Source organism: Leucoraja erinacea, chromosome 9 (genome assembly GCF_028641065.1).
Source record: "Leucoraja erinacea ecotype New England chromosome 9, Leri_hhj_1, whole genome shotgun sequence".
Classification (NCBI taxonomy): domain Eukaryota; kingdom Metazoa; phylum Chordata; class Chondrichthyes; order Rajiformes; family Rajidae; genus Leucoraja; species Leucoraja erinaceus.
The window spans coordinates 24,860,509-25,004,687 of NC_073385.1; the positions used below are offsets into that span (position 1 = coordinate 24,860,509).

General features: G+C 43.2%; 1 long non-coding RNA gene across 1 annotated transcript; it reads left to right on the plus strand.

Annotated features, from left to right (window-relative positions):
• The first annotated feature begins 315 nt into the window (after positions 1–315).
• LOC129700150 (uncharacterized) lies at positions 316–64,219 on the plus strand. The gene is made up of 4 exons (XR_008723985.1): positions 316–803; positions 35,684–35,766; positions 59,131–59,287; positions 63,549–64,219. It is a non-coding gene; the product is annotated as an uncharacterized LOC129700150 (long non-coding RNA).
• Positions 64,220–144,179: the final 79,960 nt, after the last annotated feature.

Genomic DNA, 144,179 nt, shown 5'->3' on the forward strand with positions numbered 1-144,179 from the left:
GCTGTAATGCTGCTGCAAGCAAGATTTTCATCTTACCTGTAACTCACCATACTTGTGCATATGACCATAATCTCGAATTGACTATCTCCTTTACGAAGACAAATATATAATGATAATTTACACTGGCACTTAAAAGAATAGTTGAGTCTAACCATTCAAGTCATCTTAAGAAGAAGGACTGTTAGGCGCTTCCCCCCCCCGGTGAATGCTATGTACTTACCGTTCGTTCTCTGTTTCTCTCCCGAGTACAGGCCTCGTGGCTGAGTCAGGAATCACGGGGTTAAAAGGTTCCTGTACCCGATTGGCCAAGCTGCGTCAGGTGACGGGTGACTCATCTGAAGCTTAAATACCAGAGTCTCCCAGGATTCTCTCTCTTCTTCATAGACCCTGACTTGTGAACAGTCTGCTGGTGTGAGCTGCGGAAGGCCTGGCCACATGGCATAGAACTTTGTGTACTTTCACCATTACTTGTTAACAAATATTGGATTGGGACGGATAAGGGCTGACCTTAGTGTTTTCGTGTATTTTGTTTCAGGGTTATATCTCTCTAGGCAGGTTTTAGAGTCTCCGGTTCGACGGTCCATCACGTGGCTGGCTGGAGCAATGCTAAATTGTTTGTAAGTCCATCCATATCCCTGACTGGGTTGTTTGAATCAGGTTTGGGTTTTGTGTTCCATTGAATAATTAAAACTATTTTTGAACTTGAATCTGGTTTTTGAATTATGTTCCGCGGCTCTGAAGTACCTGCATTCGGGAGTCGTAACAAGGACAAACAGCTCAACAAGAATTTTTTTACACACTGAGTAAGTTGTGAAGTGGATATTTATTATTTGAACCTTGTACTTGCATTGCGCATAATGTCTTTACATCTATTGGTTTTAAATTGCATCTGAGAATTTGTTGATTTCTGCATGCTGTGTCGAGGCAGTACTTTGAACATTCAAGCTTTGCATTTTTAACCTTACTTAATTTTTTCCTACAGACAATGTGACATGACATTCACACAAGCTTATTAAACATAATCTGAAAAACATTGCAAAATGAAACACGAGTATCCCGACTTCTGTCGGCTGGTTACTTGTCATAAGCAGCAGCTTCATGTTGGGGTTCCCTTATCGGTGGCGCAGTGGTGGAGTTGCTGCTAAACACCGGTAGAGAACTGGGTTCGATCTTGATTACAGGTGGTGTCTGCACTGAGTTTGTACGTTCTCCCTCTCCTCTGACCGTGTGGTTCTCTGGGTGCTCCGGTTTCCTCCCATATTCCAAAGGTGTGCAGGTTTATTTGCCTTCTGCAAATTGTCCATAATGTGCAGGATACAACTAGTGTACAGGTGATCGCTGGTTGGCGTGGACTCAGTGGGACGAAGGGCCTGTTTCCATTCTGTATCTCTGAAAAACTGCTTCTCCCATATCTCATGAGATCAAGGGGAAAGTATCACATTTGTAGTGAGATGGAAATGTTTAGCTTAATTTAGTTTAGTTTATTGTTGCATATATTGAGTTACAGTGAAAAGTTGTTGTTGCATGCTAACCGGTCAGCGGAAGCACAATGCATGATTATAATCGAGCCAATGTACAGATACATGATAAAGGGATGATCTTTGGGTACACTCTGGAACCCGCCTGCTCATGTGCCCAGTCAGGCTCATCCCTATCTGTCACCATGGCCCCATGTGCAAGTCAGCCCTTGAAAACATAAACCTGCTCTAACAAGTTGGGATTCAAACAATGGCTTGACGTTTCATTAATTATACAGTCTGTTAATACTAAGTATGCAGCTTTTGAGAATAATTCAAGGGCTTTAATGTACGGATGATGCTGCTGCGAGAGAGCTGTGGGTGGATCTGAGCAGGCAGGCCTGGCATTCAATCCTGTTGACTTGGCTGCAATATCCTCTCAGTTTACTAAAATACACTGTCTTGTGATGAGGAACTTGGGCAAAGGAACACAGCACATGCCATTAAAGATGCCAAGTATTTATTTATTTATAAGTAAGTTCAATCTTTGAGAGTCCAGGCTCTGACTTGTCATAAGTGGCAGCTTAATGTTGGTGTTCCCTTAACTGCTTCTCCCACTCCACATGTGATCAAGGCGAAAAGTATCACATTTGTAATGAGCAGGAAATGTGAATGAACTGCTGTAAAAATGGGTCCACTCCTTTGCCATCTACATTGTTCAGAGGTCGGGTCCCAACTCAGCTGAGGAATTTAAAACGCTCAAATAAGCAGGCTTAATCTTAGTTCTGGTTCATGACTTTACTGGACATTACTAGAGTAGCAGACTGTGGCGCCACTCCTTTCCCCCGTCAGGAGGTCAGGCTCAACTGCTACGGAGCCAGGAATCCATCCCAAGAGGCAAACCGCCGAGCCCGAGCTCTGCCCTGCTCATCCCTGAAGGTCGGAGAGGGTTATAGTCTTTAGAGATACAGCGTGGAAACAAGCCCTTCAGCCCCCCGAGTCTGCGCCAAGCTGCGATCACCCCGGGCACTACCCTACACACGAAGGACAATTTTACAACGTATCAAAGCAAATTAATGTACAACCCTGTACATTTTTTGAGTGTGGGAGGAAACCGGAGCACTCGGAGAAAACCCACGAGGTCACAGGTAGAATGTATAAACTCTGAACAGACAGCATACGTGGTCAGGATCGAACCCGGGTCTCTGGTACTGTAAGGCAGTAGCTCTACCGCTGCGCCACTGTGCCACCCCAGAAAGGTTAAGAGATTCAACAGCGGACGCAAGGAACAAAGGGCCTGTAAGTGGAACCACAAAGCGCTCAGGATGCTACGAGGTCAGCTGTGGGAGGTTCGCTGGCCGATGTGCAGATCCAGATTGAGGTGACGGTGAAGTGTGCCCCTAGAGATGCTGAGCAGCCTGGCACTCAACTGGTGGTGGGCAGCAGTGGAAGTTGCTTCATTTGGCCAGCCCGACCCTGCAACATTGCCAGGATAACAGGCCTTTATGTCCAGGTTAAGAACTCTGCACTTATAATAAATTGGACATAAAAATGGTGACAAAACCTAGCAACTCTTGTATTTTGTCGCAGTGTGCTATTCCTACAAACTTGCACTTAATCTAAAAGTGCTTAGTTTAGTAACACATTTACTGAACTTTATGCAAAAACAAATGTCACTGTTCCTTGGTACATGTGGCAATAAAGTAACATTGGACACGTAAAGTGAGAGCGGAATCTGAATGTGCAAGCTTTGCAAAGAGCAGTTGGAGAGTAGGGATGGAGGGAGAGGGATGTACGGAGGGCTTCAAGAGAGTTAGGGTGAGGTGAGAGGGTAAAGAAAGATAGCATAGAGCGCTGTGGAGGGAGAGATGAGGGAGTAAGAGGATAGGGGGAGAGAGGGTACTGGAGAGAGGGTTGAGGGAAAGGAGGTTGAGATAATGGGGAGAGGAACATGGAAAGAGTTGTAGGGAGAAGGTTTAGGGGGAGAGAGGTGAAGGAAGTGGGGAGAGGGGAGAGAGGATGAAGAGGGGGTGCGGATACGGATGGAGAGGGGAAAGAGAGAGGAGAGTGAATGTGCCAGTACAGTGGCGTGGGTGCCTGAGGATGCTTGGTGCATTTTTGAGGCAGGTCTCCTGTAGGTCCTTTCAATGTTGGGGAGGTCAGTACCTAGCGATGGACCGGGCAGCGTTCATTGCTTTTGACAATCTTCTTTGTTCCTGGGCATTCGAGTTGCCGAGCTGTGATGCAAACAGTCAATATGCTTTCTGCTGTACACCGTCAACAGACAAATCTTCTCATCTTTGTGAGCATGAATTAACTTGTGTCAAGCATTGTGCTAAATGTTTAATACTACAGTTCATTCAAAGTAGTTCTAGTCAAAGATTTATCCTATATCCCCGGCATAATGGGACCTATGACCAGAGATCATGGGAATCTGTGATTGCATTTTCTGTTGTCCTAAGTTGTGAACATTGAAGGAATATTATCGCTGAATGGAATGTGCATTTGTGGTACTGGGAGTTAAACAGTTTATACTAATATTATCCAGTGGAGGGCAATAGATCATCAATGAGCAGCTAAATCCTCTCCTTTCCAAGACTTTTTTCCTTGAGTATAAATAACCCTGTTCTTTATTTTTATAAACCGAGATTCTCAAAAACAAGCAAAATTATAGCTTAAATTATCTTGTTCTTTGTTGTACATTTGAGGCTATCAGATTTAATAAGCAAGACATCCCTTGAGAACTATTGCTTTTTTCCCATTAAATATACAGTCTGCTAATACCAGGTATGTACAGCTTTTGAGAATAATTTAAGGGCCTTCATTTAACAGGGAGCAGAACATTGTTTTTAGAGAGAGGAGTGAATCCTGAGCAGATACTCTGACAATCAAAAACACATACCCTTTCTTGGGATACAATTCTGTTGACTTGGCTGTAATATCCTCATGGTTTAATGGAATGCACCTTCTTGAGATGAGGAGCAGTGGACAGGGAGCACCATACAGTTGTCCTATCTTATTAGTGATACTTCTTTGACTCAGTGGTTGTGGAATGACATTGATAAACTGAGGAAATCCAGGGCAGAGAGCAGCTGGTACTTTCAACAGAAAGGCTCCAAGCAGCAGAGGGCAGCACCTGTGGGAATAAAGGGAAGAAAAACAATTCACTTAAAAATGAGTTTATGCAAGCAAATAAAAACGGAATTATTTCTCATGCACTAAAACCTTTTAACTAGGACAAGTGTAGCACTTGATACCCAATATAATTGATGCCTAAGGTGTATTCTCTCGAAATATATTAATGTGAATAGGATTATATTTCTAAATTTAGTTTCAATTTTTGAGATGAAGATTCATGATAAATATTCCCTTCTGTTTTCTCTCAGAAATAAACTGAAGATCGCTGTCACATTTTGGAATCCTTGACTATTTAGCCCAAAGGAATTCAGATTAAATTTACTGTGAAATCCACACATCAATCATTGGCAGAGTTGTAAAATGGGCAATATTGGAAAGATCACCTGTCAAGATTTTCATCCGTGGATCTTAACCTAGTAGGAAATAGCTGGCAATAAATCTGTCAAGTACAGCATTACCAGATATTATGGCAGTTTAACTGGACAATCTTTAACAATGTGGAGCTGGAGCAGACTCGGAAACTCCATCTTTGGTTTCCTGTTCAGTTGACATTAAGAGGGTTTGCGGATATTTCAAGTGGACACAATTCTCTGGGAAGAGCTCCCCCTCACTAACATTAGAACGTAATTGAGTGAAAACATAATCCTGAAACTAGTCCCCTATCGGTAGTATTATGGTTACACGATTAGCTATGTCTGAGCGGTAACTTTTTCACACAAGGGGTGGTGGATGTATGGAACAAGCTGCCAGAGGAGGCGATTGAAGCAGGGACTATTCCCAATAGTTAAGAAGCAGTTAGACAGGTTTGGTCAGGATAGGTCGGGTTTGAAGGGATATGGATCAAATCCCTGGTGTAGTGAGTGAGACATGTTGGTCAGTGTGGGCAATTTGGACCGAAGGGCCTGTTTCCACACTGCTTCACTCTATGATTGTCTAACAAGCAGCTAAAGATTCAACTAAAGATAGACACAAAATGCTGGAGTAACTCAGCAGGTCAGCACAAATATCTGGAGAAAAAAGGGTAGGTGATATCTTGGGTCGGATCCCTTCTTCAACTGAAAGTATAGCATGCGAGAAGGGGTGTGTGCATGGGGAAGAGTTGATGTGGGGAAAGACCAGGACACACCAGGGCAGGCAACAAATGACTTCAGACAGGGTGCTGCCCAGGTGGGCCAATTGTTGGCTAGGGAAAGCGTGATCTCAAGAGAGATACAACGTGGTGAACTATGGCTGGAGTGCAGTGTGTCAACAACTGATGCCCTTACCAAATGAAAGATGTGGGTGATTGAGAAGTGTTAGGCATCCATGTAGTTAGACGAAAAAGCTGGAGAAACTCAGCGGGTGAGGCAGCATCTATGAAGCAAAGGAATAGGCAACATTTCGGGTTGAGACCCTTCCTCAGACTGATGTCGGGGAGGTGGGAAAAAGGCGGAGACAGTAGGCTGTGGGAGAGCTGGGAAGCAGAGGGGAAGGAGGGAGAAAGCAAGGACTATCTGAAATTGGAGAAGTCAATGTTCATACCGTTGGGGTGTAAACTAAGCGAAATATGAGGTGCTGTATCTCCAATTTGCAGTGGGATTCTCTCTGGCCATGGAGAAGGCCCAGGACAGAAAGGTCGGATTCGGAATGGGAGGGGGAGTTGAAGTGCTGAGCCACCAGGATATCAGGTTGGTTATTGCGAACTGAGCGGAGGGCGAAGCGATTGCCAAGCCTGCGCTTGGTCTCACCGATGTAGAGCAGTGGACATCTGTAACAGTGGATGCAATAGATGAGGTTGGAGGAGGTGCCTCACCTGGAATGACTGCTTGGGTCCTTGGATGGAGTCGAGGGGTGAGGTAAAGTGCCAAATGTAGCATCTCCAGCAGATGCAAGTGAAAGTACTGGGTACCAGGGGGTGGTTTGGGTGGGAAGGGACGAATTCACCAGGGAGTTGCGGGTGGAACGGTCTCTGCGGAAAGCAGAAAGGGGAGGAGATGGGATGATGTGGCCAGTGGTGGGCTCCCGTTGGAGGTAGTGAAAATATCGGAGGATTATATGTTGTAGGTGACGGCTAATAGTGTGGAAGATGAGGACAAAGGGGACTCTGTCCTTGTTACGAGGAGGGGGATGGGGAGTGAGAGCGGAGCTGCGGGATTTAGAGGAGACCCTGGCGAGAGCCTCATGTATAGTAGAAGAGGGGAACCCCTATTCCCTAAAATTTGAGGACATCTCCGTTGCCCTGGTTTGGAACATCTCATCCTGGGTGCAGATGCGGCATAGACGGAGGAATTGGGATAGAGTCCTTACAGGAAGCAGGGTGGGAAGAAGCATAGTCCAGATAGCCATGGGAGTCAGTGGGTTTGTAGTAGATGTCGGTCAGCAGTCTGTTACCTGCGATGGAGATGGTGAGGTCTAGAAATGGTAGGCAGATGTCGGAAATGGTCCAGGCGGAATTGGTCCTTACCCTCAACAACTTTTCCTTTGACTCCTCCCATTTCCTCCAAATCCAAGGCGTAGCAATGTGCATGTGCATGGGCTCTTGCTATGCCTGCCTCTTTGTAGGTTACGTCAAACAATCCTTGTTCGAGGCGTACCATGGCACCTATCCTCCCAAGAAAATACCCGTTACCATAGGCATCCATGTAGAGTCACCCAACAGCTCAGGGCTGGTACCAAAGAAAAACCAACCTGATGAAGTATCCAAGCCTCTCCCAATGGCAGGTTGTGATATTTCTATGGACACCGGAGACACATTAATCTTCTTGGCTGGCCAGTTTTCCACAATAAAATATTCATGCCTTTTACCATGCATCGCGTAGCATTAAGCACTGCTGGTTAATTCATGTACTGCAGGGGGCAATGGGTGTAGTGTGAATGATGCACACATCTTTCGATTTTACTCCAGAATTATAGGCTATTGTCAAAGGATCCAGATTGGCAGATGTAACAGTTGTGCCCAAAGCCACAAAAAACAGTAACAACATCCACTTATATGGTATATTTAACCTAATGTGTCTCAGGGTCGTTCTCTGGAGAGTTAATAAACAGAAGAACTGCCACACGGCCCCAGATCCCTGTGGGGAGATGTTGCAGTTTTTACCAACTAATTCCCATTGAAGATGTATCAGATCAGCAACCAAGCAGAATGGGACTGAATTTGTGTCTCTGTCCTGTATTTAGCTTTGAGCAAAGAACTCACACCAAATACATATTAAATAATTTAATGCAAAAATGTAATTTACCCATGGCAAGAATCGAATTATTATGGAACAAAAAGCGCACTTTTGGTATGTTTTACCATCTTGGCAGCACTGTGGTTAGGAAGAAAATTAATGTAAATCTACAGCTGTTTGTCATGTCAACTTAACATCTGCTTTAGAAGAAAGCTCCAAGTTCAGGTAGATTCAGACATCGGGGGGGATAAGCCTGGCGGCACTCGTACAAATGCTGAGAACTAAGACCTTCTATGTTGTCTAAAAGAATCCTTTAACTAGTTGAGAAATGTCCATAATAATGTCTTCTTTCAGTCCCTCAAGCATCAAAGTATAGTGTGGAATAGTCTTTGGAATTCACGATTTGTAACCACGATTTTTAATCTTGCTTTAAAAAAAATTCATTCCTTTGATATAGTAGTCTATCCAGGCAAGCTCTACATTATGTTACACAGAATTCCAAGTCAGTAGCAAATTTCATTAAGAGGAAGCAGTTTTTGAATGTTTGATTTAAGTCGAATGATTTTTTTTTTTTCCCCTGAGCTTAACCAGTTCAGATCAATTCCGATCAAACTGGTCATAAACAGGGGCAGGCATTGTATATGTTTAACAGACCTTTATATCTGAATTCAATTCAAATTGAAAATATTCACAGCTACAGAATTGTGGTCAGGGCTTCTGTGTGCTGGAAGAACATTGAATCTGAAGGTTAGAATGATTGTGTTTACAATGATGTGCAAGTGAATGGAAAATTGTTTCCCTGAAACCTCAAATAATAACAGGAGGAAATGAGGAAGCATTTCCTGTGTGAACTACATTTGATGTTACCATCACTTTTCTTTGATCATGGAGAAGGAGCTGAATTTGTTAGAAAAAATGCTCTCTTTGTTTACAATTTAGGTAGGTTAATGCTCAGTGCAGAGCCTTAGCTTGCAGCAGAAAGAAAAAGGGTTTCATTTGTTCTTTTGCAGTAAATGGGATTTTGTTTTCTCTTGCAGCCTGGTAGGAAAGTATTGAAGATAGACACAAAAACGCTGGAGTAACTCAGCTGTACAGCCAGCAACTCTGGATAGAGGAATGGGAGATGTTTTGGGTCGAGACTCTTCTTCAGACTGAGAGTCAGGGGAGAGGTAAAGACAGAGATATGGAAGGATAAGATGTGAAAATGTGACATCAAAGGGGACAAAATTCAAGAAAAATGTACAATACATAATTGTTAGCTAGGGGAAGTTGGCAACGAAGCATACAAGGTAAAATTTAATCAGGAGGACAGTCAGACTGGTCAGACCATAGGATGGGGGACGGATGGATAGAGAGGGAAAGCAAGAGTTATTTGAAGATAGAGGTTGATATTCAGACCGCTGGGTTGTACGTTTCCGAAGTGAAATATGATGTGCTGTTCCTCCAATTTGCATTGAGCCTCACTCTGACAGTGGAGGAGGCCCAAGACAGAAAGGTCAGTATGGGAATAGGAGGGGGAGTTAAAAGAGTTTAGCAACCAGGAGATTGTGTAGGTTTAGGTGGACAGAGCGGAGGTGTTCAACATAATATAGGTTCGTTAACAGCACATTAATGGAGTTCAGTTACATTACGTTATATTCTAATCAATGTACAAGAGAGCAGATTAAATTAAAAGACAATCACAGTATCTAATCGTCAATTGCAGTCTTGTTCCAGTGCTAGTTCAATAACTCACATTAATATTGACTGCTACTGCATAAATAACATTCATTGCTTAAGCTCATATGTGGGATTGTTAATGAAGAAGATAAATTGTGAAACATCCACCTTAGTGAAGGTTTGTATCTTGGTTTAATTTTTATTAATGGTGAGAAGGAGGTGGAGAGAATGTTTCGAGAAGCTGTGAGAGCTGGTGGAGTTTAGAGGTTTATGTCTTGGGTAGTTTGGAGGTTGTCCACTGGGGGTTGAGTTTGGTGGGGGGTGGGGGGGAGAGGGGCCTGTCATTAAAAGTGAAATCAAAATAAATCCATGGAGATTAAAAACTGACTGTTTAAACGGGCTAGTTCTGTGCATCTCTTGAGAAACCGCATGAAGTTTGCCAATACTAAGTACATCCTCAGAATCATATGCACAAATCAGGTTATGTACTCTATAACATGGTGTTATATTTATATTTCCCTGTTCATATAGAGTATGAACTTTTAGGCCTTTTAGCCTTTCATCCATGTTGACCAAGATGCCCCATCTAAGCTAGTCCTATTTGCCCACATTTGGCCCATATCGCTCTAAACCTTTGCTATCCATGTACCTGTCCAAATGCCTTTTAGATGTGGTTATTATAGCAGCCTCAACTACCTCCTCTGACTGGGGAGCTGTTCCATATACCCTTGCGCTGATCCATATACCCACCACACTCCGTGTGAAAGGACTGGCAGTACAAAGTGCGGGGTGAGTCTCAGCAACAACATATCTAAATGCAGTTAAAGCTCAAAAAATCAATGGTGAAAACAAACTTTGAATGCTATGGCCAGCAGGTGATATGGGAATTGCACCAGGTTTGCATTCATGTTTTGCAATAACCTTACATTTCAAAAGCATTCACTGGAAAGATGGGCCAGAGAAACTCCACCTATGCTCATACTATCTCCCATCAGGCAGGAGATACAGAAGTTTGTAAACACACACCTCCAGATTCAGGGACAGTTCCTTCCCAGCTGTTATCAGGCAACTGAATGGTCCTCTCATCAGCTGGAGTGTGGCCTTGATGTCCCATCTACCTCCAATGACACTTTTGAGCTTTCTTTAATTGGAGTTTACCAGACTTCAATGTTATATCTTTGCACTAAATCCGTTATCCGTTATCTTGACACTGTGGATGGCTTGATTGTATTCAGGTGTAGTCTTTTTCTTGACTGGATAGCAAGCAAACAAAACCTTTTCTCTGTATCATGACAACAGTAAATTAAACCAAACTAAACTAAACCACCTTGAAGTCCACATTCCAGCCTTGAGCATTGCCAGCATGAAAACATTGTCCCAACGCACCTTCATGATAAGTAGACGGCTCAGAACTTCTCACCTCTCTGTATTAATGTTACACACTTACTCTGCCATTGCCCAACAGCAATAACTCTGCTCTCATGTCTGAGTTGATACACCATCCCCTGATGTACTACCTAGCATTCAAGTACAGCAAATAATGAAGAAAATATTTTGCCGTTTATCACAAGAGGGTCTGAGTACAAAAGTAAGAAAGTCTTATAACATTTCTACTGGGCTTTGGAAAGCCAAGTACAATAGACAATAGGTGCAGGAGTAGGCCATTCGGCCCTTCGAGCCAGCACCACCATTCAATGATCATCCCCAATCAGTACCCCGTTCCTGCCTTCTACCCATATCCCAGACTCCGCTATCTTTAAGAGCCCTATCCAGTTCGCTCTTGAAAATATCCAGAGAACTGGCCTCCACTGCCCTCTGAGGCAGAGAATTCCACAGACTGACAACTCTCTGTGAGAAAAAGTGTTTCCTCGTCTCCGTTCTAAATGGCTTACCCCTTATTCTGAAACTGTGGCCCCTGGTTCTGGACTCCCCCAACATCGAGAACATGTTTCCTGCCTCTAGCGTGTACAAACCCTTAATAATCTTCTATGTTTCAAAAGGGTCCCTCTCATCCTTCTAAACTCCAGAGTATACAAGCCCAGCCGCTCCATTCTCTCAGCATATGACAGATGCGCCATCCCGGGAATTAACCTTGTAAACCTACGCTGCACTCCGTCAATAGCAAGAATGTCTTTCCTCAAATTAGGGGACCACAACTGCACACAATACTCCAGGTGTGGCCTCACTAGGGCCCTATACAACTGCAGAAGGACCTCTTTGCTCCTATACTCAACTCCTCTTGTTATAAAGGCCAACATGCCATTCACTTTCTTCACTGCCTGCTGTACCTGCATGCTCTATGAGTTGCACACTGTTTTGATCTCTTTGTTTAAGGAAGCGTCTATCTGCTTCTGAGATGGAGCAGAGAAGATTTGTTAAATAGATTTCCTGATTGAGGGAGTTGATTTATGATAAAGAATGAGAAGAATATATCTACGTTCTCTGGAGTTTAGAACCGAGTGAGGGGATCTCATTGAAAGGAACACGGTTCAGAGGGTCTCAGCTGGGTAGATGTTGTGAGGATTCCCCTTGTGGTGGAATTTAAATTTTGATGAGATAGTCTCAGGATAACGAACTGAGATTGGCAGGATTTTTTTTTTTCTCTTTGCGAATTGTGAATCTCTGGATTGTTCCAGAGAGATGTACATTAAGTATAGTCAAGACTGAAGTAGATTAAACAGAAAATGCTGGAGTAACTCATCGGGTCAGGCAATATCTCTGGAGAAAAGGAATAGATGACTTTTCAGGTGGGAACCCTTCCTCAGACCCGAAACGTCACCTATTACTTTTCTCCAGAAATGTTGTCTGACCCGCTGAGTTACTCCAGGATTATGTGTCTATCTTTTGTAGAAAACCAGCATCTGCAGTTCGTTCCTACACACTGAGAAAGATACATTTATTTTGACTATTGAAGAAGCAAAGGTTATGTTGAACGGGCGGGAAAGTTATGTTGTGACCCGGATCAATTAAGCAAGATTTTATTGAATGGTGGAGTAAGCTCATTGGGTCTATATGACTTGCTGTTGCTTCTGTTTCTTCCGTTCTGCATTTTGAAAGCTCTATCAATGCACTTGTGTGGCACCAGGTGATACTAAATTCTGGTTATTATGTTTTGAACCACCATTGTACCTGGCATTGATGGAGCTGGTGCAGAGTTCAGCAAATTACAGCCCCCTTTACCAACATCTCGTATTCTATTCTCACCTGTCCTCTTGCAAATTTTAAATAGCAATGATGTAGATTATGGGTTTAAACATTGCACATTATACAGTGCAGTTAGAAAGCAAAAACAAACCCAGTCAGAATTTTTTTTCTCAGGATGGAAAAATTACAAACCAGAGGGCATAGCTTTATGATTAGAGGAGCAAAGTTTAAAGGAGATGTGTGGGGTAGATTTGTTACACAGTGAGTAGTGTGTTCATGGAACAAGCTGCCAGTGGTGGTGTTTGAGGCGGATACAATAGTGGCATTTAAGAGACTTTTTGATAGGCATATGGATATGTAGGGAATGGAGGGATATGGATTATATGCAAGCAGATAAGAGTTGATCTTGGCATAATGTTCAGCACAGACATCATGGGCCGAAGGGCATGTTCTTGTGCTGGACTGTTCAATGTTTTACCTTCAATGTGTGCTGCTAAATATTTATTCCAAGGAACAAGTCTGGAAATATGAGCAAAAATAGATGACAACTCCATCAATATGATTGATACAATTACTAACTTAAATACCCACAAAGCAATTAAAATCTCTAAGAGAATATGCATATTCTCAGTCAAAGACTGGCAATAACATTTACAACATAAGCATAATGTAACTAATTATGTATTTTAAGAAATATGGTATTTATCACTTACAATGCAATCAATGATCCCTAAGATTACTTAATATCCACATATTAAAGGAACAATATAAATGCAATAGAATTTTATTTAGATGAGGATTTTACTTGGGATCCATGAGCTGAATAGCCCTCTTCCCCTCTGTTGTGGTTCTATGATTATACTAAAAAGGAAGATAAATTTATGCTGGAATTAATGTGAAACACACCTGAGAAATCATTAAATGCATCACCAACGCTCTGCCAACATTAGCCTGTGGGGATTGTACAGGCAACCTCGGAAAGAGTTCATACTCCATTCTGCAGATCACCTTCTGATGTGCGTGAAATACAGAAATGCTCAATAGCATGGTGGCTTGGTTGGGAAATAGATAACGTAATGTGTTACTGTCTTACAAAGCAAGCAGTTTCCCAACAAACCTTAACCAAGGTGGTAGTATAGGGTCTAACAATTGCTCCTATTGGTTGTGACTTAGATAAAACAGGGGGCTCACGAGGCTCCAAGAAAACAATTTATTTTACAGCGTAACAAGTCAATTCTATTGTAAAACAGAATTGTGTGGGAAGAAACTGGAGATGCTGGTTTAAGCCAAAGATAGACACAAAAAGATGGAGTAACTCAGCGGGATATGCGGTTACTTCACCTTTTTGTGTAAAACAGAATTGAATGGATGAGCAGAGCAAACAGAAGCTCTGACTGAATCTATACCAATTTATGCCAATACACACAGTTATTTTTCTCCACGTGGCACAGTGGCATTGCAGATTGTGTTGCTGCCTTGACGCACTGTAGACCCAGGTAGAATCCTGAACTCTGGCACTGAGTGACTTTGCATATTCTCCCTGTGCTTGCATGGGTTTTCTCCAGGTTCCCACTTTCCTCCCACATCCAGGTTAATTAGCCAGTGTAAATTGCCTCAAGTGTGCCAGTAAATGCTGGGAGTTGTGGGAATCTAGGGTGAATAAAATGGGATTAGCATAGGATTAGTATAAACAGCTGACTGAAAGTCAATGTGCACTTTGTGGGCTGAAGGGCTTATTTCTGTGCGGTATGACTATTTGACTTAGACAATGTATTTTTTCAGTTTGAGAGATACAGCGGCCCTTCAGCCCAATAAGTCAGCGCTGACCAGTGATCACCCTTACACTGGTTCTATTCTACACCGGATAATTTACAGAATCCAATTTTATATCGAAGTCTCGTGATGAGACTACGTGAAGAACCCGCCAGCCCGCATGCGCGTCAATACGTCGTCGCATGGCACGGGATTCGGAGGCTCCGAAAATGGATGCAGCGGGTTTGGAGAGGCTGACTGGTGCAACCTATACAGTTATCGCCATTGAGGCTCCGGAAGGGAGCAAGCGGCCGGCCTCGGAGTAAACTGGCAAGCGCGACCTGCGCAGTGAGCTCCACCAAGACTCCAAAGGAGCAGCCTGTCGCACCAGGCTTGGAGTAACTGGCAGGCGTGATCTGCATAGTAAGCTCCATCAAGACTCCGAAGGAGCAGAAGGCTCCGAAGGAGCAGCCTGTCCCACTGGGCACAGAGACACTGGCAGGCGCGACCTGCACAGCAATGTCCATTTAAAGCTCGGAATGGGAGCAGTTTGGCAAGCGTGGGGTCGAAGATGTGGACAGGCACAGCCTGCAAAAGGAACTTTGCTGAAGCTCGGATAAGGAGGTCGACCTGGGCTTGGAGACCCGGGCTGGCAGGTAAGGTCTGCTTGCTAACCCCCGTGAAAGCTCCGAAATGGAGCAGCTTGGTGACCCCAGTTCGGAAACACAGGTAGCATAGTATGTCTAGTACCTTCCACTGGCTCTGAAAAAGAGCAGGTTGGTGACCAGGGCTCAGAGACCCTGGCAGGGTGGCCTGCACAGCAACTGCAGAAAGTTCTGAAATTGAGCAGTTTGTTGAAACCGGGCTCAGAGACACTGGCAGGATGGCCTGCACAGCAACCTCTGTGAAAGCTTCCAAAAGGAGCAGCTTCAGGGTAGACCAACTTGAAACCAAATGGATTATATTGGCCAGTAAAGCGCTGCCTCAACATCTATGATTGGGGTTATCAGGCTGCCCACAAGAGTAAGGAAGTTGCATTTATTGATTGAGGCAGTTTATTTGAGTCAGATATTTGAGGTTATCTCCTGCTCAGAGGCAGGGAGTTTGAGGATTCCCTCAACACATGCTAAATTCTTTCAGCTCGGCTAAAAAGAGTTGCCAGCACGCTGGAACATCATTTGCCATCCTCTCGGGGATAGGTAAACCAGTAAAGGCCGAACTTACACGTACCATTTTTACCTGACTTGCAGGTTTATGTTGTAAAAATTAAAAAATAAATAAAAAATAATAATAAAAAGCAAAAGCTCTGTAAGGGAGCAGTTTGGCAACCCAAGTTCAGGGTAGGCCAAGGCCAAAACGGCAAAATGTCCAGAAGGACAATATTGTGCAGGAAGGTACTGCCTCAACATCCATTGAGGATATCATCTGTAGGCCTGATTGAGAGGCTGGTCGAAGGGAATGTGTTGCGCACACTGGCGACCGAGACAGGTAGTTCCAATCAGAGGTCTGCGGCAGCAATACCTGGTTCAGGGTTGCATTATGATATCTCCCACTCTGAGGAGGGGTGTTTTGTGGATTATTCGTGGAGACTCTGACTGTGAGGTAGTTGACAGTGAACATCAAGTGGATGGTATGCTTCAACTCAAGTCTCATAAGGATCTGCTGTCACTTGTGACTAAATTTGCCATCCCTTCGGGGATAGGAGAACCGCTGAAGAAAGAACTGGCAAGTAGCATTGGTTATTTGACTTCTCATCAGTTGATTGAGAAGTTCATGCACTGCTGGATAGTATGCTAGTCCTGATTTCTGCCAGACACTGGAGGTCTGTAGGTAAATGCTACCATTTGGGGTTATCTCAAGGCTAAAACAAAGTCAAAAGGCTTTAAACTCCAGTGAGTTCAGAGAATTCTCAAAGAAAGATTACGACATTTGCCAAGGTCAGTGGAGGGAACTCAGCTGTCTGAATTGCAGTAGACACCTTAGCACTTTTGTGTAATGCACACTCTAATTGTGTTAGGAAGGTATAGGCCTGAGAGCAACCCAATATATGCTGTGTTGTGCAAGGCTAGTATGTGCAGTCTGCAAATATCTCTTTGGGGAAGACTTGGGCTAGCAAGTAAAAGACTTGCAAGAGGAATTCAAGGCTGCGGTGGGTGTGGTAAAGACACCCTTTGTGGGTAAGACTCCCATTTACCTGCATGCATATCATCCCTACCAAACGAGTGGCAGAAACCACTACACTGAGGCTGGTTGGAGCACCAGGCCTACACAATTAAAACCAAGCCAGAGGGCTTTTTATTCGCAGGTTTTAGCGCTCGCCATGGAGGCAGCACACTCAACATACTCGGTATTGTTCCCCAGTTGGCCATGATGCCTGAGCCAAGGGGACAGAGCAAAGTCTAGGGTCAGTTGACTATATTGATCATCTGCCCAAGGCCATTTTTGGTGGTGTCAGTCTCAGGGGTTGCTGGATCATGGTGGCGGGGGGTGATAATCACCTTTCGTCTATTATTTTATTGGCAGCCTTGGTGGTTTTTATAGCAAGTTCTTGGTTTCTTGGTCCACCAAAATATTCCAAATGGAATTTAAACTGGAGGTGGATTTCTTAGAAACAGATGCTTTCTTAGAAACTGCCTTGATCACATCTACAGCCACCGTCTGTCTCCTCATCGACAGTAAAGCGACAATGAGGTGGAGGCCGTTTAGGTATGCAAATATTATTCCATCAGTCGCATGAGAGGTGCTGACAATATTCAAGTTGGAGATAGGTTGAGACTGTTCAACAACAGGTGGGGACGGATAACCTCCAATCTTTATATTTTACAAATCATAAACGGTTATTACATTCAGTTTCTACTGATTAATTTCCTCCGCGACAAGAGAAGCCACGATTTCCGTACATATGGTCTAAAGAGGAAACTATGACTATTCAAGTTGAAACGGAGACATTTCACAAAAGGATGAGCAGCCTGCTCAAGAAAAAGAGGGGTATATTTCTAATATCTTCTCACGGTTGAAGAAAAGTGGAGGAAGCCAAATCATTCTAGGATTTGGCTAGTCTGAACATGTGCTTGGTATAACAATTTTCAGATGGATAATTTTCAATCAGCAAAATAGCTTATTACAGAGGATTGCTTTGGGGCCTCAATCGATCTTGAAGAAAGAAACATAGAAACATAGAAAATAGGTGCAGGAGTAGGCCATTCGGCCCTTCGAGCCTGCACCGCCATTCAATATGATCATGGCTGATCATCCAACTCAGTATCCTGTACCTGCCTTCTCTCCATACCCCCTGATCCCTTTAGCCACAAGGGCCACATCTAACTCCCTCTTAAATATAGCCAATGAACTGGCCTCAACTACCTTCTGTGGCAGAGAATTCCAGAGATTCACCACTCTCTGTGTGAAAAATGTTTTCCTCATCTCGGTCCTAAAAGATTTCCCCCTTATCCTTAAACTGTGACCCCTTGTTCTGGACTTCCCCAACATCGGGAACAATCTTCTTGCATCTAGCCTGTCCAACCCCTTAAGAATTTTGTAAGTTTCTATAAGATCCCTCCTCAATCTTCTAAATTCTAGCGAGTACAAATCGAGTCTATCCAGTCTTTATTCATATGAAAGTCCTGATATCCCAGGAATCAGTCTGGCGAACCTTCTCTGTACTCCCTCTATGGCAAGAATGTCTTTCCTCAGATTAGGAGACCAAAACTGTACGCAATACTCCAGGTGTGGTCTCACCAAGACCCGGTACAACTGCAGTAGAACCTCCCTGCTCCTATACTCAAATCCTTTTGCTATGAATGCTAACATACCATTCGCCTTCTTCACTGCCTGTTGCACCTGCATGCCTAATTTTAATCACTGGTGTACCATGACACCCAGGTCTCGTTGCATCTCACCCTTTCCTAAATGGCCACCATTCAGGTTTCACAGAGGTTTGTGGTTTTCTTTCAGTTTGGGTTTAAGAGAAGCGACTATGTTATAACGCAATTTCTCCATCTGGATCTCTCGGTCATATCTTACAAGAGGGTAGCATTTTATGTGAATGAACTCATAAAGCAAAACAGGCATGGTTGGGTACAATTTGGAGTTGACAGCATACCCACCAGATCGGAGGAGCGTTCACGTCGCGGCCCTGTTTCCACCAATCTTCCCACCACCATGCACAAGAAGCACAAGAAGCGCAAGACAGACACCATTGTGCAGATGCCGAGAAGTGTGTTCAGCTCAGGCTGAACAACTTCTAATCTTGTGTGTGGACTCGATAAGAAGAATAGTTTTCACAAGAGATTGTTAGTGCAGACTATTTCAAGATGGATAGAGTGTAAGCAGCTGATAGCAGGAGTGAATACAAATCATTTCAAGTTTCACTCTACCAGGGAGCTGGATCGTCAGCAGCCAATAGAATGAATATTTCCCTTTGATCACTTTCTTGCAACAGCAGGAGGGTCAGATAAGCGCACTTTCAGAAGTTATAACATTTTGTTGAACATGTCTGGACGGTTGCAGATAGAATTCTGAACAGTGTTGCATGAGCTATTGTCTAACCCAAAGGCAATTGGCACTGTGGCCCAATTAAGGGCGATGTACATGTATGTAAAGTTAGCATCATGTTGTTAATAGCCCATGTCTTTTCTACCATTTATGGTTTATCTGTTTAGTGTTTTCACATTTACTGCATGGAACCACAGGGCTTCAAAGGCTTCACGTAGTCTCATCACGAGACTTCGATATAAAATAGAAAGATTAAGCGAGAAATTACTGTTTGAAGTTTGATCTTTATTTTATGAGAAGTTGGAGTGAGAGACTATGTGCCCTCCCAACCCTGAATCTCATAAAGATCATTCGGTAAGTCAAGCATTATTAATCTTTCTATAGTTTAATTTGGTGCAAGTGGTCTGTGGTTTCATACAGTTGCTTTGAAGATTGACGCGCATGCGGACTGGTGGGTTCTTCATGTAGTCTCTCACTCCAACTTCTCATAAAATAAAGATCAAACTTCAAATGGTAAATTCATGTTTAATCTTTCTATTAATCTGCAATCTTGCATGTCTGTGGAATGTGGGAGGAAACCGGAGCACCTGGGGAAAACCCACGCGGTCATGGGGAGAACGTACATACTCTGTACAGACAACACCCGTGGTCAGGATCAAACCCGGGTCTCTGGCACTGAAAGGTAGCAACTCTATCACTGTGCCACCGTGGTGCCCTCAGCCATAGTGATGGGCTATGTGATCTGCTCTTCTGTTGAGCTAGGTCACAAATCCTGTCCTGCTTCCAATTCATTCACTAACATGCTGATGTGAATATTTGTTCTGTTACAGTATGTAGCTAAAAATACAGGGACCTCTTCCCGAGTTCTTGTGCAGTAGGATTCGCTGCTCTGGGATGCTCCAGGCAGCAGCTGACCAACTCCAGTGTACCATTTGTCTGATTACACAACTGAACAGCAGCTGTCTTTTCTCAACCTCAGAACATTATTTATTTAATTAGCAATTTACACAATAAACATGTTCATCTGCAATCTTGGTTGGAATTCTGATTCTGCTTAATTGGGAAATTGTGCAAAGTTCAATCAGTGCTGATGGGATAAATATTTCCAACATCATTAGCACTGTTTAAACATGGGAAAAATTCCTTATTATTAAACTCATCAAATTAATAGTGACAAGCTTTGCAGCATGTAATTAGGAAAATGCCATACGGGAAGTTTTTTTATTTGCCCCAACATTGCAGTGATTCATCTTCTGGGCACTGTTCTAATATTTATCAGCTCATAATTTCTCACAGTGGGGATGGAGTCCATTGAGACCATGTCAGCTCTCAAAGCATTTCCATCTGTCTCATTCCCCCCAAATTATTTTCTTATAACATATTCCCTCTCACATGTTCATCAATTCCTCTCACGTTCCAACTCTTCTGTCACCCAGCTGCATAATGGACAATTTTCAGGGTCAATGAACCTGCCAACCAGCATGTCTCTGGGCTGTGAGAGGAAATGACAAAATGCACATTGGCAACTTCACTGGAGCTGAAAAGACCCCCCATAAAGTGCTGGAGCAACTCAGTGGATCAGCCAACACCCCTGGCGGACAGAGAGCCTTCAGGTTGGGACCCTTCTTGTGCAGCTGTAATATCTGCTATACCCGTTCATCCTTCAAATATCTGCACCTCTGAGATTATTTTTATTTAACGTGCATTTGTGGGACACTAAATTAAAACTACCAATGAAAGGCAGCATGGTGACATAACGGCAGAGTTGCTGCCTTACAGCACCAGAGATCTGGGTTCGATCCTGACTACAGGTGCTGTCTGTACAGAGTTTGGCTTGGTAAAATTGGAAATTGTCCTGAATGTGTGTGTGTGGGCATCGCTGGTGGTGTGGACTTGGTGGGCTGAAGGGCCTGTTAATTTTCATGAAGTTTGAGCAATGTTGATAACAGAGAGGAAATGAATAAACTGGACAATTACACATCCATAGGCTAATGTTGGTAAAAGCGAACGGCTGATGAATTTAGTTCTCACATGCTCTGAATTTGACCCCTTGTGCTACAGGAAATTTCTCGTTAGAGTCATAGAGTACAGAAACAGGCTCTTCAGCCCAACCAGCCCATGCTGATGAAGATGCCTCAACTACAGTAGTCCATCTGCCCATGTATGGCCCATATTCCTCTCCATATACCTGTCCAAACGTCTTTTAAATATTATAGGAAATTTAACTTTATGTACTCTAAGAAGATTATTCCTGATCAAATATTGATACACTGTTAAATCTTTTCTTAGCATTCATCTCCAAGGAGACCAAACTGTATGTGCAGTTATATTTTGCAATAAAAAATGAAGAGCCCGCCAGCCCGCATGCGGATCAATACGTCGATGCATGGTGCGAGAGTCAGAGCAGTTCGAAACTGCTCCGACAAGTAAGGGGAAAGATTTTCTTTCAGGAACAGGCCACTGCTGGAAAATAGGGGCAGCCGGCCCGGAGAACCAGCTTGTACAGTCGCCACCATGGAGGCTCCGTAAGGAGCCGGCAAGATAAAAATAGCGGCTGCCGGCGCTCTGTAAAGGAGCTGATGGCTATAAATAGCGGCTGCCAGCTCGGCTCGGACTGCGACCGCTGTGGAGATAGCGCAAATGCAGTGGGGGCTCAGCAGGAGCTGGCGGTTTTTTTAAATAACGTTGCTGGTTCGACTGGGACAGCGGCTGATGCGGCAGAATGGGGCTCCACTGGAGCAGGCAGCTCTTCAGAGCATCTGATGGGCATTGCCTGTACCGATTGGAGCTCCAAAAGGGATTCAGATAGAGGAGGCAATACCTAGTTCAGGGTTGCAGTCTATTTCCTCCCCTAAGAAACTCCGTTGAGGCTCCAGAAGGGAGCAAGGACTCGGAGTCACTAACAGGCGCGACCTGTTTAGTAAGTTAAATAAATAAATAAATAAACAAACAAACAAGCAAATATATAAAGAAAAATAAATGGATGAATAAATAAATAAAATGGAAAAGGAAATGTGCTCCTAGCTCAGGAGACATTTACAGGCTGTGTCAGTCAGATGCCTGTGGGAGCAACACCTGGTTCAGGGTTGCGTTATAATATTTCCCGCTCAGAAGAGGGCAGTGTTGGAGATTCTTACATATGTGACTCCAACTATGTGGATATCGATAAGGAAATCGAATCCCTGAATTAATGTGGGATATGCTTCATTTTTAATCATATGAAGGAGCTACTGGCTCTTGTCACATATTTGCCATCCCTTTGGGGATAGGAGATTCACTGGAGGAAGATCTGGCTAGAAGTATCTGGGAAATATGCCAGTCCAGATAACTGCCAGACTTTTGGATGTTTCTATTCGTCAATTTCATCAGTTGGGATATCCCAGTGTGATCATATGTAGGCAAAGAATTATGTCAGCAAGTGCAAAAACCGCTCTGGAGTCATTACGGCCTTTTGCAAGTCAGTTGATGGGCTCAACTCTCAGGAGTGCAGAAAATTGCATTATCACTTCTCTGTAATACCCAGTTGGGGCTATTGTCTTCGCAAAATGCTATTAGGCATGAGATAATTCCCAAAATGGCTCATTTTTACAGGGCCAGTAACGTGCAGCCTGCATAGTATCTCTTCAGAGAGAACTTATGTAGCAAGTTGAAGACTTGCAGGGGGAATTTAGGGTGGCTGCAGGGGTGGAGTACCTTTCTAGGTGGTTAAAGCTCCAGTATTCTGGTGGGTTTTCACCCTGTATTCAAGGAGCAGGAAGCGCCGTTGGAGCTCCGGAAAGGAGCAGTCGGGAGTCACTAGCTGGCCACGCAAGTACAGCTTGTTGAACCAGGCTTGCAGTAATGTCAGGCGTGACCTGTCCTGTGAGCCCCGCTGAGGCTCCGAAGGAGCAGCTGGCCAAAGGAGCAGCCTGTCGATCCAGGCTGGGAGAAACTGGCAACGCGATCTGCATAGTCAGCTCCAGTAAAGGCTTCAAAAAAGGCAGAAGGACGCAGGAGTAGCCTGTCAAGGCAGGCTCTGAGTTATGGCAGGCGTGGCCTGTTCAGTGAGCTCCGATAAGGCTCCGAAGGAGTAGAAGGAGTGGCCTGTCAAACCAGGCTGGGAATAACTGGTAGCGTGGCCTGTACACTAAAGCTCCAGCAAGGCTCTAAGAGGCTGTAGGCCGAAGAAGTAGTCTGTCCCATTGGGCTCAGAAATGCTGGCAGGCGTGCCTTGCACAGCAATATCGCTTTGGAGCTCCGGAAAACTCTGAAATGGAGTGGGGCTGACTATGTGTTCAGACAGGGTCTGCAATAGAACTTCGCTGAAGCAACATGCAGGTCGACCCGGGTTCAAAGACGTTGGCAGGTAAGGTCTCTTTATTAACCTCCGTAAAACTCCGAAATGGAGCAGTCTGTCGCCCTGGGTTTGGATTTACTGGCAGCATGGGCTGTCTAGTAGCTTTCACTGTCTCTGGAGAAGATCAGGTTGATGCAGAGACATTGGCAGGGTGCCTTGCATAGTAACCTTTGTAAATTCCAAGTAGGAACAGCTTGGCTACCCTGGTTCAGTGTAGACCATCTTGGAACTGGTTGGCAATATGGATCATATTGACTATATCAGGACTATACATTACCTGCATTAACTCTGCAGGTTGTTCGCCTCGTATCATCACTTTGCTGAAGGAACAGTGAAATAAAGGGTTAGAAGAGGGAAAGAAGAGGGAAGATGACTCTATGGAGCAGAAACATCAACAGGTCTGAATTTATTGACAAATTACCTGACTTTCTGGAGTTTCACAAGAAGGGAAACTAGCTGCCTGCATGCTGTACAGTGCAGAGGTTTGGTCTCACCTAATCTAAAGGATGCTTTCTTTACTCAGGTGTGAGAAAGTTTGAATCTTGAAGTTGAATTGATGTGAAGTCACGGTATCTTTCTGAACATTCAGTCCACCTTAAGCTTAATGTTCATTTAGCACTTGAAGGGGCTAACAATCTACCCTGGTAGGTGTAAATGTGCTAGCTTTCTTCAAATCATCCCGTTGTCTTAACCTCTGGCCATCCAGAGATCAGTGTGCTCTTCTCCCTTGCACAAGTGGCCTCCTGCGTTACACTGGGCCCGTGCAATCCTGGGAAGCAAGGACTCAATTCCCAGTTTCCACTGCTACACTCGCTTCACCCAGTTCTCTCACAGTGCACTGCTGTCTGATTTTCTGCTTGTAAAACTGAGCATCTCTTGGATTTGTGTCCTAAATTCAGGAGAAAATCCATCCAGTTTGAGGCAAAATGTCACATTTTGGCAGTCCATCTTCTGGGCATTGGTGGACTTCAGGGGTTCTTCATATGTTTGCACTGAAACTGATACTTTATATCAGTTTGATATTAAATTCAGCTGGAAAAGTGCATCAGATACTCCGTACATGCGTTGAGCCCCTGTACGAGGTAATTCAAGAGATAATTTAACACTGTACGAGGTAATTCAAGAGCTCTCCCGAGTTTTTCCCTGATTCGAACTCGGAGAATGTCCGTAGCGGGTCCGTAGGAGTTCGTGGATGTCTTGTAGCAGCTCGTACGAGTAAAAAGTAACTACTTTTGTCATCATAAGTATTTTTTACTTGTGGACATTTTTTGCAGGGATGAAAAAATGTCCCGAGTTTACCAGATGTCCCGAGTACCTTCCGTTAGCATTATGAGCCACTACGAGACATCTACGAACCTGCTACGGACATTCTCTGAGTTTGGATCAGTAGAAAACTCAGGAGAATTCTTGAATTACCTCGTACAGTGGGACAGGGGCTTGACTAGTCAAGTTATCTTTCAACCGGGGACTGCACAGACCAACCTATGCAGACACCACCAGAAAACGCAGATTGTAAACCCTTTATGAGTTTAGTACTTAGGACAAAATCCATGGGCACATTTCTTTGAATAGTGGGAAAAAAATGAATAACTGGTGGATGTTGGATGGGGGGGGGGGGGGACGGACACACACACACACACATAGTGGCAGGGTTTTAAGCTGACTTTTGAAAGGAAAATGAATGTAAGAGGGAATAATTATCTAGGGTGGGAGTTTCATGATGGAAGGAGCAGTGAGAGAGACAATGACCACCTTTGATGAGCCAGAGCTGCAGGGTACAAGGAGGAATGGCTGGTTGAACTCTCTCTGGTGGCATGGGCATGTGGCAACAGTGCATTTGGCATGCTAGAAGGTATTTGATCCTCAGCTGATGTAACATAGAAGAATTGGGAGGAATTTCCATACATTTTGTGGATTCCTTTTTCTCAAGAGAATAGTTTGTGTAATAGCAGTAGCTCTTTTATCGGCAATTGCTAGTTTCACAATAAAGGCTTTGGTCTCTATGGAAAATCCCATTGTCAAGTGAGACGGAATGTAATGATTGAGTTAATTTCATTAATCGCATACCAAATAACTCGGGCTGTTTCGGACCTAATGTGTTTAGATCAGGGGAATAATTATCTATGGTGGGAGTTTCATGAGGGAAGGAGCAGTGAAAAAAACAATCACCCCCCCCAATCTACCTCGTTACGACCCTTGTACTTTATCTTTTATTTGCACTTTCTCTTTAGCTGTGTCCTTCATCTGCTAACCTTTTTCACCAATTGTCAGTGGGCAAGAAGACTAGCAGATTGATTGAGCTTATAATTGATTGAATTTAATGCATACAGCATGTTTATTTGTGTAAGTAACAAACTTGATTGTCTGAGGTTGTTTCCTTTTAAAAAGGAAACATTGAGGTCTTTCCATAGAAGGCTTAAGGGCCTGTCCCACTGTACGAGGTAATTCAAGAGTTCTCCTGAGTTTCCCCTGATTCGAAGTCGGTGAATTATGGTAGCCGCTCGTAGGTACTCGGGGCACCCGTGGACATTTTGCAACATGTTGAAAAAACTTCACGAGCTTACTGCGTTTCCTGAGTTCCTGCCGTTAGCATTATGAGTCACTAAGAGATGTCCCGAGCTCCTACGTTCCCGCTACGTACATTCTACGTACTTACCACGAGTATGATTTTGTTTTTTAACTCGCGAGAGCTCTTGTATAGTGGGCAGGCCCTTTACGAAGTTTGGTATGTCCTCCATAACTGTCACCAACTTCTACAGATGCCCCGTAGAAAGCATTTAATCAGGATGCATCACAGCTTGGGCTGGGAACTGCTCCATGCAAAACCATAAGAATTTGTAGCAAATTGTGGAAGAAGTCTAGACCATCACGCAAACCAACCTCCTTTCTATTGACTCCATTTACCTTATACTGGCCCAGCAAGGCCAGCAGCATAATCAAGGACGAATCGCACCCTGGCCACTCCCTCTTCTCCCCTCTCCTATCAGGAAAATGGTATAGAAGTGTGAAAAAAGCACACCACCAGATTCAGTGGCGGTTTCTTCCCAGCTGTTATCAGGCAACTGAATGATCCTATCACAACCAGAGAGCAGTGCTAAACTACTATTTACCTCTTTGGAGACTATCGGACTATCCTTGACCGGACTTAGCCGGCTTTACCTTGCACTAAACATTGCTCCCTTATCATGTCTCTATTCACTGTAAATGGGTCGATTGTAATCATGTATTGTCTTTCTGCTGACAGGATTAGCACACGACAAAAGCTTTTCACTGTACCTCGGTACACGTGACAATAAACTAAACTAACTGACTTCTTTGTGTGGCACTCAGATCTGTTGTTGTATATTGTTGTACCCAGATACAGGGCTTCAGTTGTGTTACTGTCTTCAATAAAGGACGTTGTGTTTTAGCTCCAGCTTTATTTGATTGCCTTTCTTTTGGAGCAACTTAAAAGAAACCCACAGACACTACACATTTGTAGTGTCTGAGGATTTAAAACAAATATGAACCAAGATCAAAAATGCATCAGAGGTGCCTGAATTGCCTTGTCTCTGAAGGCAGTTAAATTGGAACTGGGGTGCAACAAATTGACTTTGATGACATTGTACAAATTCAAAGGAAAGCAATCATTTAAACCACAAGACATAGTCTCATGAGATTTTCTGTGTTTGTATTTTTTCATATTTTGGTTCTATAATGCTATGGCAGCTTTGAAATCCAAATATAATGGATGGGTGACAGAGCTACAATATGAAAAGTTTAGCATATATTTGGAATTTCAGGAACTATTCAAATAAAGAAATCCATTGGGAAGGCAACTGCTTTACTTTAAGAATCATCAATTATGCTCTTAGACATGTGCCTGGGGTCTTTGGTATTGTCTGTATTTTTCTTGTAGGAGTTTGCTATGGTGTAGGTGTGATTGTAAAATGTGCATTTAAATGTAGTTATGGATCTGACTCATTTCCCTAAGGCAGCTGTTTGAGGAAAAGCCGAGTGGTTAATTTCAACATTGCAAATTGTGCAGTTTTATTAATGTGCAGTGTAATAATGGTTTTGATACATTTGTGTTTTTAATAGACTGTGAGTATGTACAAACTGGCTTCCAATGAGTCCCAGCGCCAATCAAGAGATTGCAGTGAGAAGAGAATGCATGAAAGTAGAAAGGAGTGAACTGTGTGTCTTATTGTCACATGTATTTAACACACATGGTTCATACATCTTGTGAATGGCTGTAAAGGAACAGGCACAGGCAACAATCAAAATGGATGATCAAAAGACTGATACACCATAGAAAGCTTCCTATCAGAATGCAGCTCAGCTTGGCATGGCAACTGGCCTTCTCAGTACCCCAATGAATTGCAGGGAGTTGTGAAAGCAGCCCAGTACATCAATTGAAGTAGCCTCCTCAGTTGGCAGGTCAGGTGGAAGGTATGGCGAAGAAGGCCTTTGGCATACTTGCTGTTTGGAAAGGGTATTGATTTTAAAAAAATGGAACTGTACAACTTATTGGTGGGTCCACACTTGGAATGCTTTGTGCAATTCTGGTCATTATAGGAAGAAGCAGCCAGAATAACTATGGATGCAGGTACAATTACGACTTTTAAAAGGCATTTGCATCGATATTTGGATGAGAGGATTATGGGCCAAATGCAGAGAGCCCAATATGCCAGCTCGGTCGGCATGGACAAGATGGGCCATAAGCCTTGATTCTGTGCAATATACCTCCATAAATCTATGATGTAGTGATCAGTCTCTATGTCTTATGTCTATGACTCTATCTGGAGTTTTTTGACTTTCAACATCAACACATAGTCAGGGATAGGGTGTTTAAGAAAGAGCCAGTATATAGGCTCACCAGGAATTAGCACTGATTGTATTACACTCAATAGACTGAATAACCAAATAATTTGAGGAAAACTCGTCTCTCCACAACTCCTCAACAATTAGTTGATTCAAAAGCAGACTGCACAAATGATGAAAATGCTCTAATTTTCATCAATCTCGCCCTTTGCATACTCTGATTCTAGTGTACTTAATGATGTGGCAGTAGAAGTGGTGGATGGTGGAGCAGTGAAATTAATCATTGTTTGCCACATGGGAGACACAATAGCAAAAAGGAAATGAAAACCCTGTAATTCTGGTATCACCCAGCAGTATTTGTGGAGAGAGAACAACACAGAGGTAGTGGGTCGATGATCTTTCAAGAAAGGTCTGATGATAGGTAATCAAGCTGAACCGATAACTCAACTTCTCTCTCCACGGATGCTAACCGACCAGTTGAGTGTTTCCAGTACACTCTTTTTATTTCAGCATTTATTTTCTCTTGTTCTTTTGATGGGAAATTGAAAGCTGAACCAATGCAGCCTTAAAAACAGATGTAGATGAAAATTAAATTATTCAGTATTATCCTCCTTAAAATAGTCATGCATTATTGAATCAAAGTTTAGATGAATTATTAAACCCTGAAATTCAGGTAACAATGATCGAGGGGAATGAACACTCAGCATGAGATTTAATGAATTGAAGTAATGAAGAGTCCACGGTTTTCTTATTTAAATGTTATTATAAGATGACAGTAAGATAATTTTCTATGAATAAAAATGTAGAGCAAGTATGACCACTTGTCATTTGCAATTTTTTTGAACTCTTACTGTCTTACCATAAAACTATTTCCTTAATTTAACAGTTTATAAGATACAGGCATTTTAGATAAAAAATACATGTCTTAAGCAGGAACTCTGTTCCCTTTGAGCAGTTTTTATAAATTACTTCTCAATGACAGATCAATAAATAGAAGACCTTTGGGGTGGAGTATAAGAGGAAATAGATACATTTTTGAAAGATCAGATAATTGAGAGCAATGGGGAACAGGCTGGCACACAGCCTGAAGCAGTCAGCCATGAATGGCAGGCCAGGCTTGAGGGGCCGACTGGTCTACCCCTCTTCTTAATGTTTTCCCAGTAAAGGCTGTATATGATTAATTAAGCAGAAAATTATGGGATGTTTGAATACGATATTTCAGGACGGCACAATTTCACAGCGGTAGATTTGCTGCAGGCCTGTCCCACTTAGGCGATTTTTCAGGCGACTGTCAAGTTGCCGGCAGTCGCCTGAAAAACCGGCAACTAGAGCAGTGACTGTCAGTGGCACACACACACACACACACACACACACACACACACACACACACACACACACACACACACACACACACACACACACACACACACACACACACACACACACACACACACACACACACACACACACACAGGTAGGGGACAGGATAAGTGGGGGGGAGCGCTGTCTGAAATGCATACGGTGCAAAGCCAAGGTGATACAGACACACACTGCGATGAACAGGAAGGATGGCGCTTTAATTAGCACGGCTATTGCACAGTGTACGATAAGTCCTTTAAAAGAGAGGGGAAGGCTGGGGAGAGGGGAGGAGGAAGGGAGAAGGAGTGTAGACAACTTTTAAGAAGCCAGAGATACACGTCTGTGAAGTTTGGCGGACATTTAACATTACCGGTTGGTTATCCTTGGTTCTGAAAACTACTGCTTATGTTTTTTTTTCCCCAATGAGCCATTGAAATTCATCGGTCAGCACCGGCTACAACCTACGTGAACCTTCGATCTCCTGGTAACCCACTAGGACCTCTGTTGCGACTGCATAGTCTCCTGCAGTCGCCTAAAAAGTTACCTAAGTGGGACAGGCCCATTACAGCACCAGAGACCCAGGTCTGATCCTGACTATGGGTGTTGGCTGTACAGAGTTTGTGCCTTCTCCCCATGACCATGTGGATTTTCTCCGAGTGCCCCGGTTTCCTCCCACACTCTAATGACGTTCAGGTTTGTAGGTAAATTATTTTCGGTAAGTTGTAAAATTGTCCCTAGTGTGTAGGACAGTGCTAGTGTACGAGGTGATTGCTGGTCAGCGTGGACTCGGTGGGCCTGTTTCCACGCTGTATCTCTAAACACTGAACAAAAATAGAATCTGTATTGGTCTTGTATTCCAGAAGCACTAGAAGCACGTGTTTATACGTCAACACAGTTACTTGGATTTTTTTAACTGAGATAGTGAAGAGCGGTAAACCTGACAGATGCTGCCATGCGTGTGCCAAAACATGGTGATTTGCAAGTCACTGTTTTATTGTCCTGCCCTTTGTTCTCATCTGAACAAAAGGCCACATGCTTCTGCCACTGAAGAGTGGTGGACGAACATTCTAGTTAAAAGGAAATCCATCTAGACCTGATTGATGCTTTTGGAATCAAGAAAAATCAATGGTAACTTTGCTACACCACCAGGGGCACTGTATGATTGGCAGCCCCACCAGCAGTCTGTCCGTTTTTTTTCTTCTTTTTTTGTTAATTTTAGTGCGTTTTGAAAGTTTGTTTTAATGCTCTCTTTTATGTTTGTTTGTTTGTTTTATGTCTGGGAGGGGGGTCAGGGAAAACCTTTTTTTTCAATCTGTTATCCTGCCGGAGATGCGATTACTTTCCGGGTCGTATCTCCGGTCACTCTGCGGCCTCTGGATGCATGCTCGGACTGATTTTGAGCCCCATGATGTGTGGACATCATCGGAGCCGATCCCTTGCCTGGAATCGATGCTCCATCTGCGGCCTGCGGACTTTCGAGAGTTCGCAGTCTCGGGAGAGACCGTGGATGTCGGGAGCTCAAATGACGCAGAGGTTCGGCCAGCCCTGAGCCAGTGTCCGATTGCTTGGAGCGGGTGAGCTGAGATTCCTCCCCGATGCAGGAGTGATCGTCCCGACGTAGAGGGCCCGATAGCCGCCGGCTATGGAAGTAAGATCATCCCATGAACGGAAAGCTCGAGGCCCCCGACAAAGAATGGAAGAGATCAAACTTTTGTTTTCGCCTTCCATCACAGTGAGGAATGTGGAGGAGTCACTGTGGTGGATGCTTATGTTAAAATGTATTTTGTGTGTTGCTTTTCATTTGTATGACTGACTTGGCAAATAAAATTCCTTGTATGTTGCAAAACATACTTGGCTAATAAATTATTATTGTAAAAAATTGGTCAACAATGATGCGGGGGAAGGAGCACAGGTGAGCGCATTCAACTTTGCAACTGAACAGATGGGGAGGCTATCCTGGGCCGTAGGGCTGGAGTGATGGGTAAGATTTGGGACAAAAACATCAGACGTGTTTGAAACTGATCACCACATGTCAGCGCACAAGGAAACGATGTGTTTGTGGAAGTAAAGATACAAAGTGTTGGAGAAACTGCGCAGCTCCAGCTACTCCAGTACTGTACCCGCTGAGTTATTCCAGTACTTTGTGTCTTTTTTTGTAAAGTAGCACCTGCAGTTCCTTGCTTCCCCATGTGTTAGTGGAGATCAACAAATTTGTGGAAGTTGGGCCGAAGGGTCTGTTTCCACACAGTATCACTCTATGACTATGAGTATTGTTCAATAAATTGTGTGATCTCTCTCAAAAGTAAGAAAAAGGTGATACCGCAAATGGAAATATAATAATAATGAGAACTCATGGAAAGCTTGTTTCTAAAACAAAACTGGACTATGAGGGACCCGTTGGGTTCCTGTCGCATGGGAGGCCTGGTCCCCCAACACAACCTGTTCTCCCAACGCAATATTCCACCACTCACCCATAGCCCCCAACTGCGCAGGCGCGGCTCATTTACCCTCATCCCCAGCACTCTCTCCTCTTCCTCTTCACCCTCTCTCTTTTTCCCCTCTCCTCCTCCCTTCCCCCAATCTCTCCCTCACCTCTCACTCCCTCTCCTTTCCCCTACCCTCTGTCACTCCTACCCTCCCGCCATAGCTCCTCTTCCCCCCATCCCTCTATCCCCCACCTCCCCACTCCTCACCTCCCCTATGCCCCTCACTATCCCTCATCACCTCCCCACTGCCCTCCTCTCCCCCTCCTTCCCCAATCTCCCTCCTCACCTCCCTCTTATGTTGCCTCTCCTCCTACCCTCTCCCAATTCCTCCCTCACCTCTCCATTCCCCTACCCTCAGTCATTCCCTCGATCCCTCCATAACCTCTCCCCTCCCTACCCCCCTCCTCTCCCTCAATCCCCCCACGCTCCCTTCTCACCTTCCCAGGATCTTGAGGTTACCGCTCCTCTCCCTTCTTGCGTGCCTGAAGGAGCATCAGCTGTTGATGCCCTCAGAGCCAGGCATGGCCCCAGAGCACCAGCAGCTCTGGCCTCTGGCAGAGGCGGGCGGATACCAGCAGAGGCGGGTGGGTGCCGTTGACTGACAGGCGATGCGGCCAATCAGTGCGGCGATGTGCCGTTTTTAAGATCTTTAAACCTTAATAACTTTTAAAATATACCACCAATTGGAACAAAACGGTGCATTTGCAGCACAGTACAATGGTGAGTAAGGTGGCGAAAAATCGTAGTGCTATCGTGTACCGTTTTGTGCAAATGTAAAAACAATGCAAACCGGAAGATAACAAGATGTGAGATTTAGTTATGTATAGATAGATAGATAAAGCAGATGAAAAGGTAAGGGTGTGGGAATTAATAACAAACTGTTATTTCACTTGTTTTCATAGTCTGAGAGTGAATTTTCAGTGTTGGCTCAAGTGGATTTGTTCCTGGTCCAAATATAATTGATTGTAAATTGAAAAATGCTTGATAAGAAATGTTGAGGGATCAATATGTGGTGCTAAAGATAGAGATCAGTTAGAGGCTATTCGCGGACTGGATGTTTGTTTGGTTGCCATTATCTTTATAGACATCGGCCTGTTTTTGGAATTGTGCAATGAATTGTGTGCAATGATCGTGAGCAGATCTTTCTGACTATTAGGTCAGTTATTGTGGACTTTGCCCTTCAATAGTGTTTTCAGAGCGAGGTATAGCAAAAAATAGACCCGCCTAATGGTTAAGGTTAAACGTTTAAAATCATTTGGTGATGTTTTTGATTCGCAGTTCGATCCTTCATTATGTTTGTCCTTGGGTAGTCAATACCTGCTGTCATGGAATTGAATTGACTGTGACAAAGCACATGAGTGTTAAGATTCTTGTAAGCATTGAGAGACAGAGCAATCTCGGTATACACTTCCAAAGATCCTTGAAGGCAGCAGCACATGTTTATTAATAGTGAAGAATGTGTGCGGGGTAATTGTTTATGTGTTCGATGACTCCATATGTGTGGAGTTAAAGATAGAGATTTCATTGAGGCTATTTCATGTGCAGCTATTGGATCACTAACAAAAATATTATAAACACAAAAATATTAGTCTTTTTTGCAAATTAGCCTTGAATTGATCAATATGTTTTTCATGAAGTTGGTAGATACAGTTCAACGAGGTAAAAATATTTTGCTCACTTCCATTTTGTACATAATTTTCACTCTTCAATGAGCTCCTGTTTACAAATCATGTGTGTTGGCTTTCAGAGAGCTGTGTGATTTATTCTAATCAGAATAATCGTCAGTAGAATAATCCCAATGTTCAGTGCACCAAAGACAACCAGCAGAGCGACTTCTCTTTCCACAAAGCATAATTGAGAAAAATTGGAATTACCCTCTGATGTCCTAAAATCCACATGGAGCTTTAAAAGACATCAGCACTCTGTCAAATTGCATTCTTGGCTGAATTCACAGTGCAATGCATTGGTGCTGTGAAGGCTATTTTTTATAAGATAGTCTTTCAATTGGAAGTAATGTTGAGTAATGTGATCTCAGGGAGGCTTTTACTGTCCTATCATGAGACAAAGAATTCTGATGAACATTATTTGTGATTTGGATTTTCCTTACTTGTGTTTGATGCTTGCACTTCCCTGTTCCTTCAATTTTCTTATCGCCCCAGAAGTACATCGGGTGGCGCCATCGAGTGTGGCAGCCTCGCCAGCAGGTGTCTGCCCTTACACCCTTTTTTTGGTTATTTTTAGTATGTCACAAAGTAGGTTTTAAAGGTTTCTTAGTCTTTTTTATGTGGGGGGCGGGGGAAAGGTGGAAACCGTTTCCCAGTCACTTACCAGGTCAAGATGCATCTTTTTTCTGAGTCGTATCTTCGCCCCCATTCGCGGCCTACCAACTGGATCGGCATAGCTGTTCCTGCTGGAGACTGGCCAAAGCTTCAGCAGCGACGCTGCACGGAATTCCATCGCGGAGTGGGTGATGCCTTACCGGGATCGCCGTGTTGGAGCTTCGGAATGTTGGACCTGCTGATTAATACCATGGAGCTGTGGTCTGCGGAGCTTCTAGCCGCTGACTCTAACATCGCGGAGTCTCCGGCTCTATTGCCGAGGGTCGCCAGTGTTGAATCTCCGCCTACTTCGACCTGTGGACTTTGGAAGCCACGGTCTCCGGTAAGAAGCGGCCAATTCGGAAACTCCAAGCCGCTGAGCGTGTTCTTCCATTCCGACGCCAGACCTCCGATCATCCCGGTGAGAGGGCCTGAACAATAAGTGACTGCGGAGTGCTCAAAGGCCCCTCCAGAAATGAAACATTCTGATTGTGCCTGATGTGGATAGAATATATTGCTCAATTTGAGATTCAGCTGCATTTTCTACATTCATTTTATTAAAAGAACAGATTATGGCAAGAAGTTAGATAAATTAATTTTAGGGCAAAGCCTAATAATCAGAATAATCACATAGTAAATTTAGTTCTACCAACCGTTGCTAAATATTTAGGTACAAATAGGTCTTTATATGTGCAGAAAGTACATGAGCAGTTATCAAAAAAATATTTTCCACTGTTTTCTTCCGATTCAAAATACCTTACAATTAAAATATATCTTTTATGGGATAAATGGGAGTCAAGTGCTTGAATGGAAGGGTTTTTGAAATTTGATTGAGCCAGTGTCCATAGAACATAGAACATTATAGCACAGGAACAGGCCCTTCAGCCCACAATGTCCACGTGGAACATAATGCTAAGTTAAACTAATCTTCTCTGCCAGCAAGTGATCCATATTCCCTCTATCCCAAATGACTATTATAGCTGTTTACTTCTATACCCTTAGTCATTATAATATAATATTTTATTCCAAGTACAATACTCGATTGCTGTATCTAATTATTTTCTCTTGGATTAGGTTCTAACCTTTATTATTGCTACGCTCACGATCACATAATATAAAGTGATTTCAGTGATAAACAATTTGCCATTCAAGCTGAAAGTCCCTTCAGTTTATATTGAATATCTCCTGAAGAGTCCATCCAACTGTTTATTTGCAGGTCAAATCATTTATATTTATTAAATGCTGACTATTAGTTTCAGGACAATTCTGTAACCTAAAAATACAGGCAATGTTGGCAATCCAGTTAAAGACTATTAATAACCCAATATAGAATGACTTTCTGCAACATCAATCCAGTTGGCCGTAGTCATAAATCCAATGCCATGAGAATTTGTATTAAAACAAACTCAGAATTTTAAGCAGTAGTATAATATGGTTGCAATAGCATTTTGGTACTATTTTCTTCTTGTCAAAAACTTGATGAATGTCCCTTCTCTATGTTAACTACAATAAGCTAATTGAGCAGTGGAAATATTGTTTTAAACTACAGTGAATGATAGTCCTCTCTTCTCCATTCTATTTATAGATCCAACTGAGTTGATAAAGAGTCAAAGATGCTTGGTATAACATGGCTCTGTTTTACCCTCATTATATCAAAGTACATTCAAGGTAATGTATAATCATTAGTTATACATATATTATCTGGAGGAACTACTTATATTTCCACCTTTGCTTGCCTCACAACTTTTAAAATAGCACTTTTATGGAAGTTATTCACTAACCTTTTAAAAAGTAACATGGAATCCTCTCTGACCACTGATTCCAAGAGAGCTGTCTAGATTCTAACTGCTTCAAATATTATTTTGTTTAAACTTCTGTCTTCATTCTTTAAGCGAAAGGCTGATCAAGGTTAGCAGGAAGGTGACGTTATGATGATTGGAAGATGAGAGGAGAATCGATAACTGGCAATTCTACTCCTATCACATGACATGATTCGGGTCTTTCTCTGCTTGAATAGCATGCTTGCTGCATTTTTGGGTGTTATTTTTGAGTGATATTTTACACAGTACCCTAATAAAATTTCCAATAGACCAGGTCAGATTAATGGGAGCATGGAAACCAGGTCCCCACTGAGTGAAAATAGAACATGGGAAGCAGGACCTGTTGAAAGGAATTGGAGTATGGGAACTGGGACTCCTAGGTGGGAAGATAGACACAAAATGTTGGAGTAACTCAGTGGGTCAGGCAGCGTCTCTGGAGAAAATAAATAGGTGACATTTTGGGACAAGGCCCTTCTTCAGACAGATTGTAGGGGGTGGAGTGTGAGAAATGGAAGCCAGAAAGGACCAGGCCAAATTAGGGTCAGCAACAGATGACCTCGGGCAGATTGATTTTCTGACCGGCCATTTGTTGGTTCGGGTCAGTGTGATCCTAAGAGGGATGCATCATTGTGAACTGTGGAACTGGTTAACAGACTGGTTAACGGTGGGGGGATGAGGGGAAGGGAGTGTATGTGGAAATTAGATATGGGTCACAGAGGAGACGGTGTGAGGGACCCATCTATGTCAAAAGTGGGGAGATCACGTTAACTCCTAAGTTGGAAGGGAGTGTAGGAACCTGACTCCTGATGTGATGGAGGAAAATTGGATACCAGGAGGCTTGTAATGGGAAAGGAGTGTAGGAACCAAGGTCATTGCAGGAGCTGGGGCCCCGGTGAGTGGGAAGGGAGTAAATATTACTGGTAAACCTGCTGTTGAATTATTGGGATTTCTGAATTGTCAGATGGTGGGTTATATGAGTTTTAGTGAAGATTAAATGAATGAAAACTTTATTGTCATTCAGATATACACCTAGACACAATGTACCTTGAACAAAATTTCGTTGCATTTTACTCTCCAAAATCAGGTAATAGTTAAAAGTTCTAGGTGCGTCCATAAAAATGCCTCGTGTGCATGGTTCTGTAAAATAAATATATATAAAAAGTTTTTATATATATAACTTTTGAAGTTGGTAGGAGCTGCTTTATCTCGCAATATAAAGTTCTCACTGATTTGGGAGCTGTTGGGAGCTGTATGGGAGCTGTTGGCCACAGTAACTCTTACTATGGAAGAGTCTTCCCTAAAAATGGATGGATTTTGTCTGCATGGGAAAGCTGAGCTGAGCAAATTGTAACAAATTGGGTGAAATGCATTTCTGATTGCCTCAGGGGTTTAGAGTGGATGCAAAGTGTGGGTATGGTATGAAAGATGAGTTCCTACAATTAAAAGAATGGTTTCATGTTTACAGCTTTTAAACCAAATAACCCCCTTTTGTCCTGTCTCTGAGATAGATGATTTTTTTTGCACATGTGGTTTTCATATATTAGAAAGAGACTCTGCACGGTCCACTAGTGGCGCTGCATTGAAGGCGCCTCTGCCTACAGCCTGTCCGTTTTTTCCTATCTTTTTTTTATTTTAGTTTGTCTAACAGTTTTGTTTTGGGGATTCTTTAGTTTTTCTATGTGGGGGAGGGTTAAGGGGGAAACCGCTCCCCAGTCGCTTCCTAGCGAGGATGCGACTATTTTTACAAGTCACGTCCTCGCCCCCCACCTCGCGGCCTACCAGCTGGATCAGAGCGGCCTTTCCTACCTGAGATCGGGGACCAGACCAGAGCTTCGGCAGCAGCGGCGCGGCGCTGGATTCACCGTGGAGCGGGTGAGGCCTGCTTGGATCGCCGTTTGAAGCTCTAGAGCATTGGGCCCGCTGCTCCAACATCGCGTGGCTGTGGTTCGCGGAGCTCCCAACGCGGGCAGCGCAGATCGACATTGCGGAGACCCTGGGGCCCTTTGCCGAGGGCCGCCAGTGTTGAATTTCCACCCAGCACGGCCTGCGGACGTCGGGAGCTGCAGAATCCGAAGGGAAGCGGCGGCCATTTTGGAGGTTCAAGCCGTCGAGGTTGGCCTCCCGTTCCAACGTCAGAGTTCCAACATCCCGGCGAGCGGGCCTGAGCGACGGGCTACCCATAGCGGCGATTGCAGAGAGTTCCGGAGGCTCCGACCACGGGTGAACATCACAGGAAGAGACTGACTTTGGTGCCTTTACTCACAGTGGGAAACTTTTGATTCTGCTGTGTGGGGATGTTTTATGTTGAACTCTATCGTGTGTTTTGTTCTTTGTTTTATTGTCTGGCTGTATGGTGATCACATTGCACTGTGCCAACTGGCACATGTGACAAATAAATGTATCTTGTATCTTGTTCTGCTATGTTAAGAATTGCTGAAACCCTCAATCCCTATTTTTTCAGAATTATGTTTCAGTGCAGTACCCTATCCTCCACCTTAGTCAGTTCCCTCCTCCTATTTTTTTTAATATAAAGTCTTGCTCTGCCTGTCCTCAATGACCCTCTAGTACCAGTAACTAGTTTTCCAAGGCCTTTGTTTGTCATCCAAGTGTTTAACCTAATTTCTCAAACTTGCCTATCTTTTTAACCTTCTTCAGCTTTCCAATCCCGCAGTCACACTTTTGTCCCTCTCACTCTGGCCTTTGGTGCACTCGCCTCCTTTTGTCCACCATGCGGTGGCCCACATTGGAATTCCTATTCTGAGCCAGTCTGTCTTTCCACATTGAGGATAGACACAAAAAGCTGGAGTAACTCAGCAGGTCTTAGGATAAAAGGAATAGGTGACGTTTTGGGTCAAGACCCTTCTCCATCACATCCCTCTCTTGCTGTCTGTCTTTCCTTACACCTCACCTATGGCTAAATTCTTGGTCTCTTCTTCTCGATTCGGGCATTTATTTCTGATTCTATGAAGTATCTTGGAATGTGTTTCTTTTTTAAAAGCAGTATATAAATCCCAATTGCTGTTGTTTTGTAAAGATGACAGGACGCTAATTAAAAAGATGAAATTACTCATTATTCCGAACATATCTTTGTGTATTCCTATGCAAAAAACAAATTGTTTTTATATGATCCTAGTGCAGAATGTCATCACACTTTGGGAATATGTTTGGATTTGTGTACACTTGCAAATAGAATCTCTATTCACAACACAACAGAGTCAAGCCAGTGAATGAGCGTCAGGTCGCAAATGTAGACTGAAAGCAAACAGAGACAGTTTGCTCAGTCTATGTAAAGAACAGTGGAGATCAAATTTATAAAAGCAAAACCAGCATTTCTCCACAATAAAAACAGGGCAATTTTGCCAGGAAAATGTAATGTGTGGCAGGTCACACAAATAATATGAAAATATTGGTGTCAAGCACTTCCAGCATTGCCGTAGGTACTCCAATCATCCGCACTTAGCCTGGGATTAGCACTGACATGATTTGCAGCCATACGAATTTGCCATTTGTGATGATATTGAAAGTAGAGATCTTTAGCTTAATATCCAGATAGAATTGCTTGGATAAAAATAGGTTCAGTTTTATGATTTGACTATTTTCAACTATTGGGAGAATTGGTGCAACAAAATCTAATAAGTGACTGATGTTGTATCAGGGCCAAAGTCTTGTAGATCATGGTTATTAACGCTATGGGACTGCTCATAGAATTGCTCAGCACGAAACAGGCCCTTTGGCCCACCATATCTGTGCCAGCCTTTTTGCAATCTTCACTAAACCCATTTATTTTTGTAAGGACTGTATCCTTCTATACCATGTCTATTTAAGTGACTGTCTAAATGTATCAAACATAATTGTACCTAGAATCCTTGAATTCCTATCAACCGAAGGAAAAAATATTTAAAATAGATTAAGGTGCTGTGAAATTCCTTCACTCATCAACTTGCATTGGTTCCATCCTATTACAATTTAAAGTGTAGAAAGCAGTGGGCTAGGACTCACTGGCTTATGCTAGCGGTTTCAAGTGGAAATGCTGTGTTTTATCCAGTTAAGCTATAATAGGTAGAGAGACACAGACTACAGATACTACAATCTTGAGTACAAAATAAAGTGTTGGAGGTGCTCAGTCAGTCAGGAAGCATCTCATCGAGTCATAGTCATGGAATCATACAGCATTGAAACAGGCCCTACGGCACAACTTGCAGAAACACCAACCACCATAGCCCCATCTACACCAGTCCCACCTGCCTACATTTGGCCCATATCTCTCGAAACCTATCCTATCCATATCTATATTACTAAAAGTTTGATCTTGACCACTTCCTGTTGTTCTGTATATTGATTTTAGAAAAAACGCTACCACTTACGGCTGTGATTTTGGCCATCTTACTCAGAGTCCCCCTCCGTTGCGCAGGACAAGAGGATTTTTCCCATCGATTAAAAATAAAAGAGTTATTAGTGTTTAAAAACAGTTGAGATTCTCTCTCCTGTAGGCCACGCCCCTTCCGGAGGGACTATAAAACTCGGAAGTGTTGAGTGCCTCAGTCAGTCTCTGCAAGATGGGGGGAGCGAGAGGGTCACGTCGCAGTCCGAGCTGTGAATAACACTGAACACATGTCTACTAAACTGTGAGTGTGGTTTTAGTGACCTTGAGTGCCCTTAATCTGGTTGGTTTGAAATAAAGCACAGCAAATGGCTGGTGGTGGTTGGTTTGAAAGAAATAAAGCACAGCAAATGGTTGGTTTGAAATAAATAAAGCACAGCAAATGGCTGGTGGTGGTTGGTTGGAAATGGCAAATGATTAAAAGTCTAAACTTGACAACTTCCTGTTTGCACTGTTTATTGATTTTAGATAAAACGCTATCACTTATGGCTGTGATTTTTGGCCATCTTACTCAGTCCCCCTCCGCTCATCAGGTGCAGAGGATTCTTTCCATCAATGAAAAATAAAAGTGTTATTAGTATTTAAAAAATGTTGAGAATCTCTCTCCTGTCAATCACGCCATGAAGGCCACGCCCCTTCTGGTGGGAGGGATTATAAAACCCGGAAGTGTGGGTGTGGCTCAGTCTCTGCAAGATGGGGGAGGGAGAGGTCATGATTCTGTCTGAGCTGTGAATCAACTGAACACACTGTATGTCCACAGAACTGTGAGTGTGGTGTTTATGTGGTGTTTTGGGGGGGGTTGTGGGGGGGATGGGGGGTGGGGGGCTGGGGGGAGGGGGGGAGGGGGGGTTGGGGAGGTTGGGGAGGTTGGGGGAGTGGTGGCCTGTAGGGGAATGGGTTGGGAGGGGGGGTGATTGTGGGGGAAGGTGATTGTGAGGAAGGGTGGGTTTGTGGGGTTGTGTGGGTGGGAGGGAGGGGAGGCTGTGTGGGGGGGTTGTGTAGGACGGGGGGGGATGTGTGGGGTGTGTGTGTGTGTGTGGGGGGGGGTTATGTGGGCGATAGGGTGTGGGCAGGGGGGCTTGTGGGGGGGAGGTGTGTGTGTGGGGGGGGGGGGGGGGGGGGTGTGTGGGCAGGGGGGAGTGAGCTCAGAGAAAAGACGGGGGAAGAGCCATGGGGGGAGGGGGGTGTCACGGGGGAGGAAGAAGAGCCACGAAGGGGACCAGAGGGGTAATGGTCCCTTTCGTTGGCTCCCCTTCGTTAGATATTTTACTATGTATTTTGCAATTTAAATATCAAAACTCCCATTTAAATAGTTTTTAACTGTTTCTTAATGTCAGACGTTTCAAGACTATTTAAATTATCTCTGAGCGTTAAATTTGGGGTGCTTTGTGAATGAGGTCCCTTCACTAATTGGCCAGAGTCCTGCCACTGTTAAGACCAAACTGAGGATATTTCAGGCTACACACTGTTTCTCAGCCAGGAGGGTGTGGGAATGTGATAACTTCTGAGGGCTGTTCTGGGCAGGGGGAATAAAATAATTAGCTTCACACGGATTACCTGCATGTGTAGTGTTGCAGGTGAGTTTGAGTTTTAGCGTACTCACACTCTGAGTACTTTCCAAACATAGTCAACCCTGATTTAAGATGCTTTGGTTGAGAAAACATAGAGCATAGAACAGTACAGCTCAGGAACTGGCTCATCTGCCACAATGTCCAAGCCAAACACAATGCCAAGTTGAACTAATCTCTTCTGCCTGCAAGTGATCCAAATCCTTTCATTCCTTGCATATCCAAAACGTATCCATGCGTGCCTATCCAAAAGCCTTTGAAACACCACTATCGTATTTACCTCCACCACCACCCCTGGCAGTGCCTTCCAGGCATGCACCACCACTCAGTAAAAATAACTTACCCTGAACATCTCCTTTAAACTTGCCCTTCCTGACCTTGAAACTATTCTCTCATTTCTCTCATTTGACACTTCTACACTGGGAAATAGGTTCTGCCTATCTAACCTATGTATTCCTCTCATAATTGTATATATTTCCATTAAGTCCTCCTTCAGTCTTGACTTTTAATTTAGTGGAAAAGACCCGTTATAAGTTACTGCTCATTTAAAAAAAAAAAAAACACTTCCAGTATGTGAATACTTCATGAATCAATTATTGCTATGATCATTAACTGCGGGATCTCTTTGTGTGAAAAGACAAGACCACTATATTTGCATGAATTTTATCTGCAGTCATTTTCCAAGATCACAATTTATCTCAGAGTCTGAACGATAGTGTTACAACTTTCCAGCATAATGGGCCTGTCCCACTTAAGCGACTTTTTAGGCGACTGCAGGAGACTACGCAGTCGCCACATGTTCGCGGGTGGTTGCCGGGGAATCGTCTGCATTGTCGTGAGGAGTTCCCGCATTCTGGGAACTAGTCGCGGCCTCAATACGGTCGCCGCAAATTTTTCAATATGTTGAAAAGTTAGCGGCGACCAGTAGCGAGAATTCTCGTGTCGTAGGTGGGTCGTCAGGAGGTCCTAGTGGGTTGCCAGGAGGTTGTAGCCGGTGCTGACCGGTGAATTTCATTGGCTCATTGGGGGTAAAAAAAACATTAAAAAACGTAAGCAGTAGCTTTCAGAACCAAGGATAACCGACCGGTAATGTTAATGTTCGCCGAGCGTCACAGCCGTGTATCTTTGGCTTCTTAAAAGTTGTCTCCATTCCTTCTCTATCCTTCTCCCTCCTCTTTTAAGGGACTTACCGTACACTGTGCTTTAGCCGTCTTAATTATAGCGCCAACCTTCCTGTTCATCGTAGTGTGTGTCTGTATCACCTTGGCTTTGCACCGTGTGAATTTCACTCAGACAGCGCCCCCCCCGCTTACCCTGTCCCCCGCCTGCATAACGGGCTGGTGAAGGAAGGTGTGTGTGTGTGTGTGTCTCTGTTTGCCAGTTTTTCAGGCATCTGCCGGCAACTTGACAGTCGCCTGAAAAATCGCCTAAGCAGTCCAAAGGCACATATGTGAATACCTCATGAATCAATTATTGCAATGATCAGTAATTGCCCGACCTCTTTGTGTGAAAACACAACACTACTATATTTGTCTCTGCATGAATTTCATCTGCAGTCATTTTCCAAGATCACAATTTATCACAGTCTGAACGATAGTGGTACAACTTTCCAGCATAAGGGAAGTTTTGAATTACAGACCATGTTACTAGGTCCAAGTTGAGTTGATGGCTCACACTGATCTGGAACTCTCTATTCTCCTGGTTTCATTAAACTGTCAGTAACCTTCAATCAGCCAGGTTCCTGTTAAAGAGAAATCGTGTTGCAGGAAACAACATTGCAATTAAAAGACAGAATCCTACAGGTGGATTATAAATAGAGGAATGGAATTAAGCAGCAGGATCTGGAGAGCAACATTCTGCAGATAATTCCCAGTGGCTGGGGTTAATAGAGATAGGAGGTTAGTGCATGGCTGGAGAGAAGCTTTGTATTATTGGGTATTGGGACTGGATCTAGTGAGACATATACAGGGCAGATAGTTTGTACCTCAGTGGGGCTGAACCAATTCCTTGTAAGCAGGTTAGTTGGTGCTGTAAGGGTTGGTTTAAAAGTGCTTGGCAAAGAAATGGGATGTTGCTTCAGGAAGGTGAAAAGGAAGACTGGAAACAGAAGGCATGAAATTGATGAAACATTTGGAAGGCACAGCGAACACTTTGGAAAAAGAACAAAAAAGGCAAGCTGGTTGTCTTAAATGCAAATAGTAGTGAAGAAGGCAGATGCACTGAAGGCACTGATAGATTTATGGAAACACTCCAAAATAGGCTTGAAAGAGCATAGAACTGACAACCCAACATTCCTGGTTTCATATAGAAGAGAGAAAGGGGTTAAAAAAAGGTTGGGGAAAGGGGCAATTGGTGGCATTAGTGGTTAAGAAACAATGGAGAAGTGATATTATAGTAGAGGGATGGTCAAATGTAGCTTTAGGGGTTGTAACAGAGACCAAGTATAGACCGATAAGGAATTGGGAGTGCATGGAAGCACAAGAGACTGTAGATCAAGGGTTCCCAACCAAGGGTAAATTCACCCCCAGGGAATAAATTTCACCTACTCAGGGGGTAAATTTGTAGATTCTGGATTTGAACATATTTTTTCTCATTCACTGACTGTTTAGTTCTGGTATACTGATATCTGTTCATCATTAGTTGTTCATAAATAAGTGAAATAATATTGTTATGTGCTATTAAAGTTGCCAGGGGTAAACGGGGTTGAAAAGGTTGGGAACCCATGCTGTAGACGCTGTGAAAAAAGAAAGCAGCTGAGGAACTCAATGGTCAGGCAGCATCTGTGGAGGAAGTTAGCAGTCAACCTTACTGGTCATACCTATATGCCTAGCTAAAAGCCTCTTAAAAGCCACTATCATATCTGATTCCACTACCACTTTTGGCACCATCCTTTGCACCCATCAAGATCAGAATGATGCCAATTCTGTGATCAAGGAGGTAGAGTATGAAATGTGATACACATGTTAAAAAAAAGTTGTTTAACATTTGAAATTGATAAATTGTAGGACCGTGATGATATACGTATTGGGTTCTGAGAAGAACAATAGAACATGGCCTATTGCTTTTCTCAATTCCAATGTTATGTCTACTTGCCCTATTATTTATCAGGATTGTGTCTGATCTTCTGTCTCAAGCTTTTTTTCTCTGAATTATGCTGATATTCCTCAATTCCCTTTGTATACAGAAATCTATTACCTTGATTTGAATTGATTCAATGACTAAATCTCCACAGCCCTGCATGGTAGAGAATTTTAACAATTTTTCTCTGTCCCAAGTACCTTGCTGGTTAGTTTAAGAATGTGACTCCTGGTACTAGACTCCTGAGCCTGGGAAAGCATACTTCCCCATAGAGCCGTGTAAGAACTTTGTAAGTTTTGATGTAATCTCCTTTTATTCTTTAAGCTGTTGGAAGTAGGGATTTTGTCTGTTCAATCTCTTATATATACTGCCGCCGTAGGATTCAGTCTAGCAAATCTTTGTTGCACTCCCTTTGTGGCAGGTGTACTCTGTATTTTATGGGAGATGGTCAAAACTGTACACATTCTAAGTATGGCCATTCTAAGTATAGACTCACTGAAGCCTTGAATCATTACACTAAACACATTTACTATGACGCACAAATCCTCATGTAATAAATCATTTACTTTCCTAATCTCTTATCATTATAAAAAATATACAGCAGGGGATCTGACCACGATTTTCCACCTTCTCTGCCTATAGGAGTGGTGTCAATGGGTTGCAGGGCTCCCCAAAATCATGCCTTCATTTAAAAAGAGTTGGGGTAAACTGTGTAACTACATGTCAGTTGGTTTAACATAATTGACGAGTAAATTAGTAGGAGCAATCCAAGGTGAGAGCACAAAACTTCATTTAGCAAGGCACAGATTAATCAAAGATGGCAACAATGAATTTATTAAAGGGTGGTCAAGACCGATGAACTTGATTGAATTTTCAGAGATGAGATCATAGACTGTTGATAAGGGCAATGTGATTAATAATAATAATAATAATAATAAATCCTTCATTGATCCCTTCAAGGAAATTCAGATGTCCAGAAGCCCCCAACCAACAAACCCACACATTCAAAACGAACGCAGACAGAAAATACATAAAATACATTGTGGACTCTACCTGAGAGCAATAAATACTTAAAAAGGCCAATAAATAACAAGTAAAAATTAAAAAGTGCAAAAATGCATCCCCCTACAGCCTAGCGGTCAGTATTTAAAAAATCTAATGGCTGCAGGGGTGAAAGATCTCCTGAACCGCTCCGTCCTACAGGGCAGGGAGAGGAGCTGGTTGTTGTTCCGAGTGTTCTTTTGACTCTCCAGAATTACATGGAGGGGTTGCCCGGGGTTTTTCAGGATGACCTGCACCTTGCACCTCGTAAGCCTCTCAAGCACATCCATCCCAGAGTCTACTCTCCCCTCCAGCACTGAGCTAGCTTGTTTAACCAGTTTGTCCAGCTTGTTATTGTTTTTTCACTAATGCTGTTGCCCCTGCAGACAACAGCGTAGAAAATAACACTTGCAACCACAGTGTTGTAAAACATGTGCAGCATATCATTACACACATTGAAGGATTTGAGCCTTCTGAGGAAAAAGAGTCTGCTCTAACCTTTTTTGTAGAGGGAGTCAGAGTTGACAGACCAGTCCAGTTTGTTATCAAGGTGCACTCCATGGTATTTATATGTCTGCACCACCTCAATATCAGCCCCTGCAGCATTGACCGGCTGAAGGGGGAGCTTGGACCTGCCAAAGTTAACCACCATCTCTTTAGTCTTAGTTGTGTTCAGGATGAGACAGTTCTCTTCACTCCAGGCACAGAAGGCACTGGTCAAGTTCCTGTATTCCTCCTCATGCCCGTTCCTTACACATGCCACAATCGCTGTGTCATCTGAATATTTCGGTACGTGGCATGTGTCAGACTTATAGTTAAAGTCTGCAGTATACAGGGTGAAGAGGAACGGGGCCAGAACCGTTCCCTGTGGGGCTCCAACATTGCACACCACTGTGCCAGAGACACAGTCCCCCAGCTTAACAAACTGTGGATGAGCCGTCAGGTAGTTGCATATCCAGGGGGTAAAGGTGGAATCCACCCACATCTTCTTAAGCTTGTCATTCAGTCTCCATAGATTTTTGTAAGGTTTTGAGGATGTTTTGTAAGTAAAGCCCATGGGTTGCAAGCAAGGGGATAAATTGGATCCAAATTCATTATATTTCTTGTGACTAGGGCACTGTTTGCATGGGATTCCAAAGACCCTTTACTGTGTGTAACATATGTTCATGATTTATGCTTAAATTTAGGTGGTATTGCAAAAATGTTTGCAAATTTACAAATGTAGGCTGTAGTTGATAATGAGGAGTAAAGCTTCAGACGGCAGCAAGGTAGAGATGGCCTGGTTATGTCGACAGAACAATGGAAAATGGAATTGAATACAAAAAAAGTGTGCGTATCTCTGCGGAGGTGCAGAAAGACAAGGGAATACACCACAACGTAGATTTTGAGTGTGTGGAGGAATAAAGGGACATTGGTGTGTACATTCACAGATGGTTAAAGGCAGAAGACAATGTCATGTGTTACAAAGTTTGCAACTTTGTCAGCGCCGTTCATGTGGTGACTCTTTGCAAAGCTTGGGCTTGTAAAACAAAGAATTTCACTGTGACTTGTCATAATTGACAATAAACCAATAATCAATTCATTCATTCATTCGTTCATTCAAAGTTCATGGAGTGATTTTCTTTCATTATTAAGATGTAGAATATAAAAATGTTATGACAGAAATTTGGGATAGCCTGGCATTGATTTTTGAAGGGAGTTATAATTTAGGTGAATGAGGGGCCGAGACAGTGTGAAGAGGAACAGGTTAAAACCATTAGGCATAGGCTCAAAGTAGAAGGGTCAGAAGGAAGATGAGGAAAGGTGGTGGGATCTGGAATTTATTGTCTGAAAGGATGGTAGAGGGAGAAATGTAGATCAGACAAAACATATATGGAGAGTTAGGACCTGCAGGCCTATGTGCTGGAAGGTGAATTTACGCTAAATAGCATCAGGATGGACTGATTGGCTTCCTTTTATGTTGTAAGTTTTCTATCATTTAGTGCATAGCCACCTGACGTATTTATGAACTGTTAACCCACAACAAGGCAGCAGTTTTACATATTATCCGTCAGATTTTCCCCTTCTATCTCATTCCAGTACTGCTGCATTCCTGTGAGACCTGGAACCTGTCATCCTCCGGGCCATTGCTGCAAGATGGCATTATGTTGGGTAGTACAATTTTTCAATGATTGCATTAAGAGGAAGAAAAAGATAGTCAGACCGCAACAGTAAGAAAGAAAATAATTGATTGCGGCTTTAAAAAATCCCCCCTATCTGTAAAGAAGAGGCTCTTCTGTTTGAGTAGTTTCCTTACTAGAGTGATGAAATTGACTGTCTTTACAGTAAGATAAATCTCCATACTTAAAAAGGTGCACATGGCTTTTAAGTCAGCAACTTTCCTACTTTCTCCTCCCCTTCTCAGCTCTCCCTCAGCCCACATCTTCATTTCTTCTTCCCGCCCCCCCACCCCACCCACACATCAGTCTGAAGAAGGGTTTCGACCCAAAACTATGCCTATTTCCTTCGCTCCATAGATGCTGCCTCACCCGCTGAGTTTCTCCAGCATTTTTGTCAACTTTCTTTTCCAAGTTGAATTAGTTATTAATTTATTAATCTTGCAAGTTCACAAATCTCCGCGGGAGATTGAGGGTGAGTTAGAACTGCTTTTAGGCATGAAGGGTGAACGGTGGGTATTTTCAAACATGGCATTGGAAGTGCGAATCAATGATCAACTTGGTTTACTGATGTTGAGAGCCAGGTTGTTGTGCTGGCACCATTTGGTCAGACGGTCGATCTCACTTCTATACTCTGTGATCCCCATCTGTGATTCGTCCAACCATAGTGGTGTCATCGGCGAACTTGATGATGGATTTCGCACTATGACTGGCTACGCAGTCATGGGTATAGAGTGAGTAAAGCATGGGGCTGAGCACGCAGCCTTGAGGTGTTCCCGTACTAATTGTTACTGAGGATGAAGTGATTCCTCCAATTCGAACAGACTGTGGTCTGTGGGTGAGGAAGTTGAGGATCCAATTGCAGAGGGATGCACAGAGGCCCAGTTCCGTGAGCTTGGTAACCAGCTTGGAAGGGGTGATGGTATTAAAGGCCGAGCTGTAGTCTATAAACAACAGCCTGACATAGGTGTTTTATTCAAATGGTCTAGTGCAGAGTGGAGAGCCAGTGAAATTGCATCCTCCGTTGACCTGTTGCGGCGTTATGCGAACTGTAGTTGGTCGAGGTTCTTGTCGAGGTAGGAGTTGTTGTGCACCATAACCAACCTCTCAAAGCACTTCATCACCACAGTCGTTAGTGCCTCAGGTCAATAGTCATTGAGGTATGTCACCTTACTCTTGGACACCAATATTATTGTTGCCCTCTTAAAGCAGGTGGGAACCTCAGACTTCAGAAGTGAGAGGTTGAAAATGTCCGCAAAAACTCCCGCCAGTTGGTCTGCACGGATCTTGAAAACTCGACCGGGTATACCATCAGGTCCAGGCACTTTCTGAGGGTTCACCCCCTTGAAGTCTGACGTTAGCCTCTGTGACTGTAACACCGTCAGGGCGAATAGGGGCTCGGGAAGGCACATTAGTGTTCTCCCTATCGAACCGTGCGTAGAACGCATTGAGCTCATCAGGGAGTGATGCTTCGCTGTCATTTAAGCTACCTCCCGATTTCGCCTTGTAGGAGATGATGGCATTCAAGCCCTGCCACAGTTGCCGAACATCCGTCTCATCCTCCAGCTTAGAGCAGGTCCCTTTTGGTCTTTTTGATGGCCTTACATGGGTCGTATCTGGACTTCTTATAGACCTCTGCATCGCCAGACCTGAATGCCCGGGATCTGGTCTTCAGGAGAATGCAATCTCATGGTTTATCAAAGGCTTCTGGTTAGGAAACACTCAGAAGGTTTTTGTTGGAACGGAGTCCTCCACACATTTCCTTATGAAGTCTGTCACGACTGTGGCGTATTCATTCAGGTCCGTTGCCGAGTCCCTGAACAATGCCCAGTCCACAAACTCCAAGCAGTCCTGGAGTTGTTCCTCTGCCTCCCCAGACCAGCTCTGTGCAGTCCTCACCTCTGGGGGCTTCCTTTGTACACCAGCATCTGCGGTTGCATGTTTCTACACATGGGGGTCCTTAGGTTGCCCTGCTCCACATTTTCTCTCATGTCTACGGTAACCTTTTTGCGCAACCGTGGTTGCTTTAGGCAGGTAACCGTTAAGTCGGATATCTTTCCCAGTGATCATTGTGGAAATGACAGAGCATCTACGAGCCTTTCATGAAGCTTCTCATGGGAACCGTACAGACCGTGTTTCAGCACATGTGTAACCCCCTGTAAGGTAATGTTTCTTGGTATGTTTTGGTGTTGGGGGTGGGGCGAAGGATCGGGGGAAACTTTTTTCAGCCACTTGACTGAGATGCGATTTATTTCCCGTGTCGCATCTCCGTCCCCTCCCGCGGCCTACAATGTGTAGTTGGCGGCCTTTCCTGGGGACCGGCCTGGAGCTTCAAGCTGCGGGCGCGGTGCGGACTTACCATCGCGGAGCGGGTGACCCTTTGCTGAGGATCGCCAGCAAAAGCGCTCCTACCGCGGGGCCTGTAGATTTTAACACAATGAAGCTGTGGCCGACCCGGGAGCTCCATGCTGCGGAGTGTTCCAATCCATCCCGACGCCGGAGTTGCGATGCGAGAGCTTGGACATCGGACCGTCGACAGCGGCGAACTGCGGAGGGTTCAAAGACCCCGACCACCATTGGTGAACAAAGGAGGAAGATGACTGAACTTTATTGCCTTCCATCACAGGGGGGAATGTTGATTCCACTGTGTTAGAGTTAGAGTTTCCTTTATTGTCATTCAAACAATAGTTTGAACAAAGTTGTGTACCTTGCAGTCATGACAGAAAAATAAGCAACAGAACACACAATGAACAAAGTTTAACACAAACATCCATCACAGTGAATCTCCAGGCACTCCAGGCATCCCCGCGGCCGATTCCAAGCTCCGCGAATGGGCTGATTCAAACTCCGCGACCTTGGGCGGACGAACCTGCCACCCTCCAGTCCAGCAGATGAAACTGTTGTTGCGGGAGCTCCGGAGAATCGGTCACCAACCTGGGACCTGTGAGCTCCCGATGTTACCGTCCACAGGGCCTGCGGCCGAAGCCTCTAAAACTCTGGTCGGATCGCAGCCACAGCGCCACCACAGCCTCCGAAGTCAGCCAGCTCTCTGATGATAAGTTCACAGGCACTGCCATCTGAGCCCCCAAGGTTGATTTCAGTTGGAGACCGCAAGTTCCGCGATATTAGGCCTCAGCGCAGATGGAGACGGAGATACGACAAGGAAAAGGTTGCATCCCCGTTGAAGGAAGAGGTTAGAAAAAGTCACCCCCCCCCCCCCCACACATACATAACTAAAAATAAACTAAAACATACATCTAACAGGACAAAAGAAAACAAAAAAAAGGAAAAGACAGACGGACTGCAGGCGAGCCGCAACTGCTTGGCAGCGCCGCCACTTCCAGATGGATGTTTATATAAAATGTTATTTTACTTCGGAGTCACGTGAGTGACTACGTGAAGAACCCCGCTAGGACGCATGAGTGTCATATATTGCTACACGCATTGCAACGAGTCACAGCAGGGGGAGGACGTCCCCTTTAGCGACAGAATCAAAAAGCCGACAACAGCAGGTAAGGGACTCTGTGTTTTTCCAACTTACCTTGCAGGTGGAAAAATGGACAGAGCGACTAGAAGGAAGGCTGCAAAAAAGCTGGAGGGGGAGAACCGCGGAGTTGCGGGCAGCCAGCAGCAACAGCAGCAGCCGACGGCACGGGAATCTCCTGAAGTGGAATCAGCTGTGCCCGACTTCGCTCCCGCACCAGCAAAATCCACTCCTCGGCCGGGCGGGAAAGCGAAGCTAAAGACGAATCGAATGCCAGACTCAGACGAGTCTGACTTTGAGCAGCCGCGAGCGGCCAGTGCCCGTGAGCACCGGGGCCGGTTGGAACGGCTGAGCACCGGGGAACAGGCCGGAGCATTGGACCGGTGGAACGGCTGCAGGACGAGGAACAGCCGCGAGCGGCCAGTGCCCGTGAGCAGGATAACGAGCAGCCGGGAGCAGCCAGTGCCCGAGAGCATTGGAGCAGCCAGTGCCCGAGAGCATTGGAGCCGGTTGGAGCGGCTGCAGGATGATGAGCAGCTGCAAGCAGCCAGTGCCCGAGAGCATTGGAGCCGGTTGGACCGGCTGCAGGAATTGGAGCAGCCGCGAGTGGCCTATGCCCGAGAGCATAAGAGCCAGTTGGAGCGGCTGCTGGAGGAGATCCTCCAAAGTGGCAGACTCCGGGAGATGGAGGCTAGCCACAGTGGGCAATCAATAAGCCCCACAGCGGTACCCCTTGTGGGGCTGCATAGTGTCTCTTCCTCATCAGAGGAGAACACGAAGGATCAGTTCTGGGCTGACCCTGAACAGGGCAGGGAACAACATACCCCCCAGTAAGCCTGGGGTGAAAGAAAATATGCTGGACATGGTAACCCAGTTCTTCCAACCAGACCAAACCGGGGAAGACCTGGAGCCTAAGATAGCAGCTAGCATTGATTACATGTCCTTTAATCAATTACAAACACAGGCTCTATCAGACACCATGGCACGGCATTTACCTCCAGGTAACTGCAAGTCATTACATGTTCCGAGTGTAAACCAGTGCATCTGGAAGCATGTGGGGACAGCAATTCGAACCAGTGATTTAAAAAATTCAAAAGGTCCTAAAAGCATTAATGGCAGGAATAACAGCTTTTGCCCATACTTTGAAGGAGCAGGATATGACCCAAGACCACCAGGATGCACTGACTCTATTGTGCAACTCACAGTATGAGTTGAATAACATTAGAAAAAGTGCAATCCAACCAGCATTGGACCCCAAATTTGCCTGCCTTTGTAAACCAGGAACCTCCAAACCATCAATTCTATTGTTTGGAGGGGATTTACCCAAACAAGTTAAGGAACTGGATGAAGAGGCAAAAACGCTGGGGCTCATAAAGGCAGCCACCAAAACATACTTCGGCAAAAAATATCAGCCCTACGGACCTCCCAGACGGCCAACACAAATCGCAGGGAGCACAAAAACCAGGAGCACCCAACAGCGGTCTTTTTTAGGGCATGGCCCAGAACGACCGCCCTGGAAAATGCGCCAGCCTCCAACCCAACAACAGACCCAAACAATGGCGCCTCAACGTCCACGAAAGATGACGAGGAAATAACACACCTACCACTGGTAACCATGGAGGTAGGTGGGTCTGGTTCCTTAAAAATTAAAGGGAGCACGAAAGTTGGAGGGAGGTTACGATATTATTTGGATGCATGGAATAAGATAACTCTAGACACTTACATTCTAAGCAGTATCCAGGGTTATACCATAGAATTTATACTAAAACATAACCCACCAGTACAGCATGCACCAAACCGAACGTTCGTGCTCACAAGCATTGAAAAATCTAAAGCACATTCTTAAAATACAACGACTACATAAAAAAGGAGTAATTGAACACACCCAACACGAATCACAAGAATTCGTGTCCAATATCTTTATAAAAAACAAGAAAGATGGTGGTTGCCGCATCATCATCGATTTGACAACTTTAAATACCTTTGTACAATATATTCATTTCAAAATGGAAACCTTTGTTACTGCTAAGCAATTAGTTTCCGTAGTCTACTATATGGCAAGCATCGATTTAAAAGATGCTTACTGTACAGTACCCATCAGAGGGCAATACAGGGCACTACCAAATGGGCTAACTTCAGCCTCCAGGTTATTCACAAAAATTTTGAAACCAGCCTTGGCGTTACTGCGAAAACAAAAACATATGGTAATGGCATATCTGGATGACATATTTATTGTTGGCAAAACTTTGGAATTGGCTAAACTAGCAGTAACAGCCATGAAACAACTGTTCGAAGAACTGGGATTCATCATCCATCCAGTTAAGTCTAAATTAACGCCTTCAACAAAAATGGATTACCTGGGATTCACCATTAACTCGGTTCACATGTCAGTGACTTTGCCGATAGAAAAGGCTACAGCCTTAAAAGAGGCTTGCAGCGAAATCATTGACATCACCAAACCCTCCATGAGACTGGTAGCCAGGATAATTGGGAAAATAGTGGCCGCATTTCCAGCCACACAATTTGGACCTTTACATTATCGAAATTTACAGAGAGCTAAAATAAGAGCACTCAAAATTAATGGGGGCCATTTTGACAGGCCAATGGAGCTACCTACAGAAGCCATTATAGAACTAAAATGGTGGGAACACAACAGCAAGTATTGCTCCAACCCACTAATTATCAGCAACCCGCCTATGGTACTACAAACTGATGCCAGTGCACTTGGTTGGGGAGCCACCAATTCCATCTCGAGCTGTGGAGGGAGATGGAATGCACAGGAAGTATCATTATTAAAAGCACGGGGTATAAACTACCTGGAAATGTTAAGTGCATTCCATGGCCTTAAGTCATATTGTTCGGGGTTAAATCACTAAGATTCAAGATTCAAGATTCAATTTAATTGTCATTTGGACCCCTTGATGTCCAAACGAAATGCCGTTTCTGCAGCCATACATTACAAACAAATAGACCCAAGACACAACATAATTTACATAAACATCCATTACATCGCTGTGATGGAAGGCCAAAAAAACTTATCTCTCCACTGCACTCTCCCCCCCCCCGATGTCAGAGTCAAAGTCAAAGTCCCCGGCTGGCGATGGCGATTGGCCCGCGGCCATTAAAGCCACGTCGGGTGGTGCGAGGTCGCACACCGGATCTTGGTGTTAGAGCCCCCGGCGTGCGCTCGCAGAGTCCCGCAGCCATTCCAAGCTGCGCGGGGCGGTTATGTCAGGCCCCGCTCCAGGAGCTCTTCAACCCCGCAACTCGGGCGGGAGAAGTCGCCGTTGCAGGAGCCCTGAAAAGCGGTCTCCCTCCAGGGACCCGCGGGCTCCCGGTGCCGCCGTCCGCCAGACCCGCAGTTGCAGCCTCCGCATCTCCGGAGGTCGGGCCGCAGCAGCAGCAGCGCTCCACCACCGCTCCACCCGCTCCGGACTCGGCCAGCCCCGCGACGGTGAGGTGAGTCGTCCGCACCAGAGTCCCAGGTCTTCTCCTGTTGGAGGCCGCTCCTCGTTGCAGCCCCAACGACAACGGAGACCCGGCAAGAAAAGGTCGGGTCTCCCATGCAGGGAGAGATTTAAAAGTTACCCCCTCCCTCCTACCCCCCCCCCACTCCCCCCCACCCCACACCCAACAAAAAAAAACAAAAACTACATAAAAACATAGACAAAAATAATTAAAACGCGGATGGGCTGCAGAGGCCGCTGCTGACGAGAGTCGCGCCGCCTACCGAACTATGTTAGACTACAAATTGACAACACCACCGTGTTAGCATATATCAACCATATGGGTGGAAATAAATCAACATCATGTGACAATCTGGCCAACACAATTTGGCAATGGTGCATCCAGAGGAATATTTGGATATCATCTACCTACTTACCAGGTAAACTAAATTTAGTGGTAGACACCAGGTCACGCAAATTCAATGAAAACACTGAATGGATGTTGGATAAACATATATTTGCTGAAATTACTGCACGGTATGGAACACCAGATATCGATCTTTTCGCATCCAGGCTAAATCACCAATTACCAAGTTATGTTTCATGGGAACCAGACCCTGGGGCAGCAGCTACAGATGCATTTTCGCTGCATTGGGGGAAATTGTTTATTTATGCATTCCCTCCTTTCTGCCTCATCAGTCGGGTACTAAGGAAAATACAACAAGACTCTGCATCTGGGATTCTTATAGTACCCAATTGGCCTACTCAACCATGGTTCCCGGTGATACTAGACATGGCATTAGAACCGTGCATCACCATTCAACATAGACCAAATTTACTGGTCCATCCAGTAACACAGGAAAGTCACCCCTGTCATAAACATACCAACTTATTAATTTGTAGAGTCTGAAAGCGCCTCTACAACACATGGGACTGACGGACCGAACAATGGACATGATTGCATCGGCCCACAGACAGTCCACCAAAAAACAGTACTTGGTGCACATCAAGAAATGGGGGAAGTACTGTCACGACAATAACCTCAACCACAGGTCCAACAATATTCCGTCTGTTCTGGAATTCTGGCCAGTCTACATTACAATGAGGGGCTCAGCTACAGTGCTATCAACTGTGCCAGAAGTGCTCTGTCTAACTACCTGTAGCAAGGAACAGAGCGGCATTCTGTAGGGACTCACCCCCTGGTAACTAAACTAATGAGGGGTATTTTCAACACGAATCCCCCAAGAACCAGGTACGCCAAAATTTGGGACGTGAGCATTGTATTGACCATGTTGAGAAACTGGTTTCCACCAACAGCTCTGTCCCTACAGAAACTAACTATGAAAATGGTCATGCTGATGGCTTTGGTCATGGCACAAAGGGTCCAGTCGCTACAAAAACTAAGGCTGGACAACTTGACCACTTCATCTGGGAATTTGATTTTTCTTATCCATGACTTAATAAAACAGAACAGACCGGGAACAGCAGGACAAAAAATAGAATTCAGGGCCTACCCGACGGATGACCGCCTCCGTGTAGTAACTCATTTACTATTATACATTGAACAGACAAGAATCATCAGAGGGAAAGAAATGGCACTGTTAATTAGCCACAAACAGCCACATAAAAAAGTAACAGCCCAGACCATCTCACGATGGCTAAGACAGGTCCTAATGAAGGCAGGAGTAGATACTAACGTTTTTAAATCTCACTCCACCAGGGCTGCAGCTACATCAGCAGTAAAACAGTTGGATGTTCCCATGGACCAAATCCTCAAGACTGCAGGATGGTCAACGGAAAGAACGTTCCAACGATTTTATCATATACCGGTCATAGAACCTGGAACATTTGCAGAAACACTTTTAAGTTCTGTAATATGATTTACCCATAAATAGGGGCTATGATTTGGATTTAATTAAAAAAAAAAAAAAAATTGTTTTTTGTTGTTTCAAGATCGTATTGATATCTAATGATGTTAACACTATTCTCCCCACAATCAAGGCAGAAGTGAGGCATGGACTCGTTCCACAGCATAGAATCACAGAGCTTTAAAATCTTCAAGTAGTCACTCACGCGACTCTGAAGTAAAATAGTAAGATTAAACGAGAACTTACCAGTTTGAAGTTTGATCTTTATTTTATGAGGAGGAACGTTGAGGGAATACGTGCCCTCCGCTCCCACCCTTGATCATATCCTGAACTGGTATCTCTTCTCTAATCTTACTATGTTTAGTCATTATAGTTATCTGTGATTCCACACCGCTGCTTTGAAGAATGACACGCATGCGTCCTAGCGGGGTTCTTCACGTATTCCCTCAACGTTCCTCCTCATAAAATAAAGATCAAACTTCAAACTGGTAAGTTCTCGTTTAATCTTACTATTTTATGTGGCTGTGTATTGTTGCTATTAACTTAGTATGCTGTATGGTAACTCAAATTTCACTGTACCTTAATTGGTAAAGTGACAATAAACGCAAACTTGAATTTGAACTTGTACATAATCAAAGGAAATAGGCATCGCTGGGTCAATTATTATCCATCGTTAATTGTCCTTGAGAACAACGATGGGATGCCTTCAGGAATTTCTTGTGTTCTTGTAGTGATGATACAAGAGTTCCAAGATTTTGAAAAAACAGTAATAAAAGAATGATAATTTAATTTCGGAGTCACATGAGTGATTCATGAAGAAGACCCGCCAAATCGGTAGACAGCCGCTGGACCGCAATCAGCATTGTTTTTTAACCACAAATAATCACACAAGAAAAAGCCAGTTCAGACTATTTCAAGGTGGCTGAAGCAGGTTCTGGTTTTATGCAGGTATTGACACTGATGATTTTACATCTCATTCCATCAGGGCGGAATGGACGTTCCCATCGACCATATCCTCGTGACCGCAGGATGGTCAAGTGAATGCATTTTCAAAAATGTTTTACCATAGGCTGATTGCCGAAACCGGGCTGTTTGCGTTCACGTTTGCCTCCCCTGACATAGAGGGGTTGTAATTGATTGCTTTATTCACATAAGCCATTAATACATTTGAATCAATGTTATGGTTAATGCATTGTTGATTATTCACTCATTCTGAGTCAATCGATGCAGTGAGACGCTGGGATTTGAATCTGGGGCATGAAATCAGAGAACTTTGAACTCTTCATGGAATCACTCACGTGACTCCGGTAAAATAGCAAGATTAAACGAGAACTTAACAGTTTGAAGTTTGATCTTTATTTAATGAGGAGTTACGTTGGTGATTACGTGGCCACCATGCCCAACCCTCTCTCTCACAAACGTCATATGGTAGTTCTTACTATGTTACTTCAAATATTCTGTTATCTGTGAATGCATACCGCTGCTTTGAAGATTGACGTGCATGCGCACTGGCAGGTTCTTCTTCACGTAATCACCAACGTTCCTCCTCATAAAATAAAGATCAAACTCAAACTGGTAAATTCTCGTTTAATCTTACTATTATATTCTCATCAGGAGGGTGTATAACTCTGTGAGGATCTCCTTGGTGGTGGTGGCCCCTTTCTTCTGCTGATCTTTCCTCTGATAGCAGAAACTGTGGACTTGTTGGAATTTCCAAATGGTGCACAATTCAAACACAGTGTGCTGGTGACCGAAGGAATGAATGTTTAGATCAAAAGATTAGATAACATCTAACAGGGCTCTTTTGACCTGGATGGTATCAAGCTTCCTGAGTTATTAGTGTTGCCTTACCCATGCAAGTGGAGTGTCTTCCGTTACTGTCTTGACTGGTGCTTACTGATCGGTGAAAATATCTTGAGGTGTCATGGGGTGAATCAGTCCCTGTAAGATACAAGCATAAGATTTACTCCAGTAGCTGCATTTATTAAGATTATGGTCAATAACAATCCCAGGTTGTTCGGGGGGGGGGGGGACGGGTGTTCGGTCAAAACTATAGTTGAATATCAAGGAGATACCTCCTGTGACTTTCGCTAATATGATGTTATCAGTATATGCCTGATTGTTGCTCAGATCTTGCAGAGTGATTTATTTCTGTGGAATTAATTGAACACAATGATCAATTGAACACAGTTATCGTCAGCAAACATTCTCATGTCTGACCTTATGATGGAAAGAAGGTTATTGATGAAACAGCTGAAGACGGTCGGGCCTAGGACACTACCCTGAGAAAGTCTTGGCCAGAGGAACACACTGGAGCTGGGATGATTGACCACCATATGCATCGGAGGTAAGATGTTGATTTCATGTTTTAACTTGAATCAAGTCAAGTCAAGTCAAGTTTATTTGTCACATACACATACGAGATGTGCAGTGAAATGAAATGAAAGTGGCAATGCTCGTGGACTTTTGTGCAAAAAGACAAACAACCAGACAACCAAACAAACTATAAACACAATCATAACATACATATTCTTTTACATAATAAATAATAGAAGGAAAAACGTTCAGTAGAGTTAGTCTCTGGTGAGATAGGCGTTTACAGTCCGAATGGCCTCTGGGAAGAAACTCCTTCCCAACCTCTCCGTTCTCACCGCATGGCAACGGAGGCTTTTGCCTGACCGTAGCAGCTGGAACAGTCCGTTGCAGGGGTGGAAGGGGTCTCTCATGATATTGTTGGCTCTGGAGTTGCACCTCCTGATGTATAGTTCCTACAGGGGGGCAAGTGAAGTTCCCATAGTGCGTTTGGCCCACTACTCTCTGCAGAGCCTTCTTGTCCTTGGCAGAGCAATTTCCAAACCAGATGGTAATGTTCCCGGACAAGATGCTTTCCACCGCCGCTGCGTAGAAGCAATGTAGGATCCTCGGAGAGACTCTGAATTTCCTCAATTGCCTAAGGTGGTAAAGGCGCTGCCTTGCCTTACTCACGAGTGCTGAGGCGTGTGATGCCCATGTCATATCCTCGGAGATGTGTGACAGATGTGGTACTGCAGAAGGATCACTATCACATTTATTTTGGCACTGTCCAGTATTAAGTAATTTCTGGAGTGACATATTTAACTGTCTTTCCAAACAATGTCGAATAAATATTCTGCCTGATTGTAATCTGGCTATTTTTGGTTGCTCTGACAATACAGGGGCCCTTCCTTCCCACTAGAAGCAGATTCTTAGAGCAAGTATGGTTGCAGCTAAAAAAATAATATCACTGAATTGGAAGTCTCCACTCTCCCCATGTTTCAAGGGCACCACAGTGTCAACAGTCGAGTTGGAGCTGAACCTAGCCACAGTCATGTGTGTACAGGGAGTACAATAGGGGGCTGAGGACGCAACCCTGGGGCGATCCTGTGCTCAGGGTGAGGGACTTCGATGTATTCCCTCCCATCTTGACTACCTGGGGCCTGGCGGTGAGAAAGTCCAGGACCCAGGCACACAGGGAGGTGTTGAGCCCCAATTCCATTAGCTTCCCGGCCAGTCTGGTGGGGACTATCGTGTTGAAGGCTGAACTGTAGTCTATGAACAGCATCCTCACGTAGCCCTCCTTCTGGCTGTCCAGATGGGAGAGAGCAGTGTGCAAGATCTGGGAGACCGCATCGTCCGTGGATCTGTTCGGACGGCATGCGAACTGCAACGGGTCCATGTTCCGAGGGAGGAAGGTGCAGATGTGTTTCTTCACCGGCCTCTCAAAGCATTTCATGACTACCGAGCTAAGGGCCACCGGACGGTAGTCATTCAGACAGGCTGGGGAGACATTTTTTGGTACTGGTACAATGATGGATTTTTTGAAGCAGGCAGGGACCACGGACTTGTCCAGGGAGAGGTTGAATAATGTAGTGAGCACTGGAGCTAGCTGCGTAGCACAGGACTTGAGTACTCGCTCCGAGATGCCATCGGGGCTTGCAGCTTTTCTCGTGTTCACCCGTGTCAGAGCCCTCCTCACGTCGTGCTCGGACAGCGAGAATGTGTGCACATTCCTCCCTTCATTGAATCATGTTCAATGTCACTGAGCTATCAGCAATTAATGGATTTTGTGAAATACTGATAAATGCTATGCATTAATTATATGTAATTGCAATGAGAAAGGAAATCAGTTCTAAGCAGTTACCTATACCTGCTGACTTGATGACCAGAAATTGACCTTGATACTTAAGATTCAGATTCAGATGAAATTATTGTCATACTCACCAGATGCAATGAAATTCCTTGTTCGCACGCAACTCACAAACAGTATACACGCTACTGAAAAATACAATAATAAATACAATGATAAATGCAAAACAGCTGAATGGTGCAAAGATTATTGTGCATTCCAAAGTGGCAAAAATACATTAAATGGAAATAATGAGAATGCAAAAGTATGCGGTAGCACCTCCGTGACAGGGTTGTGAAAGAGGGCGTTGATTCAGGGGTCTGTTAGTAGTGGGGGGAAAGCTATTCTCAAGTCTGGGTACCAGGGCTTTCAGGCTCCTGTGAATTCACCCAGAGGGTGGAAGCGAGAAAGGGATATGGCCACAATGGCCTTCAGGTTCCTATTAAATCTTTCCCCCTCACCTTAATACCTGTGTCCTCTAGTTCTGAATTCCCCTACTCTGGATAAAATACTTTGGCACTTATCCTATCTATTCCTCTATATGATCCCCCCTGATCCTCCTGCTCTCCAAGGAATAAAGTCCTAGCCTGCTCAACTTATCCCTATAGCTCAGGGCCTCGAGTCCCGAGCTCATGGTCCTGAACTACAGGGACTCTAGGCAACCTCCTCGTAAATATCCTCTGCATCCTGGTAAATCTTTTCTACAAGCTTTCCAGCTTATTGAATGGAGGAAATGTTATGACCAATTTTAGATGGCTGAGGTCGGTTGGGCAGAAAGTCCAAAAGACTGTTGTTGAAGGAGGGCCCAAGGCCAAGCCCAGAATGTAATATTTCAAGATACTGATATTGAAATAATCTGAGTATTGTGACATTGTAATGATTTAAAAAGCATAATAATTAAAGGTTGTCACAATCTGCATACGTTTCACTGTAGAAGATGATTCAAAATCTGAATTTTTCCCAGTTGAAATTCCAATAACAGCAGTTGGCTGAGAAAAGAATCAGAACTCATGCCTTATGCGAATGGTTTTGTTAGCTAGAGTATGTCAGGGTTTCTGCACGTGTGCTTTCCAAGAGGATCAAGAGTTTTATTGTCATATGTCCCAGATTGGACAATGAAATTCTTGCTTGCTGCAGCACAACAGAAAATGTAAACATAGTACATTACGGGAGACAAAGAGTTCAGTGTGTATATATACGCATGCACACATACTCAATAAATAAAGAAATATAGTGCAATAATATTAATAGTCTGTTGCAGTTCAGAGCTTATTTGTTTTTGTGTTTAATAGCCTGATGGCTGTAGGGATCAAATGTCCCAAATGTACTTTGCAATGTCCCATATTTACTTTGTGCCTTTATGTCTATCACAAATTTACTGATGGATTTGGAGTGGTGAATTGGAAATTGGACTCTGTTACTGAACCCCACATGATTCTAATGTTGGAGACCAGGCCTGTGGAGATCTGTCAGCATCAAACTGTGATTATCTCTCAGATCCATGCACATAATCCAAGACTCCTAGATTTCAAAGTATGTTACCTTTAATAATTATTTGCTTACATTTTAATGAGTTTTAAATGTTTATGATAGTCCGAGATATCTGAGAACCATTAATAATAGCACCTGCATCTCCAAAGTCAGCAAGGTTAGAATAGTTATTTGCCAGCTATCAAAGATTTTCGCAGTGTTTGTGGGCCTGGCTGTTTTGCTGCACTTCCAGAGACCCTGCCATTAACTACTCACAGCACTGAAATCCACATTGCTTCTGGACAGTATGTGGGCCCTCTGCATCTGGACCAAGTATGTCTAGGAATGGGGAAAGTTAAATGGCAATTACTAATGATAAAATTGTCAACAATCCATTAGGGTGCAGAGGAGCACTGCCCATTGAAGCACGCTGCCTAGTACCAGACTTCCCAGTCAGAAAAAAAGATCAATCCAGCATCTATTCTCTGATCCCTGTAAGAAATTTGTACGTTTCTATGTGAGCATCCTGTCTTCTTCTAAGTTTAAAGAAATGACCAACTCTGGGACGGCACCAGGTGTGTCCCACTGGGAGGGTAAACGCAGGGACAATATTGCTGATGTGGCCAGGCTGACATTGGAACATCACTGAATGAGCATTGGAACCCACATTGTTACAGTGCTAAGGAAAGGAGCACCTGGGTGGAAATTATTTAAGCATTACCTGTCAACGTGTACACGTCATATAACTGATCTTTTATGTACCTGTTAAAAGTGAATATGGCTGGGTTTGATATTTTAATGTGTCTGAAAAAGTATATGCAGTAGACATAATCAATAATATTAATAATTAGTACTGGTGCTGTGTACTTTATCTTGAAGGCATGCACTAATTTTCAAAGCAATTAATTCTGCCCTTTAAACAACTGATAATGGACAAGGGCACAGTATTTATGCCTATGAATTAATTTCAGTAATGTTTCTTTCAATATTGCAGAAATGACAATTAATTATTTTCTGGAGTGAAGTACGATAATAATCTCGCCTGGACCGATTTGTGCCACTCTGGAAATTTGATGAAGCATCTCCCAGTGTGAGTTATTCTATTGAATCAGACATGGTTTCCACATCAGGCTATAGGCAATTATGTCATTTCTCATGCAAAACCACTTATGGAGCATTGCAAGGGGGACAAGGACTCTGTTGCACTGTGAGTGCCTGTTGCTGGGCGTTCCTGGGTCAACATGCCATTACTAACTCATCGCATGATTGGGATGCCTGCCAGGTAAATGCATTCATTGACTACCCTGTTCTTGTGCTGAACCAACCACCTCCCCTCAATCTTGTCCCATCTTCAGCCAAACTACCCGGTTTCCTGATCTACAAGCAATACGACTGATTCAATGACCCCCTGCCCAATGAGCACTGCCATTGAATATTACTTCATCTCTTGCACTTGAGAACTCAGGCCTAGGTGGTCATTGGGCACCTAATGTAGTCATGAAGAGGCACAGGCATTTTTAGGGAGTGCTCTAATAATGGAGAGCAAGATTCAGATTCCGATTCAGATTCAACTTTAATTGTCATTGTCAGTGTACAGTACAGAGACAACAAAAAGCAGTTAGCATCTCCCTGGAAGAGCGACATAGAATATTTCAATAAATAAATCTATTTACATGTATACAGACATAGTGTGTTTCCTGTGGGAGGAGTGTCCGGGGGGTGGGGGGGAGGGGGGGGTTGATTGGCAGTCACCGAGGTACATTGTTGAGTAGTGTGACAGCCGCAGGGAAGAAGCTGTTCCTGGACCTGCTGGTCCGGCAACGGAGAGACCTGTCGCGCCTCCCGGATGGTAGGAGGGTAAACAGTCCATGGTTGGGGTGAGAGCAGTCCTTGGCGATGCTGAGCGCCCTCCGCAGACAACGCTTGCTTTGGACAGACTCAATGGAGGTGAGCGAGGAACCGGTGATGCATTGGGCAACTTTCACCACCCTCTGCAGTGCTTTCCAGTCGGAGACAGAGCAGTTGCCGTACCATACTGTGATACAGTTGGTAAGGATGCTCTCGATGGTGCAGCGGTAGAAGTTCACCAGGATCTGAGGAGACAGATGGACCTTCTTCAGTCTCCTCAGGAAGAAGAGACACTGGTGAGCCTTCTTGACCAGCGTTGAGGTATTGTGGGTCCAAGAGAGGTCATCGGAGATGTTGACCCCCAGGAACCTGAAGCTGGAAACACGTTCCACCTCCGTCCCGTTGATGTGGATGGGGGTGTGCGTGCCGCCCCTAGACTTCCTGAAGTCTACAATGAGCTCCTTGGTCTTCTTGGAGTTAAGGGCCAGGCTATTGTCAGCGCACCATGCTGTTAGGAGCTGGACCTCCTCCCTATAGGCCGACTCATCGTTGTTGCTGATGAGGCCAATCACCGTTGTATCATCTGCATACTTGATGATGGTGTTAGTACCATGTACAGGTGTGCAGTCGTAGGTGAAGAGGGAGTAGAGGAGGGGGCTCAGCACACAGCCCTGTGGAACGCCGGTGTTCAGGGTGAGGGTTGAAGAGGTGTGCTTGTCTAACCTAACCTATCTGTTGGTTAGAAAGTCCAGTATCCAGTTGCAGAGGGAGGGGTCGATGCCCAGGTTACCGAGTCGGTACAACTAGTTAAAGGGCGCCACGGTGGCGCAGCGGTAGAGTTGCTGCCTTACAGCGCCAGGGACCTGGGTTCGATACTGGCTATGAGTGATGCCTATACGGAGTTTGTACGTTCTCCCCATGACCATTTGGGTTTTCCCCGGGTGCTCTGGTTTCCTCACACATTCCAAAAATGTACAGGTTTGTAAGTTAATTGTCTTTGGTAAAGATAGTCAATTGTCCCTAGTGTGTAGGATAGTGCTGGTGTACCAGGTTCACTGGTCGGTGCGGATTTGGTGGGCCAAAGGGCCTGTTTCCGAACTGTCTCTAAACTAAACTAAATATTGTCATGTTTGGGATTCACTTCATTTGGTTTGCCCAGGTACCTTAATGTACTGTAACTGCTGCTGCTAGGTTATTTTGAATGTAGTTATTTATTTTGGACAAATATTAACACAGTTTCTTTTGTTTCCAAAGCAACCGGAAATCTATTTTCTTGTTCTGTTTTGCAGTTTCTCCTCCCAAAAGGACGTCTAGCTTTTAATCTTCATTATCATTGATTGCGCAAAATATATTTATTCTACAGAAAGATTTGCACAATACAGTATTATTTGGATGTAGTAAAGACTGCTTAAGAGCTGGTTTTATGCCTTGGCATGCTCTTTCCCTTCAAGCTCCAGCATTAATAATTCAACAGCTCAGTAACTAGCAATTTAGCACTCAAGAGTATTGACGTCCGTTCTGTATGCAGAGGAATAATTAGATATGCCGCTAAGTAAACCTTGTTTACTGCTGGGAGAGAGAAAAGGAAGGAGAGCAAACAACTTGGAACAGACAAGGGTACCCTTATACACACAAAGCAGCAATATAGTATTTCACAATTTGCCCATCAGCCACATGAGTTTCCATTTTCACTTGTATTAGTTTGGGTATTAAATAAATTAGGTACTAGAGGTGGCTGCATGATTCATTGAATGAAATTGCATGATGCATGGTCATCCCGCCATCCAGCTGGACTAAGCCGGTTAAAAACAAAATCCTCCATGCATGAACCAAAAGTCATGAAAAACAGCCCGAGTGACAGTGAAAAAAATGTTTTGGTGTAACCCTTCATTGTGAACAAACAATATGACCATTCAGAAAGAAAATGCAGAGGTCTGCTTCAGAAAGTAAAGATTCAGATAGTCATACAGCATGGAAACAGGCCTTTGGGCCCAAGTAACCCACACTGACCAATATGCCCCATCTACACTAGTCCCACCTGCCTGCATTTGGCACGTATCCCTCTAAACCTAAACTATCCATGTACCTATCTAAATGCTTCTTAAACGATAATCAAAATATTTCAGGTTATTTCTAGGCATAACAAATTACTTTTTTTTTCTGCATGGAAAGGAAGGAAGTTTTGTTTTACTTTAGCAGCTATTAATATATTATAAGTAGATGCCACAAGCAGATTAAAATCATATACAGGATAATTGAATCGCTGACAGATACAATATAGAAGCAGGACTTTTGGCCCACCGTCTGTACCAGGGTCGGCAACCTTGTTCTGCATAGTAGCCAGGACGTATGTCTGTGAGCGGATGGCGGGCCACATCTATCACGTGTACACATGGATCCCGCCCCCATACCGCCCCGGATGGCAGGCATCAAATCACGTGTTCACAGAAGGCAGACAAAAATGCTGGAGAAACTCAGCGGGTGAGGCAGCATCATGCAATCCTTGCATGTCTCACCCGCTGAGTTTCTCCTGCATTTATGTCTACCTTCGATTTTTCCAGCATCAGCAGTCCTTTCTTAAACGTGTTCACAGAAGGTGCGCGGCCGTGCTGGCCGCTATGCGCAGGATGCGGTACAGCCAGATCTCGGTGCTCAGCCGCTGCTCAGGACGGCGCTGCCCGGGGCGCCTGGCTACTGCTCAGGGCGCTGCTGTACGGGGCGTCAGGCCACTGCTCGGGGCGCTCGGCGGTCCGCATGATTATGGGGGAAAAAATCCGCCGGCAGGCTGGATGATTTCAGGTTACGGGCCGCATTCGGCCCAGGGGCTGTAGATTGCCGACCCCTGGTCTATACTGATCATTGTATCACCTATTCACACTAGCACTGTTATCGAATTTTCTCATCCATTCATGTTACTCCCTAATTACCAAATATACTAGAGGAGCAAGATAGACCACTTGAAGAAAAAGCCATTGTACGGTCGTGGGCTCATGGGTAATTTTTTTCTCGCTATTTTGGGAATCTAAATATGAGGGGGTTTTTTTGGGTTTTTTTTTTAAATCAGCTTCTGTCATGGCGTCCACATCTACCAGCATAGCGAGCTGTTCTGCTATAGTGCTCGAATCGCCAATGTAAGCGATGGTATGTTAGCTTTCATAGCAAAAGGATTTGAGTATAGGAGCAGGGAGGTTCTACTGCAATTGTACAGGGTCTTTGGTGAGACCACACCTGGAGTATTGCGTACAGTTTTGGTCTCCAAATCTGAGGAAGGACATTATTGCCATAGAGGGAGTGCAGAGAAGGTTCACCAGACTGATTCCTGGGATGTCAGGACTGTCTTATGAAGAAAGACTGGATAGACTTGGTTTATACTCTCTAGAATTTAGGAGATTGAGAGGGGATCTTATAGAAACTTACAAAATTCTTAAGGGGTTGGACAGGCTAGATGCAGGAAGATTGCTCCCGATGTTGGGGAAGTCCAGGACAAGGGGTCACAGCTTAAGGATAAGGGGGAAATCCTTTAAAACCGAGATGAGAAGAACTTTTTTCACACAGAGAGTGGTGAATCTCTGGAACTCTCTGCCGCAGAGGGTAGTCGAGGCCAGTTCATTGGCTATATTTAAGAGGGAGTTAGATGTGGCCCTTGTGGCTAAGGGGATCAGAGGGTATGGAGAGAAGGCAGGTACGGGATACTGAGTTGGATGATCAGCCATGATCATATTGAATGGCGGTGCAGGCTCAAAGGGCCGAATGGCCTACTCCTGCACCTAAATTCTATGTTTCTATGTAAGCGGTTCGAGCACATTATAGCAGTCTTTCTTTAGGTTCCCCACTAAAGTCGAAAGATAAGAAAAAAGTTATCTTTCTGTCGTGTGGCCTGCCCGATCTCTTCCTATAGCTCAGATCGCGGAGCCGGGGGTCGCCAGAAGAATTGCTCCGATCGCTGGCCCGCGGACTATAACACCCTGAAGCCGCATTGTGCTGAGCTTCTAGTCGCGGGGGCAGCGTGCACTTTCCATCGCGGAGTCTGGGATTCCTCACCGGAGAAGAACTCCGACCGCCGGCCCGCAGCCTATAACATCATGAAGCCCCGGTCTCCGGCAGGAGGTGGCCGATTCTGGACCTCCAAGCCGCGGAGATCCCGAATCGGCTTGTATTTAAGCCAGTTTGAAATAGTGTTTAAAATACAGGATAAATGGTTAAATATACACAATGTACACAGATCAGTGGTGTTTCAAATACATGATAAATGGTATTAATGTGCACTGATCAATGGTGTTTAAAATACACGATAAATGGAGTTATAGGGAACAACGACATGCTACGAGGAGCACACATTAAAGTTTTAATTTCCTTCCCAATGTATGACTGTAACATATACAATTCTATTCTTATGATACTGACAATGGGTTATATTATATAAGGCATGTTTTGGTGCATGAGCAAGTTATTAGAAAGTCTTCTTTTATAGATTTAGACTTACCACAATAATAAAGGTAGACAAAAATGCTGGAGCATTTCTCCAGCATTTTTGTCTACCTTTGATTTTCGAGCATCTGCAGTTCCTCCTTAAACAATAATCAATGTATCAATTTTTACACTGCTGTACATTTTTGGTTTTGTTCTTGTTGTAAGGCATGCATGGTATTGTAAGCTCTTCTACATTTAAGATAAATTGACCTAGGAGGAAAAATTCATCTTCAATATACATGTCTCTCCCCATCCCTGAAAACAATTGCATTTAAGTGACATATCATCCATTCTGCAGTTATGTAGTTATAATCAGATTTGTTCTTATAAGTTAATTCTATACGATATTTTACTGTAATTTCGGATGTCGACAGTGGGTCGAGAATACTCGTTGACAAGATCTCCGACACGAACTACGGAGTACTTGTCAAAGAACTACCTTCTTTGTTTGGAACACACTGTATATCTCACACATAATAAATTTTGTAAATCTTACCATAAATGACAGAAATAAAATGTTATCCTTTATGAATTTAGATGTAGAATTATTTAAAATTGAGTGGATTGATGCAATATACTGCTAAACCACAAATGTTTAGTTATGAGGTATTCGCATTTAAAAACTCACTCAGTAGCTAGGGTGGCTGTGAGCGACCGCTGGGACCGGACAGCAGAACGGCAGCTAGGTGCTCGCTTGTGATCTGGGAACTGTAGCTGGTCCCGGAGGGTCCTGGCCGCTATGCAAAAAAGGCTGCGGACCCCTGAACTAAAACAAACCCTCGATCCTGTCCTGCCATCCTTTTTTCAAAATTTAGCAACTCAAATGGTTGTGCGAGTTCATTGCCGGGAAATACGGTAACTAATTTCCCTCAAATATATGTTAGATTTTCCTCAAATATATGTTCAATTAAAAACTAAACTATGGTAGCAATGCACAGCATTCATGTCTAAATCTTGCACTTCTGCATCAATGTAGATATGTATACACTATATTTTTTTACACTAATATAGAATGGAAAAATATCTTGGCATGTGTTCATTTATATTTTATTCACGATATTAGGATTTCAGAGAGAGAGGTTGATGAAAGAAAAAAAGGTTCAACAAAATTAGAGATCACAAGAAAGAAACTAGAGAAATATACATATGTGTGTGTTATATATTTATTTGTTTATTATATTTCTGTTCCCCCAACATGCGGGGGTGGGAGGCCTGCGGCTTCATACGCACACTATCCACCCCCCACACTTATAGGGGGGAGGGGGGGGTGGGGGGGGTGAGAGAGGGGGTAGGGGGAGATGGGGTGGGGGAGAGGGGAGGGAGGGGAGACCGCTGGGTCCCAGAGAGTAGAGGGGAGAGAGGAGCTGGGGAGAGAGGAGGTGGGGAGCAAGGAGGAGAGAGGAGGGGGGGAAGAGAGGAGGGGGGAGAGATGAGGGGAGATAGAGGAGGGGGAATGGGGCGAGGGAGGGAGAGGGGGGTGGGGGGGGGAGGGGAGGGGGGTGGAGGAGGGAGGGGCGGGGGTTGGAGGAGGGGCGAGGGGGTTGGAGGAGAGGAGAGGGGGGTTGGAGAGAGAGGGGGATTGAGGGGGGTAGAGTGGGGGGTGGAGGAGGGGGGGAGGGGGGGGGTAAGGGGGAAGAAGGGAGGGGAGGGATGGGGAAAAGAGAGTGGAGAGAAGGGGGGAGAGGGGGAAGGGGAGAGAGAGACAGGGGGGGAGAGAGAAAGGAGATGGGAGAGAGAGAGTAGAGAGGGGGAGAGAGAGAGAGTAGAGGGGGGGAGAGGGGAAGGAAGGGGGGAGAGGGGGAGAGGAGAGGGGGTGAGAGAGAGAGGGGAGGGAGGAGAGAGAGAGAGGGGGGAGACAGAGGAGGGGGAGAATGAGGGGGGGGGAGGAGGAGGGGAGGGGGAGAGAAGGGGGGTTGGAGGAAGAGAGAAGGGATGGAGGTGGAGGGGGAGAGAAGAGGAGGGGAGAAGTGGAGGGGAGAAATAAGGGGGGGAGAGATGAGGGGAGAGATGAGGAGGGGCGAGATGGAGGGGGAGAACTGGAAGGGATGAAGGAGAGAGGACGGTGGAGAGGGGGGAGGATAGGGGTAGAGGGGGAGGGGTAGGGGAGTTGGGTGGAGAGGGAGGGGGCGTAGAGGGAGGGAGTTGATAGGTAGGGGGGTAGGACAACTTGCTCTATTTGATTGTGCACGCGAGACCACGTGAAGGTTCCAATCTCCCACGCCTGTCCCATTGTGATGTCATATCATATGTAAATGAGATCCAATGAGATGGCACTGTGACTCATGCAGCAGCTTGATTTTTAATTTTTTGGATGTTTTTTACTAAAATAGCGGAGGAAAAACTCTACAGTAATATGTAAAAATGTCTCATTTATGGCAAACGGTGGAGGAGTAAATCCACAAACGGCTTAAACGAATTTTCGCAAAATAGAAATCGTTACAAACCAACCAACCATTTTAATAGTTTTAATAGTTACTAGACCAAATGCATACGCGCTGAGTCTGCTCCCCCAATGCGCTGTTGGTTGGGGAGGGGGGGGTTGCTGTGGCTTCACATTCACACTAACCACCTCCCACACATGAGGGGGGGGGGGGGGAGAGGGGGGGGGAAGGGGGGGGGGGGGGGGGGGGAAAGGGAGGGGGATGGGGGGGGGTAGGGAGAGAGAGACTGGGGGAGGGAGAGACAGTGAAAGATAGAGAGAGATAGACAGTCAGAGAGAGACATGGAGCAACGAAGAGAGAGACAGAAAGAGGAGGCAGAGAGGGAAAGAGAGAGGGAGAAAGAGAGAGAGGGAGGGGGGAGGGGGGGGGATGGGGTGGGGAGAGAGAGTCCATTCATGAAACAGGCGGTTGCCTGGGGGAGGGGAAGTTGCGGGGGGAGGGGGGAAGGCACCCACCTACACACACACACAACCACAGCACACGACACACACATCGAACAAAAACACCCCCCCTTGATATTATGTTAATATTATTCATTGGCTCCTTTTACCCCATCCCCACCCTATCTCGAGGGGCAAAAAGAGTGGGGCAGAGAGAGAGGGAGAGGGGGAGGGAGATGAGGGGAGAGAGGGGGGGAAAGGGAGATGAGTTACTTTTAAAAGTGGACAACTAAGGTCAGCATAGTTTGGATATCCTATAAGACAGGAAGAACCAAAGATCTTATAGCTATAAGATCTTTGGGAAGAAGAACTATTGTTCTTCAGATAAATGAGGCTGAGAATCCCACACCTGAACAATTTGACATGTTTCAGAATTGTCGGTGTCATTAGAGAGTGTTCTGCTGAAAAAGGAATGCACGGTTGAAGAAAATCTCACAGAGAATGTGCAGAAAATTGGTCCACTCTAGGTTAACACAAATTTTCGATTGCACATTTTATTTATACGGAAACAAATTTCTACCACATTCTGTCATCCTTTGGTTTCAACATTTTTGCTTCATCAGCAAAACTTGGAAATATGACACTAGTCATATCCCTTTATCCAAGTCATAAATAGGGACTGAAAATTGCCAAGTCGCTGGTGGTAATCTCTATGTATCCCACTTAAAAACCTCACCAAATCTCATCTCTCTGCTTTCTGCTTGTTGAACACTCCATAATAATAAGTTACTCTTAACTCAGTGAAGGCCCTGTCCCATAAGCATGCGACTCCACGCGGCAAGCGCGACTTAACGTCGTCGCTTGAATCGTACGGCCTCACGGGGCCTGTCCCACTTCGATCGCTGGAGCCGTATGGAGTTGTGCGGAGCTGGTCCCGACATCGCGCGGGTCTCTGAGAAACTGACCGTGTTCACAAATTCCGCGCGGCAACGGCCTGCCGGCCCGCAGCCGCCTCGACGACGTACGCACCGCCCTAACGGGCATACGCAGTGTCTCGACGCCGCACGCACGTCTTGACACCGCACGTCATCTCCGCGCGGCCTCCGCTTCTAGTTTAGTCGCGCTCACCACATGCAGTCACATGCTGGTGGGACCGGCCCTGTACGGGGATCACTCGACTTCCACGCGGGCCCCGGTTCCGGTTTGGTCGCGCTTGCCGCATGCAGGTCGCATGCTCGTGGGACAGGCCCTTTCAGTTGTTTCTTCAATACTTCACGTTGCATCTTATCTGATGCCTTTTGGAATTCAATTCTTAAAAAACGTTTAATAAATTTGTAAAAACATTGTTTCTCCTTTCATAAAGTCATGACTTAGCTATGCATTTGAGTGTTTTCCATTCTCCTAGAATAATGAATTCTGTGAATTGTTGCAGTTGATGTTAGACTGAGCAAAAATGGCCAGAGTGTATTTGTTGCAGATGGCAAGTCATTTGGGACGAATTTGGAAGCCCCATACTTACTGACCAAATGCCGCCAGAGATTGCCCGAGCTCCTCACTGATGTTGAGCATTTTGTGAAGTCCAGTGGTAGACCATGGGAATGTTCCTGCTGAATCCTTGTCAGCATAGACCAGTGCCCAAACAGTGAGCCATAAAATCATAAGACATAGCAACACAAATTAAGCCATTTGGCTCATCAGGCCTGCTCCGCCATTCGTTCATGGCTGATCTATTTTTCCCTCTCAATCCCACTCTCCTTCCTTTTCCCCAACCTTTGACTCCCTTAATAATCAAGGACCTATCAATGTTCGCTTGAAAAATACTCAATGACTTGGTCTCCAGTGCCGTTTGTGGCAAGAATGGGTTTTAGGAAGACCAAGTTGAGGTTGTCCCCCAAGGTAATATTCCACCACTGACCCATAGCCCCCAACTGTGCAGGCGTGGCTGAAGGGTTCCCGTTGTGACGCCAAAGATCCCCATTGTGACGCGACTCATGGCAACCCTCCCCCACCTGCGTCTCCCCATCCCTCTTCCTACCCCTATCCTCCTCTGTTCCACCTCATCCCCAGCACTCCCTCCCCCTCCTCTTCATCCTCCCTCTTCTTTCCACTCTCCTCATCCCTTCCTTCACTCCCTCCCTCACCTCTCCCTCCCTCTCCTTTCCACTAACCTCAGTCCCTTTCTCCCTCCATAACCCCTCGCCCCTCCCTACCCCCCTCCTCCCTCTATCTCCCTGCTCCCCTGCTCCCCCACACCTCACCTCCCCTATCCCACTCCCCCACTTTCCCTCCTCGCCTCCCACACTGCCCTCCTGTCCCTCTATCCCCCTCCCTACCTCCCCCACTCCCCCCTCCTCCCCTCTATTCCCCTGCTCTCCCAGTCCTTACCTCCCCCCTATCCCACCCCCACAATGAAAATCGCAATGTTCTTTTTAAATGAATCCTCCCCCCTATCCCACCCACCACAATGAAAATCGTGTTTAAAAAATAAGAAATTCTCAATGAAAATCACGTTTTTTCTTAAAAATAACCTAAACAATGTTAGCTGTTAATAAAAAGGGAAGAATTTGATTAAAACAGTTTTTTTGAAAATCATGATTTTTATGTAAATATGATTTGGGGATCCCATTGTGATGTCATTGTCATGACTGGCGGGCATGGCAAGTGGAAAAATGGTTTGAAAGGTGATTTTTGTAAAGTTTAAAATGTGATTAACTTGTAAATTATAACATCAATCTGAACAAAACTTGGTACTGCACATCCCAGGGCAATGTTGAGCAAGGTGGGCTAAAAAGTGTAGTGCTATCATGAATGTACTGTTTTGGCGGGGTTTCGTGATCTCACGCACACATACAAACAAGATGAGAGTTTTAGTAATATATGGATACTGGATATTGTTTTAATTTCAACATTATTTCCATTATTTAAATTTACTTTAATGTTTTTGAAATTTACTTTAATGTTTTTAAGATTTACTTTTTTAAATAATAACAATTTGATTTTCATAATTTTTAACATTTTCATTGCTTAATTGATGTTTAACAAAGACATTGAAAACCATACAAAATCATTAATTGCATTGAAAGCCGTATTGTTTCTAAGATTATTTTGGCCTAATCAGCTGATGGCATCACCACACAAGAACCTTGCACTTTAGGGATTTTATTCTGAGCCTGGTTGTTACTGATTCACAGGTCAACAAGAGCCGATGTTGTAACTAAATTCACATCTAAATTCAAATAATTCAATAATTCCATACCTCAGCAGACATCTCCAAATTCCTGCACGCCTACTTTGTGGATCCCGGAACTGCTCAGCTCTATTTCTCTGACCATGCTGCTGTCCATTCTTGCTAGATTGGTAAGATATCTCTGGATCAGTACCAGTGCCCATGTTTCCTCTGAAACGGGGAAATTAGATCAAGGGACCAATGATCCTACATACAGCAAAGATAGACACAAAAAGCTGGAGTAACTCAGCGGGACAAGCAGCATCTCTGGAGAGAAGGAATAAGTGACATTTCGCGTTGAGATCTTTCTTCACACTAGTCAGGGGAAAGGGAAACGAGAGATATAGACGATGATGTGGCGAGATATAAAACAATTAATTAACGATATGTAAAAAAGTAACAATGATAAAGGAAACAGGCCTGAGATGCTCTCCAGAGATGCTGCCTGTCCTGCTTTTTGTGTCTATCTCATTTTAAACCAGCACCTGCAGTTACATAGAAACATAGATAGAAACATAGAAAATAGCTGCAGGAGGAGGCCATTCGGCCCTTCGAGCCAGCACCGCCATTCATTGTGATCATGACTGATCGTCCCCTATCAATAACCTGTGCCTGCCTTCTCCCCATATCCCTTGACTCCACTAGCCCCTAGAGCTCTGCCTAACTCTCTCTTAAATCCATCCAGTGATTGGACCTCCACTGCCCTCTGTGGCAGGGAATTCCATAAATTCACAACTCTCTGGGTGAAAACGTTTTTTTCTCACCTCAGTCTTCAATGACCTCCCAGTTATTCTAAGATTGTGGCCTCTGGTTCTGGACTCGCCCAACATTGGGAACATTTTTCCTGCATCTAGCTTGTCCAATTCTTTTATAATTTTATATGTTTCTATAAGACCTCCCCTCATCCTAAACTCCAGTGAATCGAAGCCTAGTCTTTTCAATCTTTCCTCATATAACAGTCCCGCCATCCCAGGGATCAATCTCGTGAACCCACGCTGCACTGCCTCAATCACAAGGATGTCTTTCCTCAAATTAGGTGACCAAAACTGTACACAATACTCCAGATGTGGTCTCACCAGAGCCCCATACAACTGCAGAAGAACCTCTTTACTCCTATACTGAAATCCTCTTGTTATGAAGTTCCTTCCTACAGATCCTTGATTCAGTAATTAACATTATGAGGCATGTGCAAGGTGACTTGGGGTCATGTCTCAGTTTCATAAGATCCTATTTAATGGCCGAGTTACTTTATATGGTTAGAAAAAAAAAGGATGTGTGTGTAAAACACGGTGGTATGCGAGTATCAAAGCCCCCAAAAATAAAGAAATATGTATTTCCTTCATTTATTCTCAATATCCAGACCCAGGGATGGCCCAGATTGAAGGTGCTCCCATATTGGTGTCGGCTGGGTTTTCACCTTTGCGAAGTTCAGTCAAGCCATTTACCTTAGGTTGTCAATACTTAACTTAGATTTACTATGGAATAAAAAGAAGTTGATAGCTTCTATATTGCCGGAGGAAGCATTTTATACTGCACATCTTGGGAATAGAACTATGATAGGTTACTAATTGCCGCATGTGATTTTGTTTAAGTGCTAGCTGGAACAAACACCTTTCTAAATGATTTCCTTTCTTTTAATAACAGATTGTAGGAGGATGTGATGGTTTTTTTTTACTGAATTGTTCCAAAGAGCAGAATGCACAAAGACTGTAAATATGCATACAATCTGTCCACATGCATATAAATCATTCTTTCTTTAACACAGTAAAGAAGAGCTCTGGGTGAATTTAATGCCTAATTCATTGTTGGCTTGATGAGCAGATTTTACAATGAGGCTGATTTTAATTGGCTATTTCTTGCTCCAAATTTTAAAAAACCAATAATATTTGGAAAGTTTCTCTGACAGTATTTAAACAAAAGTACATTCAAAATAGGTGAGGCTATTTTAATATAAAATTGGGGCTTCACATCATAAATAAGCATGAGGGTAGAGTGATGTCAGACATGCAACTCTTGTTTCGCTTCAGTTGCTTAACGTGGTCCTTAAATTAACTGCTGTAGTCGGTCAACAAAAGGTAAGGCATAGGGTTTGGCCAAGAGAAAAATCGATGACCCTCTGTCCATCTAGGTCGTCATGTCACGCCATTCACATCATGCTCCCCCAAGGATCAATAACCCTCGCCACCCACCCGTCTCTCACACACACTTCTCGTCGCCCGAGTCAGAAATACAATGTGGGGTATTTTCACAACCACAAATGGAACATCACCAGATATTAAAAAAAACATGATTCATGGATATAAAAATGAAACATTCATTGCTCTATCTCTCGGAAAAAAATAACTATAATGAGCAACCTGTTCTGCTAAAAGCTAACCAATTTTAAGTCTTTCAAATCTCACTCAACCACACCCAAGGCCAAGCTGCTGAAGGAGGTAGTTGAGGCAGCAGGTACTATTGCAACGTTTAAGAAACATTTAGACAGGTACATGGATAGCACAGATTTAGAGGGATATGGGACAAATGCTGGCAGGTGGGACTAGAGTAGATGGGAAATGTTAACCAGTGTCGGCATGTTGGGCCGAAGGGCCTGTTTCCACACTGTAAGACTTAGGGTAGCATTGTGGCGCAGGGATAGAGTTCCTGTCTCACAGTGTTTGCAACGCCGAAGACCCGGGTTCGATCCTGACTACGGGTGCGATCCTGACTACGGAGACTGCTTGTCTCTACGGAGTTTTACATTTGCCCCTTGAGCGCGTGGGTTTTCTCCAAGATCTTCGGTTTCCTCCCACACTCCAAAGACATACAGGTTTGTAGGTTAATTGGCTTGGCTTGTGTAATTTGTCCCTGGTGTGTAGGATAGTGTTAATGTGCAGGAATCGCTTGTTAAAAATGAACAGTTTTTCTGCAGTTTTTTTCCAATTATCATATAGAAACAGAAACATAGCAAATAGATGCAGAAGTAGGCCATTCGGCCCTTCGAGCCTGCACCGCCATTCAATATGATCATGGCTGATCATCCAACTCAGTATCCTGTACCCGCCTTCTCTCCATACCCCCTGATCCCTTTAGCCACAAGGGCCACATCTAACTCCCTCTTAAATATAGCCAATGAACTGGCCTCAACTATCTTCTGTGGCAGAGAATTCCACAGATTCACCACTCTCTGTGTGAAAAATGTTTTTCTCATCTCGGTCCTAAAAGACTTCCCCCTTATCCTTAAACAGTGACCCCTTGTTCTGGACTTTCCCAACATCAGGAACAATCTTCCTGCAACTAGCCTGTCCAAACCCTTAAGAATTTTGTACGTTTCTTTAAGATCCCCCCTCGATCTTCTAAATTCTAGCGAGTACAAGCTGAGTCTATCCAGTCTTTCTTCTTATGAAAGTCCTGACATCCCAGGAATCAGTCTGGTGAACCTTCTCTTCACACCCACTCCCATTCATTATTTCCTTCGGTTATTTTGGCTTCTGAAAATGATGTTGAACATATGAAATATTGTGCGTTTTAGTTTTTGGTTTCAACCTTGCCCATTGCTGTAAGAATTCTTCAGTTTGATTGTTTGGAAAGCACCGTTACAGTTCACAGTGCCCATACAGATTACGGATCCATGTAGATGGTTTATATTTGGTGGGATGTTGCGTGTGGACTATTGTATGGTAAAGCTCCGTGGGTAGCTGGGACTGAATGAATGTCAATGCCCATTGGTTCCTCGCTGACTGCAAAAAACCTAGGCCATGAATCTTCTTTATGTTTTCGGAACATCAAATAAAAAGCCATATGAAAGCGTGAATGACGATGTAAAATATGGTCTGCCAACAGCTGTTTCCTGCCCACGCACACCAGTCATGGAACTAATAAAATATAATGCATGTCATCACATTAGCAACAAAAATTTTGCTTGCTTCTTTACATTGTACCGTATATGGCTTTTATAACCTTGGCTTTCAGAAATGACAACTAAGGAATAATTGGCTTTCAAAGTGATTTATGCTATAGATTAAATGCCAGCTGTATAAAGTTTTTGTTTAAATCACTGTCCACCTGCAGACAAAAATGGAGAAGGTTTTGACAACAATTTAAACAGTTACTTTGCAACAAATTTAACAGAGTACAAAAATTAAAAATAACTTGCGTCCTTAGCCTGGTGTTTCATGTGTATCATGAATGATTTCAGTCTCAGGCACGGAAATCGCTATCAAAATATGGAGGGGGCCGGGGGACAGGGGGGACACAATTTCTTGGCAGCCGTGCGTGCATGCGCACATTCACACACACACGCGCGCGCGAGGCTTCGGAGGCACAATCCAACGCTAAATGTCTCGCTGGGTTAACCTACAACCCAGCCTGGACTGACGGGACACCGGCGCTACTTCTTCGCGCTGGCTGTAAACCTGGGACATATTTCCCACAAGTCCAGTCAGGGCTGTAGGTTAACCTGGCGGGACAGGCAGAGTTGAGCTGGGTTTTGCGCTGCTTCTCTGCGCTGGCTGTGGGCCTGGGGGCACCGCTCCCATCTGACCCCCAACCGCTCTGGCCATGCCCGGGTGTGGGGGGGGGGGGCACTCGGGTTGGGATGGGACAGCGCCAGAGAGCCGGGAACGATCCTGGCTGCAGATAAGGCGCAGGTCTGTGCCAAGAGTGTTTTGGCACCTCTCCCTCCTCCAATCACCGCACTCTATCCTCAGTCCCAATACTCCCCCTACTTCTGCCTCTGAATGACACCTCCCTCCTCCAATGATCGTGCTGAATTATCATGTCCCGCCCCCATCGCCTGCTGACGACTCTCTCTCATCCAATCGGCGCCCTCGATCAGTAGTCCCACCCCCACTCTCGCAGAAAGCGGAGATTTCACCGGGTTTTAAAATCCGGATGACAAAAACTTGGGGGGGATGTCCCCCACCTCTCAAAACAGAGGGGGAACGTGTCCCCCCTGGCCTCCCCGGGATTTCCGCTCCTGTTCAGTCTCATTTTGGATGCTGAGATAGCAAAGATATACAATGCTAGCTCTCTAGGTGTTATAGTAAACTCTCCACTTCTGTTGCTCTTTCATTAAATAAATTAATTTGGATTTTCTTACGATAGATCCAAGTGTTCAATGTCACGGGTTTAACAACTGTGAACACTGAGCATGGAAGTCAAATATGCATTGACTTCCTGAAGGGGGATCTGACATTATTTAACTACATGCAAGATACTGACTGAGATTCAGTCATAATCCCATCAATGATTGCAATGATTCACACCATTGGCTTCTCAACCGAGCACATGCACTATCTGAACCTAGAGTTCTCATATTGTGCAGGATTTACCTGCATCGGATTAAGTTCTAGAAACATTGAGCTATATAGCCCACAGGTTATTGGCATGACAGCTCAGTCACTCAAGCCCGATGTGCTGGCAGCTCACTCACGGCTGGTGGGCGAGCAGTTGACTCACGGCTATTCCTTGAAATTCCATTTCAAGCTCGGCGTATGGCCACCAAATTCAATTGCAGTTTCATACCACTTCAAGCAGGGTGCAAGGCCACTGAATTCAAGTGCAGTTTCATACCAATTCAAGCAGGGTGCAGGGCCACCAAACTCAAGTGTAGTTTCCTACCACTTCAAGCAGGGTGCAAGGCCACCAAATGCTAGTGCTGTTTAATGCCATTTCAAGCAGGGTGCAAGGCCACCACATTCAAATGCAGTTTCATACTATTTCAACCAGGGTGAAACCACCATAAAACCACACAAAATACAACATAAGCACCACGCTCACAGTTCAGTAGACATTCAGTGTGTTCAGTTGATTCACAGCTCAGACAGTCATGACCTCTTCCTCCCCCATCTTGCAGAGACTAAGCCACACCCACACTTCTGGGTTTTATAACCCCTCCCCCTTCCGCCAGAAAGGGCGTGGTCATGGCGTGATTGACAGGAGAGATTCTCAACATTTTTTAAAATACTAATAAAACTTTTATTTTTCATTGATGGGAAGAATCCTCTGCACCTGATGAGCGGAGGGGGACTGAGTAAGATGGTTAAAAATCACAGCCGTAAGTGATAGCGTTTTATCTAAAATCAATATAAAGTGCAAACAGGAACTTGTCAAGTTTACACCAACAGCCATTTGCAGTGCAGCATTTCAAAGCAGTTACCACCACCAACAGCCATTTGCAGTGCAGCATTTTAAATCAGTTACCAGCACCAGCAGCCATTTGCAGTGCAGCATTTCAAAGCAGTTACCACCACGAACAGCCAATTGCAGTACAGCATTTCAAAGCAACCAATACCAACCTACATCTTGCGGAGACTGAGTGAGGCGCAACACTTCCGGGTTTTATAGTCCCTCCACCTCCCACCAGCAGGGGCAGCAGAGAGAATGTCAATATCAAAATCTTCTTGTCCTGCGCTGCGGAGGGGGACTCTGAGTAAGATGGCCAAAAATAACAGCCGTAAGTGGCAGCGTTTGAAGCATGAAACAGAAAAACAGGAAGTGGTCAAGATCTTACTTTTAGTAATATATAGATGGCAGCACAGTGGTGCAGTGGTAGAGTTGTTACCTTATAGTGCCAGATACCCAGTTTCGATCCTGACTACAGGTGCTGTTTGTACGGAGTTTGCACGTTCTCCCTGTGACCACGTGGGTTTTCTCTGGGTGTTCTGGTTTCCTGCCACGCTCCAAATGCAAGTAGTAGGTTAATTGGCTTCTGTAAAGTGTCCCTAGTGTGTAGGATAGGACATGTGTATGTACGCTCACTAGTCGGCACGGACTCAATGGGCCGAAGGACCTGTTTTCACTCTGTATCTCTAAAAAAAAAGTAAAAAATTAGTTGCTTAAACATTCCTTGAAATTGTAGGTCTCCAATGATAAGAGATTGATGTCCAACACCTGAATTTCGTAAGCATACATTCGTGATCATCTGTTGTGATGTAAGTCAACCTGACAAATTAACAGAAACATGAAGAAAATGGATGTACATCAGTAATTGCTTCTCTCCATCACTCCAAACACGAATTTCATCCAAAATCGGCTGGCTTGAGGCAGCTGAGCAATAGGACATGTTATTCCCTAACCGACATCATTTCTGTGAAGACAGAAAGAAGAGACTTCAAGTGCAGCCATCTCAGCCAAAACAAAACACAACACTGGAAGGACTCAGTAGGTAATGCAGCATCTGTGGAGGCATAAGGTGTGGGTTGAATTTTGGGTTGAGATCCTGAATGAGGACTGGGAGGGAACTCTCTCAGTATACAGCAGCTTGGAGGTGTGGAATAGAAGCTTGTAGGTTATAAGTGATAGCCAAATGAGGAGGGGTTGATGGGCAATTAGAATCAAGTGGTGGAAAGGTTGGGGAACGATGAACAAAAGGAGGACTGAGCGAGAATGACAGGTGAGTATGTGAGGGATGAGAGAACTGGTGGTTACCTGAATTTTAAAATTCAGGTTAGAATTGTAAAATTACATGTTCAATGTTAAAATTCAATTCAATGATCAACATAAATTGCCTTTATGTAACATGTTGTGAGTACTCCATTTAAAGACTAGAAGAACCATCGCTTAATAATGCAATGTATTTGGAGCAGGCTACTTGCGTGGAAAATAGTGCAAATTCAAGTTAAAAAAAAAAACAGGAGAAATCTTAGCATGTTTGCCTGAGGGTTTTTTAGTGCAGTACCTAATTATAATATTACTTCTAGGATTGCTGTTGATTTTCACAGTGGAAATTTGGAAGTTTCATTGTGGATTCAGGATTGATAAGACGGTGTCTTACTTCTATGATGCATTGCTTGTTGCACTGTTAGGACAGAAACAGAGACACAGAGAAGGATGTATGCCTTCAGAAATATGAGGAAGAAATCGACGGCAGCAACAATGGAACTGCGGCTAAGTGTGGTTCGGGCGATCAGTGGCAGGAGTAGTGTACTGGATTCAGTGCAGGAAACATTTTAATGATCTAGCAAATTCAAGAAAGGCAAACGCAAGAACACATTCAAGTAAATCCCGCTGTGTGCATCACCTTACTCCATACCAGCTCACTATGTCTATTGCATCAGATAATCACATCAACTCTGTAACCTTGGAACTGTATCCATTTTTCTCCGTATTGTCCCATATCTCAGTTAATGCAAATGGATACCGTACTTCACCAGTTAGCGCTATATAGAATATTAATTGAGAAGCAGTAGAAAATCTACAATATATTGGCAAGCCTTTCATACCCAAGGCCCATTATGCTCAATCATGCATACAGTATATTTGTTGTAACAGAGAATGGTTCTTTCTTTGATAGATTAGCCAGCTCTATGAAATATCGGGAACATATGATTCCAGGCAAGTCTTCACTTTGATGCCAATGCACCTGCATTCTAATGACAGTTATGTTGCATTTGATCACAGAATGACATGATGATCTGCAGCAAGTTGGTCTCCAGCAGAGTGATAATGGTGAAATGTTAGTATCTCATGAAAGAACAATGAGGAAAGGAAAGTGGGAACTCTATTCTGTTCTACTTCTCACCTGTTGCCCAACTATTTGTTGCCCGGCAATATTGACCACACCAATAATGGGATCTCCTAATCTTTATTGGATTCATCTCATACTCACGTCTTGTTGATTCTGCAGCTTCAATTCTCATCAACATGTAATATCAATTTTGCTGGAGACTCGCCTGAGCAAATATGGAAAGGCTGGGCTGTTTCAGCAGTTCAGGCATCATCGGCGGAAAAATAAGTGGATTTAATTAACTTAATTTCTGCTGTACGAGGTTAGAAATCTATTATTAAGTACAGAGGGAAGAAAAGTGAATGGGAGGCCAATACAGAAAGGAAGGAATGTGTTATAGAAGAAAGTTAATGTCAAAAGGATAAGAATGCACCAACATCAAGGTTGCAGGTGGCAAATTAGAAACCTTTTACTTTAGAGAAGAGCCAAAGCATTAATTGTATTTTCTCTTCTTTACCAGTCTTTACCAAAATGCTGCTTGACTTATGGGTATTAGCTGCAAGGAGAGGTGGGACAGACTTGGATTATTTTCGCCAGAATGTCGGTGGACGAGGAGAGTTCTGACGGGTATATAAAATTATGAAAGGCATAGGGTAGACAGTCAAAATCTTTTTCCTAGAGTGGAAATATCAAAGAATAGAGGGCATAGCTTTATGAGGGAAGAGGGGAAAATGTAAAGGAGATGTGCAGGACAAATGTCTTACATAAGAAAATGGTGGATGCTTGGAACGTGCTGTCACGGATGGTCATAGAGTCATACAGAGTGGAAACATGCCCTTTGGCCCAACTTGCCCACACCGGCCCACATGTATATCCCAGCTACACCAGTCACCTGTCTGCGTTTGGCGCATATCCCTCCAAATATGTCCTATCCATTAACGTCCTATCCATTAACCTACCTCAACTACTAGCTTTACCTTTCACTAAAGGTTATTTCCTTATCTTGTATCTGTATGCTGTGAATGGCTCGATTGAAATCATGTATTGTCTTTCCGCTGGCATGCAACAAATGCTTTTCACTTTACTTCGGTATACCTGACAATAAACTAAACTGAACTGAACTGGACCTCTGGCAACTCAGTCCATGCACCCACCACCCTTTTTGTGGAAAAGCTACCCCTCAGATTCCTGTTAAATGTTTTCCCCCTCAACTTAAACCTATGTCCACTGGTCCTCGATTCATCTACTCTGGGCAAGAGATGCTGTGCATCTACCCGATTTACACATCTCATGAGTTTATACACCTCTTCCTTAACCTCCTGCGTTCCAAGGAATCCCAGCCTATTCAACCTCTGCCTATTGCTCAAACCCTCTAGTCCTGGCAGCATCCTTGTAAATCTTCTCTGCACCCTTTCCAGCTTGACAACATCTTTTTTATAACATGGTGCCCAGAACTGAACACAATACTCTAAATGCAGCCTCACCAACATCTTATATAACTGCAACATGACCTCCCAACTTCTATACTCAATACTCTGACCGACGAAAGCCAATTTGCTAAAACCCTTTGTGACCACTCTATCTACCTGCGACTATATAACTTCAAGGAAATATGTACCTACACTCCTATATCCCTCTGCTCTACAACACTACCCAAGAGGCCTACTATTCACAGTGTAGGTCCTGCCCTTGTTAGACTTCCAAAAATGCAGCAACTCACATTTCTCGGTATTAAATTCCATCAATCATTCCTCAGCCCACCTGGCTAACTGATCAAGATCCTACTGCAATTTTTCACAACCATCTGCACTGTCTGCAATACTGCCCACTTTTGTATCATCTGCAAAGTTACTATCCTTGCCATGTATGTTCTCATCCAAATCATTGATATAGATGTCAAGCAGTAAATGGACTGGCACTGAACCCTGAGGCACGGAGGCACAGTGGTGCAGTGGTAGAGTTGCTGCCTTACAGCACTTACGGTGCCAGAAAACTGGATTTGATCACAACTACGGGTGCTGTCTGTATGTAGTTTGCACATTCTCCCAGTGACCACGTGGGTTTACTCAAGATCTTCAGTTTCCTTCCACACTCCAAAGACGTCCAGGTTTGTCGGTTAATTGGCTTGGGTATTAATGTAAATTATCACTAGTGTGTGTAGGATGGTGTTAATGTGCGGAGATTGCTGGTCGGTGTGAACTCAGTTGGCCAAAGGGCCTGCTTCCACACTGTACCACCATACTAAAATAAACACACCACTAGTCACAGGCCTCTAGTCTGAGAAGCAACCTTCAACCATCACACTCTGTTTACCTTCCAAGGAGCCAATTTTCTATCCATGCAACTATCTCTCCTTGGATCCCATGCGATCTAACCTTCCAGACCAGCCTACCATGTGGAACCTTGTTGAATGCTTTACTGTATGGGCATGGAGACAAATACGGTGGTAGTACTTAAGAAGCTCTTTGATAGGCATAGAAACATAGACAATAGGTGCAGGCGTAGGCCATTCGGCCCTTCGAGCCTGCACCGCCATTCAATATGATCATGGCTGATCATCCAACTCAGTATCCCGTACCTGCCTTCTCTCCATACCCCCTGATCCCCTTAGCCACAAGGGCCACATCTAACTCCCTCTTAAATATAGCCAATGAACTGGCCTCAACTACCGTCTGTGGCAGAGAGTTCCAGAGATTCACCACTCTCTGTGTGAAAAAAGTTCTTCTCATCTCGGTTTTAAAGGATTTCCCCCTTATCCTTAAGCTGTGACCCCTTGTCCTGGACTTCCCTAACATCGGGAACAATCTTCCTGCATCTAGCCTGTCCAACCCCTTAAGAATTTTATAAGTTTCTATAAGATCCCCTCTCAATCTCCTAAATTCTAGAGAGTATAAACCAAGTCTATCCAGTCTTTCTTCATAAGACAACCCTGACATCCCAGGAATCAGTCTGGTGAACCGTCTCTGCACTCCCTCTATGGCAATAATGTCCTTCCTCAGATTTGGAGACCAAAACTGTACGCAATACTCGAGGTGTGGTCTCACCAAGACCCTGTACAACTGCAGTAGAACCTCCCTGCTCCTATACTCAAATCCTTTTGCAATGAAAGCTAACATACCATTTGCTTTCTTTACTGCCTGCTGCACCTGCATGCCTACCTTCAATGACTGGTGTACCATGACACCCAGGTCTCGCTGCATCTCCCCCTTTCCCAATCGGCCACCATTTAGATAATAGTCTGCTTTCCCGTTTTTGCCACCAAAATGGATAACCTCACATTTATCCACATTATACTGCATCTGCCAAACATTTGCCCACTCACCCAGCCTATCCAAGTCACCTTGCAGTCTCCTAGCATCCTCCTCACAGCTAACACTGCCCCCCAGCTTAGTGTCATCCGCAAACTTGGAGATATTGCCTTCAATTCCCTCATCCAGATCATTAATAGGCACATATGGATATACAGAGCATAGAGGGATATGGATCCTGTGCAGGCTGATGAGATTAGTTTATCTTGGCCTCATGTTCGGCACAAACATTGTGGGCTGAAGGACCCATCCCTGTGTTGCAATGTATCATGTCCTATGTTTTCTATGTTCTTCATAATGGACAATCTGCTGCACACTCCAATTTGTTTCTGGATAGAGATATTTACCATTCAATAAATTGAATTAGCACATTTTTGATATGTCTAAGTAGTTATGGCTGAATATCTACCATGTCAACAGCAGGATTTTTAGCACATTTCTTATTTCCTGCTTTCTTATTTATTACAAGCAAATAAGCACCGCATGCTTTTTTCTGATGAAAGGAAATGAAAGGGAAGGTTAATTGGAGAATCGTTTCAATTTGGAAATGCACAAACATATGGAGCACCCCATAGTTCACTGAAAAATTGACATTTGCTTGGAATGTCAGTGCTTGGCAAAAGTATGTATTTTATCAGTGTGGCTGTTAATTCAACCCTAGGCAATGTCAAGTTCAATCTAACATCTAAAAATAAAAGTGTCAGAGAAGGCTCAATTTTGCCATGTGAATTTGTCATCCATTTACGTGCTTGTCTACTGTTGGTTGAAATTTCTATCATAGATTTACAACGGTTATTGTGCAATCTTTTGAAGAACAGCACCAGCTCGTGCACTGGGTCCCATATGCCTGACTGCAATTATGCCACCAACTTCCTGCTTGCAATTGACTGTAATGGAGCCAGGAAATAGACTTTGATCAGGATTGTCTGTGTGAGTTGAGAGTCTTTTATTCATTCTTGTTTTCATGTCAAGGTCGAAAAGCTGCAGGTGCTGGAAATTTGAAACAAAACCCAGAAAATGATGGAAATACTCAGCGGATTAAGCAGCATCTGTGAAAAGTGGAAGTTAATGTTTCAAGAATATTCGCTCTGTTTCTCTTCCCAGACCTGTTAACTATTGACTGAGCTGTTAACTGTTTCCAATCTTGATGTGGTTCTTTTCCCTTCTTATATAAATAGCCATTTTGGTCGATTAAGTGGACTTATAAAGAACAAAATTACGTTAGTTTTAGATTTTTACAATCTTCAATCAATTTGCCAGATCATTGATAATTTATATGTGTTAATCCAGATTGAATAAAGCACCACCAATCATAGAAATACTTAACAACTCAGGCAACACGTGCATCAATGGTCACTTGTTCAATGGTACTTTAAGGTCACATGTGTCTAGGAACAGTGAAACTTTCATTGCATACAGTTCAGTAACAATTTTACTATACATTAGGCACAATCGTACTTAAGTACACGAGTATATGAAAGTGGACTACATTGAGGCAGTATACACCTGTTACCACTTTTCCAGCACCATTTTATACACTTTAAGTACAGAGTTTTAAAATGTTGGTCTTAACTTGGCCATGAGGCCTGTTGTCCTGGTGGTGGCACTGGGTTAGAGTTGCTGGGATTGGCCTGGCCAGGCGATGCTGTCTGTGTCCTCCATGGCTGTTTTGCCGCTCTGAGCCGCTGCAGGTCACATGCCATTGTAATGGTTATATTTACAAAATGTCAATTCTGCTGCTCTCTTCATAGATGCTGCCGACTTACTTCGCCTTACCTGTTTTAGTGCAGATTTCTGGCATCTGCACTATTTTGCTATTGAACGAAAATCCTGTGACGGATATATTCCTGTAACTGATGAACAAGATGATTTAGAATGCATTAATTAATAAATCTGCTAATAATTCCACACCTAGATAACACAGGGTTAAATAAGATCTAGCCATAGCTATACTGGGGATAAAAGATATCCAAGTTATCTTTGTAATATTTCTTTACATCAATAATCGCTGAGAACAAATTTGTGATTGGGTGGCTTTATACATAGCACGCAGTGTTCGGTCACTCCAGCAGCAACACAATGGATTGAATGTGCTCTCTGCTGCTAAGATTCTGCGAGTTATCCCATGGACTCTGTGTAGGACAATCCATCAAATTCATAGGAACACGAAGATCCAAAAATCGTGAATAATTTTCCCGTTCTCCTGCTCAACTCTTCCTGAGGGAAACAATAATGATGGTTTAAAAGGGAAATATGTTAGATATGGTGGCACAAGGTATGTAATCCTTTGTTTATTTTCCCCAGTTATCCACCCAATGTAATGGGAAAACCCTTGAGAAGTTGAGGTCCTGGGTATGAGCATATTAGTGGCAGGAGGTGGACACTTAAAGCTGGAGTAACTCAGTGGGACAGGCAGCATCTCTGGAGAGAGGGAATGGGTGACATTTCAGGTTGAGACCCTTCTTCAGACTCTCTTAGTGGCAGGTGAGGCATGTTTGCAGAGTTATGTGGAAAGTGCAGTGGTCTGACACAAATTGGATAGTGAGGGCAGGCATAATGGGTTAAATGGCCTTACTCCATTATAAAAATACTCAGCTGTGCAGAGAGGACATTGCCTAATTTTCATCAGTCTAATGCAGTCCTCCCATCCCAAGAATCAATCTTGGGAACATTAATTGTGCCCCTTCTAAGGGAAGTCTATCCCTCATTAGTTAAGGAGACCAAACACTACCCCTCCAGAGCCCTGGGCAAATGCAGCAAAACTTCTATTGCGCTGCAATCCCTTTGCAATAAAGGAAAAAAAAACATTTGGCTTCCTAATTTCGTGTGTGTCTCAGGATATTGAACATTTGCAATTAAAAAAAAGGGATGCATGCTGGGAAGGTTTTCACAGCTTATAAAAGAATGAGAGACATATGCCAGCTCTAATATCTGCAATGCAAACAATCATCCCCCATTGCTCACAAATGGTCATTCCTCACTGGAGCCTAAACAGTGCATGTGGACACACCATTAGCTCACTGGTCGCTGCAAAGTTTAACTTAACTCTGACCTCATTTGTTATCCTCTTTTTATTCCAAGTTAATTGGGAAGCACTAAGCAGCAGGAGCCGTGCTTGACTCTTCCCCTCACTAACCCCGACAGAGTTTAGTTAATTCAGCTTCAGTTTCAGATCAAATCTGCGACCTTCCGGGTTTGTACAGGTCAGCATTGCAACAAACTGTGTGTTTGCATTGAATCAAGCTCTTGCGAATACTACGATTGCCTTCAAAACCTTTGGTTTAATGATTTGGAATACTAAGTCTGGTTTCTTCCAACTTGCTACTGTTTCACAAACAAAGTCCAAGTTCTTAACTCAGATAGTATCCAACAGTTCAACAGCAGTGGGAGCTTCTTCCTGTTAAACCAGTGAATAAAAATGTAGCATTCTACATCTAACCCTGTTAATTGTGGATGCATAATATTGATGTATTTATTCAATAATAAAATATAATTTGAAGGCACAAATAAAAATTGTAAGCGAAGAATAGCGATTCTGGTTTATAATTGCAAGCTGGCTGCTTGTGTCAGTAAATGCTAGAAATATATTGTTGAATATATCTGTTATTTAATGGGTTGTATTGTTGAATAGGGGATTGAGACAAAATAAACAAATGGCATGTGTTGCAATTAGATTATGGGACAATATTGTTCCAGGTTAGAAATTCATCGAGAATTAACAATGTTCTCCTAATCCTTACTATTACGTACTGAAAACTTTAAGGGGCTGTCCCACTGCGGCGACCTAATCCGCAAGTTAAGAAGAGGATCTTCGACCTTCAAGCTCGTGGGCACTCACCTGGAAAACCTCGAGCTGGATTGACCGACCGTACACACACACACACACACACAAACACATCGCAAAGGTGGAGGCCAGGGAAAGCGGGGGAGTGCTGTCTGAAATTCACTCCCGCGATGAAGAGGAAGGTGGTGGGGGGGGAGGGGAGAGAAGGGGAGAGAGGGGGAGAGAAGGAGAGAGAAGGGGAGGGAGAAGGAGTGGAGACACTTTTAAGAAGTATAATAAAGTTTAGCTTGCATTTTACCTACCGGTCGGTTTTCCTTGGTCCTGAAAACGCCAATGAGCCAATCAAAATGTCCAATCAGCGAAGGAGATTGCCTACGGCTGCCCTCAACTGCCTGTAACTAAATAGCGACCCCACTCCACTGCACTATGAGTTAAAAAGAACCATGTCGACCAAATTTTACTCGCGGAAAATTTTTCAACATGCAGAAAATTTTTCCGCGACCTAGCTGAGGCCGCGAGTATGCGGGAACTTCCCTCAAGCATGAAGGAGAGTTCCAGTGACCTCATAGGACCATGCTGCGAGTTTGAGAAGAGGGCAAACTCGTCTAAACTCGCAGATTAGGTCACCGCAGTGGGGCAGCCCCTTAACTGAAATTCACAGTTCACACCTGACAATCTGAAGGAGGTCGTAAAAGCATACAAAATGGCAGAGCTGCCATTTTTTCAGTTTCTTTCCTGTCGGAGATGCGATTAGTTTCCGGATTGTGTCTCCTGTCACTCTGCGCCTTACCCTCGATGGAACTGGAGGGCTCCTCAGACTAACATTGGGCCCCACTGCGGGGCGTGGACTTACCATCGGAGTCAATCCCTTGCCTGGGATCGCTCCAACCATGGCCTGTGGACTTTACATCGGGAGCTCGCAGTCTCGGGAGAGGCGTGGATGTGGGGAGCTTCAACAGACACAGAGGCTCGATCAGCCCTGATGCGGGTTCGGATCATCCGGTGCAGGGGAACTGACATCTCCCCCAATGCAGGAGCTGATCGCCCGGATGCCGAGGACTAAAACGCCGCTGGATACGAGAGTCAATGGAGGGCTCGAGGCCCCTGACCACGGGAGAGCAAAGGGAAGAGATTGAACTTTTTTTCACCTTCCATCACAGAGAGGAATGCGGAGGAGTCACTGTGATGGATGTTATGTTAAAATGTGTTTTGTGTATTCCATTGCTTTTTATTTGTATGACTGACTTGGAAAATGAAATATCTTGTATGTTGTAAAACATACTTGGCTAATAAAGTATTATTGTGATTGTGATTGTGATATCCCCACATAAAACTGATTCTTTGCTACATACTCTCAATGGCTAGGATGTCCTTTCTCAGATGAGGTGACCATTAACTTAATGCAACAATCCAACTGCAATCACATTGCGGCTCTTTATACCGTCCCCACTCTTCCATGACACCTTTCCTCACCTAAGCTGACATTTTTGTGCAACACCAATTTAGCAGAGCAGACTGACCAATATGCCTTTGTAGGGGCTGACATGTTTTAGGCCAAGTTTAGTTTGTAAGTTATTGGGGCAAATCCTCCAAAATCATGGAAGAACTCGGATAAGGACATGGACATTTTAAAAAGACAAATTTGCTGGCTGCAACGGAAAAAAGCCCCAATCCACAAACCTGTCTGGCCTGTGGGCATCAAACAACTGGGCGAATGGTGTGGGGAGGAAAGGCTGAGATGGAGATAACAAGATTATCTTGGATACACAAAGGAAGGAACCAAGCCTCAGCAGACGGTGGTAAACAGGCTAGCCCAAGCTTAATCACCATCTTGGATGACCCATCCATCGAGACAATAGGAGCCCGTCCAGGCGATGGGATAACGATCAGGCTGAGGGATCACGACATCAGCAAACCCCTTATCATCGGAAGCCTATTGTTCATGCCAGATCGAAACTGGGAATCATCAAAAGAACCCTTTTATCCAGAGGACCACCTGGGGGTTTCAAAGTAAGCTCAGGTATAAAAACAGGAGTCAAGCCAGAACTCTTTCTCTCTTTCTGCCCTGCTGGACAGCTCGTGAGCCCAACTTAAACTCTCTTCTTTCTGCTCTGCTGGACAGCTCGTGAGCCCAACTATAACTCTCTCTTTCTGCTCTGCTGGACGGCTCGTGAGCCCAACTATAACTCTCTCTTTCTGCTCTGCTGGACAGCTCGCGAGCCCAACTGTAAGTACCCCAGTGACCTGGTGAAATTCCCGAAATAGGATAGAGGTTGAGAAGATAAAGGGGGTAAAATTGTGGAAAAGGGGTACTTGCAAGTAAAATTGTGTAAAGTAAGTTTTACGACATGCCCGATAGTTTTCCGTCCATAGTCTTAGTTTAAAGCATAAGTTTAGCCACGTATTATGTAGTGTTGGTGAGATTCGATTTCTCATTGTTCAATAAAGCCTGTAAATTTTAGACTTGCTTTGAGTCCATCTTGGTTTCTGTTTTCCCTCATCAGCACACTCTGGTCAATTCAACCTTTTATCATATCCCACCATAATTCCGAGGTCTAGAACCTAGGGGAATCCCTTTTGTTGTATTCTCTCTCTTGGAAACCGCTCGAGTGGAGTGGTGGCCGTTTGACCCTCCGACAAGGGAGAGAATAACTCGGGCAGTTGGGCCCAAAGGGAAATAAAGGGAAACGCAAAAACCCCTACAAGTTGCATTGAAAAGATTAGAAAATTAAAATAATAAGGATACATAAGAAACTGCAGATGCTGGAATCTTGATCAAAAGCCAAAGTGCTGGAGGAACTCAGCTGGTCAGGCAGCATTTGTGTAAGGAAATCAATAGATAATATTTTGGGTTTGGACTCTTCTTGAGTCTGAAGGTTCTCTAGCAATGATGGAATGTTTCTCCTTGTTTCATCTTGAGAAGATCCCACAGCTTATCCCTTGTTGGAAAGTCAACACTTGGAATATTACGGGATAGGATGTGCTCCTGAGGTGCCAACTAAAATGGCCGGACAAGGAGAGGAGAGGGTCATCGGATCACGGGAATGCTCCAGTATATAGAGCATGCAGGCCGACCGGACTTTGAACTTTGAATAATGGTGCCAAAAATGGTGGCACCCGCATGTGTAATATATATGCAAAAAGAATTTCACTGTGCAGTTGCACATGTAACAAATAAAACACAATTGAACTATTGGGTTATAATGAGGCGCTAGTGTTGGTTATAAATGTTGGGCTGGGACTTAATTTCACAACATTCAGACTCAAAACATGGCAATAATTATTGGTCAAAGCTTACCCTCCAGTTCCTTGTCCAGTCACATGTGATGTGCTCGCAATTAACATTGATCTCTGGAATGGAATTGTGTGACTGCTTCAGAAAGCTAAAACGCAATACATAATGAGGGATCTGTTGACATTGGATGCAACATCCTGTGGGCTGGTTTACTCTGTAGGATAAAAAGCAAAATGGTGTGATGACTACCCAGGTTGGCATGACAGTTCAATAACAAGAATGTTTGAGCTTCACAGTCATTCGGATTGCCTGCGGTGCATTTGCATTCTGCTACTGCTTTTGCCAAGGGCACAGCATTATAGATGGAGACTAAACTGATGTGACACCGCACATTGGATTTTTGTGCATTCATTTCTTGTGTCAGCTAGTCGAGCTTGGCTCACTGTTCAATTATTTAATGACATCCTGGGAGCACATTTATCATTCCTTGGAAATTGATTTATTTAAATTGTCTTAATTTAGAAGCAGTGTGTTTACAATGAGGAACTATAAATACCTTCTCTGTAACTGCAGAGAGGGGAAGGGGTCATTGGAAGCACAATCAATGATAATTCCAGTAGTTATTTATCCCAATGTAAGTTTAATTAAAAGATGGCTTTCTGCACACGGATTCAGTGAGCATAACAAAGTGCAATGTTCCTTTTCCTTTTATTAACTTTATGAGATTATTCATTAGCATGACAGAAAAGCCTGTGTTTATATAGCACCTTTTATAACCACTGGACTTCCCAAAACATTTTACAGTCAATGAAGTGCTTTGTGAAGTGCGGTCACTGGCATTATTTTAATATATCATTCAATTATCGATAATAAAATGTAATGGGTATCATTTGTCGCAGTAATGTGTAAAGAAACACTCAATTTTTTCTGGATCACTTCTTGTACATTGTTACGGTTGAACACTGTGCAAGAAGTGATCCAGAATGAATTTAGTGTCTCTTTACACATTACTGCTAAAAATCATATCCATCCCTGGAAGAAACCTGTATAGTATTCTTATGCAAATAACAATATTTTGGATGGATAAATAGATTATCTCTAAATTTAAATTACTCAAAGCAATTATGGTTTCTCTCAAGAAAGAATACAAAAAGCCCCTGCAAATGGATCTTGTGAGTAGGTATGGGCCCTATATTTAGTTTATTGTCACGTGCCAAGGTACAGTGAAATGCTTTTGTTGCCTGCTAACCAGTCAGCAGAAAGAAAATACATGATTATGACGGATCCATCCACAGTGTACGGAGGGAGTAGAGATTTAAAAGAGTGAAGCGATTGTAATGATCCACTTCTGTGACCAGCACTCGAAGAGTCACCTGGGTTGTGCGGCTTTGGAGAGGGTCCAGAGGAGGTTTGCGTGAATGACCCCAGGGATGATTTGGTTGACCTATGAAGAGCTTTTGAAGGCCCTGAGCCTGTACTCACTGGAGTTGGGGTAATCACTTTGAAACCTACCAGATAATGAAAGGCCTAGAAAGAGTGAACATAGAAAGGATGCTTCTAGCAATGGGAGGGTCTAGAACCAGAGGAAGCAGCCTCACAATAAAATGATGTAGAGGAATTTCTTTAACTAGAGGGTGGTGAATCTGTGGAATTCATTATCACAGAATGCAGTGGAGGCCAAGTCACTAGGTATTTTTAAAGTCGAGTTTGATAGATTCTTGATTATTAATGATGACAAAAGTTGTGGGGAAAAGGCAGGAGAACAGGGTTGAGAGAGAAAAATGGATCAGCCATGATTGAATGCCGGAGAAGACTCGATTAGCTGAGTGACCTAATTCTGCTCCTATACCTTATGGTCTTATGGATATTTTGGGGGTATGAGTTAACTAACTTAATCATTGATGGATTATATAGAATCATTCATTTTGAAACTGATCTTCTGGATTTTCTTTGAAGAAAATGCCACGATTAAGACAGAAAATGCCAATTAGGTCAGGGAGCATCTGTAAAGAGTGGAGAATAATTGATGTATTTGGATCTCCATCTTAGATTGACACTCAAAAACCCACAATTAAGTCTATGACTGCCCAAATAATAAAATGGTACAACAAATAGATACTGAGAATAAGGTTGTGTAGTGGTTAAGTAACAGCATGTATTTTATGTCATTGATTCACTGGCATGAATTTGTATCCCACCATGGCAGCTGGCGAATTTATATCCAATTAATTAAATAAATCTTGAATTAAAGTGAGTGTCGATTAAATCTAACCATGAAACTATTGTTATTAAAAAAAATACATCTGGTTCACTAACAGCCTTCAGGGAAGAACAGTTCCATTCTCACTCAGTCGGGCTTCCATGTGATCTCAGATCCACTGAAGTGGTTGATTCCTCAGTTTGACATGTTTAGGTACAGGAAATAACTGCTGGCTTTTGCAGCAATATCCACATTCTGGGAATGAATGAATTAAAAAACTCTCCTGAGATCAGCAGGAAAGGGTTGGTTGACTACATTGGTTTCCATGTTGCAAAAACAGCATGTGATAAAAATGGAGATTTATGGTTCCAGCTGAGTTATGCGTTATACGTAACACCAGAAATATTTGTTGCAGGTATTGTCACAAAGAGCATTTGCCTGCATCACAGACTTCCCTACAGTGCAGAGTTCCATAGACTGAACCTTACAGATACCTTTCCGGTGAATTAGTGTCAAGAATGGGTGACTGTGGCTGTGACTGTGACTGTTGGGGAATCTTTTTGACCAAAGAACATGTCTCCTCCCACTAGTACTACTTTTCTTAACCAGACTGTGTGGACCCCTTTGACTCCTTGAGAATATTCTTGCAGATTCTTACGTCATTGTTACAGCCATTCAGTAGCAACACCACCATGTGACTGGAAGAGTGTACCCTTACAGCGGTATGTCCATTTAAGTGGTCTTGTTATAATGACAAATTCAACATTTCACATAGTAACATAGAAACATAGATAATAGGTGCAGGAGGAGGCCATTCGGCCCTTCAAGCCAGCACCGCCATTCATTGTGATCATGGCTGATCATCCCCAATCAATAACCTGTGCCTGACTTCTCCCCAAATTCCTTGATTCCACTAGCCCCTAGAGCTCTATCTAACTCTCTCTTCAACCCATCCAGTGATTTGGCCTCCACTGCCCTCTGTGGCAAGGAATTCCACAAATTCACAACTCTCTGGGTGAAAAAGTTTTTTCTCACCTCAGTCTTAAATGGCCTCCCCTTTATTCTAAGACTGTGGCCCCTGGTTCTGGACTTGCCCAACATTGGGAACATTTTTCCTGCATCTAGCTTGTCCAGTCCTTTTATAATTTTATATGTATCTATAAGAACCCCATCATCCTTCTAAACTCCAGTGAATACAAGCCTAGTCTTTTCAATCTTTCCTCATATGACAGTCCAGCCATCCCAGGGATCAATCTCGTGAACCTGCGCTGCACTGCCTCAATCACAAGGATGTCCTTCCTCAAATTAGGAGATTAAAACTGTGCACAATACTCCAGATGTGGTCTTACCAGAGCCCTATACAATTGCAGAATAACCTCTCTACTCCTATACTGAAATCCTCTTGTTATGAAGGCCAACATTCCATTAGCTTTCTTCACTGCCTGCTGTACCTGCACGCCAACTTTCAGTGACCGGTTGACATTATTCCAATAAGAAGTGTTCCAGGAAGCACCAGACCAGCACCAAATGTGTATGTATAATACCTGATGGGAGACTCTAGATGGTGACTGGAGAAAATTACCAAAATGAAAAGTACCCAATTTCCCAGCACAAATGGCTGTCAACTGGATGAACGTTAAATTAACCTAAAATAGATTTCAGCAATGCATTTATGAAATCATCCCTGCTATGTGTGAATTCAACTTAAAATGCAAACAAACTGAGCTCCTGCTTCTGCCTCTCTGGGACCCTGGGTAGGAAAGGTACATTGCAGCATGGGAGCCATCTAATCATCCCTCCCATCTCCCTTTCAAGGAAGAAAGAAGCACTTCACTCCTGCAAAGATTCTTTAAGAATGAACTATGCAAAAATTCTCTGGCCACTATTGTGTTCTAGTAGCAAACCTATGCACAGAATTGAATATTTTAATTATTTCTGCTCGCTGGAAGAGAAGCAGCAGTATTTATAGCACATGGCATACGGCTACTTCTCACCTCACAATTGCTTGTGAATTCTTTCATGTTGACTCACAGACTCAAAATTATACTGTCATGTTGACAACAAAATGTACCAGTAATCTATTTAAGTAAGCTTATTAATATTTATTCGCTGAGGCAAATAACCAAAGTCTTGTTTCAATTTGTTACAAGGCACTGAATGTCATTTGTCTTGCTGGAATAGTTTAAGCAGGTAGAATTGTCCTCATTATGTTTTGGAAAAAAACCTTCAAAGAACTCTGCATTCTATAATCTCCATTACCCATTACATGAGTTTCATCTGAACAATTGATCGCATTCATTTAGCGTCCTTAACATGCCAGGGGTTCACCGTATCATTAAGAAACAAAATTTGACACCAAGCCATGGAAGGCGATCTAAGACAGTTGACCAAGAACTTGTCCAAAGAGGTAGTTGTTATGAAGTGTCTCGAAGGGGAAAAGAGTGGTAGAGAGACAGATGAATATCGGGAAAGAATTCTAACACTTAGGGTTTTAACAGTGGAAAGCATAGCTCTAATTGATTAGGAGTTGGAGGAATGCTAATATTTTGGGGGAGGTGGAAATGAAACCACATAAGGTCCATACACATAGGTGAGAATTTTAAATTTGAGATTGGAGTTAATTAGAACAAGCAAGATGCAAATATCTCTTCTCGTCCTCTGACATTGTAACTTCACCATGTTCCTCCAACTTGGGATACTGGTTCATAACTGCATTTAATTGCCCCTCTACTTCCTGCAGTGTCTTCAGCTGTCAGTGCCCAGATCTCTTTAATTCCCTCTCTTCACCACGCATCTTCCATCCTCATTTAAAAATAATCTTTCTGACCAACTGTTCTCTCCTGTGGCTATATTTTCTGTAAAGCAGACTGAATGGTTTGCTTAGTTAAAAACAAAGATATAAATTGAAGTTTTAATTGTGTTTGTGGTCATTGGGCGTTTTATATATATGTAGAGCTTTTAATTGCCATCAGATTGCCAGTCTCTACATGATGTGTTTTCAATTGTTTATGACTGATCAAAGAAGGTCAAACATCAAGGACTAGAGGATTACGCTTTAAAGTGAGTGGGACAAAGTTTAAAGGAAGTGTGTGGGGCTTTTACACAGAGAATGGTGGGTGCCTGGAATGCACTGCCAGGGGTGGTGGTGGAGGCAGATTCGGTACTGTACTTTAAGATGGTTTTGAATAGGCACATGGGTATGGAGGGATATGAATCACATGCAGGCTGAGGAGATTAGGTTAACTTGGCATCATGTTTGGCATGGACTTAGTGGGCTGAAGGGCCTGTTCCTGAGCTGTACTGTTCTATGCTCAGAATAACAATTGAATGAGGTTTGAATGAGGGATGCCAGACTTGAAATGTATAAATCTCAATTTATAATGACATGGGTGAAGGTTTCAGCTGACCATGAAGTGAAAAAATGGCAGGGGTGGGAGAAGTAATGGAGGTTGAAATGGGCAGAATTGGTAATGACCAGATATGTGGTTCAAAGTAGATGTATCTGTGAATGTATTATGGTCTAATGGAATACCTATTACAAATAGTTCAGATCAAATAGCAACTTTTTTAAACAAAAATATATTTTTAGAAATTGGGTCTCGCCTTCTATTTCTGTGCCAATATATAAAGTTCCACTGTCTACTGGGATACCCTCCAAAAGTTAGTGAAGTTGGGCAAGAATATGTTAAAGTGGTGCTATGGCATTTAGTAGACAGATTTGTGCTAAAACGAGACCAGTGAGGTTCCCTTTGGGAGCAGCATGCTGAGCTTGGAGCTGCCGTGCCATTTCCACACCGACCGCTGGGATGTGTCTCAGCTTGAAGAACTGTCCCACAGCAGCCACAGGCCAGCAGCAGAAAGATTGTCACGCAGGTGAGAGGGATCTACTGCATGATGGTCTACTCTGGTTAACTCCTGTGCTGCGGATAGCTGCAGAGCATTGAGAGGTGCAGGCTGACTAAGGTTCCAGAGACCACATCGTGCATCGCCACGCTGACTGGCTGGAACAAAGCACCGTCTGGAGAAGGGTCTCGACCCGAAACATCACCCATTCCTTCTCTCCAGAGCTGCTGCCTGTCCCGCTAATTTTTTTGCATCTATCTTTGGTTTAAACCTGCATCTGCAGTTCCTTCCTACACTCCACTGATGTGGTTTCCATAGTCATGACCAATAAAATCTGTGGCTGGCAGATGCAATGAGCACAAATGGACACACACTGCAGACCTTTCTAGACTTCATCTTGCACTAAACGTTATTCCCTTTATCCTGTATCTGTACAATGTGGACAGCTGGATTGTAACCATGTACAGTCTTTCTGCTGACTGGATAGCATGCAACAAGATGCTTTTCACTGTACCTCGATACACGTGAAAATAAATAAAACTAAACTAAACTTTCAAGTGGCAACACAGTGTAATCCCCTGCGAGATGTGTTCCTAGTTTTTATGACTGATCAAAGAAGGTAATCGGAGCAGAAAAGGAAATTATGAAGTATAACAGTTCCAATTTATACCAGCAATATCTCATACGCACATGACTTATGCCATTACTTGGTGCATGACTGTCGCCAGCAACACCTCAACTGTGCCAATGTAAACCATGCACAGGACCTCCTAGGTCACTTTACCAATGGGTGTAATTCCACCTGGAAATGGTCCATGGGATAATTAAACTCCTGTTAGATCCATTGTTATTTGTGATTTCATGCATGGATGGATCCAACTTTTAAACTGCATTGTTCTTAATGTGCCCACTCTGGTCCTCCACTTATTGTTTTCAGGTGATTATGTTAGTGGGATTCATCCTTCTAGACGTGCCTTTGTTTTTTCTGCTGTATTTGAAGGACCAGAAAGTCATAGCAGTAGGAGAGTCAGGCAGAAAATGCTGGGGAACTGAAAATTTCCTCTCATGCTTTTTTACACAAACATTTGCACCTGGCCATTACCTCCAATGCATCATCTCTACCTCAAACCAAAGCTTTTGATGCCTCTCCCTTCCTGAATGATGCAAAATTGTTTAAATCAGACTGCTGTTATCTTCTTAAATCTGATGCTTAGAGTTGATGCTCACAATGGGTACCAAGGAAAGTTAAATGATTTGTTGGAAGTAAATTTCAGCATAATGAAGTGCAAGGTGGTTCATGGGGTGGCGAAGGAAGGATAAATCTATAAAACTAGTAATATAAATTCCGAAGCCAAAGAGTCTGCAAAATGATAGGGTTTACTTCCAGTGGAAATTAATACAAAAGTAAGGAGAAATTAAGAATTGATAAAAAATAAACATTGGTTAGGGCACATTGTGTATACCTGTGTATATTTGTGGCATATTAAAGCATGATAGAAATTCCTAGAAAGACTTGCAATCATCTTTGTGGAAATAGCGAAGTTGTGAACAGCTAAGCAAAATTAAGTAGACTGGGGTTCATCTTTATCGCCAAGAAAAGATGAAACATAGAGATCTATTGAAGGTTTCTAAAATTGCGATGATTTTCTGTGGTACGCTTTTCATCAATAGCCACCAAAAAATAATGCAATTTTCACAATTTCCTCTACAAGACAAAATCAAAGGCATTTGGATGCGCTTCTATTAGGTGAATCCAAAGCAAGTGAATATGCTTTAAGTGTAAGCGAACAACTAACAGATCAAGTAAAGGCTAGACATTCATCCTCATTAGTTCAACAGAACATTCAAATTTGTTGTTATTGAAACTCAAGTCAAGAGGGTGTAATTGCCATATGTATTGAAATGGACCAAATAAATTCTTACTTACAGCAGCAAAACAGGTCTGTAAATGCAGTACTCAATAGATAACATAATAAGCATACAAAAAAGAAAGTTCAATAAATTTAAAAAAACACACAACATAGTGCCAATTAAACCATGGCGTCAGGATGATAACCTCTCTCTCAATGTCAGCAAAATGAAGGAGCTAGTTATTGATTTCTTGAAGCATGGCAGAGTACATGCCCCAATCAGTATCATAAGTGCTGAAGTGGAAATGGTTGAGAGCTTCAGTTCATTGGCATTAATATTACCAATGACCTGTTGTGGACCAACCACATTGATGCAACAGCCAAAAAGGCACACCAATGCCTCTATTTACTGTGGAGACTGAGGAAATTTGCATGTCTCTATTAAACCTATACAGATGCACCGTAGAAAGCGTACTGTCGGGTTGCATTCCGACTTGATTTAGGAACAGCTCTGCCCAAGAATGCAATGAATTGCAGAGTTGTAGATGTATCACAGTCCAACACATATACCAGACTTCCCATATGACATTGACTCCATCTACACTTCTCTTTGCCTGGGAAAAGCATACAACATAATCAAACACTTGTCCCACCCAGTCATACCTTCTTCTCTCGGCTCGCTGAGAACTGCCAGATGTTCTGTACAAAAGGAAGCATAATCCAGGCTAATATTTTCAAATGTTACATTGATGATTACAAATTGTTTAAATTAATATAAAGTTGTGATATATTCCCTTAAATTTCTTTGCTTTCCTGTTGCTAATTTATTGGTATGAATAATGTTGCATATGAATCGCTCCAGGGGATAATGAACCAACTTTCCCATTGTAGCAGTTTCCAGAGGGAGGCAATCTTTCATGTCTGTCAGATGAACATTCTTGATTACACCTGGTAGTTGATGAAGATCCTCCGCACATCATAAGTAATTAGTTTGTTGCTATTAATATTTAATTGCTGCATAAAAAGTGTGCATCTCCAACAGTTTGACAGCTGCAGCATGATGGATACATTTCAAAGGACATTTTCATCAGGATGAAAAAGCTCCATGCTGGTTTTGATATATCCCGACAATCTGTCCGACTCAAGAGGTTGCAATTGCACTGTGGATGTTTTCCATATTATCATGAAAATGATTCATCCATCAAGAAGAAACATAACTTTAAACCTTGCTGTGGAATCCAACTGAATTTTTTTCTAAATTGCATACCCACGGACAAAGATGATTGATAGTAATTGAGAATACTTTACCACTCCTTTGCTAGAAATAGCTAGAGCTCCGGATACTTTATTTCTACATGCAAAACAGCTCATTGAGTAGAATTTTGCTTTGAATATGTATCCAAAGTCTTTATCTTAGTCAAATGTCTCAATGTCAAATGAACTCAAGTCAAACAACTTTGGGTTGAATACTAGGAATTCTGCCAAATTGACTTCCAATTTATTTTAATTTATTTATTACCTAACGTTTCTCTCTCTTACACCATCTGCATACTTCCTAATGAGTTGTCAGTGAATTAATTGTACACACGCATGCATTAGACACCAAAAGTGGCTTTAGGGTAAATTGGAGTAGAATTCCATTTCAGTTCAGGGTAATAAATGGTGCTTTTAATTACATTGAAGATGGAATTTCTGGTTTGAAGGTATTTAAAGAAATTAACTTTTTGCAGATTAAACCATAAGTATCAGAATAGATACTCAATTTCAATGCCCTATGCTAAATAAGTGACATCTAAAATTGGATTGCCTTGACTTCAACAGAACTGAATTCCATTCATGGAGTACAATGTATTTCCACATGTGACCAATAAAACAAGTCATGTGATATTCAACTCACTGATTTAACTTGTATTGTAGGGGGATTGAATGAGGCACCAAATAAATGAGGTATTGAGTTCGATATTTTCACTGTTTTGAAGGGGACAAACCCAAATGGACAGAGTTTTCTTGCCTGTATTTAGATAGCATTTACTGTAAAAGATATTTGGACAGGTGCGCGGACTAGATCGGTTTAGAGGATATATGGGCCAAATACGGACAATGGAACTAGCTTAGAGGAGGCATCTTGGTTGGCATGGATGCGTTGGGCTGACGGGCCTATTTCTATAACTATGACTCTATATGAACAGGAAAATATAAACAACCTGACGTGTATATATGGTCACATGTCTAGGTGCTCCACAGACTTGGAATAATCTATTAAAAAAGAACCCATGAAAGTAGCAGCTGCATTTGAATAAAGTGTTTTAGTTCTTTCATCAATCAACAGTGTTATTGATTAAGGGTGCTTCTTAACATACCGCTTTTAATGTAAGATTGAACATCACATGTCAGCGGAATGCTTATATGATATTTTAATGTTAGATGCAACGCTTGAGTTTGGCTGCTGCCATGCTTGATATCCGAGATAAAAGCTCTCTCGTTATGCAAAGTGATGTGCTATCAGATGAAACTAACAAGCAATCAGTTTCCACACTTTGCACACTTTGAGATTTATCATTATTATGTGATGCCAGAAAATACAATCTTAAAATGTTCTTGATCTCTCCTGCTCTAAGGAGAATCATATCAACTTCTGAAGTACAGGTAGCTCCAAATAATGCCAATCACACCATGCCTTGTAAACAACCGACAAACTTGCTCTGCATTCACTACAAGGTATGGAATTTTTTTCTAAAATGCAGGTCATAAAACTCCAGCTGTTGGAACAGTTTTTTTTAGGATTAGCATAAACCTTTATTTTTTGTTTAAACAAAGACCACTATGTACAAAGACAATGAGATCTTCTGAATTTGTAAAATCGCTATCAATTTATTAAGCTACCTTAAAAAATGTGTGCAGAATTTCCTCACTACTTTAAAAACACAAAAATATGTTGCTGCTCACTGTAACTCGGTACATAACCAGCAGCATAATAAACGAAGAGTCACAGCCTGGCCACTCCATCCTCTCCCCTCTCCCTTCGGGCAAAAGAGATAGAAGTGTGAAAACGCACACTTCCAGATTCAGTAACAGTTTCTTCCCAGGACTGCTCTCTAGTTGTGGTAGGATGGTTCAGTTGCCTGATAACAGTTGGGAAGAAACTGTGCCTGAATCTGGAGGTGTGCATTTTCACACATATACCTTTTGCCTGATGGACGAAGAGCCTTACCCAATTAGCCTAACCCAATTTCAATCTCCCCCCTCTCTTCCCCCAGTTACAAAATATGTTGAAAAAATAGCATGTCAGGCATCAACTGTAGAGAGAGAAGCAGAGTTAAGGTTTCAGGATACACAAAAAAGCTGGAGAAACTCAGCGGGTGCAGCAGCATCTATGGAGCGAAGGAAATAGGGTTGGAATAAGGTTTCAGGATGATGTCCTTTTATGAGATCTTGTACTTTATAATCCATGCTTACAATCACTTGTATTCCCCAAGTACCTCGGAGTCACCCTGGATCGCACCCTCACCTATAGAGAACACCTGAAGTGGGTGACTGATAAACTGAAAGCAAGGGTCAACATCATCAGGAAACCTGCAGGCACCAGCTGGGGATCCAATGCACACGCCCTCCGTACTGCAAGCTTAGCCCAGTCTACTCAACAGCCGAGTTTTGCTCAATAGCTTGGGCTAATAGCTGCCACACCAAATGAGTTGACACTGTCCTTAACTCTGCAATGCGGGTCATCAGAGGGACGCCTAAGTCAACACCTTTGCAGTGGCTCCCGGTCCTCTCTCATATCACCCCTTCCAGCATCTGCAGAAGGGAGAGGATGTTGAAAGATTGGTGCAACATCAAGGCTAACCCTCACGTCCCCATCCATGCTGCCTTGAACAATCTGCCTAACATGCACCTGAAGTCCCGCAAACCCTTCTGGTCTTCAGGCAAATCCCTGGAAGACTTTGATTCTAACACAGAGTGGCGTAGAGCCTGGAAAGATGCCAACACCAACAACGGAGAGGTAATTACAGACCACATAGTGAAACCATCGGGATTTGACCTCCATCACAAGCAATGGCTAACCCTGAACAGAATCCGCACCCTCCACGCAAGAACAGCCCATAACCTGCATAAGTGGGGGATGACAGACAGCCCTGTTTGCGACTGCAGACATCCAGACCAGATGGTCCCACACATCATGAATGACTGCTCACGAGGCTTTTTCCTGGTGGCATCAAAGCCATCCACCCAGCAACCGATGTTTTCCTGGCCTGGATGTCTACCCTTGACCTACAACTTTAGGCTGTGCACGCCATACGCAAGAAGATCACCATATCAAAAAACATCATGCGCAGGCATCTTCTACGTGCCATTGTGGAAGCACGTTGTCCTCATGCTCAAGGGATTACTTTAGGGAAGAAGATTGTGAATTTATTTCAGATTAATATATATATATATATATATATATATATATGAAAGCATGAACACAATAGCATCATTCATCTCATTACAAACCCTTACCACAGACTAGTAGTAATTTGCTTAATCACTATCAACCTGCTTATCTCCTGAGGGCACTGACTATACAAGGATACATTTCTAAAATGATGAAGGTCAATTTTCAATGTTCATTAGGAAAAATAGCAAAAGCTGTCTCTTCTTTATAATCCATGCTTACAAACTAAGGTTAGTTTTCCATGGATGTGCATAAGCCATTAAGTGATATTTGAATTCCTTTGCCTATTCAAATGCTATTTTTACTAATTACATCAACTGTTCTATTGAAACTCTGTACTATCCACCTGTTAAACATTTGGAGAAAAAGGTTGACTATATTTTATATGCAGCCTTAATGTTGTTCGTCCTTCGTAGTCAAAGAAGACCATGATTTCAGTGTTTTTGTTTGTGGGTCCGGAGGTGTCTGGTGAGACCAATCCCAGCTCTGAAGGTTCGCCCACATATAAGACACTGTTGGGAGGATGCTGCAGTAGAAGTTGAAGTGGTTCGAGCTTTGCACGCTGTGCGTTTCCTCTGAGCTTCTGCGGTGTGCTTCTTCTCAGCTGCTTGCGCTCCTGTGGTGATCTTGCTTCGCCAAGTTGGGCAGTCCAGAGCAAGCGACTCCCAAATATTGAGATTGATGTTAAGGTCCTTGAGGGAAACTTTGAAGAAGCGTTTCTTCTGCCCCCCAACTGAGTGCTTGCCCTGATACAGTTCTCCATACAACAGCTGTTTTGGCAGCTGACGGTCTGGCATTCGGATGACATGGCCAGCCCATCTGGCTTGGACTTTCTGAAGGAGGTTGTAGACACTGGGGATGCCGGCCCGTTGCAGGACTTCCAGGATTTCGTCCTGCCACCTAATGTGGAGGAATCTGCGGAAACAGCTTAAGTGAAAATGGTTGAGCTGTTTGGTGTGTCTGCTGTAGATAGTCCAGGTCTCACAGGCATAGAGACAGTCCAGGTCTCACAGGCATAGACGAGCCTTAATAATAGAATGATGTAGATTAAGCTATAGCCAAAATTTGAATAAAGAATGCAGGAATAGACATAGACATAAGACATACTGTTGGATCAGAATTAGGCTATTCAGCCCATTGAGTTTGCTCTGTTATTCGATCATGGCTGATCTATTCTTCCCTCCCAACCCGATTCTCCTGCCTTCTCCCTGTAGCCTTTGTCATCCTTACTAATCAAACACATATCAATCCTCACTTTAAAAATACCCAGTGACTTGGCCTCTGCCACCGTCTGTGGCAATGAATTCTACACATTCACTATTCTCTAGCTGAATAAATTCCTTCTCATCTCCATTCTCAAAGTAAGCACTTTTATTCTGAGTGTGCCCTCAGGTCATAGACTCTCCCACTACTGGATACCATCAATATGAGATGTTTTTGTTTTTCTCATCATAGACATGCTGACCTGTTGAGTACTTGTTGCATTCTCAGTTTTCGTTTTTCATTTCAAATATCTGCAGTATCTATTAAACGTTACAGAATGATCCCTGTTTTTGTTTTAGATTTCAGCTTATGTTACAATGTAGATAAAAGATCCCAACATTATAACTGGAGTTGCAGTTAAATCATCATTTAGCTACTACATTATTCTTGTTTCTGTATTAGCATCCCAAAAACTGTGTGCCTTTTTCATTTCCTTTTGATTGATAGCATGTTTAATTTTGTGAGATTTTCTTCACATTTTTCACTGCAGAATTATACCGTTTCTTCTGCTACCAATTCTTTCTGTTGCTTCAATCCTTTTTCATGATAATGCACTTAACAAACCATTAAAGTCTCAAAATGTTATGTTACCAGCAAATATCAATAATTCATTAGCTGGAGGGATGAGCTTAAATAGGTTGCAAGGTATTACCATGGCTTTAGAATTTCCTTTGTTCTAATGTTCTTTTTTCAAAGAGCTTCAAATTTTAACATATCACAAATAGCAATTAATCACATAACTGGAACAAATAAATCTTTCGATCCTCACAGTATTTAATTAAACTGCCAGATACCTTCATAAGATAATTGTGAGTTCCTTTAGCTTGCCAACTGCATAATATCATCAAAATATTTATAATATTCATGATATACAGTGTAATTTATGCAAACTAAACAGGACTAACACAACAGATTGTTTCGGAATGCCTTTAGTTCTTTACTTGATTATTTTCAATATCTTTCAATCTTTTCACTGTACACCTTTTTGTGTTTCTCAGATTGTTTTCAATCCAGGCAACAAATTTGAATTTAAACCTTTAAAAATGTCCAGTAGTTGCATGCCTTTTGAAAATGCAAATAAATGACAAAAACTACACAGGTTCATGAGTTGGATTTTCAGGTCAGTGGTGAAAGGACTTCAGATCCTCTGCTACAGCCTCTGAAAAATCAACCACTGATTGCTTTCAAAATGGGGATTCACAGAATTATTGATATTAAATTAGTTTAAAGAAACATGGCGATGGTGGAATGGGGAGCGAGGGGGAGGAATACAGTATAGGATTTGTGGTAGAAAATGAGCTTGAGGGGCCAAATGATCGATTCATGTTGTTGGTAGACAAAAATGCTGGAGAAACTCAGCGGGTGAGGCAGCATCTATGGAGCGAAGAAAACAGTCAACATTTCGGGTCGAAACCCTTCTTCAGACTGATGTGAGGGTGGGGGGCGGGAAGAAGAAAGGAAGAGGTGGAGCCTGTGGGCTGAGGGAGAGCTGAGAAGGGGAAAAGAAAGTAGGGACTACCTGAAATTAGAGGTCAATGTTCATACCGCTAGGGGTGTAAACTGCCCAAGTGAAATATGAGGTACTGCTCCTCTAATTTACGGTGGTCCTCACTCGGGCCATGGTGGAGGCCCAGGACAGAAAGGTCGGATTCGGAATGGGAGGGGGAGTAGAAGTGCTGAGCCACGGGAAGATCAGGTTGTTTATTGCGAATCGCGCGGAGGTGTTCGGCGGAGCGATCGCCAAGCCTACGCTTGGTCTCACAGATATAGAGCAGCTGACATCTAGAGCAGCTGAAGCAATAGATGAGGTTGGAGGAGGTGCAGGTGAAACTCTGCCACACCTGGAAAGACTGCTTGGGTCCTTGAATGGAGTCAAGGGGGGAGGTAAAGCGACAAGTGTAGCATTTTCTACAGTTGCAAGGGAAAGTGCCAGGAGTGGGGTTGGTTCAGGTGGGAAGGGACGAACTGAACAGGGAGTTACGGAGGGAGCGGTCTCTGCGTAAAGACTTTTTTTCCACGAGTAGTAGCTCCACTCAATAACCAAAGATGTGTAGCCTCCTTTTGCTCTGGTATTTTATTTAATTCACATGTTTAATCAATAATGTTTTATTATTAATGTTTAATGTTTTATGTATCATTCCTAACTGTCACTGTATGTCATGTTGTCACATCTGGGCGGAGCATCAAGGCAAATTCCTTGTATGTGAATACTTGGCCGATAAATTTATTCAATCAATCATTCATTCATTCATTCATTCATTCATTCATTCATTCATTCATTCATCCATTCTTTCATTCATTCATTCATTCATTCATTCATTCATTCATTCATTCATTCATTCATTCATTCATTCATTCATTCATTCATCATTCTTCTTTCATTATTCATTCATTTATACATTAATTCATTCATTCAATTCCAAGATGGGAACCTGGCATTAGAATCAGGATCAGCTTCTTTGCTGCTGTTATCAGACTACTGAACAATCCTCTCATAAACTAGGTTATATTCCTGATATCCCAACTTACCTCATTATGGCCCTTGCCATTTTTTAAATCTTCACTTTCTCTAACTAAAGCTATAATACTAAATTCTGCAATATGGTATTTTTCTCTTTGCAGTACCTATCAGTTTTTAATTGTTACAAAGGTTTCTCCCGTGTTTTTTTCACATTTTTAATGACTTTTATTCGCTGATTTTTCATTGATACTTTAATATTTTTGATTATTTTGTGAATATAAGGAATACTCAGAAATATTCAGGTTTATTCAGAAACAGAAGCTTTTTACTGTATCTTGCCACAATAATAAACCAATACATAATTTTCATGTGGTGGAGGCAGATATGGCAGGGGGATTTAAGAGGTTTTCAGGTAGGCAGAGGAGGTCATTTAATTTGGCATGTGTAGGAAACAACTGTAGATGCTGGTTTAAATCGAAGATAGACACAAAATGCCGGAGAAACTCAGCGGGACAGGCAGCATCTCTGGAGAGAAGGAATGGGTGACATTTCGGGTTGAGATCCTTCTTTAATTTGGTAATATGTTCCGCACAGACATTGTGGGCTGAAGGACCTGCTTCTGTGCTGAACAGTTCTATGTTCTACATTTAATAAGTGAGGAAGATCAATCTGCAGAAGGTACAGTGTATACAACTGACCACACTTGCCAGCATTGGGACTACTTGCCCACAGCAAGCACAGGCCCATGAAATAATTAATCCATAATTCCCAAGTATATGTCTCACATTTTTGACTTTACTGCATGAATTATATAGAACTTTACATAATATCCCTCAAGACTTTGTTATGGGGATTAATTTTGTTTTTGCAATCTTCTTGTGAAAATCATACATGATTAAAAGGAAAATATATTTAAATTTAGAAACAGAAATCTATATCTATTTCCGTCATTCTGGCTTCAGAATCAAGACAAATTCTCACTGCAATGACACCAAACAACTGAAATTAAAAACCTATTAATGGATAAATGACCCTTCATTTGGAACAATTTTTCCAAATTGAAGTCTGCATTTGTCAATTGCAAACAAGTCAATTTGCAAGGGTTTGGACTTTGAATGATCTGCTAATTATCCTTAAACCTTAACACGTTAACTGGCCATAATGAAGCCTATACATTCCACTTCCTAGGATTGTTATCCCCGCCCAGAACAGGTTTGTACATCAGAGTAAGAAAAATGTGCACTTGTTTGGAGTTTGACAGCAATGCCAGCTGCTTGTTATCTGAAATGCGTGCTGGCTGAAAACTACTTTGTTTCCTTGCATACAAATTAGGGAATTTTAAGTACTGCACAAAATCTCTGATAACATTCAACATTATTTATCAAATAATTAAATATATTCGCCACTCACCCTTGGCTAAACTGTACTGACCGCTGGTGTTTAAATTAATTCAGGAACTATCCCATACGATAAATAATTAGATTCCTTTAAGATTTGTTTTCTGGAGGATTGTAGAACCTTTTCTAAAAATAATCTAACAAATCATGCATTTCAGTAAAATTCTGTGATAGTTGTACTTATTTTAAGTGTTCAAAATAATAGCATTTATTCCCATTTCTTATTTTACCCGAAGGTTGTACAGAATGGGAATAGTCCCCGAGGATTGGCGTACTGCGCATGTTGTTCCATTGTTTAAAAAGGGTTCTAAGAGTAAACCTAGCAATTATAGACCTGAGTTTGACTTCAGTGGTGGGCAAATTAATGGAAAAGATACTTAGAGATAATATATATAAGCATCTAGATAAACAGGGTCTGATTAGGAACAGTCAACATGGATTTGTGCCTGGAAGGTCATGTTTGACTAATCTTCTTGAATTTTTTGAAGAGGTTACTAGGGAAATTGACGAGGGTAAAGCAGTGGATGTTGTCTATATGGACTTTAGTAAGGCCTTTGACAAGGTTCCTCATGGAAGGTTGGTTAAGAAGGTTCAACTGTTGGGTATAAATGCAGGAATAGCAAGATGGATTCAACAGTGGCTGAATGGGAGAAGCCAGAGGGTAATGGTGGATGGCTGTTTATCGGGTTGGAGGCAGGTGACTAGTGGGGTGCCTCAGGGATCTGTGTTGGGTCCTTTGTAGTTTGTCATGTACATCAATGATCTGGATGAAGGTGTGGTAAATTGGATTAGTAAGTATGCAGATGATACCAAGATAGGGGGTGTTGTGGATAATGAATTTCCAAAGTCTACAGAGTGATTTAGGCCATTTGGAAAAATGGGTTGAAAGATGGCAGATGGAGTTTAATGCTGATAAATGTGAGATGCTGCACCTTGGCAGGACAAATCAAAATAGGACGTACATGGTAAATGGTAGGGAATTGAAGAATACAGTTGAACAGAGGGATCTGGGTATAACCGTGCATAGTTCCTTGAAGGTGGAATCTCATATAGATAGGGTGGTAAAGAAAGCTTTTGGTATGCTAGCCTTTATAAATCAGAGCATTGAGTATAGAAGCTGGGATGTAATGTTAAAATTGTACAAGGCATTGGTGAGACCAAATCTGGAATATGGTGTACAATTTTGGTCGCCCAATTATAGGAAGGATGTCAACAAAATAGAGAGAGTACAGAGGAGATTTACTAGAATGTTGCCTGGGTTTCAACAACTAAGTTACAGAGATAGGTTGAATAAGTTAGGTCTTTATTCTCTGGAGCACAGAAGGTTAAGGGGGGACTTGATAGAGGCCTTTAAAATGATGAGAGGGATAGATCGAGTTGATGTGGACAAGCTTTTCCCTTTGAGAATAGGGAAGATTCAAACAAGAGGACATGACTTCAGAATTAAGGGACAGAAGTTTAGGGGTAATATGAGGGGGAACTTCTTTACTCAGAGAGTGGTAGCGGTGTGGAATGAGCTTCCAGTGGAAGTGGTGGAGGCAGGTTCATTGGTATCATTTAAAAAAAAATTGGATAGGCATATGGATGAGAAGGGAATGGAGGGTTATGGGATGAGTGCAGGCAGGTGGGACTAAGGGGAAAAAAAAATTTTCGGCACGGACTTGTAGGGCCGAGATGGCCTGCTTCCGTGCTGTAATTGTTATATGGTTATATGGTTAATGTTGTTCAGAATTAGTTTTAGAAATAAGAATAATGTGGACTCATAGATTAAATAAATCTCTTTTGGCAACTGAACAGCTGCTGGGAGCAGATCCTCTGCAATTGCGAGTACGGAGTTAAATCTTGAAGTAGAAAGAATTGAGTGAGGTTGTATCTGATGGGACAAACTTTTAAACTAAGCTGTTTCTTGCAGCTCTTTGCTGTGGATATGGTATGGGTCCTCAAAACAGTTGTGTTAGAAATGGCTCAAGGTTACTATTTTGGACAAGGCATTTGTTGTATCCAAGAATGTGTGCCAATCCCTTACAATGATTGTATTCATATTTTTAAAAGTTGGTTCCTGTGTTATATGATGAAAACAGCACACAACATGTTGATAGTTAGCACGTAATGAAATGCTGTGTCAGAAAGTCGAAGTCCTTTGAAGTGGCAAGAAGTTGCTGAAGATAGGCATCTCGTCCATTTTTCCCAGGGATGCTGCCAGTCCTGCTGAGTTTCTCCAATATTTTACGTCAATCGTTGGTATAAACCAGAATCTGTGGTTCATTTTTATTACAGGAAGTTGCTGAATTCTCGAACATGCAAGGGAACTCGGTAAGGTAATGATTGTTTAAAATTGGAAGTCAAATTTTCGGCTATGAATATTAAAACTATTCATTGCCAGACTCAATGAATAGTTGGGTTGATTAGATAGGTGCTGATAGCTGAACGCTGGGTGATGAGAATCCCTGAAGTGCAATGTGCAAATTGGATGGAATCTATGGCATTCTGTGCATGGAGAGGCCTACATTTCTCACAAGCCTTTGTGCTTGCTCTGTCTCTTCTTTCCAGCAAAAATGAAACAAATTAATGGAGAGCACCAGCAACTTATTCTGCAATGTTGGCAAAATGGAGGACTTTACGTAAATCTCCATGACCAACTTGAGATGTCAAAATCCATGGGGCTGTTGATTTGGCAGTCACTTACGATGCAATCCTCAGTCTGCTTTGATGTGGATGTTGTGATTTAAGTTTAGGTTTAGGTTTATTGTTGTCACATATCGCAAGGTACAATGAAAAGCTTGGTTTTGCATGCTATCTAGTCGGATCAGATAATACCATGCATAAATATAATCAAGCCACTACACAGAAGATTAAAATTGCAGAATATAGTTCTCAGCAGGTATAGGTGACGTTTTAGGTTGGGCAATAGGTGCAGGTGTAGGCCATTCGGCCCTTCGAGGCAGCACCGCCATTCAATATGATCATGGTTGATCATCCACAATCAGTACCCCGTTCCTGCCTTCTCTCCATTTCCCCTGACTCCGCTATCTTTAAGAGTTCTATCTAACTCTCTCTTGAAAGCATCCAGAGAATTGGCCTCCACTGCCTTCTGAGGCAGAGAATTTCACAGATTCCCTGTGTGAAAAGGTTTTTGCTCATCTCTGTTCTAAATGGCTTACCCCTTATTCTTAAACTGTGGCCCCTGGTTCTGGACTCCCCCAAGCATCCTTGTGGAGCACTGGTCCTGAGGACATGGCCAGTTGCTTTCCCCAGTTCCACTCAGGAAGGCGAATGCTGTGTCTGCCATTGTAACTGCTGGTACATACACAGCCCAGACTGGCGGTGCTGGTGACATTCCACAACTGACCTTCTCTTCAAAGCAGGTGTAGAATTAATTGAGCTACATGGCAGGTTTCTGTGTGGATATCCTTGGTGAAGCAAAGATGGCTCATGTTCTTTGTTTCTGAAGTCGGTTCAGAGAATTGCTCCCTAATCATCTCTGTCAGATATGGCTCCTCAAAGCCATTCTTCTTAATTAGGGATGCTGTACATCTTTATAAATGCTCTTGAGGAAACGATGCTTGTCAGTTGTACCAAATGCATAAATGTATCTTAAATTTAACAATCAGAAAGTCAGAAATACAGGAAATGAGCAGTCAGAAAATCCGAAAGTGTTTGACATCATCAGATTAATATTCCTATCCATCAAGAGTCATTCTATTGTACAGAACATTAAAGAAATGCAAATATGTATGTTTTACAGGAATTTAATAGTAGAGGCTTGGTCAAGAGATGAAACTATAACAAGAATGATCTGAATGACCACTAAACATCAAACGACATAAAAAGTGCGTGATTAGGAGTTTAATTTTCTTAGTCTTATTTCTGTCTTCAGGGTGAACAAGATGCACGTTTAGTAGGAATTTTGTGGAAATTACATGTATTTTGCTAGGAATAAGATTTAAGATAAAACCTGAAACTGTTGCAAATACTCAGAAGATCAGGCAGCATCTGTGGAGAGAAGAATAGAGTTTAAACATCAGGCCGATGAGATTTCTTGGGTTTTTTATATGGTAAACCATCTGCAGGGTGCAAACCTTGTACAAGTTTTATCTGGGAACTGGAAATTAAATAATATCACAGATAATTTTATTGATATGGAGCACATGTGGTAGAATAATGTTATGATAGTGTATGACAAGACAAGGCAGGTCAAGTCAAGTTTATTGTCTTATGAACTAGCACGGTCAGTTGTAGGTACAATGAAAATCATACTTGCAGCAGCATCACAGACAAAGGGACTCAGACTACACAAAAAAACATACATTATACATAAATTGTGCATACATTCTCAATACAGTGAAATGAAGAGCATGGAGTAAACTATATGACATTAGTGCAAATCACAATAAGAAAACAAGTCTCTGGTAGTGCAAGAGGTGATCCATACGTTGTATACGTTGATGAGGTAGGACTAGGATTGTGTTGGTCAGTTCCAGAACCTGATCATTATAGGAGAATTGCTGTTCCTGAACCTCATGGTGGGAGACTCAAGGATTCTGTATCTCCTGCCCGACGGTAGCAGTGAGAAGAGGGCATGGGGGGATGGTGAGGATCCTTGATGACAGCTGACGCCTTCTTGAGGCATCGCCTCATGTAGATGTTTATAATTGCATATGGACAAAGGATAAATGTAATTAGGTGATGCACGTCAACCTTCTCTTTCAAAGCCACGATAGTCATGAATGGACTAAAATCCCCAGTGAGACACAACACAGACAAAACGATTGACATAAGTGCAAAGTTTAAAATAAGATAGTAAGTTGTATCAGAGGATTCTCTTTAATTGATTATTCTAGTCATTATTTCCTGTGCATGAACAACCTGCTGATGGCAAGGAAAGGAACCCATATCTAAAGTTTTAACACTTAGTGTTATATTCTGATTAAAATGTCATGAAAGGATTATTGTCATATTTGGATTGTTCTGCATTCATTTCAATAGAAGGTTAGAGGCAATCAATTACAATTGCTGAGCTAATACTAACCTTGAAACAAAAATATGTAGGAAAGAACTGCAGATGCTGATTTACACCAAAGACAGACACAAAATGCTGGAGTATAGCCCCTGTCCCACTTTCACGACCTAATTGGCGACCTCTGCCGAGTTTGCCCTTGACTCATACTCGCAGCATGGTCACCACGAGGTCGTAGGAGTTCTTCGTAACTCTTCCTCATGCTCGTGAGTGATTTCCGTGTACTCGTGGCCTCAAGTAGGTCGCGGCGTTTTTACTAGCCTGATAAAAAATGTCCACGAGTAAAATAAAGGTTGACATGGAAAAAATGGATACTTTTTACTCGTAGGTAGGTCGCAGTAGGTCGTGATGGTAGTCGGAGGTAGTCGTAGACAGTCGTAGATAGTCGTAGGTTGGTAACTGGCCAGAGAAAAAATATGTAAACATGACATAATTTTATCATGTGACCATTTTCCACTTGTAGCTAGTCATAGTTGGTCTTAGGTGTGGAAGACTGAGATCGCGGGGGGTCGTAGGAGGTCATAGACATAGTTGTAGGAAGTTGTAGACATAGTCGTAGGTTATAGGAGGTCTTATCTTCAGCGAGTCAACACGACCTTGACATTTGTTTCAACTCATCTAGGGTCTTCTAAACTCGTGGATTAGGTTGTCCAAGTGGGACAGGCCCTTACCTCAGTGGGACTGGCAGCATCTCCAGATAGATGGAATGTGTAATGTTTCACGTCGAGACCCTTCTTCAGACTGAGAGTGAAAGGAGAGGGAGACACAGAGATAAGTAAGGATAAGATATGAAAATGAGACATCAAAAGAGATGAAGTTTAAGGAACATGTAGAATAGATCTTTGTTAGCTTGGTGACAACAAAGCAAACATGGATAAAAATAAAAAACAAAACAAAAATACATCAATCCCAACTCATCAGCAGTGAGGTTTACCTCAGTAAGAAGCATTGAGAAGTTAGAGTAATTAGAGTTTATCATTAACCAACTATTTCACATAGAAAGTGGAGGATATATGGAACGAATTGACAGAATTAGTAGAGGCAGGTACGATAATACAGTCTAAAATACATTTGGATACGTACAAGGATAGGAAAGGTTTAGTGGGATATGAGCAAAACATGGGCAGGTAGGACTAGTGAAGATGGGCATCTTGGTTAGCACGGGCAAGTTGGAGAAAAGGGCCTGTTCCGTGCTGTATGGCTCTATGACTCTCTATTTCAATGTTATATTATGGCTGAAACAAGGAACTGCAGATGCTGGTTTACAAAAAAAGACACAAAGTGCTGGTGTAACAGCGGAGCACGCAGCATCGCTGAAGAGCATGGATAGGTGATGTTTTGGGTTGGGACTCATCTTCATTTTGGCATATTATTGCATCTGATGGAACAAATCTTAGTTAGATTGAAGTAGAATATTATGCTCAATATACAGTTTAAATCTTCTTAATTATGGAAAATGTGACCAAATGTGGCCAATTTTGCCACTGCTAAAATGCAATTGCATGTCTCCAGAAGCTTCTTTAATATTCAGTAGTGCCTCTTACATTAAAAAAACATTATCGTGTTCCCTCATTTTATCCCAATTGTTAACGAAAAGCTCTGATTTTTTCTCACCTGCCAGCATGGCTATGCAGCTGAGAGCCCAGTAATTGCCCTTATCAGCATTGAGGCAAGGAAGTTGAGTGTATGAGTGACCCTGACTGTGGAGGGTAGTGTGTAGAAAGGAACTGCAGATGCTGGTTTATACTGAAGTGCTGGAGTACTGTAACTGAGCGAGTCAGTCAGCATCTCTGGGGAAAAAATGTCTAGTTTCAGATTCCAACCTGAAACATCATCCATTCCTTCTCTCCGGAAAACCTGCCTGCCCCGCTGAGTTACTCCAGCATTTTGTGTCTATCTTCGGTGTAAACCAGCATATGCAGCTCCTTCCTGCACTTTTTGTCTAATGTTGAAGAGTAGTACAGGCACGTGGCTGAGTTTGCACTTCAGTTTTTATGAGCTCGCAGATGTGAGTGAGCATGCCATGTGGACACAGAACTACAGCATGAAGATCACTCCTCTGGGATGTATAGAGAAGAAATTGGTTACCTGTGAAGACTGGGTGAATAAGGTACTGGGTGTTGAGTCATTGTATACCTCATGATGTGATCCCTATGACTGGCTGTGGTGCCTGGGAAGAATCTCTCGCATAAGCACATGATCTACAAACAGGGAGAACTAAGTCAAGCCAAATCGCCATTGTAAGTCGTGTTTGGTTGGAGCCGTATGCTTGAAGAAGGAAAGAAGCATCTGTGTTCAGTGTGAGCATGCCTAGGTGCACAGGTTTAATGTGATTGATCCCTTTAAATGATGGCACTGTGGAGTCTTCAGTATCACTAACATCTGGTTGTTCTGTGAGTGAACAAGCCTGCCTTTTCTCAATGTACGTGAAAAGCTCACTGAAGACAAACGTTGGGCATTCCTCTCTAGACACTCAAAAATGTGTGCAGCATTGCTGTGTGTTCACACGATTTTCAAGCATACAATACCTTTTTTGATGCGGCGTAAACTATTTTCTAGATCTATTTCTTTGGTTTTTGTGGTATTCTGAGGAAATAGTTGGGGTCAGATTTATGACTTGGGTGATAGTGCTTACATCTGTCGGCTTTCATCTCTCTACTGTGCCTGTGAATTCCAGTGTTAAGCATACAGCTTTAGATCACAACCATCTGCTTTCAAATGGCATGGTCATCACTCACTGTAAATTCTGGTTACAAACAAAAGCAACATTTCACTGCTCACTACAGCCCGAACTCTGTGCAAACTAATGAGTCTGTCAAAATGGAGACAATCTACATTTGTCATTTCTTATCTGTTGCCTCTTCCATTTGCCACTTTGACTTGGCTATCCATGTGTGCATGGGTCAAGGACTAGTCACTGACAATGTCACAACACTTGTGCAGTTAGCTTGAAGCCTCTTTCGTCTTATGTATCCATAAATACCAGAGGAAAAATAATAAAAACCACATTATCAATTGGGACCCATAAAATATAATCTGGAGTTGTTTAAATAACTTTCAGCATTTTAAAAACAAGAAATGATTAATGTACCCCTTGCCTTGCAACTGGATAAACATTGCTTTCAACTATGTGCAGGAAGGCTGGGGTTACTAAATTACAATAGAAGAATAACAATACCAAAAGGTTAATGGTGAGAGAGAGGTTCGTTTTTAATATTTATGAGTAATGATAAACATGTTTATTATTATTTTTACACATCTTTGAACGTTGCCAGTGCATTAATTAGTTCATTCCTCACATCTTGCTCTTGGGCAAAAATAAAACAGAAATGGTGTTTAACGGCACAAAAACAATTATTTTCAAATCTTATACTGTGGCTCTGTTCAGTAAATATAATGCGAGAAATTTATAGTTGCTGAACAATCCATGAATGATCCAGCAGCCATTAAAATGCACTCCAACTGTTTCACTTACAACTTTACTGAAGCTTGTTATTAATTTAGATGATGTAAATATAGTAAATGATATATTTTTCTGTGGATGCATTTCCTGGATGTTCTTTGTCAAGATCTTTCGCATCTTTTTTTATCTCTATTTAAAAGTAAGCGCATGCTGCTTGCGGACTGTCTTCATGAACAATTTATTCAATATATACAAAATAATTCTTCATGCACAGTGGCGCAGCAGTAGAGTATCTGCCATACAACACCAGAGACCCGTGTTCGATCCTTACACCAGGTGCTGCTGTCTGTACGGAGCTTGTATGTTCTCCCTGTGACTGCATGGGTTTTCCCTGGGTGTTCTGGTTTCCTCCCACATTCCAAGGATGGGCAGATTTGTAGGTTAATCAGCTTCTGTAAATTGCCCCTAGTGTGTAGGGAGTGGATGTGAAAGTGGGATAACATATAACATATGGGTGAGCGATGGTGAGCATGGTCTTGATGGGCTGAAGGGCCTGTTATCACACTCTACCCCTAAAATAAACTTAACCTTTCAACTTGAAATGCTGTAATGATTATAGGGCAAGGTTAAGGCAGAGACATTTCAAAGACAGGAAAATAAATGGGTAATTGGTAGCACAACAAGTTTGACGTACTGACCTGTATCATCCAATTCTGAGGTTCCATTCTGCAAAGTGGAGAGACTCCATCATTTCTTCCCTCACAATTAAGATCATAAGTTCATGTGATAGGAGCAGAATTAGGTCACTCGCCCCATCAAGTTTACTCTGCCATTCAAGCATTGCTGATCTATCTATATAAAAGTAGATAAGTCTCCAGGTCCGGACAGGATATTCCCTAGGACATTGAGGGAAGTTAGTGTAGAAATAGCAAGGGCTATGGCAGAAATATTTCAAATGTCATTAGAAACGGGAATAGTGCCGGAGGATTGGCGTACTGCGCATGTTGTTCCATTGTTTAAAAAGGGGTCTAAGAGTAAACCTAGCAATTATAGACCTGTTAGTTTGACGTCAGTGGTGGGCAAATTAATGGAAAGAATACTTCGAGATAATATATATAAGCATCTGGATAAACAGGGTCTGATTAGGAACAGTCAACATGGATTTGTGCCTGGAAGGTCATGTTTAACTAATCTTCTTGAATTTTTTGAAGATGTTACTCGGGAAATTGATGAGGGTAAAGCAGTGGATGTTGTGTATATGGACTTCAGTAAGGCCTTTGACAAGGTTCCTCATGGAAGGTTGGTTAAGAAGGTTCAATGGTTGGGTATTAATGGTGGAGTAGCAAGATGGATTCAACAGTGGCTGAATGGGAGATGCCAGAGAGTAATGGTGGATGGTTGTTTGTCAGGTTGGAGGCCAGTGACGAGTGGGGTGCCACAGGGATCTGTGTTGGGTCCACTGTTGTTTGTCATGTACATCAATGATCTGGATGATGGTGTGGTAAATTGGATTAGTAAGTATGCAGATGATACTAAGATAGGTGGGGTTGCAGGTAATGAAGTAGAGTTTCAAAGTCTACAGAGAGATTTATGCCAGTTGGAAGAGTGGGCTGAAAGATGGCAGATGGAGTTTAATGCTGATAAGTGTGAGGTGCTACATCTTGGCAAGACAAATCAAAATAGGACGTACATGGTAAATGGTAGGGAATTGAAGAATGTAGGTGAACAGAGGGATCTGGGAATAACTGTGCACAGTTCCCTGAAAGTGGAATCTCATGTAGATAGGGTGGTAAAGAAAGCTTTTAGTGTGCTGGCCTTTATAAATCAGAGCATTGAGTATAGAAGTTGGGATGTAATGTTAAAATTGTACAAGGCATTGGTGAGGCCAATTCTGGAGTGTGATGTACAATTTTGGTCGCCTAATTATAGGAAGGATGTCAACAAAATAGAGAGAGTACAGAGGAGATTTACTAGAATGTTGCCTGGGTTTCAGCAACTAAGTTACAGAGAAAGGTTGAACAAGTTAGGGCTTTATTCTTTGGAGCGCAGAAGGTTAAGGGGGGACTTGATAGAGGTTTTTAAAATGATGAGAGGGATAGGCAGAGTTGACGTGGAAAATCTTTTCCCACTGAGAGTAGGGAAGATTCAAACAAGGGGACATGACATGAGATTTAAGGGACTGAAGTTTAGGGGTAACATGAGGGGGAACTTCTTTACTCAGAGAGTGGTAGCTGTGTGGAATGAGCTTCCAGTGAAGGTGGTGGAGGCAGGTTTGTTTTTATCATTTAAAAATAAATTGGATAGTTATATGGATGGGAAGGGAATGGAGGGTTATGGTCTGAGCACAGGTATATGGGACTAGGGGAGATTATGTGTTCGGCACGGACTAGAAGGGTCGAGATGGCCTGTTTCCGTGCTGTATTTGTTATATGGTTATATGGTTATATCTCTCCCCCATAACCCTATTCTCTTGCCTTCTCCCCATAACCCCTGACACCCGTACTAATCAAACTAATCAAATTGACTGCATCGCAGGGAGGATCTTGAATGGGCTATCAGTGAAATGAAGTATTGGATGATCTGCTTCCCGTGGTCCTGCAACTATAAAAGAACAACATTAGTTGGGCTATTTTTGGAGCAATCTCCGGCAGCACAATGCTTGGTTCAGTTTGGCAAAGTTCACCGAATGTGTCCTTGATTACTTGTACATACTGCAGGAATGAAAGTCTTCCAAGCACGCAGTTAAGCAGATTTGTAACTATATATGATGCAACCAGACTGTTTGGCCATCTGGTTAAGGAAGAGGATTCAGAGCACTGAACGTATGTGCAGACATACCTTCATTGACTAGGTGTACCAATTGGCATGACTTTTGACGCATTGTTGAGCCAGAGACTGCTGTTAGGTGAAACATTTATAAAGACTGATCTGTTGGTATCAGTTTCAATTTGCTTCAAGAACCAGCAGCACTAACAACCCCAGAGAAACCACACTGGTGGGGAGTTTGGGATTTGGTTGCTTGCGGAAGCAGTAGAACAATGATCCAGTGAAAAGGAAGTAGGGAAATGTTGGCAGAGAATGATGATAGTGATCATTATCACTGCAACATTATTACATCTGACCTGTATCATCCAATTCTGAGGTTCCACTATTGAGCAGTCCAAGATGAGACACCTGGCACTGGTCAATACCCAATCACAACAAAACATCAATTTTATTAATCCAACGTCACATCTCCCCAAGGATGATTTTTACTCAATAGGCCTGTTATTAGTACCTACATTTCCTTTCATGGCCATTTGTGTTCACAAACACATACCTGTCCTTAAATTCCTACTGTGGCTTATTTTATCTCTGTGAGGATGTTCCAGTGGGCTACTTGGTTCTTGTTATACATAATGACCAGACTGCTAACTCTATTACAACTACCAGGTCTAACCTGTTCAATAGAACAAAAAGATTTGTTCTGTGTAGAAAGGAAATACAGATGCAGGTTTATACCGATGATAAACACAAAATGCTGGAGCAACTCAGCGGGTCAGACCCGTCTCTCTGGAGAAAAAGTCTGGGTGACGTTTCGGGTCGGAACCCTTCTTCAGACTCTTTGTTCTGTTATACCAATTGGATCAATATCCCAATGCCATAAAAATGCTCTGGAATTCTATATATTCCTTGTGCCAGATTTTTGCCCACTCACCTACATCCTTTTAGCCTTCTCATATGCTCGTTGCAACTTATCTTTCTCCTTACCATGGTGCAGTGAGTGAACAAAGTGAATGTAGGTCTTATCAAAGACGAGTGGGGAATTAATAATGTAAAGTACAGCTATGGCAGATGAACATAACCTTGGTGTCTTCACATGAGTCATTGGTATCTATCTATACTATTACTAAAACTCTCATCTTAACTACTTCCGGTCTGCATTGTTTTTAAATTTGCGCAAACAGTGTACCTTATATCACTAGGATTTTCTCACCAGCTTACTCACCATTCTCCTCTGCTCCAAGTGCACCAAGTTTTGTTCCGATCAGTAGAATATCAGAAACGTTATGAAGGTTACAAATCGTGAGATCAGCAGATTGGTCTTCTCACCTGTCATTCGCCATGAAGGTAATGCCCCTTCCGGGGGTGAGGAGAATAAAGCCCTGGAGGCCGGGCGTGAGTCAGTCAGCCCAGAAGCCATGAGTGAGAGTTGAGTCCAGAACTGTGAGTCCACAAACTGTGAGAGAGTGAACTGTAAGTCCACAAGCCGTGAGTAAGTGAACTTTGAGTCCACAAGCCGTGAGTGACTGAACTGTGATTCCACAAGCTGTGACTGACTGAACTGTGAGACCACAAGCCGTGAGTGACTGAACTGTTAGTCCACAAGCCGTGAGTGACTGAACTGTGAGTCCACAAGCCGTGAGTGACTGAACTGTGAATTCACAAGTTGTGACTAAGTGAACTGTGATTCCACAAGCCGTGAGTGACTGAACTGTGAGTCCACAAGCCGTGGCTCAGTAAACTGTGAGTCCACAAGCCTTGAGTGACTGAACTATGAGTCCACAAGTCATGACTGTGTGAACTGTGAGTCCACAAGCCATGGCTGAGTGAACTGTGAGTCCACAAGCTGTGGCTGAGTGAACTGTGAGTCCAGAAGGCTCACCACCCTTGCCCACACCCCCCATCCCTCCCCACTCACACCCCCCCCACCACCCCCCCCCCCCCCAGTGGCAGGCCACAGAAGCGGCAGGTCACAGAAGCGGTAGGCCACAGAAGCGGCAGGCCACGACAGTGGTAGGCAACATCAGCACTCCCCCACACCAGCCCGTGCCTGAAGCCGTCCCCCTACCCGGCTACAGAACGCTCCTGCCGGCCCCCCATCTAAAGTCTCCCCATCTCCAGCTGCAGGACTAGCCCAAGAATGCATTTGACCTACAATGTCCATGCTAACCCTCTGGAAACCAGTCGCTTTGGGCCACAACACACATACTAGCCCTCCAGAAAGCCCCCCCCCCCCCCCCACTGGCCACCACCTAAAGCCATCCTCGTCCCCAGCTGGAGGATGCTCTCCCCCTCCCTCACTGACCCCAGACTGCCCCACCTGAAGCTGTGCCCCTCCCCAGGCTGCAGTACGGTCCCCCCACTGGCCCCCGACAACCCCCGCCTGAAGCCGACCCCCCCTGGCTGCAGAACGCAACAAGAGACGCAACAAGAAAGAATGGACTGAATCAATCTCCTCTTTAAGATTTAAATTGTTGTTTTAAGAGTTATGCACATTTTAAGCTTTAATAAATCCCTTTTCCACTTGCTGTGCCCGACAGCTGAATCAGGGCATCTCAACGGTAACCCGTCAGCCGCGCCTGCGCAGTTGGGGGCTATCCATGAGTGGTGGAATATTGGAATTGGTGGAGAGGTGGAATATTGCGTTGGGGTACCAGGCCTCCCATGTGAGAATGGGACCCAACGGGTCCCACTTAGTCTAGTAAATTATAAAGATCGAGGCACTTCCAGTGAGCCCTGTGGCACAATACGTGTTATGCCTTACCAGTCAGAAATGGCCCATTTATGCCTGATTCGGTTTGTCAGAGAATACTCTCTTGAACTTCTACAGGTTGCAGTAGAGAGAATATTGACTGGTTGCATCACGGCCTGGTTTCGGCAACTCGAGCGCCCAGGATCGAAGAAGACTGATGAACATCGCCCGGTCCATTACGGCTACTGACCTCTCCACCATCAAATGGATATACAGGATTTGCTGCCTCAAAAAGGCATCCAGAATCATCAGCGCCTCACACCACCCCGGCCACACACTTGTTTCAGTCCTGTCGTCAGGAAGAAGATGTAGGAGCTTGAAAACTGTAACGTCCAGGTTACACATAATATCACTGACATTGCTGCGACCCTCGCCATTAACACCGGTCAGATTTGACCAGCAAGTCAGCAGGAACCAGGCACGTAAATAGACCGTCCACGGGAGCAGGTCAGCAACATGGCTTCTTGTGGTAGGTGGTTCACCTCTTAACGCATAATACCCTCTGCACCATCTACAATGGAGGAGCATGATGGATTACTCTATGCCTGGATGAGTACAGCTTAACTTAAGAAGCTTCATGCAGAGTAACCCATTTGATTGGCATTGTATCCATCATCGTAAACATGAACCCCCCCTACCATCAGCGCGCTGCAGCTGCAGTGCGTAACAAGTACAAAATGTGTGACAGCTACTTGCCTAGGCTCTGACATACCTCCCTACCAGTGATCTCTCACATCAAGAAATACAAGAACCGCAAGCACACCCACCACCACCAGCAAATTCTCTGTCTTGGATATATATTGCCATTCCTTCATTGTCACTGAGCCTAAATTTTAAAACTCCCTATCCAACAGCACTGTGAAGAGGGCAGCACAGTGGTGCAGTGGAAGATTTAGTGCCTCGCAACGCCAGAGACCGGGGTTCGATCCTGATGATGGGGTGGTGCCTGTGTGGAGTTTGCACGTTCATCCTGTGAGCGCCTGGATATTCTCAGGGTCTTCCGGTTTCCTCCCACATTCCAAAGACGTGTGGATTTGTAGGTTAATTGGTTTCTGTAAATTGCCCCTGGTGTGTAAGATGCTTTAAATGGGATAACGTAGAACTGATGTACGGGAGATCGACGGTCAGCGTAGACTTGGTGGGCCATTTAGCTGTTTCCATGCAGCATCGTTAATTAAAAATTAAAAACTAAAAAAAAATGGGGGGCTTCACCAGAAGGATGGCAGCAATTCAAGAAGGTGGCTCCCCATTATCCTTTCAAGGGCACATCAGGTTGAACAACGAATGCTGGTCTGGACAGTAACATCCATATCCATTAATAAATAAACAGCCTGATGAACTAGTCCAAATCCGTAACCTTGAAAGAGACCTTGAAAACTATCTATAGTTTGTATCCAAAATTATGTCAGAAATTCCCATGCGGATCAAATGCCTACAGTTACTGAGGTTCCTGATGCCACCAATATTACGCGTAACCTTGATGCAGAGTCATCTACTGTCGCAGATGATCAGTAAGTCAAGTTAAGAGGCTGCAAGTATCTCTGCGGGAGGAATAAGTACAGTATCAGGAGGAGACCAAACCGACTAATGAAAGCTTGTCTTTTTCAATATAAACCCAAAGAGAGTGACCAAATAATTAAAAAACTGCAGGTCCTGGAAATCTGCAAAATGAAAATAAAATGTTGGAAATACTTAGCATTTTCTGGAGATAATGTTTGCCAATGACCTTTCAGAAGAAATCTGCTAAATATGGAGCATTAACACTTTTGCACTCACCACAATTGCCTTACAACTTGTTTTTCAAGCAATTTTAGTTTTTAATGTTCGGTCCAGTGTTGTGACAGGAGAACAGGACAAAAGAAAAATATTATAGACAATAATAGATAATGGATAAGATATTATAGACAATAGACAATAGACAATAGGTGCAGGAGGAGGCCATTTGGCCCTTCGAGCCAGCACCGCCATTCAATGTGATCACGGCTGATCATCCACAATCAGTACCCCGCTCCTGCCTTCTCCCCATATACCTTGACTCCGCTATCTTTAAGAGCTCTATCTAACTCTCTCTTTAATGCATCCAGAGAACTGGCAAACACCACCCTCTGAGGCAGAGAATTCCACAGACTCTGTGTGAAAAAGTATTTCCTCATCTCCGTTCTAAATGGCTTACCCTTTATTCTGCCTAAAAGCACACAAGAATTGAATTGAATTGAATACTTTAATATCACATGACAAGTCATAGTGAAATTCTTTGTTTGCATACCCAAGGTATACAAATCGTTGCCACATAAAGGGCGCTGACAAAGTTACAATGTATCCCGTGCCAGGTCCTCCTTTGTTCATATTAAGGAAACTGCTGGAGGCTTTCAACATATCATGCTAAATAGATGATCAGAGCTTTAAACTCAGCTGCGATACTACAGTATGCGGTCTGGAAGATTGAACGTTCGTTTAGTTTAGTTTCGAGATACAGTGCGGAAACAGGCCCTTTGATCCACCGGGTCCGTGCCAAGCAGCGATCCCCACACATTAACACCATCCTGCACATACTAGGGACAATTTTTTTTTACTCATATGCCAAGCCAATTAACCTACATACCTGTGTTGGAAAGAACTGCATATGCCGATTTAAATTGAGTTTGTATCAACCTACATACCTGTACGTCTTTGGAGTGTGGGAGGAAATTGAAGATCTCGGAGAAAATCCACACGGTCATGGGAGGAACATACAAACTCTGCACAGACAGCACCCGTAGTCGGGATCGGACCGGGGTCTCTGGTGCTGCACCCGCTGTAAGGCAGCAACTCTACCGCTGCCCCACGATGCCGCCCTGCTACTTCGAGGGGTAGTTGCAAGCCTCTGTGTTTGAAGGTCTGGTCTGAACTGAAAGTCAAGTGGTTTTAATGTGCAATGTAATCTTCAGGTGTTACACAATATAAACATCAGGCATATATAAATATGTGTGAACATCAACTGACTGGTGTATCTGATCATTCATGTGTCACTGTAAACATGAAGAACCTCAGGGATAAGCCATAAAATCCTTTCAGAGCTCTCCATACTTTCTGCACAGTACTCTGCAGATTCTCCATGTTAGTTTAATTGAGACTGGGAACCTAGTCCTTGGGGGGTGGAGTGGGGGAGTGAAATACATGCGAATAAGGCATGACAGAATTATGGATTAACATGCAAAACAGTACTTCAATGTACTCTAACTGTAATGCATTCAATAGTTACATTTTAAAATTATATATGGCATCAGGTTTGATAACCCAGGTTCCAATGTGCAAAATGTCTGCATGATTTATCAGAAACAGCTGCCTATGAAAGACCTTTCATTCATTTCATCGTCGATAAAATGAAAGCATAATTACATGTACAAATTTCACTGTGCAAAGAATGCGTTGTTAAGCTGTCCTTGTTATCAAAAGTGAAACATGCATTCCTCACAACGTCTAATGGCAATCATTTTTCTTTTTGGGCAAAAGTAGCATTAATCTCTAAGCTGTTACATTCTTGCAGCTTCTCACCAAATAGATGATCCTATTTTAGATGTTAAGCAAGAATTGTTTAACTGCAACATCCGATCCATAACAGTGAATCTTATAAATAATGGTGCAGTAACTGCACGCGTTCTGGAAACATACACAGACCTCAATCATTTACATTGCACCTGAGGCAGAATAGAAATAAAGGATAGTCATCTATCACCTTTCAACTGAAAGGGAAAATCAATTCAGTAACAGAATTGTGTAACCTGGACCTGATGAAGTTGCAAGTGGTTAGTTGGAAGTAGCACAATGTTTTCAGTAAATTGATGAGAGTTTGGTATAGGCACGTTAATTAATTTTGTACAAAGCCGTTTCATAGCAATTGTTTATTAGATGACCGAGAGGTATTGTCAAGTCAGGCCAAGTGCTTTACCTGAAGGATCGTAGATTGCAACTAGTCCAAATTGGATTTTACTAAAACTGGAAATGAAAATACTGCAAACACACAATACATCAGGTACAATTTGCATTTGAAGTAGGGCCCGACCCAAAACGACCCAAACGTCACCCACTGACCCATTGAATTACTCCAGTACTTTGTGTTTTACATCAGATATAACCTTCGGAGAGAGATTAGAATGAATATGATAACCTTTAGAAGTAATATCTCATGCCAGTAACCCTACAACAAAAAAAGTGGGCGGGGTTAAAATGCGTTTTTTCTCTTACCTGTCCTGGATATATTTTCTCGGAGTGCAAGCTTTTGCTGAAGAATTGTTCCGACGGCCATTCCATGATTTTTAAAAAAATTCCCCTGACAATTTCAGCACTGGAGTAATTTAAAAATCAGTTTCTAAAGCCGTCAACGTCGACAACGGGGACGGATTTCACGTACGGGACAGGTAAAGGAAAGCCGTTTATTTTATGTATAAAAGTGCTTCTTAAGATGCCTTTAATCTACATTTTACGTTGCGAAATGGTGATTTAGGACCCATACGAACCGGCAGTATTTTTCCTGCCAATATGAAGTTTAAATTCACCGCTAACGCAACATTCCAAACGATCGCGTTCCTCAAAAACCCACTCGCAAGATGATTTAAATGGCCATTAATGTATGGGAATCAAACATTAAATTCCTTCCATTTGGCCTATAAATCCATAACACTGAGATTTAAAAATCATGTTGTATTGTGAATTTTTGTGTGAATGTTATTTGGATATTTAGGCTATTTAAAAATGTTAATCTTTTCTTAAGAAATAGATAGATGTTTAGATCTAGTAATTTTACTTCGGAGTCACGTGAGTGATTCCGTGAAGAACCCGCCCAGTGCGCTGTTGCGGCATTATCGCACAGCTGTGCACACGCGGCCCAGCGGGAGTCGGCGCTCCCGCAAACCAAGGAACGTGAGGTAAGTGCCTACCTTAATCGGGCCTTGTGGTTTTTGCTCCAGGGGGAGCAAAGCAGCAGAGGAATCGGCCCCCGTTCGACTCCAGCGAAGGAGCCGACAGTGGAGGGGGATAGGCGCAAACGGGACCGCACACGCTGCGGACCGCTGACAGGGAGCTGCACTGATGCCGGTCCGCTGAACAGCTGTTTGGTTAACAGCAGCGGACCGGAGGGAAATTTAAAAACCCAACCGGCAGCCCTGCAGACTCCCGACAAGGAGAATCGCCGCCCGGGAACCGCTACAATGCCGCCTAAAAAACGTCAGGCAGCCTCTAACTACAGGTAAGACAAAACCTTACCAAAAATATAGGTTCTACAGGAACCAACTTCCTCCAATACTGGAACAGGCTGGAGACAGCAAAAACAAGTATGTCTGTCTCCCCAAGCCAGAGGAGGTCATGGAGTTACAAAACCTCCAGGAAAACGAGGGGTCACTGGCTGAATGCCAAGGGAGCTGACACTCCTACCCCAGTGCTATTGCACTAGCCATCTCCCTTGTCGAGGGATTGATGCGACAACGGAGTTTGAGCTATGCCTCCTCCAATTTATAGCACACCCTTTTGCTCCCTCTTTTGAGGCTAGCTAAGGAGGCCAGGGCTGGGCTGGCTTAAACGCTGGGCAGGCGGACGAGAACAGGAGTATGCCAGGGGAGCAGGATCAGGAAGAGCTGCTGGGTGTCGTGGGCCACTACATGGCTCCTCCACGCGACCATCTTCCCAAACAAAGCCCTGCAGGAGTAGGCCTTTCTAGAGGTAAATCTGCAGGCAGCTGGGTCAGCAAACTCGCAGACAAGAGCTAAAAGCAGCGAATTCTGAAGCTCCTAACAGAAGGGTCGAGATGTCACCGCCTTTGCTTGTTTTCCACGGATCATACTCACCTGGCAGGCGAGACGCCATGATCACCAAGGTGGTCCTCCCAGGATGAGGCTATCCCGTTGCACTTCGAGTGTGCTGATGCCTAAGATGTTCCCAAATTTGGGATGCTCGACTGACATTTGTGTATATAGACCTGCCCTCAACCCCAAATATACGGGGCTATGCAAACCGCTGCTGCGGGAAGAGAGGCAGCTAAACCTGTGCGCCTCATGAGGGCAGGCCATGGAACGAGCAGGACATCGCATCCAACACCCAGCTGGCAGCACCCCTCGGCATCCACCAGCTAATATCGAACAAGGACTGGTGAAAGCCTGGCGACCGCTTCACATTACCCCCAAAGTTCGTTTTAGACAGGGGCCCAGAGCGGAGCCGTGGGAAAATGCGCCGCCCCACCGACAGCACCAGCATACCAGCAAAACTAACCTTCATGAAAAACCAATGAACATGGAGGTAGGTAGTCTGGTTCCTCCCAGTTTACACAAAATAAGGGTGCTCTACTAACTGCGGGGGGGGGGGGGGGGGGGGGGGGGCATTTACACTTGTTGATAAAAGCATGGGGTGCTGTCACAAATAACTAATATATACTCAACAGTATTAGTGGATAAAAACTTGAATTCAAATTGGGCATATTACCGCCAGTTCAGCAATGCGCCCAAAGGGCATTTTCTCGCTCTAAGAAAGAAAAGCGAGAAGGTCAAGCTGAACTAGAAAGGCTCATTACAAAACGGATCATGGGAGTAAACATGAACCATTGGAATTTGTATCAAATATATTCACCAAAACTACAAAAGATGGTGAATGTAGCATCATCATAGACCTAATATCACTAAATAAATCTGTTGAGTATATACACTTTAAGATGGAGACGTTTTTTGTCACTGCCAGACATCTGATCTCCAAAGGATACCTTATGGCAAGCATTGATATGGAAGATGCATACTATCTTATACCCATACACTAGGATCATTGTAGATACCTAAAAATTTATCTGGATAGGGCAACTATGGGAGTATAGAGCATTCCCAATGATCTAACCTCAGCCCTAAACTAATTACAAAAATATTAAAAATAGCCATGAAAATATTAAGAAAACAAGCATAATCATGGCATATATTGGATGATATCCTCATATTAGGGGAAACAAAGGAATTAGCTGTGGCAGCAGTTCTAGCTACGAAACAGCTCCTTAAAGCACTGAGGTTCATCCCACACCCAGATAAACCAAAATTGAAGCCGTTAACTACCATGGATTATCTGGGCTTCAATATCAATTCTATCCATATGACTGTTACTTTGCCAAGGTGCTCGGGTCACTATAATCAAATCATGAATGTACCCACTGAAGCTATATCACAATTACAGTGGTGGGCAGACAATGTTTGGCATAGTTTTCAGCCCTATTATTATCACCAATCCTAACTTGGTTATTAAAAACCGATGCCAGTACTTTAGGCTGGGGAGCAACTAACTCCATATCCAGCACAGGTAACAGATGGACCAATTCAGAATCATCGTTACTACACACACCGGGCATCAACTATTTGGGATTGGTGATCGCCTATTGGGTTAAAAAGCATATGCATTTCAAATGCAGCACGTACATATGCGGTTACGGATTGATAATACTATGGTGGTGGCTTATATCAACCATATGGGGAGCATAAAATCATTATCGTGCAACAAATTGGTCAAACAGATCTGGCAATGGTGTGTCAAAAGACATTTTAACTATCAGCTGCCTATTTCCTAGGAAGCTAGAACACAGTGGGAGACACCACGTCACGGGGGAAAATTTATGATAACATTGTATAGATGTCAAACCCAAAATATCTGCTAAAGGTATTAAGCAGTTTGAACGCCAGATATCAATTTGGTTGCACAAGACGGAATCACCAGTAACCTATGTATGTGACTTAGGAACCAGATCAGAGGCAGCAGCGATAGATGCCTACACGCTGGAAGGGGGAATTTCTGCTTTGCTTTCCTCCCTTCTGCCTCATCAGTCGGGCACTTCGCAATACAGATGGAATCTGTCTCCGGGATATTGAACGTGCCCGACCGGCCTACATAGCCATGGTTCCCAGTTCATCACGACATGGTGGGCGAGTCACCTATGGATTTCCCTAGTGGACCATGGTTGCTGACTCAACCCAGTATCAGGCATAAGCCACCCATGCCATAAAAACATCAAACTCCTGGGTGTAGGTTTTGAATAGACCTTACCAGGGACTGGGATTATCCAAATGAACCATTACCACCATGTCGGCATCCCTGCGAACAGTCACCAAGAGAAACATGGGAAAAATACTGCCACGACGCAGGGACAACATACCAAACTATTCAACCACTGACGTATTGGAGTTCCTGGACCATCTACACCATGATTAAAAGGTGAGTTACAGTGCCGTAAATACAGCATGAAGCGCCTTGTCTGCTTATCTAAAAACAGCAGGACAGCAGAGCATGGGATCCCATCCACTGAAGATAAACTTATGAAGGGCAATTATAATAATAAGCCCCAAAAACCCAGGTATACCCATGTATGGGATATCGGTGTGATATTGACATATCTCAGAGAATGGCACCAGCCAGATCCCTCAGTCTTGCTCAATCTATGTTAAAAACGCTCATGCTTATGGCTCTCGTATACGCTCACAGAGTCCAGTCACTCCATAAAACTAGACTGGATAACATGGTGATTACCCCAGACGCATCACGTTCATCATTCTAGGTCTGGTAAAAACCTAACTCGCAGGTATATGGGACTAGGCGAGATTTTGTGTTCGGCACGAAATGTTCGGTCGAGATGGCCTATTTTTTCCCGTGCTGTAATTGTTATATGGTTATATGGTTATATGGACCAGGAACGCCCAATTCACTGGTGGGATTCCGGGCCTACCCACCAGAGTCCAGGTTGAGTGTGGTGACCCATCTAAAACAATATATAGACACAACCCACAATCTTAGAGGGAGAGGAAAGCCTATGGGTCAACCACAGAAACCCCAAGACGGGGTAACGAGCCAAACCACTTCAAGGTGGCTCAAACAGGTACTGAAAGCTGCCGGAATACATAATAATACATTTAAATCCCATTCCACTAGGGCAGCATTGATATCAGCGGCTGAACGAATGGACATCCCGGTTGACCACATTCTCAATACGGCAGGATGGTCAAGGGAAACGACGTTCAGAACATTTTTTATTGTAAACCGTTGATAAGCCTGATTTAATTGCAGAAAGAATATTACAAACTGCAAATATTTAATTTAAGCTCAGGGGAGCTATTTATGTTGTTATTGTTAACAAATACCTTTCTGTTTCTTGAGAAAGCAGATCCATTGGTTGATTACGATAACACTTCCTCCCTCAAGAACTTCGGCAGTGAGTGAAATAAAAACTGTTACACGGTTTGAAATCACAGACCTTTGAAGTCTTCACGGAATCACTCACGTGACTCCGAAGTAAAATAGTAAGATTAAACGAGTACTTACCAGTATGAAGTTTGATCTGTATTTTATGAGGAGTTACGATGAGGGATTACGTGCCCTCCGCTCCCACCCTCAATATATAGATCAAACTAATAAACTGATGTCTCACAGATCTTTACTATGTTACTTCAAATATTGTGTCTATCCTGTGATTCCACACCGCTGCTTCGAAGTATGCCGCAACAGCGCACTGGGCGGGTTCTTCACGTAATCCCTCATCGTAACTCCTCATAAAATACAGATCAAACTTCATACTGGTAAGTACTCGTTTAATCTTACTATTAAATTTTGTAATTAGTTAACTAACTAATGATATGCTTTACTTTCATGTCATCCAAGTAAGATTGTTTAATATTTGTTTCAGAATGCTTCAATCTATAATAACTGAAAATTTCTTTCAGTTCTCTTAATTTTTAAGAAAGTTATGAGCTTTTGACTGTCCTTGATCACAGCTTTTGTGTTAAGTCAATTGAAAAGCAATAGGGAACAAGATGCTAATTTCCGAGTATGAAAATGGCCATAACCTTTTTAATACTGAAGATATGAAAGTGAATTAGGTGTCAAATTAAACATCTTTTTATGCTTTATCTGATGGGATAAATTGCAGACTTGATTTTTAAAACCTCAAATTGTTTGTAACATTGCTACTCCTTCTTTCCACTTCATCCTGAACTATTTGTCACACTGCAGCAGCTTGTATCAGCAGCACCACCTCCCCTATCATACTAAAAAAAATATTTTTCCGCCCTTCATTTCAGATGATGACTGTTCCGAGGTCTCATCTCATCTTCAAGAGGAGGAGCGTTCCTATCATTGCTCGGTCAGAAACCACCAGCATCAGCCAATACCAACCACACTTCGACAGATAGGCTGGAAGATGGATCTCTCTGTGATGAATGACTGGCTGCAAGTGAAGGAGTTCATAAGATTCATACAATTCATAAGTGATGGGAGCAGAATTAGGCCATTCGACCTATCAGGTCTACTCCACCATTTAATCATGGCTGATCTATCTCTCCATTCTAACCCCATTCTCCTGCCTTCTCCCCATTACCACTGACACCCATACTAATCAAGCTATGAAAGAGGGCTAGAACACCATCAACATCAATTCATTACAAAGCGAGAACTTTGTTTTGTCTCTGGTGCATACGACACGGGTACTATTTCTCAAAGGGCAGGCTGATGGTTGAGCATTGAAACTGTTGGGTGTGCTGGCTAACCACTCACTTGGCAAATTGGCATGCGATGATCCTGGACATTGAGGACTCCAGTTTCAAGATTAATGGGGGCTTCCCAAAAGCCATCGGAACCAGGGAGGGGGTGAAGGATAACAAAGGAGGAGCCAGCGTTCTTTGTAACTTTGTCGGAACCGTAGGTGGCTGCTATTTGTATACCTTGGGTATGCAAACAAAGACTTTCACTGTGCCTTGTCACATGTGACAATAAGGCATTCCTTTCTCTTTCACTCCAGTCTGAGAAAGACTAACCATAGAAACATAGAAAAATAGGTGCAGGAGTAGGCCATTCGCTTCAATCCAGCACTGCCATTCAATATGATCATGGCTGAAAATCAGCATCCCATTCCGGCTTTTTCCCAACATCCCTTGAATTCTTTAGCCTTAAGACCTAAATCTAACTCTTTCTTGATAACATCCAATGAATTGACCTCCACTGCCTTCTGTGGTAGAGAATTCCACAGATTCACAACTCTCTGGATGAACAAACAGCTTGGTTTCTCAAGAATTGGATGAACACTTAAACACAAAAAAAAATTGCAGGCCTGCGGGGGCAGTGGTGTTAATTGGATAACTCTTACAAAGAGCTGGTAGAGGCACGATGGATCAGATGTGCTGTGTCACTCTGTGATTCAGTGATTTAGTGACTTTAATTTAGCTGTGTGTAAACGTGTGATATTTGGATTAAACACTGAGACTCTAAAATCTGCATTGCCAGATTGCTGCTCAGGTAATGAAGATGAAGCTCACCCTTGATATTTTTATGTTTTAAACTGCTGACCGATTCATACATATTTCTGTTTTGATTTTAATAATCTCTGCCTTCTGCAGCATGTTAATCAGAAAATGAATAAGAGGCGACAGCAGAATCTTCCACTACTAGCAATGCATCGGGGAAGAAATTTCTTCCTAATCCCATGATTCAACAAGCGCCTGATTAATATGTATGATTAATTATCTAAATTCCAGCAACTGAAATGATCACTGTTGCCTGTTTGTAGCTCAGCAATTGCAGCAATTAGAGTCCTAGAGTCATAGTGTCATAGAGTGATACAGTGTGGAAACAGGCCCTTCGGCCCAACTTGCCCACACCGACCAACATGTCCCAACTACATTAGTCCCACCTGCCCGCATTTGGTCCATATCCCTCCAAACCTATCCTATACATGTACCTATCTAACTATTTCTTAAATGTTGGGATAGCCCATAACCTCAGCAACCTCCTCGGGCATCTTGTTCCATTCACCCACCACCCTTATGTGAAAAAGTTACCCCTCAGATTCCCATTAAATCTTTTCCCCTTCACCTTAAACCTATGTCACCTGGTCCTCGATTCACCTACTCTGGGCAAGAGATTCTGTGCATCTACCTGATCTATTCCACTCATGATTTTATACACCTCTATATGATCACCCCTCATCCTCCTGCACTCTAAAGAATAGTCTCAGTATACTCAACCTCTCCTTATAGCTCAGACCCTCCAGTCTTGACACAATCCTCGTAAATCTTCTCTGTACCCTTTCCAGCTTGATAGCATTTTTGGTCTAGCATGGAGCCCACAATGATTTGATGCTGTTAAATAAATATGATAGTGAAACAATAAATGAATAATTAATGTGTTGAACATGCATTCTGCAGTAACCCGATCATCCTTAATGCAAATGAAGAGTCCTGTTGCTTTCATGCCTGGTCAATTCTGAATCTGCAATAATATGATAAGAGCGTTTTATATGCTATCTCTGTCCAGCATGGGTGTGGTGTTTAATGCATACAGCATCAGGCCTGTTATAATACTGAATCTATACAAGAGGTGGCAAACGATCCACCCGTGCCATTACAGTCAGCAGCAATTCTGCTGTCCAAGTATGTTTCTAGACAAGCAGAATGATGATAATTTTGGAAGAATGCCACAGGAGATTCTTCTTCCCTGTGGCTAGAAAATGTTACAACTCCTCTCCTGTCATAGGGTAGACTGAGACTGAGACTGACCCTGCCCCCCCACCCCCACCTCCTCAATCTTTGCACCCCCCCCCAAAAGCCTTACCACTCGTCAATTTATTTTCATATTTCATATTTCATGTATTTTCTGTTTTTCAAGGCTAAAGTTCTATCGTATCATATTGTTTCGTATAGTATTGTATTGTAGATGGTCATTAATTATGAAAGACAGTATATGGAGAACTCTGGTCCAGAAAGCTGCTCTTTTATGACAGTCTCTGACATATATAAATGGATCCATTTTACTCTCACACCCGCAATAAGTGGAAGATCCAGTTCCGTCTCTCATTTTTGTCCAGACAGGCTGAGCCAGTTGCGTAAATCAAGATTCTATGCTTCTAAGAAAGAAAAAAAACCATTCACTCTGGGAAAATATTCTTTGAAGTTGAGTTGTTGAAGATGCTGGGTTTTTATTGTCCTTGCAAGTTTGAGATGAAAGGGAGGTCAAACATTGCCCCAGGGTTCCACTTCTCTCTAGTCAAAGATGCATTTCCTTCTCTCACCCACTTCCTCCCCCCACCCACCTACCCACCTATGCCCACCCCCGCCCCCCCCCCCCATCAACTTCTCATTCAAATATTTGCAAAAAATGATGTGCAATGTTATCAGCTTTTCATGTACAGAAATATTTTTTCATTTGATGATGTCTGATGTGCTACATCTGAAATTTAGCTTTGAACCTACTGGGCTTTGAACTCAATTAGAGGACACAGCTGGGAGGAGAAGCACAGCAGTAAGGCAGAGTGGGTAATTTGCATTTTTGAACTCTGCGATGGAATAATATAAACTCTTACATGCTAAGCCTTTAGTCGTTAACTGGAAAGGACAGTGACTGTGATGTACTAACACACCATGTTATGCGATCTGCCACAATTCACCACAAACATGTGGCCAAGAAACTAAAAAGTTACTCATATCCTTGTCATACTGCTCATATTTTCCTTCAAAGTGTCAATGCCAGAGGGCTTGAAATAGTCCAATAATCTGTACTGCATTAACCTGGGGTACTTCTGCTGTCTAATCAGAGGGCCATACAAACTGGAGTAGGTCATTAAGCAAACTCCACACCACACAGCTCTGAACCTGTTATTCTACTCAATTAGTCTGAAGAAGGGTCTCAACCCAAAACGTCAGTGATGCTGCCTGTCCTGCTGAGTTGTTCCAGCATTTTGTGTCTACATTCTATACAATTAGGTCAGTGCGGATCTAGTATATCTTGCAACCTTAGTTCAGTAACCTTGGCAGCCTTGGGTAATAAATAATTATCATTCTCAGTTTTGAAATTCTTAGTTGTCCCAGCCACAACAATTTCCTGAAGCAGAGTGTTCCCAATTGCCTCCATACTTTGTGTGAATACATTCAGCTTAACATCACCCTTGAATGTTGTGATTTTAATGTCAAGCTGCCTTCTTCTGACACCCAGACATAACCATGATAAATATAATAATGTCACCAAGACTTACATCCCATATGTATTTGGCTCCATTGGGGTAGAAAATAACACAACACTTAATATTCAAGAAAAACCATAACTTTTGTGGAGCAATGTGGAACATCATCTTTAAACATTGATATTGGTTTTGGTTTATGAATTATTATTATTGTGATGTGTACCAAGGTACAGTGAAAAACTTACTGCATGCTATCCAGTCAAACCATTATTTCCATGAGTACAGTCAAGCCACACACAAGTGGCACAGATAATGCAAAGAAAAAAACCTACAGAGTATAGAATATAGTGTTATAGCATCACAGATAAAGAGAAAGTATGGATTAAGTAATGTGCAAGGTCAGCAATGAGGTAGGTTGTGAGTTCAAGACGACACCTTAGCTTATGGGAGGATCATTCACCAGGGAAGAAGCTGTTCCTGAATCTGGTAGTGCATTCTTTCAACCTTTAAGATCTTCTGCCTGATGGGCCGGAGGAATTGAGAGAATGAGTTATATTGTACGACACACTTGAAATTGTAGGGGAAAGTAGCAGAAAAGAAATGTTAGAGTTAAAGTCCCGGATAACTGAGGCCTAGCTATTTGTCTGGAGAAGCTTCTCTTCATTAGATGGACCTCATTTATGGGATTGGAGCACCACCAAGACAGTGTCAGACCTGACCACAGATAGACTTGTCAATGACCTTAACGATTCTGAGTTAGAACCATAGAAACATAGAACATAGAAAATAAGTGCAGGAGTAGGCCATTTGACCCCTTTGCGTCAGCACCGCCATTCAATATAATCACGGCTGATCATCCAGAATTAGTACCCTGATCTTGCTTTCTCCCTGTATCTCTTGATTCCGTTACCCCAAAGAGCTATATCCAACTCTCTCTTGAATACTTCCAGTGAATTGGCCTCCACTGCCTTCTGTGGCAGAGAATTCCAGTTCTGTTGGATGGCCAGCAATCAGCAGAGAAAAGCAAGGGCTTACTGCTAGGTTGGAGGTCGGATGCCGGGCTCTGAATCAGATGGCATTTGTGCGGCTTGAAGTTTGGGAGGTAATTGAGAAGAAAGTTTGCTTCCTGAAACAACTGAAATGAGGATAAATGTTTCAATGTTTCAGAGCAAAGTAACATATTACACAAAGAAACAAAGAACTGCAGGTACACAAAATTGCTGGAGAAACTCAGCGGGTGCAGCAGCATCTATGGAGCGAAGAAAATAGGTGACGTTTCTGGCCGAAACCCTTCTTCAGACTGGAGGTGCTGGTTTACAAACAAAATGACATGAAGTACTGGAATAACTCAGTGGGTCAGGCAGCATCTCTGGAGAACATGGATAGGAACATATTACTTGACTTAGATAGTACATGAACTTTTAGAAACTGTAAGGCAGCAACTCTACCGCTGCGCCACCGTTCCGCCCAGGCTCTTGGCGTGCAGGAAGTAAATGAGGGTTCATATAGCCATGGGTATTAATTCACGATTGCTGTTTCTCACCTTAAACTTTGCTACTAATTAAAATTAGGGTCCCACTTTCACAAATTGTTTCAGGATATGACTGGAGCTGTTCATTCTGAGGGTCTCTTGGGCAAGAACAGCATGAACATTAGCTAACATTTCAAACCATTTTCAGACATAATTTATTGCAAGGCCATTGTGTACATATGTTTTTACAAGTTAATGTGCACCTGCAGAAAGCACATTTCATTGAGATGAATCTTTTCAAAATAAGTACAGTGCACATTACAGGTTCCATTGAGAAAACTTATCTTTTGCATTAAGAAGGAGAACCTGCTGTGATTTTTGATTAACATGCATAAAAGAGATTTTTTCTCTGAAGCACAAAAAGCTTATTGTCTACTATCTTCAGTAACAGCTTTCAGTGGAAAATTCTGTGGGGAGCATGTCAGCTTACACACAAATGTGGAATGGTAGGGTTTGTTTAAACAGTTCAAACTGGCTTGTGATCATGTAAAAGAACAGGTAAGAAGTAAGTTTTTGGTCTTGAATTAAAATAAAAACAGCGTAACAAATTAGTTTTTAACAGAATTAGATGAGTGAATATTTTAATTTAACTTCAAATGCATTGTCGGCTGTGTACTGACGGACAAGGCTCAGTAAAGTAAATGGTTCCTCGTTAGCAGTTATCGAGTCATAGAGTCTAACAGCGTGGAAACAGTCCCTTTGGCCCAACATGTCCCATCTATGCTAGTCCCACCTGCCTGCATTTGACTCAAATCCGTCTAATTCTGTCCTATCCATGTACCTGCCCAAATGTTTCTTAAACTACCTCTTCCAGCAGTTCGTTCCATACACCCACCACCCTTTGTGTTTCCATTCTTCTGACTTTATTTGTTCTCCTCAATGCAAACAAGCTGTATCTTGACTATTTCTAAGATTACTCTGACAGTCGTCCTTCCAAGCTCATCAGGAAGGCTGGCTCTGTCCTGGGGGTGGAGTTGGATTTATGGGAGGTGATCCTGGGGGGGAGGATGCTCTTCAAACTGCGGAGCATCTTGGAAAATACAGCTCACCCCCTCCATGACGCACCGGTCAACCTGAGGAGCACCTTTAGCAACAGACTGGTTCCACCAAGATGCAGTACATAACTCCACAGGGGATGGTTTTCCCCTGTGGTTATCAAACTGTACAACTCCTCCCCCTTCTGTCATGGGGTAGACTGACTCCCCTTCCCAATCTTTGCACATCCCCAATCTTTTCCACTTGTCACTTTAATTTCATGTTTCATGTATCTTGTGCTTTATGACTGTTGGCAGATCAATTTCCCTCCTGGGATAAATGAAGTTTATCAATGACCCCATTGTTGTATATTAACCCCATTAGGTATCAATACATGCCACGATCTATGTCTAGTATACTTTGGCCGCGCTGCCCATCAACTGTTTCTCACTGAGGGCCCCACTCAGCAAATACTCTCTCAATACAGAGAACTATTTAACAAAGAGCTTGGCAAGCTGCCCCTTAAGTACCACATTGCTGTTGATCCCAACGTCACTCCTGTGGCTCGAACACCACATCGTGTCCCGCATGCCATGCATGACAGAGTGCACAATGAACTAAAGCGGATGGTCTCCCTGGGTGTCATTGCTGATGTTACTGACCCATCTGACTGGGTTTCAACCATGGTGGTTGCAACAAAATAAAACAAGGAGGAAATCCGTATTTGCATAAACCCCAGGGATCTCAACACAGCTAGCAAATGCCTGCACTACCTCATGCGAACGGTAGAGGAAGTTGCTGCTCAAATAGGCAATGCATCAGTGTTCTCTGTTCTGGATGTCAAAACCCAGACTCATCCAACCTCACTACATTCAGCACCCCCTTCAGCCGTTACAAATTCCTGAGAATGCCCTTTGGCATCAACACTACCAGCGAGTTTTTCCAGCACACGATGGAGCAACTATTTGTGGGGCATTCATGCACCATCATTGATGATGACATTCTGGTCTACGGGCGCGACTTGGCTGAACATGATGCTAATCTGAAGAACGTTTTCACCAGTGATGGTCTTAGACCAGACCCATCAAAAGCTGCTACTATCAATGAGATGCTGGTTCCTACTGATGTTCCGAGTCTACAAAGGTTCCTTGGAATGGTCAACCACCTGTGGAAATTTATTCCCAACCTCAGCGACATATCTGCCCCCCCTGCGGGAACTGACATACAAAGACGCTGCATGGTCCTGGTATCCACAACACCAAATAGCTTTTGATATCCTCAAGTTGCAGCTGGCCAGCGCATCTACCCTCGCCTATTTCATTTTGGAGTTACGTGTAACACTCACATGTGATGCATCCCAGTACGGACTTGGTGCTGCTTGCCTGCAGCCCGCTGCCGATGGCAACTGCAAGCCTGTTTCATATGCCTCTCGCACACTAACTGATACTGAACAACGTTACACCCAGATTGAAAAAGATTTACTTGCAGTGGTTTTTGCCTGCACGAAATTCAAAGACTTTATTTTTGGGAAGTCTGTGATCATAGAAACAGACCACCAGCCGCTGGTTACCATCTTGAATAAACCCATTCATGCTGCTCTGGCTCGCCTGCAACGGATGATGATGCAGCTGCAGCGGTTTGCTTTCAACATCTATATTACTAAAAGTCTGATCTTGACCACTTCCTGTTGTTCTGTATATTGATTTTAGAAAAAACGCTGCCACTTATGACTGACTCCCCTGCATGCCTTCTATCTGACGACGGCAGTCAGTTCACCAGCCAGCCTTTCAAAAACTTTGCATAACGATGGAACTTTCGACATATTACCAGCAGCCCTGTGTTTCCGCAGCCCGAAGTGCAAAACGACTAATAGAGTGTTCTTAACTTGCCAAATCTGACGTCTACCTGGACCTGCTCACTTAGAAAAACTTGTACATGCCTTTATTAATAGCAGGCTAGATTATTGTAACAGTCTCCTTGCAGGTCTTCCTAAAATAACTGTCAGGCAGCTACAGCTTGTTCACTGTTGCTAGAGTTCTAACAAAGACCAAAACATTTGAACACATTACACCAATTCTTAAATCCTTACATTGGCTCCCTGTATGTCAGAGAATTGATTTTAAAATCCTGCTGCTCACCTATAAATCACTACATGGTTTAGGACCAAAGTATATCACTGACATGCTTCCACTATATAAGCCTTCTAGACCGCTAAGATCTTCAGAAACCAATCTGTTAGTGATTCCCAGAGTAAATACAAAACATGGGAAAGCAGGATTTAGTTACTATGCAACAAATAGCTGGAATAAACTTCCTGAAGATTTAAGACTTGCCTCAACTTTGACCACTTTTAAAATAAGACTGAAAACTTTTATGTTTACTTTAGCTTTCAGCTAAATCTTAACTACATTGCACTTTTAACTTTTGCACTTTTTATAATGCATTTTTAATTTTGCTTTTCTTTTCTTTTAGTTCTATTTTATTTCATTTTATTATTTCATTTTATTGTATGACATGTTTTTATGTGAAGCACTTTGAGTCTGCCTCATGTATGAAATGTGCTATATAAATAAAGTTGCCTTGCCTTGCCTTGCCTTAAGGAACATTGCCAGGGTACCCATACTCGGTTCCCCAGCCCAACAACTGATGTCTCACCAAACCCGTGCTACCTGCCTGTGTCCC